This window comes from Suricata suricatta, chromosome 4, assembly GCF_006229205.1.
Source record: "Suricata suricatta isolate VVHF042 chromosome 4, meerkat_22Aug2017_6uvM2_HiC, whole genome shotgun sequence".
Lineage (NCBI taxonomy): Eukaryota > Metazoa > Chordata > Mammalia > Carnivora > Herpestidae > Suricata > Suricata suricatta.
Window position 1 is genome coordinate 28,892,039 of NC_043703.1, and position 141,263 is coordinate 29,033,301.

At 37.8% G+C, this 141,263-nt stretch overlaps 1 protein-coding gene and 1 long non-coding RNA gene across 2 annotated transcripts; one reads left to right on the forward strand and one right to left on the reverse strand.

The window, feature by feature from the left end:
- Positions 1 to 15,595: 15,595 nt before the first annotated feature.
- On the reverse strand, positions 15,596 to 114,725 carry SCEL (sciellin). The gene is made up of 29 exons (XM_029938425.1): positions 114,686 to 114,725; positions 113,873 to 113,990; positions 110,333 to 110,392; positions 106,027 to 106,092; positions 100,287 to 100,325; positions 99,002 to 99,082; positions 97,113 to 97,178; positions 79,485 to 79,565; positions 77,119 to 77,184; positions 74,770 to 74,829; positions 70,989 to 71,033; positions 69,813 to 69,872; positions 69,451 to 69,510; positions 66,107 to 66,166; positions 63,928 to 63,987; positions 59,153 to 59,212; positions 58,434 to 58,493; positions 50,529 to 50,588; positions 48,198 to 48,260; positions 43,935 to 43,994; positions 43,732 to 43,791; positions 43,531 to 43,587; positions 35,553 to 35,615; positions 29,391 to 29,483; positions 27,537 to 27,608; positions 25,549 to 25,623; positions 21,450 to 21,558; positions 19,289 to 19,391; positions 15,596 to 17,847 (listed from the first exon to the last, which is right to left on the reverse strand). Exons 2-29 carry the CDS (start codon positions 113,986 to 113,988, stop codon positions 17,831 to 17,833), a joined length of 1,872 nt encoding a protein of 623 aa, XP_029794285.1. The 5' UTR covers positions 113,989 to 113,990; positions 114,686 to 114,725; the 3' UTR covers positions 15,596 to 17,830.
- LOC115290475 lies at positions 82,754 to 84,984 on the forward strand. Its single transcript, XR_003908122.1, has 3 exons — positions 82,754 to 82,916; positions 83,978 to 84,049; positions 84,673 to 84,984. It is a non-coding gene; the product is annotated as an uncharacterized LOC115290475 (long non-coding RNA).
- Positions 114,726 to 141,263: the final 26,538 nt, after the last annotated feature.

Below are 141,263 nucleotides of genomic sequence, written 5' to 3' on the forward strand. Positions count from 1 at the left end.
AATCAATTTATACTCTTATTATTTTTTCTTTTATCTTTCTTTTACCTCTGAGTAGATGGATACTTTCCCTAAGAATTTAAAAGATGTAATTTAATTTCTTCTGGCATCTCCTGGTAACAGGAAGTCCGTGTGTAACTATGCTGTCTTTTCTTCCTGGTTACATTTTAAGAATATATTTGTGTTTTGTTTTATTTTAATGTGTCTAGTTGTGCATTTACTTTTATTCATGTGGAATATCAGTCTGACATCCCATGTTTTATATCAACTCTGCAAGTTCTCAGTTTTTATCTTTCTGCTTGTTGCTTCTGCCTCTATTCTTTTCTAGGATTCGTGTGTGCAGGTGTGTGCAGGTGCACATGTGTATGTGCGCGTGCGCTCATGTGTGTGTATTCACTAATTTATTCATTCATTCATAACTCTCTCCATATCAGTCTATCTCCATCTCTTTTACTGATGTCTCAAATGTTATTTGTTCCTCTTTGCCTCTCTGCTGTATTCTTGATGAATGCCTCTGAATCGCCTCCTGATTCATTCATATAATTTTGATTATTCCTGTTTAGTGTTCATCCACTCAACTGAGTTTTAAAAATCATCTTTTTTTGCATAATTTCTCACTTCTTTGGAGCGATGCTAGTATTTTTTATAACTCTTTGATAACTCTAGATATCTTGCGGCATTCTTGAAGTGGCACATTTCTTTTTATTTGGTGCAGAACGATTTTATTTCCCAATGTTTGATTTTATCTGGAGCCATTCTTGGTGTTGATATTCTCTGCAGGTTTTGGAATTTGGTTTCCAGATCCACGTTAAGTCGGTGCTAGTTTCCTTTTCCTTCCTCTTATTCTTCTGTTTTTAAAGGGTTTTATGATTGCCTCAAATCAGCCCCTAGGACCCACATTCCAACACCAGATCTCTTGTGCTCAGGGTTCTTATTCCATGACAATTGGGAGGGACTTGTAGTCAGATATGTCGGCTATACTTGGTTGGGAAGGTTGAGTGTCCTGATGCCTGCCGGGGCACTCAGACTCTTACCAGCTCTGGGTAGCAAATGGCATCAAAAAGGTGCCAGGATGGGGACAGAGGACGGAGAGAGGAGAGTGGCTTGTCACTCCACTCCACTTCTCCATGGTCCTGGCTCCCCCTGTCTTGGCCACACCTGGTATTGAGGGTGGCTGTCCTATGATTTCTCCCCCACACTTCTCTTCAGCTCCTGGTCCATAAAGAGGATTTTTTTCTCCCAGTTTTATTTGTTTGGATGCGAAGTCTGTGGATAGATCAATGTACGGACTTTGAATGTCATTTTGATCTGAAGCCTACACTTCCTAGGGCACCTAAGTGGCTCAGTCAGTTAAGCGTCTTACTCTTGATTTCAGCTCAGGTTGTGGGATCAAGCCCCATGCTGGTCTCTGCACTGATAGTGTGGAACTTGCTTGGGATCCTCTCTCTCCCTCACCCTACTCCTCCTCTGTGTTTTCCCTATTTCTCAAAATAAATAAATAAACATTTGGGGCACCTGAGTGGCTCCATTGGTTAAGTGTCCAGCTGCAGCTCAGGTAATGATCTCACTGTTGGTGAGTTCCAGCCCCACGTCAGGCTCTGTGCTGACAGCTCAGAGCCAGAGCCTGCTTTGGATTCTGTGTCTCCCTCTCTCTCTGCTCCTCCCCTGCTCACACTCTGTCTCTCTTAAAACAAACAAGCAAACAAACAACCACTAAAAAAAGAAGTCCACACTCTTTTATTACCTGATTAAAAAAAACTAACAAGTGTATCATACCCACACTCCATAGTAGATGTCTTAATATGTGCTCACTCTTTCTGCAGGTTATGGCCCCACTTAGCCTGTGGTGCACCATGGACTATACATCCTTTAATCAGAATGTCACCCCTGATCAAAGAACAAGAGGAAGCTACAGTGATTTTAAATCTCTATTATAAAAACTAAAAGGTAAATTGCATAAAACATTTTCTTACAAGAAGGAAGGTAAAAAATGTTCACATGCATTTAGGTATAGTGCTAGGATGTCTTGTGTCATCTGGAACAATCAGCTGGGCAGTGGCTGTGGTTTTCTCTCTACTGCCTTCTGGAAATTTTGAACCTCATAACTCTCATGCTCCCACCTTTTGGCCATGAGCAAGGGAAAGCTGATAAAAATCAAGCACTGGCTCACCAAAGAAACCACAGACACCCACTGTTTAGTATGAGTTGTAATGGATTTTGAAATCTAGAATAAATGATACATTTAAAATAAACATCTCAGATCATACTTGTGATGTTTTTCTCCCCTTTCTTGGCAAAGAGTGGGATGAAGTTGAGAGAGGTTTACATTTGGATTTGTTTTACATTTTCAGAAGCTGTTCTTTTAAATTTACCATCTGTTATTTCAGTGCTTCAAAGTGGCTATGGTAACTGTTCAAGGATACCAGACAGAACCATGGTGTAATCGGGTATGGCTTGACCCCTACCGTGCCTTTCTAATGGAAGGAGACCAACTCATTGTGAGTCTTGTCACATTTCAAGAGAGTTTCTCTGCAAATATGTTAACAGTTGGTTAATGCACAGCAGAGATAAGAATTAGTAATAGACATTCCTGTGAATCATTTGAATTACAAGGTGCTAATTCTGAGAACAAGATAATGCTACTATCTTCAGCTGGACTTTCATGCATCGTATAGTACTTCAACTGATCTTAAATAATACCATGTAAATATGTTTAAGCCATTCAATGAGTCTTTGCTTCAGAAAGAATCATCCATACTGTCAGTTTTCAGATTCCCCATCTCTTTCCTAGAGATACTTTTTTTTGAGTTGAAGAAATTACTAGAAATATATTGTTGATAGTGGTATTGATATGGTAATCTAGAGACTGCGATGTGTGTACTATGGTATAAAGTAAAAGAGTGTAATGTTTATGTCATTGAGAACTGGTGTTAATAGCATGGGAGAAAAGAGATTTCCACTAAGATCATGAGTTAAACTTTATAATTCTAAGCTGAATTGAATTGGAGTATCAGTTCATACTTATTTTAATAAAAAATATTTATTTGTAGCACTATCCACTGAAAAGGCCTAGAGATACTGACCAATATAATAGCAATGAGTTACCCTAGTGCCTAGATTTTGGTCTTTAAATACCGTCTTTCACAAAAAGAGACCAGGTGCAATGATGGAGATGGAGCTAGAGTGTATTACGCTAAGCGAAATCAGTCAGAGAAAGACAAATACCATATGATATCACTCATGTGTGGAATTTAAGAAACAAAACAGATGAACATATGAGAAGGGGATAAAGAGAGAGAGGGAAACAAACCATGAAGGACTCTTAACTACAGAGTATTAACAGTTGCTGGAGCGGAAGTGGATGGGTATGGGCTAAATGGGTGATGGGCACTGAGGAGGGCAGCTGTTGGGATGAGTGTTGGGTGTTGTATGTAAGTGATGAATCACTGAATTCTGTTGAAACTAATATTGCACTGTTGGTTAACTAACTAGAATTTAAATAAACATTGGAAAGAGAGAGAGAGAGAGACACTAGGGTTCTTGAAAAAAGGGATTGATTGGAAGTCTGAGGTAGATATACTAGACGATTCTGAAACTTTTTGTCAAAAGTTAGCAGGATTGTTTCAAAAGGACCCAGAAGCCAACTTCATTAAGCTCCCACTGTTCAAAGATCACACAACTCAAGTATCAGTAAGGACAATAACTGCCATGAATTGAAACACATCAAATATATTTAAATCTATGAGTTCAAAATGCTAGTTAAATACATAGATCATCTTTGGAGCATACTAGGGCTTTGAGTTATTATTTTGAAAACTGGTAAATAAAGGAGAAAGCCTTTATTCTATCTTTTCTACACAAATTATGGGTAACCAAATTATCAATGAGAGAAAGTGTCTTGTAATAGCTGTGTTCTGGCTAATAAATGAGAAAGGAAAAATAGAATGTGAAAATTGCTTTTTACATGTTCTAACAAATTGCTACCCCCCCCAAATGAAAGACATTATGCCCAACACCACTTCCTAAGTGGTCTTCACATACACACACCACACCACAACCACCACCACCAAACCTAAATTTGACCATATTTCAAAACATGGAAATACATGGGCCAAGAAAAGTATGTAAAACACACACACACAAAAAAAAAACAAAAATATGAACTGTAGAAAACTCTATAAGACAACTGACTACCTTCTTCTCTTTCTTTCCCTTCTCCCCCACCTCCCTCTTTCCCCTTTTCTCCTTCTTCTTCTACAGCAACTACAAAATTCCAAAGGGGGGATAAACAGATGGAGAGAGAATCTATATATTAAAAGAGACAAGGGCATGTTAACCAAATGCAATGTACAGAACTTTCTGAATCATGATCAAACAAACTCAAATACAGAATATTTATAGCATAATTTGGGGAATGTGAGCACTGTTTGGATATTTGAGGGGATTAAGGAATTAGAGCTGACTTGGGAGATATATTGGTGATATTGTGTCATGTTTTAGAAGTGTAAACATAGTAAATGTAAAATAGCAAGCATGCTATTTTATTAACTACCATGGAACCAGTCTTCTGAGGCTGTAAGTGAGTAGGAGTAGGGTGGGAATGGAAGACTGGGGGCCATGGAGGTAGAAAGGAAGGGTTGTTGCTTCCTTTTGCCAGAAGAATAAACTATAAAATGTGGTTCAAGTTTGGTTTTAGTTCATCCTGAAGCATGTACATGAATAGTTTAACAAATGAATTGATGATGCTGTTAAAGCACATAGATAGTAGAAATTTTTTCTCTCTGGCTCACTTTTCTCTACTAAAAAAGAGCATACTGAAATTTTGTAACAGAATCAAGCATCTCCACATACATTGGAGTTACAAAATAGAAGTCAACATCTTATGAAAGAGTTAAATATACAGACATATGCCTGCATTTTAGAATTCTGTGTTTGTTAAAAGTTGATAAAATCCTAAGATTTTTCCCCTTCTTCCCCCTAAAGTAACCATCCAATACTGAGCTAGAAGGCAACCATAAGAGTGAATAATAATTAAAAAAAAAGGAATTCTTGAGGCTGAATACTTTGATACTTACATATTTTTGCTTCCTGGGGTACATATATCCTTTTATGTGTCAAAGTATCAGGGAATTAATCACTTCAGCAGTATACACCAATAGCATTTCTTAAATGATTTTCCCTCCACTTAACAACTGTTGAAAAATTTTCCAAGGTGGGCTGTCTCTGAAGCAATGAGATCCTAGGTCTAGAAACACAGGTATGCAAAGTGAAACAGTGGAAGTTATTATTATTGTATCAGAAAACAAAACAACTTACCGCTGGCATATGCGTTGATTTTCTCCATTTTCCTAACTGTCAAAGAAAATCTGCATTAGGAAACCCAATTTTCACCTCTTTCCAGTGTCTAAAGGGGATAGATAATTTTATGCTGAATTTAAGATGAAATTCTGCTAAGTAATGTGATGAGAAAGAGGAGAGAGAAAAAGAAGAGGGCATTTTCAGAGCTGGTAGTTTAAGAGAGTTTTGGTGGGGAAGAAGGGTTGGGAATGACAGAAGGGGATTGTAATAAAAGTGGTTGTGGAGTATGTATTTGGAACCTCTTGAATGTCCTTTGACAATCACCAGTAAAAGATAGAATTCTTTTTAATTATCCTTTAAGGAGTGAACTACACTTCTTAAATGTAGCACTGTTATGGGACTGAACTCTGGGTATATCTGGATTAAGAAGCATATATGATTATTTACTTGAACATTGTTACATAATAAAAAATCAACCTTGCCCAAAGAGAGATTTGGCCTTTCCCTGAGGCTCCGGGGCTTGGGGCAGGGGGTGTATCTTTAGACCATTCTTCCTGCTAAGTGTATCTTTGTTTATCTGGAGGCCTTGGGCCACTCCAGATATTCTCAGTGATAAATCTCAGTGATCTATGGTGGGGTTTTGGCTACACAGTATTAGAGAGTAAGATCAACTATGCCAGTAGTCAACCAAGTTCACATGACTGAACCGCAGTAAAAACTCTGGACACCAAGGCAGGGATGAGCTTCCCTGATTGTCACAGCTCACTGTGTATGGTCACGTATCATTGCTGGAAGAAGCAGGGGCAGCCCCCACAAATCCCCTGGGGAAGGACAGCTGACGCTCTGTGTCTGGTGCTTCCTGGACCTTCCCTATGTGCCTCTTCCCCCGGCCGATGTCAGTTTGTACCTTTTCACTGTAATAAACCGTAACCATGAGTATGATAGATTTTCTGAGTTCCAGGAAACTTTCTTGTAATTATTGAACAGTAGTCCAGGAGAACTCTTGAACTTGCAGTAGGCATCAGAAGTGGGGATGATTTTGGACACCCACACACTTAGCCGAAATGCATGATGAAATACATCTCTACACAAAAATGTGAAGTGAAGTGTTTCACCTTAAAGTGAAAAAGAAAACCAGATTTAGACGTGAATATGTCTAGGAATGGAGACCAATAAACTGTATTCTTAGAAGAAGTATTAGAATACATATTAAAAGTAGCAAAATATGGCAAATAATGTGGCTTTTAAAGGAGAAAATCCTAATTTTTTTATAATAGTGATAAATACAGTAAGTTGCGGGCATATTATGGATATAACACATATGAATTTTAGTACAATTTTTATTTGGTCCCAGGGTTTGACTCTTTAAAGCATCTTGTATTAAATGGGATCCAACTAATTTAATAGTGACACATAGAGAGTACAAAAAGTAGCTCATGAAAGAAGAAATCTATACAAATGTGAGCTAAGACAGAACTTATTTTGCAAATGTATGACATAAAATGATTTAGAATCATAAAAACCACAAGATAAATAGGAGGTAGTAGTGTGTCACTGTAATTCTAAAAGTTAATAAAATACTGAGTTATTTAAATAAGAGAATGGCATGTGAGACTTAGTCTGTCAATGTGTTCTATTCTGGTGAGATCATTTTCAGATCATTGTATTCATTTTTAAACCTCATATTTGGTGAAAAAGACTTCAACACGCTGATTAATCTGAGTTTTGCCACTGACGAACTGGCTGTATCATGGAACCATTCAGACCCAGACCCCCAATTCTCTTCATCTGCAAATCTCATAAATTGAGGGCATCAGTCCAGAATCATTGTCAAATGGCCACACAATCTAAAATCCTTTGTTCATAAGGAAAACACATTATTAGCAGTGACTGTGGGGAATCTGATCACAACATCTTTGTATACAACGAGGTGTATTATAGGAGACTGCGTTACTATCCACTGGTAAGCTATCACAGGAGATAGAGTAGGAGCCCTAGGTCACAGTGTTCTGTACTAGGACTAACGCCTGCTCCCACAACCCATCTGATCATCTTCCTTTAGTTACAGAAATCTCAAGTGATCTTAGCAGACACATGGCTAGGAACTATGTGTCACCTTGCAGTTAGGTGTGGCCAGTGGGGCATGAGTGGCCAATTGGATGCGAGTGACAGGAGCAGGCCAGCTTTTCATGACGTTCTTTCCTTTTCTCTTCCCTTGGGCAGGGCCACAGTTACACAGCTGGTGAGCCAGCTTTGACTGTGAGATACTAGGCGATGGCAATACAACAGTATGCTCTAGACAACTTCATGGACTGAGCCCTCAGTGTTATCTGAGCCACTATACTTCACAAAATCTTTCTTAGAGCCATTTAGCTGTGTCCTAACTTATTTAGAAACTGGTGCTAGCAACAGTATATTGTCAAACAAAAGCCTAACACATGTGCTGTTAGCTAATTTTTCGTGCAATAGGAAATGAGGAAATACATGTTGCAGGCTGAAGATCTGGTAACCCTTGTTACACCAAGGCCAAACATTTGGCAAAGTTCTCACTTACCTTAGCTTTGGTGCTCGTGATTCAAGGAGAAGAGATGGGAAAAAGCCAGAAAGAAAGAAACTAAAACTAAAGCCTATATTTTCTTCTGAATTCTTCAGTTTTAACCTAAATTCCTTTTTTCCCCCCAGAATCTCATCCATGTTCCACGATACACTTAGTTGTCAGGTCTCTTTTCAGCTGTGACAGTTTCTCAGACTTTAATTGTATTTGATCACTGACAGTTTTAAGGAGTGTTGGCTCTTTATTTCTTTTTATTTCTTTCTATAGTTTATTTATTTTTTTATAATTTACATCCAAGTTAGTTAGCACATGGTGCAACAATGATTTCAGGAGTAGATTCCTTAAGCCACTTACCTATTTAGCCCACCTCCCCTACAACCCCTCTAGCAACTCTGTTTATTCTCTATATTTAAGAGTCTCTTATGTTTTGTCCCCCTCCCTATTTTTATATTATTTTTGCTTACCTTCTTTTATGTTTATCTATTTTGTATCTTAAAGTTCTCATATGTGTGGTCTTATGATACTTGTCTTTCTCTGACTAATTTCGCTTAGCATAATACCCTCTAGTTCCATTCATGTAGCTGCAAATGGCAAGGTTTCATTCTTTTTGCTTGCTGAGTAATACTCTATTGTATATATATATATGCCACATTTTCTTTATCCATTTATCCATTGATGGACATTTGGGCTCTTTCCATACTTTGGCTATTGTTGATAGTGCTGCTGTAAACATTGGGGTGCATGTGCCCCTTCAAAACAGCACTCCTGTATCCCTTGGGTAAATACGTGGTAGTGCATTGCTTGGTCATAGGAGAGCTCTATTTTTAATTTTTTTGAGGAGCCTCCATACTGTTTTCCAGAGTGGCTGCGCCGGTTTGCATTCTCACCAGCAGTGCAAAAGAGCTCCTCTTTTTCTGCATCTTCACCGACATCTGTTGCTGCCTGAGTTGTTCATTTTAGCCATTCTGACAGCTGTGAGGTGGTATCTCATGGTGGTTTTGATTTGTATTTCCCTGATGATGAGTGATGTTGAGCATTTTTTCATGTGTCAGTTGGCCATATTTGGAGAAGTCTTCTTTGGAGAAGTGTCTATTCATATCTTTTGCCCATTTCTTCACTGGATTATTTGTTCTTTGGGTGTTGAGTTTGATAAGTTCTTTGTAGATTTTGGATATTAACGCTCTATCTGATGTTTTTTGCAAATGTCTTTTCCCATTCTGTTGGTTGCTTTTTAGTTTTGTTGATTGTTTCCTTTGCTATGCAGAAGCTTTTTATTTTGATGAGGTCCCAATAATTCATTTTTGCCTTTGTTTCTCTTGCCTCCAGAGATGTGTTGAGTAAGAAGCTGCTGCCGCCAAAGTCAAAAGAGGTTTTTGCCTGCTTTCTTCTAGAGGACTTTGATGGCTTCCTGCCTTACATTTAGATCTCTCATCCTTTTTGAGTACATTTTTGTGTATGGTATAAGAAAATGGTCCAGATTCATTTTTCTGCATGTCACTATCCAGTTTTCCCAACACCACTTGCTGAAGAGAGTGTCTTTATTCCAAATATTCTTTCCTGCTTTGTCAAAGATTAGTTGGTCATATGTTTCTGGGTTCATATCTGGTGGGTTCCCTGTTCTGTTCCATTGATCTGAGTGTCTCTTCATTTGCCAGTACCATACTGTCTTGATGATTACAACTTTGTAATACATCTTGAAGTCCAGGATTGTGATACCTCCAGCTTTGGTTTTCTTTTCCAAGATTACTTTGGCTATTCAGGATCTTTTCTGGTTCCATAAAAATTTTAGGATTGTTTATTCTAGCTCTGTGAAGAATGCTGGTGTTATTTTGATAGATACTGCATTGACTATGTAGATTGCTTTGGGTAGTATTGACATTTTAACAATTTTTATTCTTCTAATTCATAAGCATGGAATATTTTTCCATATTTTTGTGTCTTCAATTGCTTTCATTGCGAACTCCTTCTGTTGACTCCTATTGTCCCTTTAACATATCCACATTATTTTGAGTGTGTGTGTACATGTGTGCATTTGAACACTTCCTTATTTTATAGCACTATAAAATGCTACAGATTCATCTTTTGTACATCCTACTCCAGTCCTAAAAACAGCCATTTTTCCAAGAAAGCTTAGTCCTCTTTTTTGGAGAATGACATTAGAAATCAAGATCTAGCTATCAGCTATTGGAGTTTCATGGCTTCTAGGCCCTCGCAGCTGACAAAGCAAGAAAATATGTGTGTGTAACAATCCATGTATATGTGCATACCTAGAAATGTTTCTATATGTAACCACCTGTACCTATGTTAAGCTAAATCTGAATCCATACCAACATAGCCATTATCACACAGATCATTCTAGCTCCATCCCCTTATCTGTAACCTCTTACTCCAACTGTGGGAAATCTGACCCCACTATCTACTTTGCACTTAATTATTCAATACAGAATATATTTATAGTGGTTTCAGAATTGTTAACCTGGACCCCATAGAAAACGTTATCAGCGAGAATATAGTGTTCACGTACAGTTACTTTTGTCATTAGTCTTACAGAGGCCACTCATCTCTAAAGTTACTTAGGTCAGCATCAGTGACATGGTGTCATATATTTGAAATGCAGTTAAAATTTTTTTTGGCACATTCTGCATTCTGTCCTGAGATCCCCTGCCCACCTAACTGAGATTTTAAAGCTGCATATATTCTTTAAACTGTAAGTTCTATGGGTTTGACAAATACATAGTGCCATTTGTTCACCATTACAGTATCATAGAGAACACCTGGGTGGCTCAGTTGGTTAAGCATCTGACTTCAGCTCAGGTCATGATCTCATAGTTCATGAGATCAAGCCCCACGCCGGGCTCTGTGCTGACAGCTCAGAGCCTGGAGCCTGCTTTGGATTCTATGTCTCCCTCTCTCTTCCCCTCCTCATCTTACACTCTGTCTCTCTCTCTCAAACAATAAATAAACATTAAAAAATTGAAGAAAAAAAAAGAACAGTTTGCCCTAAAAAAATCCTTGAGCTTCATTTATTCAACTCTACGTTTTCCCAGACCCAGTTTTCCCTACCCTTAGCAATCACTGATCTGCTGACTGTTTGTATGGTTTTGTCTTTTCCAGAATGTCACAGAAGTGGAATCACACAGTATGCAGGCTTTGTCAGACTGGATTTATTCATTTACCAAATGCATTTAAGAAGTATCCATGTTTCTGCAGATTTAATAGTTCATTCCTTCATGAGCCTGAAAGGTCCTTGAAGCTCAAGAATTCCTTTTCTTTGGGAAAAGAGGTAAAATTAACAAATTGTGACTGCCAAGAAAGTTATACGAAGATCTGAATGTTTCTTTCCACCCGATACATTATTCATATCACAACAAGGGAAGAGAACATGTAATGTTTATAAAATTCCTATGAGACGTCTCTTCCGGATCAGAAACGATGCTGGCTGCTTCACGTTTCCATTTGGAAAACAGAAAGGGACTTAATCCTTAGTGCCTCAAATGAAGTGAGGAACTGTCATACCCAGCCCATGGTTTCCGCTCCACTGAGGGCTGGTTCAGACCTCCCTCTCCCATCACCACCGTTGGCCCAATTACCAGACATGCCTGTTGGTTCCTTTATCCAAGAGAGAAACTTCATCTTGAGGCCCAGGATTTAGAAGCCGTTTGGTATAATCTACTCCTTGTGGAAACTTGAAAGCTATCTGAGTAATATTTGAACATTGTTTTGGATGAGCAATAGATGTTGATCTATTTGGCTGATCTCTGCTTCCTGGGATCTTTGAGCTACCATCTTATTATCTTTAAAAAGAGAAAATGGTCTGATGATGGCCAACACTGAGACCTAGTTACTGTGTTTTACTTCCTTCATGGGTCTTATTACCTTCAGAAATTACTTTCAAACTGTTCCATGATGGCAGAAACCTTGGCTGTTTTGGTCATCACTAAGATCTGGAACATAGGATCAAAATGAAAAATTTTAAGTTATTGAATAATAGAATGAATGAATGGATATTGGGAGATTATAAACTATGAATTTTTTTATACAGCACCTAGAACAATCCAGCAATTCAGTGTCATTAGGAGAAGAATGTACAGCGGCAATGATGTTAAAACATCCTTCTCATATCCTTCATAAGGCAATCATGACCGTTAGTTTCTTCTCTTCTAGGGGAACACTGAAACCTTTACCTGGCTCATGTATCTGAACATTTCACTAATATCTCTCAGGAGCCATACTTCTCAAATGACAGACAAGGATCTAGTAAATAAGATTCAGATGGTGCCAAACATTTGTATTGTGATAAATCCAGCATGCAACTCTGAAGTACAAGAAGATATAGGTAAATATTCATGCAACCAGCATAGGAACACCAAAATATATCTAGCAAATATTAACAGACCTAAAGTGAGAAATAGACAGCAATTCAATAACAGCAGGGGACTTTAATACCCCAGTTACATCAAAGGATAGATCATTCAGACAGAAAATCGATAAGGAAACATCAGCCTTAAATGGCGTGTTAGACCAGAAAGACTTAACAGATAGACACAAAACATTTCATTCAAAAGTAATAGAATACACATTCTTTGTAATTGTACATGAAACATTTTCCAGTATAGATTATATATTAGGCCACAAAACAAATCTTAATGAATTTGAGAGGATAAAAGTAAAATCAACCGTCTTTTCCAAGCACAATGATATGAAACTAAAAATTAAATTACATAAAGAAAACTGGAAAATTCACAAGTATATGGAGATTAAACAACATGCTACTGAATAATCAATGAGTCAAATAGAAATCAAAGGAAATTTAAAAGTACTTTGAGAAAAACAAAAATGAAAATATAGCATACCAAAATTTGTGGGATGCAGCAAAAACAACTCTAAAAGGGAGGTTCATAGTAATAAATGCCTACCTCAAAAAACAAGAAAAATCTCAAATAAACAAACTAACTTTACACCTTAAGGAATTAGAAAAAAAGAACAAAGCCCAAAGTTAGTAGAAGAAAGGAAATAACAAAGATTAGAGCATATAAATAAATGAAATGGGATTAAAAAATAAAATACAAAAAAATCAAAAGATTAAGAGATGATTCTTTGAAAAGATAAAATAGATAAGGCTTTAGTTAGACTCACTAAAAAAGAAGGAGGACTCAAATAAAATCAGAAATGAGAGAGATTGTTTCACTGATGCCACAGGAATATCAAGAATCATAAGAGACCACTATCAACAATAATATACCAAAAACTTGAACAATTTTTAAGAAACGAATAAATTCCTAAAAACATTCAACCTAACAAGACAGAATCATCAGGAAATAAAAAATCTGAACAGACTGATTACTAGTAAGAAAATTAAATTTGTAATCAAAAACCTTCTAACAAACAAAAGCCCAGGACCAGATGACTTCACTAGTGAATTCTACTAAACAGTCATTGCAGAATTAATATCAATCCCTCTCAAAGTTTTCCAAAAGGAAGAAAAAAAGAGAGAATTCTTCCAAACTCACTTTTTTTTTTGCAAAGTGCTGCTCACATTTATAGTAATACAAATGTATGATAGATGTTGCACTGCACACACATGGTCTCATAAATTATTTCAAGGTGATGACATGCACATAATAAATCATGCTATAAATCACCATTATTCAGACTGCATTTGAAACGTTGTTAGTGGGGAGAAAAATTCATGGTATCTCTTATCTCATAAGTGATACCTCATGATAAAGGAATGATTTAGAATGCTTAATCTAAAGTATTTCTAAAACTATCATATTAATTTACTAATATAAAGTTGAATCTTGTAGCATCAATGAAAGACTTTAGAAAGTCTCTTAAATGTTTACTCATTGCAAAATTAATTGATCTCTAATTTGCCTACTGAGAGTACAGTGTGCTATTCTATGACTAAACTCACTTCTAAGGCCAGCATTATCCTGATACCAAACCAGACAAAAATGCCACAAATTATATGCCAATATCCCTGCTGAACATAGGTGCAAAAGTTCTCAACAAAATATTAGCAAACTGAATCCAACAACAGATTAAAAGGATCATACGTGATCATACCATGATCAAGTGGGATTTATTCCAGTGATACGAGGATGGTTTGACATTCACAAATCAATGTGATTTACCCTCTTAACAAAATGAAAGATAAAAATTATATGATCATTTCAATAGATGCAGGTAAGCATGTGACACATTCAACATCCATTTATGATAAAAACACCCAACAAAGTGGGTATAGAGGGAATGTAATAAATGCTATATATGACAAGGGCACAGCTAACAGCATATTCAACAGTGAAAAGCTGAGAGCTTTTCCTCTAAGATTAGAAAAAAGACAAGATGTCCACATTCACTAATTTTATTCAACATAGTACTGGAAGTCCTAGCCAGAACAATTAGGCAAGAAAAAGATATAACAGGCATCCAAACTGGAAAGGAAGAGGTAAAAGTGTCACTATTTGCAGATGACTTATTATATATAGAAACCATCAAAAACTGTTAGAACTAAAAACAAAATAAAACCTGTTAGAACCAATAAACACATTCAGTAAAGTTACAGGATATAGAATCAATAGACAAACACTCTTTTGTGTTTCTATATGTGAGATAACCACAATGAGATATCACCTCACACCTGTTAGAATGACAATTATCAAAAAGAAAAGAAATAACAAGTGTTAGTGAGGCTGTGGAGGAAAGGAAACCCTTGCTGATGGGAATGTAAATTGGTGTAGCCACTATAGAAGATAGTATGGAGGTTCCTCAAAAAATAAAAAATAAAACTATCCTATAATCCAGTAATTCCACTTCTTGGTGGTTATCCAAAGAAAATGAAAATGGGATTTGCAACAGCATGATGGACCTTAAGGTCCATGCTAACTTAAATATGTCAGATCGAGAACGACAAGTACAGTATGATCTCTCTTGTGTGTGGAATCTTAACAACAGAAAAAAAAAAAAAGAAACAAGCTCATAGACACAGAGAAAAATTGGTGGTTACCATAGGTAAGAGTTAGGAGTGGGGGTAGGAGAAATGGGTGTAGAGTGTCAAAAGGTAAAAAAAAAGAAATAAATACATATAAAACATTCAACAAACCCTAGGCATCTAACAAAAGAGATCATCTATAATGGGATAAGCAGCAGGAATATATTCCCAGATTTGTGCAATGTTTGAGCTGGTGGCTACATGTTCTAAATGTTCTAAATCTCACATTTTATTTTTATTAAAATTTTTTTTAATTAAGTAAACTCTACCCCCAACATGGGACTTGAACTCACAACCCCAAGATCAAGAATCTCATGATCCACTCACTGAGCCAGCCAGCCACCCTTTCTTAAATCTCACATTTTAAATAGTGAATAGATCTATGAGGGAAAGGGCATGCCCAAGTTAACAGAGATATTTATGGGTGCCCCTGGGAAACGCTGAGTACTTAAGAATAGATGGAAGCAACTTAATTTACATTATCACAAAATAACAGTAAATTCAGTAGTATACACACACACAAATAAAAATCAACATCATCATTGTTAGTTTGCCATAATGTAGACCAAACAGTCCCTTGTTTTGGTAGAGCTCTGAATCAAGCTGAGTAGGAAAACGTTCCAAACACTCACGATTTTCTATGGTGGTAAACAAGTCAGACTCTGCATTGACAGTGAGAGCTGGACCATATGTTGTCATTCATATCTAAGTGGAGGAGTGGTTGCAATCAGACAATTAGGGTGATCAGATTACTTCTTGAATACATTTTTATTTCTTCACCTTATTAAAACAAAGAATACTATCTTAACAAATTCTATTTCTAAGATTATTGTATTTCTTCCATTTTGCTTGTTTAGAAGGACATTGTCATGCTGCAGCAGTTAATTCTTTTTAGATGTATTTCTTAGTTATCAATAGAATTCAAGACCTGCTATTCGGAGAGTTAAGCAATTGTGTCCACGGAAAGGATGCCAATAATAACATAATTGACTGGCTGCAAAAAAAAAAAATTGCGATCTTCCAAAATGTCTTAGAAATCTGTATTCTGATGGTGCAAATAAACCCAGACATAATGAAGTAGTCTTAGTGAATTGGAAGCCCTGATCTCTCCATTCGATATTTATTCCAGTTTTATAACAGCTTTTGGTTTAATTGAATACATTATTATAGAAGAAAGGATCCGTTATACAGCTACAGAAAAGTGAGAAATACGTTCCTTTTACGTCTTTTAAAATGAAGCATTAAAAACTAGAATACTTCTAAAATGATATTCAAATGATTTTTAATTGCTACAAAGGCATTGAGATGTTAATACACTTTATATAAAAGGCAGGAATAGTATTCCATCCATCCTTTTCTGCCACTAATTTCAACCCTAAGAAAATTATTTCTTTTGATCCTCTTTGATAGCATGTAATAAAAGAACAATAAAACATATGGCTCAATTACCACTGCTTCTCATCAAGCATGAATTAATGAATATCAAATTATTATTAATTGTTTTTTTCTGGCTTCCTCTCCATAGGACAACAATTATACATTGCTGTATTTTGATAAGCATTTTGTGTTTAACACTTTGTGGACCAGTCCTTAAGAGGAACAGATGCTTGGAATCATTATACGGAAAAATAATTCTTTAAATTTATCAACACTTGGAAAATACATGATGATGATTTAATCTCCCTAGTGGATGTCAGTTTTTCACAACTACCTTAAGCTTCCTTAAAATTCCACCCTCCCCTCAATGTTCTATATGCCTTCCTTTGAGAAGCAGTTGCTATGCACATATAAAATAGTTTACAAGTTCAGTTTCTCAAGTTTAACACTAATACTCATTCTTCACATATGATTATTGCATTTTCAATTCCTCAAGAAAAAGCTCTTTAAAACTAAAAGCTATAGCTCAAACAGTTAAAGAATTAAGTTACCCAGCATGGTATAGACCATAATAAATTGTGATCTCTGTAATTGACGAAATCAACGTCAGTGAAAGATATTCATAGACAGTTCACAAAAAGATCCTGTGTAACTGGTAGTTCATTTTATTTTTTTAAATAAGCTGTCTGTAATTGTAAAGTGTTATGTAATATGAGTAGATGTGATATGCAAAAGAGCATGTCTCCATAATCTATAACCATTATTTCTCAGAGATTATTCATATACCCAGATTTTGAAATGCATGCAAAGAAAATTTAACAATGTATAATATGTAAACTACACATCATAAGGTTTTACCCATTACCCACAAATCCATGTTTTTCTTATTAAAACAGTCTATAAACACTGTTTGTGTGGTCAACTGAAGGATAACATTAAATTGTTTAGATGTCCTATTTAGTTCACTATGCTTAACAGACACATATTTAAATACACTCTTAAAGAGCAAGCAACACTTGCTTTAGAATCAGATAATCTGAGGAGCAGAAAGGGACCTTAGAGATCATTTTGTCTGGAAAGGTCAAGTGACTCTCTGAGGTCCATACAACTTTAAATGAAACCCCTTTCTGCCAAACTTTGTAAAAAAAAATTCTATCAATATTTCTTTTGCATGTAAAAGAAACATATCTTGCTTATTTGACAGTTCATCAGGATGTCAATAATGTTTGTAAATTCAAATCCATAGGGAAACAAAGATGACAAAAAGGGAAACTTTTCTATTACGGTCACCATGATGCACAGTTCACACATGGAGCAGAGATGGACCTAGACAGTGTTGACAGAGTTCACTGCCATGAAAAGCGTCATTCCTTTGACTTTGGTAACTGGACCCACTTGAATTTTTTCATGGCTAGATCCAGCCAGATATCAGATGGCTTCCTTTACATATATGACCTTATGGAAGGCAATTAGATTATTTATGCAATAGCAGAATTGTTAGTTGTCTACAAGAGTCAGTCTTCAGTGTGAAAGCTTTTCTAGGTTACATATTTGTAAATTTTTAACTTCCTAATAAATGCTTTTATCTTGATTTCCATGTGCCAGAATTATTGAATCCATTTTGCTGAAAAATTTAAAGAAAATAACAGTTAGAAACACAAGTTCAGCACAAAAATAAGCCTGTAATGAAAAATTTTTTAAATAGCCACTCATCAAGGGGCTAGTGGTGGATTAAACAGTTTTAGTTTTTATTTTTGCTGCATTCATCACTCTGGCTTTTGATCTTATACCATGAACACAAAGTACCAATGCCTGGTGCTCATATTTAGGCTATTCCTGACAGTCGCGTCTTGACAACTGCTGCGTCCTATAAAATAGCAAGTCCCACGGGGTGCACATAGTCAGGGAGGAAGACACAAAGACTTTTGAATCTTTTGATAATCATGTTTCCTAAGTCATTTCGTGGACTTCTGAAAGACTGAAAGTTTTAGGGCTGCCACCATGCACATCAAGGCCCTTGATAGAATATTGGATCATGATAAGGCTCCTAAATTAGGAAGAAAATAGAATATGGGAACTGGCTAGAGAAAGCAGAAAATAGAAGGCTAAGTGTGAATATAGTTAGGTTTGTTCCTGTAATTGGAACTACAGCCTGATGGAACGTGGGTTTCTGAGTATTTCTCAGAGCATTTTCCAGATGTAGCTCCCAGTACCTCATTAATGTCACACATTTGTCATTAAATTCCATATTTTGGATCCGTAAAAATCACACATGCTCCTCTTTCATTAGCTGTACCAATGAGGAGCATCAGAAAACTCACCCTCACATTGTACAGTTGACCAGCTTATTCAATATCATCCTGATTTTTCTATCTACTTACCACTGAATTAAAAATAAAATGCTGATACTGGCTATTAAAAATTAATCAAGTTTTGTAGCATTTCATTTTGTGAATTTAGTGTACATTGTGCATATCTTTTAAGTCAACTTTTAAAGTTTTCATGCTGTTTAAAGAAAAATGAATTAAAAATGCAAGTCCTTAGTGTTTTCTTCTCATATCATTTATGCCAATTAAAAGCCCAAATTATAGTAAAGTTGGTCTTAAACTCACAAGAAATACTTAGATGCTATATTTGATATAGACGTATATAGAACTAGCTCTAAACTTCCCATTTAAAAATAACATTAAAAAGCAATTAGTGGAATAATCAAATTAGGTACAAAAGTGTATTTCAGTGCAAATATAAAAGGTCATTCACAGAAGTGGACTTCAACTCTTACAATTATTTGAACAGAAAAGATCTATTTTTGTTCAGAAAAAATAGAGAATTTTCCAAAATAAATCCTCTTTGCCTGTATTATGACTGGTCTGATAACAGGAGACAATAATAAATGTTGACTGATTTTATACTATAAAATACTACCATAGCATAACTATCTTCAGGTAAATTCTTAACTAAACAGAATTAATAAAATACTTTTTACTTTATTGAAATCCTTCATTTCAATAATATTACATTAATATTAGTAAAAGCAATAATTTCTCAAAGACCTTAGCACTTACCCATAAGTTTAGAGTAGCAAGGCTCACAGTGTATTGTCTGTCTATAAATCCAAATACTGTCACCTGCTTGGAGGTTTTCCAAAGGCTGTTTGCATATTTCACACTAAAGAAAAATATATATATATAATTTACAGACATTATATCTGTAGTCTAGATTCCTTAGTGTAATAGGATAGAAAAGCCCTTTCAGTTCATCCAGTATCATCCTTCATAGCAACACTCAGGTTTGAAAAAGGACACACAGGAAAAGTGAGAATGCACTTGTCATGATCCTACTGCTGAAATTTTCAAATAAATATTCACAACATCTCTCTACTCTGAAAATGTACATTTCAGGCATATACACCACTGAAGCTTCTATTGAACTCACAATAGAGTAGATAAAATTTTTCAAAAGCAGTTTAGGCCAATGATAAAATCACCACTCATTATCTCAAACAAAAACACGAAGCACACTGTTTGCTTACTAAGAGTTACGCTGCCCAGCTACAGTTTCATTGATCAACACAACTTCTGATCTTACATAGGGTTTAGGGAACAGTTTGTTTTATGTTGTGCTGGTTATGGAGACAGAAAAGGGTTGACATCTGCCTTAGACCTGTGCGCATTGAAAACAAGTTCACTGCCAATTGGCTGACGTTCAAGCATGAGGCTGTCCCTGATTGTTGGCTTTCAGAGATGAGTTCACTAAAGCAAATTGTCATTGATTAATTTGATATGTTTAAACCAGTCCAGGTAGTTCTCTATTATCATGGCTATAGAATAATATATCTTTTCCTAGGAGGGTGGGGACATTTCTATCTTCAGTTAGTAGCATTTTATAATTAAATTGAAAATGGAAATTAAAACATTCAAAATATAATAAATACTTGATAAATGGATATTATTGTTATTTACTAAACATCATAATCAGGAGAACTTATTTTAAAAAGTTTTCTGTATGATAGCTTTAAGTAAAGAGCTATAAACTAACTTATTGAATAAATTTTTATAACTAAAAGGAAATTTCATTTTCTCATAATTAAATAATAGTAATATTTCCATATTTTATTTTATATGGAATTTTATATACTATGGCCTAAAATTGGATTTTTTTTCCTCAAAATGAGACACCATAAATCTGATTGCTGTGTGTCACTGTCTGAAGCTAACTGAAGGAGAAGCAGTCAGTTGTTAAAGCATTACATTTACTTGACTGAATTAGATAATTTGCATCAACCACAGAATGTCAGCACAAAAAGGACCCTTGGATTTAAGCAAATGATTCTCAAATTGGCGGCCCTTAGATCTATCTGAGGAGTTTTTAAAAATACCAATGCCCAGGAAGCATCTTTGAGATTTTTTATTTAATTGGGGCTGGCCCCAACCATTTTATTTTTCTCCTAATCTCCCCAGATGATTATAACATTCAGCTAGGGTAAAACCACTAGTCTAATCATCTACTCTATTTTACAGATAAGGAAACTGAAGCCAAGCTAATTATCTGATTGTCCAAAATTATAGCCATAGTTACTGGAAGTTAGAACTCAAACTCAGGCCCTCAGGCTTCCAGTTCAGTGCTCATCCATTTACACCAAAAACGGTCATATTGACCTACTCAATATTATTGTGAGAGGTAAAAGAAATGGCATATAACCACAAACTGAAGCATTCTACTATATAAGCTTTATTATTATTATACTAAGCCACAATTAGTTAGAATTAATCACGTTCTCAAAAGTAGATTGAGTTTCAACTATTGTGAGGCCTATCAGTCCTAATTACATGCACCATTTAAAAAGCTGCTAGCTAACTTTCTTCTCAATAATTTCTTTTTCTTTTTGGATTTCATTATTTTTTAATGTAACATATGATTCATTAAAATATTGCAAAAATTTTTATAAAGAGAACAAGTGTTTATATTTTTACTGATTTAAATCTCCAGGGTAAGAGCAATAAATGTGTCAGTAATCAACTCTAAGCCTAAAGCCAAGATAGTAATTATAAACCTTTGAGGTTGAGGCTGCAGAGCTCCTAGAAATATTTAAGTAGTGCATTATTAATGTGGATGAGAACGTTTCTGAAAGCTTTAACTTTATCACATGTATTTCATTAAATAATTATTTTTATTCCAGCCATATGCAATTCTATATTTAGTTAACTGCAATAAACATATCCTTACCTTGAAGCAAGTAGAATGGCAGCAAATTTGTAGTTCATCTAAAATCATTTTAGTGTCTGTGCCCAAAGGTTTCCGGCAGTAGGTGCACATATCTCTTTCAATGACAGACCTACAGAGACGTAAGCAATTACGTATAAACTTGTCATCATGCAAAAAACAGATGTATTCCCCACAAAGTCATGTGGAAAGATAGGTTAATTTTGTTGATACTTTAGGAAATTGCATGAAAATCAAAGAAAGTTCAGGACTTACTTGTTCTAGTGATAGAATTGATTCTTCTAGTTAGTTACCTCAAAATGATATCAAAGAATTAACATAAAGAAAACCTCAAATTATTAATTCATTAGCAATCAAGAGTGCAGCTGGGCAAGGCAAAGATGTTCACAGTTTCCTAATTGAACTAGGTCATGAGTACCCCTTGAAGCTAGAAGAGGGTTTTGAATTATTAATTTGCATATATTATGGAAAAATTATGCTGTAGATTAATATAAAATTTTAACTCTCAAAACATTCAATAGGACAAAAATACAAATCCATTCAAGAGTGTTTGGTAAATTTGGGGTGCCTGGTGGCTCAGTTGGTTAAGCGCCCAATTTTGGCTCAGGTCATGATGTCACAGGTCATGAGTTCAAGCCCCATCTCAGGCCCTGTGCCAACAGCTCAGCTTAGAGCCTGAAGCCTGTTTCTGAAATTCTGTCTCTCTTTCTCTGCCCCTCCCCCATTCTCTCTCTCTGTCTCAAATAAATAAATAAACATTTTTTAAAAACTGTTTGGGTAAATTCACAAGTAATGGGTCTCTGGGACCCCAGACTCTAGGGTCGAGTCCCCAAAATATTCTCCTATGACCAATCTCTTGGTGTCATTGTAAGACCCAGAATACTGGGGTAGCTTTCATGACAAAATTTATATCCTCCCACATAAATTTGATGGGGGAAAGAGAGTTTTGTTATTTACTTGGGAAAATGGTGTTCAATGACAAATGAACCATAGATTGGATTGGCAAGTCAAAAGATCTCAGGTCACACCAGAACCTTAAGAAAGGCCAATACTCTTGATATTTTTTTTCCTTTTGGGACTAGGACTGTCTTCAATAGTACTTTGCAGAACTTACTAGTTCCAGTAAACTAGCAGGTAGGCTTGAAATTTTCAGAGTGGGGTACATAATAGAAGGGTAAAATAAAAATAGCCAATATTTATATAATGCCAATATGCTTTATAATACATGCAGCAGTGCGCTTTCCATGCATCTGGCTTATATAAACTCAACATTGCTGAGAAGCAGGTACTGTTTTTACATCATTTTATAGAAGAAGAAACTGAGCACAGAGGGCAATAAATTTCCCCGCGTCATGCAGCCAGTTGAGTGGCTGTGGCAGGATTTGAATGAAGGCAGTGTGGTCCCAGAGTCCCTGTGTGACCTCTGGGCCTGCCTGTGGGGCCTATCAGGCTCACTGCGTGAAAGTGAAGGAGTCATACCCCGGAGCCATGTTCCTATGATCAAGCCCAGGACTAGAAGCAGATGGAAGGAGGAGGTAAAGGAAGAAAGGGATTTAAGTAGATGAAATGTGTCTGGTTTATACTTTCAGTCATTGTCATTCTAAGAACTTCCTAGTCCTCATGTATAATCAATAAATATTTTCCCCTTTCAATTAACTCTACAGCTAATTCCTTATATGCTCCTGGTAAAAACCTTCCTACGGGGGTATTCGCGTGTATATATATATGCACACACACTTAATTTCCCATGTAATATTACAAGCACGTCAAGAGTAGAAAACAGGCACTGTCTGTAATAACCCCATTCCCAGAGGCACGGAGGCGGGAGCTGGGAATATAAAGAAGAGTAAGACATCTCCTTCTTTCCACGACGGCAGCCAGGTGTGTGATTCAACGATCATAGCATATTATGGATATGTGGAGAGAGTTAGGAGAGCATGGCTAATGAAGCTAATAATCCCTGGGGTAGTTAGGAAAGCCGTTGTGGAAAAAGTGCCAGATGAGTCAAAGCTTGAAGATAAAGGGTCTCTCAAGGTGCACTTGGCAAGATGTGGAGGGGCATGATGGAGGGATTCCGAGCAGGATAAACAGGACGTACCCAAGGGCTGTGCAAAGACGGTACCTGGAGTGATTAGACATCAGTCAATATTCCGTAGGAGCGGGCTCCAAAGGCCCACAAATAGTGGTGCGAAGGAATTAGACTCTTGTGAAGCGGGAAGTCACTTTAAATGGGATGAAGTGCTTAGATAGGAACTCTGGGGACACACTTAATTTCACACAACAATCAACAGAAGAATTTGCTTGACGGCTGGTCTTACTGAGAACTGACTTTTGCTCTGATGACTAAGAAAAAGTTCAAGGACCATTTTAATAATGGAACTGGAATTCTTCATATTAGGAACAATACTTCTGTGAAGAATGTTTTCCTTCCTTAAGTTAACAATAATAATGTGAGCCCAGGGAAGGCTCTGATGTTGGTGTCATCCTTATTAAGATCATACTGTTGGGGCACCTGGGAGGCTCACTCAGTTAAGCAACTGACTCTTGATTTTGGCTCAGGTCATGATCTCATGGTTCCTGAGTTTGAGACCCCATAGGGGTCTGCATTAACAGGAATTCTCTCTCTCCCTCTCTCTGCCCCTCTGTCTCTCACACAAAATAAATAAAACTAACTTTTAAAAAAAGGATCATACTGTTAGCCAAAGACCTTCTCAAAGCCTCATGAAAAAAAAAAGCTGTTTTTTTATTTGTTTGTTTTGGTTACTTAGACAGTATTTGTAATTCTAATGCTTGTGTAGATGACTTTATTTTTCAAAGAAGTGTAATTTAAAAGCAAGACACTCAGATGATCACTGGTAATACAAGATCTGAAAAGAATGACAGAAAGAGGATAGAATTTTTAAGCCTGGCCCTCCCGTGTTTTCCTTAACAAATACAGCACTAGGTTATTTTTTCAGAAAACATTTACTGAGCAGCCATAGGTGCCAAACACTGCATTACAAGCTTAGGCTATGCATAAAAAATAAGATATGCTCTTTCTCTCTATTATATTTCCAGCCTCTCCTATAAAGAAACGTCACCGATAGAATGTTATACATTTGTATTGCAGCTGATTTCCAGTGGTTGGATTGAAATGCTAATTATTGTCATTTTCTCCACAGGAAATCTGCAGGCTAAACTCTCATGTGCATCACCTATGCACCCCACTGAACATTAAATGGCAAAAAAGGATTACCAGGGACCCCTGAGTGGCCCAGTTGGTTAAGTGTCCAACTTCTGTCCAAGTCATGATCTCACAGTTCGTGGGTTTGAGCCCCGTGTCTGGCTCTGTGCTGACAGCTCAGAGCCTGCTTTGGATGCTGTATCTCCCTCTCTCTGCCCCTCCCCTCCCCTACTCATTCTCTCTCTCTCTCTCTCTCTCTCTCTCTCTCTCTCTCAAAAAATACATAAGCATTAAAAATTACAAAAAAAAAAAAAGAGTCACCAATATCAAAAGCCTGACGTCAGTTTACCAGCACTGACTGGATATGCATTGTAACCCCTGTCCTGGGAACTGACTGTGGGCCCAGAGTGATCATAGCAGGCTGTCTGCAGGTGAGCCAGCTCTGGAAAACCACACGGAGGATGGGCTGAGGGCAATGAAGCCTAGGCACTAAAAATGTGGCATTACTGAGGACTCCTGGGAATTAGCAAAAGCAGAGGGGCTGGTCTGGCAGGCAGCTGTAGGGCATGGAAAGCCTTGTTGGAATAAAGTACAGCAATGAAAGAGCAGCAACAGCCTGGCAGCCAAAGAATGAATTTTTGGATGCAGGGGTTGCTGTCCGTTTTCCATCCATACACATGTATAACAATCACCCTCAGGAGAGCCATCGCTAAGTTCAATGGATGCGAATCATGTATTTCAATGTTTTATACATATAATAAAAGTATATCGAATGTGAATATAAAATATACATTACATATAAAAGTATATATACACATACACATGTATATACATATACACTAAAATAAAGCATGTTGTATATAAAAGCATAACACATATATATGTGAGTATATGTATATAAATATATACTTTCAGATATAGAAATATAGACCAACTCACCTATCTGAAGTTGAATAAACAGTTTGTATGTATTTTCCAGAGATATTCTCCTGATATCCATCCTTCAGTAATTTACTAGAAACAAACAAAATTGACATGTGAGGACTGAGCTATTTCCCTAGTCTTGGCGTCCGCACCCGCACGCAGGTGACGAAGCACACACACCTCATGCAGCCTTGTCATTCTTCTCTGCAATGTTACAAGCCAGAACCATGTACTAACCTCCTTTTGTTTAATGTGGAAAATGCTGACGCACAAGCCACCTCCAGGTTGACATAAATTGACATATCTACTAAAGGAAATAGAGAATAGCACGAGGAGCACAGAAATAAGCGTGAGCAGGAAAAGAAGTTATCATTTCTCATGAAATGTATACTTGCCCCTCCCTCATTCATTTGCTAAAGGAAAGCCACATATAATCTGACACAGAAGAGGAAATGGGCAAAGTGGGAGCCAGAGTAAGCACATAGAAACCTCAACATTCATGTAGAGAAACAGAGACTCTGGAACTTTTAGAGAAAGCTGTAGAAATGTTTATTTTTACTTGAAAACATCCAAGGAATAAGAGTCTAGAATGAAAGCAAAAAAAAAAAAGTGTGATTTTTAAGTCCTCTTTGTTCTATTTTCCAGACTGCCCCAGTTTGTAAATGTCAGTCTTTCTGAGAGAAAAATGAAATCTGCAATGAACTAACCAGCTGGCAGCTCATAATTGCTTCTCAAGTACTTACGCTACCTGTGGGTATATTAGGGCAGGAAGGTATTTATGCTACCTGTGAGTATATTCGGGCTCGAAGCAATACATTCCTATTATTTCATATGGTGAGTGGTAATTCCACAGACTTTACCTGGGATGTTTGAATAAGAAATCTCTCTCTCCCTCCAAACTGACCGCAGGCAGACTGTTGTCAAAAATAGAACCTCTTTGGGATACATAACCCACAATGCTCAGTAAGAGTTTGCACACATTTGTGCATGGTATATATATTATTACTCCCATTTTATTGATGAGGAAATTGAGACTTCAAGAGGTTAAGTAGCTTTTGCCAAAACCACGTGGTTAGTAAAAGACACAGACTCCATCCCAAATCTGATGCTAGGGTTTCTACGCTATCCTGCACCATTAGTGTAGCGTTTAGGGAGAATTAGATTCAGCAGGAAAAAATCAAACTTGAACTTGCATTTGACAAAGTAAATTAGGTGTGGTTTTGAGAGACTTTGTTGTTGTTGTTGTTGTTGTTGTTGTGTTTTTAATTGTCCATCTTCTGACATGTATTAAATTCCTTTTCAGGGACCCCTCTCCAGAGATGTTCTCACTTCTCAGAAATGGGCTCTGGCTAACACATGTGTCACACACAGCACATTTTTGGTCCTAACCATCATATTACTCCACAGTTAGGCTAATTCTTGTTTTTATACTCCCTGAAAATCAAATGGGTTGTGAATTCATGACCTTGGTTGACACTCTTCTCAACATCCACCACTCCAAGCAGCAGATATTTGGGGATATCAATTCTCTATAATTTGGGCCAGAGTGTATCTACTAAAGGTAACACCTCTTATTTCAGATTAGAGGTAAGCAATAGTAGATAGAAACAGAATAGTGTATAGAACTATTTAATTAAAGTAGGACTCGAAACTAGCATGAGAATATTTGAGTGACTTTGTATAATTTTGCATTGTGTAATATTATAGGCTTGTTATAAACATATAGTTGTATTTGATTATGTGAGAACTTTCAAATGTTTATCCTATTATGTATACATTTGTTAAATTCAAGCATTTGGTTCATCCAAGGACTATGGTTCTTTGCCAACTACTTAATATTAGAAACATTATAAAGAATGTTTTACCTAGAACTCAATATACTCCTAACTGGTCTTCTATTTGAGAAAAGAAAACATACTCCAAAATAATAGCATCTCTTCTTACATAGATGATTTCAAAATTAGAGCAAATGTAGCAAAATGTTTTAAAGAAATTTCCAATACCTGTTCTCTACATAGGTCCTTGTGTATACCACAGTATCCTTTGGCCCTGCATGCCTGGTTTCACCACTGGAGCTGTAACACAAACCATTTACTTATGCTTAAAGTTTATTTAAAGGATAATAAAAACAACAAGGCTATTATCCAGTTCAATGCAAAAAGTAGTGTTTATATATTTCTTTTATGTTTTAACTTTTGAAATGTAATTGTTAAAGGGGTACTTCATATCTCATATATCATGCCATTCCCTTCCAGCCTGCCAAATTACTGTGGATAGATTTGCTGCAAACCTGATCTGTCTTCCCTTGCAGGTTAAGGACTTTGTTCCTTTGCTGCTTTCAGGATTCTTTCCTTGTCTGTGTATTTTGTGAATTTGATGATGGTATATCTTGGTGGTGGCTGGCTTTTGTTGAATCTAATGGGAGTTCTCTGTGCTTTTTGGATTTCGACGTCTGCGTCCTTCTCCAGATTAGGGAAGTTTTCAGCTATGATTTGCTCAACTAAACCATCTGCCCCCTTTTCACCTTCTTTGTCTTCTGGGACTCTTATGATACTAATGTTATTACACTTTAAGGAGTTGCTGAGGTCTCTAAGTCTATATTTGTGAGAATGGTTAAAATTAACAACATAAGTAACAGGTGTTGGTGAGGATGCTGAGAAAGGGGAACCCTTTTCCACTGTTGGTGGGAATGCAAACTGGTGCAGCCACTCGGAAAAACAGAATGGAGTTTCCTCAAAAAGTTAAAAATAGAACTACCATATGATCCAGTAATTGCACTACTATGTATTTACCCAAAGGACACAAAAATACACATTCAAAGGGGTACATGCACCCAAATGTTTATAGAAGCATTATCAACAATAGCCAAACTATGGAAATACATAAATAAACACACACACACACACACACACACACACACACACACATATATATAATGGAATATTACTCAACCATAGAATGAAATCTTGACATTTGCAACAACATGGATGGAGCTACAGTGTATTATGCTAAGCAAAATAAGTGAGAGAAAGACAAATACCATATGGTTTCACTCATATGTGGAATTTAAGAGACAAAACAGATGAACATATGGGAAGGGAAAAAAGGAAAAATCTTAAGAGACTCTTAGCAATAGAGGATAAACTGAAGGTTGTATGAAGGGTGGTGCATGGAGGATGGCTAGTTGGGTCATGGACATTAAAGAGGACACGTGTGATGAGCCCTTGGTGTTGTATGTAAGTGATGAATCACTGAAACCAATAATGCCCTGAATGTTAACTAACTTGAATGTAAATAAAAATTTGAAAATAAAAACAAAAAGTTGACTTTAATGAACTAACATGATAACATCTAATCTAATGAAACTTTTAAATCTTCCTAAAGAATGTCAATATCAGTGTCACAAACAGGTTGTTTTTATAATGTAAAATATTCAGGAAAAAAAAATCACATTTACACTTTCTTACCCAGATATCAAAGCTTACCAATGACCGAGTTGCTAATGAACACCTTTGTGTGCAGTTGTTTACATAAAGCCACTGATAAAATTAGAAATTTCTGCATTTCAATGGAAGGGGAGGGTGATATGTAAGATGAGTTTTGTTTTGTTTTGTTTTGTTTTTTTTTGAGAGACAGCACAAGCAGGGGAGGGTCAGAGAGAGAGAGACACAGAATCCTAAGCAGACTGCAGGCTCTGAGCTAGCTGTCAGCACAGAGCCTGATGCAGGGCTTGAACCCACGAACCATGAGAAGCTGGACGGCTTCGAACCAACTAAGCCACCCAGGTGCCCCGTAAGATGAGTTTTAAAAACAGAAGGAGAAAGTCCTGTCACTTGTTTTATAGTTGGCCATGGTACCTGAGATTCTTCCTGGCTTCATAAGAATGGGCAGGAGTTCTAGTAAACTGGTTGTTTAAGGCATCACTGGATCCACTGACTTGACCATTCAGCCTGGGAAAGCAAACACAAATGTTTGGCACTTAAAATGAAGGCCACTTAGAAGTTTTTTTGTTGTTTGTTTTGTTTTATTAAAATTCTGTTCAGTTAAGTTTTTCCATACAATGAAACTCTTTACTTTGTCTGGCTTCTGTGCAGATACACAAATAGAATACATGTACTATTTTACATCTCCAGAGCGACCACTGTCTTGCCTTGATGAATAATCTGCAGGCCTGTGTCATATTATCTAACACTAGAATAGAATACCTCCTTACCAAGGGCAGACACCATCTGAAATTGGTTTCAGTAACCTGGTCACACCAGCAGTGCCATTGTAGGAAGCATCTCATGTATAATAAGTCTTGCGAGTTTATCAATTTAATGAAAATTATCCAGGGGTTGCTTTTGGAAATTTGTTTCCGTCTTGTTTTTAATGGAAAAAAATATTCTGAAGATTACAGAACTCTGACTTAGACTTCTGCTCATTTAAAAAAGTCACTATGTTTAACAAAGTGTAGGCATATTTTCTTATTCCTCTGGAATAGAGGATAATTTTAATGCAGGAATAGCAAAACCTTTAGCCACTTTTGTCCTTCTGGGTTAGTAAAATAGAAGAGATGTGAAAACCAAGAGGGCAGTTTAGATCTTAATCAAGCCTATCGTTTTTTAAACACACTCTTCCTTCCATTTCCAGATGGTTCTTAAGGAAGGGGAAAACATTTTTTCACATTTTATCTCTGGCATACAGAAAATCATCTTCTGGTTTCATGACAGATGTTTCACAAAACATACAGCTACATTAAAATGATACTAACTAATGAGAAAGTAGAATGAACATTAGAAAACTTTCTAACAGAAGCAGCTGGGTGGCCCAGTCAGTTAAGCATCCAACTTTGGCTCAGGTCATGATCTCGCAGTTCAGGGTTTGAGCCCCGTGTCAGGCTCTGTGCTGACAGCTTAGAGCCTGGAGCCTGCTTCCAATTCTGTGTTTCCTTCTTTCTCTGCCCTTCCCTTGCCTCACACTCTGTCTCTCTGTCTCTCAAAAATAAATAAACATTAAAAAATGTTTTTAAAAGAAAACTTTCTAACATAATTATTAGAATATGTCATTCCAGAAATAATAAACCTAGTTAGGAATTGTTTAAAATTATTCAAATCATATAATATACAATACAAAACCCAACTTTAACAAACAGACAGCTTCGAAGGACAAAGGTTGTCAGTGTGTTTGAAATGTGTTTACACCATCCCCAGCAGTATAAAATCGAATATCACCAATTAGCAAAATTTTCAAATAAGAAAGGGGAATAGGGGCACCTGGGTGGCTCAGTCGGTTAAGCCTCCGACTTCGGCTCAGGTCAGATCTCATGTTCGTGGGTTCGAGCCCCGCATCAGGCTCTGTGCTGACAGCTAGCTCAGAGCCTGGAGCCTGTTTCAGATTCTGTGTCTCCCTCTCTCTGACCCTCCCCCTCTCATGCTCTGTCTCTTCTGTATCAAAAATAAATAAAACATTTAAAAAAATTTAAAAAAAAGAAAGGGGAATAAATTGCATACAGTACTATAATGGACTGAATTATCTCCCCCCTCCCCAATTCATATGTTGAAACGCTAACCTTCAATGTAATTTGGAGACAGAGCCTGTAAGAAGGTAAAAACGGTTAAGTCAGATTATAAAGATAAAGCTTTAATACCACAGGACTTGTGTCCTTATAAGAAAAAGTGACAGCAGAGATCTGTGTATGTTTGTTCATACACAGAGAAAAGGCCATGCAAGGCCACAGTGTGAAAGGGGCCATCTGCAAGACAAGGAGAAAGGCCTCAGGAGAAGCCAAACCTGACAACATCTTGATCTTGGACTTCTAGCCTCCAGAACTGTGAGAAAATAAAGTTTTGTTGTTTAAGCCACCCGGTCTGTGGTCTTTTGTTACGGCAGCCCAGACAGATTAATAATACAAGTAGCATTTCCTGGCTATGTTCACAAAGTGATTAATGATAATGGCTTCATTGAGATTTAATTTTTATAATTGTGAATAAAACCCAAATACTAGTAAACAAATTTGAAATATGGAACAATAAACTCTTTGATGGGTTTTGCCATGTCAGTAGGTGGAAGGTGACAGATTAAAAAAAAAAAAGACCTTTTATTCTGGAATAATTTTAAGTGTATGGGAAAATTAGAAAGACAGGTGGAGAGTCTATGTCTACTCCTTACCCAGCTTCTCCTAATGCTAATATCATACATAACCATGGCATATTTGTCAAAACTAAAGAATCAACGTTTGTGTAACACTATTTATTAAACTACATACTTCATTTGTATTTCAACAGTTTTCCCACTGATGTCCCTTCTCAGTCCCAGATTCAGAATCAGGATCTATTTTCCACATAATAGTAATGTCTCTTTAGCCTTCTAGGCTCTGTAATAGTTGTCAAGTCTTTCTTTGTTCTTCCGGAGATGGTGATAGATGTTACAAAGGAAATTCTATCTTGGTGCCAATAAGTGGTAACAATATATATTTTTTTATTATTTAGAACCATAGAAATAGTTAAAAATGCTTTGGCAACCAGTAAAATAACCCGTGGTGGTTTTTACAATGCTACTGGGCCCCACATCCAGATATTCTGATTTAATTAGCTTGGCTCACAGCTTGAGCACTGAGTTCTTTTAAGCCTTTTCTGTGAGTCTTACATGCCAGATAAGTTGGGAACCACCACCTTAGAGCCTGGGCAGCCCAACATCTTACCCAGAAGAGCACTGGTTCTCAATATGTGTTCCCTCTATCAGCAGGCGGTTGTGACATACACTGAAGTTTGGGAACCAGTACAATCGACGAAGCTCTGCCCAAGTATTCCTCTCAGATGCCTTGAATAATCCTCATAAAGGAGAACTCTTGACTCACAATGTTTGTTAATTAACAGTTTTATCATTAAGAAGTTATTCTTCATTGAAACAAATTGTTGAATTATAACTTCCAATTAATGGTCATAGTTTTGTGCCTTATTTAATTAAATAACAACTCTATAAAATATAAACTCAAACTGTGTTGGATCTTACAGAATTTCAAATGGGATTACTCTTTAGAAAATGTTTTCTGAAGTGGAAATTTATCTTGAAAATTTACCTATCTGGAATCTTCATATATTGGTAGTGAGAATATAAAATGGTACATACAGCTGATCGGAAAATAGTTTGGCGGTTCCTTGGATGATTAAACATAAGTTACTATACAATCCAGCCATTCTACTCCTAGGTATATACTCAAGAGAAATGAAAACATATTCCACACAAAAACATATAAGCAGCATTGTTCACAATACTTCAATACAATCCAGAATTCAAAAACAATTCAAATGCCCATCAATTAATGAATAAAGAAAATGGTGTTTAGCTATACTATGGAATAAATACTATTTGGCAATAAAAAGAAATAAAATACTGATACATGCTATAAAATGGGTGAATCTTGAAAGAAGCCAGTCATAAAGGGCCACATAGTATATGAGTTCATTTATATGAAATGTTCACAATAGACAATTCATCGAAACAGAAAGCAGACTAGGGCTGAGAGGTTGGGAGGAAAATGATGTGTGACTGTCCCTGGGTTTGGGGCTTCTTTCTGAGGTGATACATATGTTCTAAAATTGATTGTGGTGATGGGTGTACACTCCATGAATATGCTGATTAGAAAAATATATTTACTTGGACATCCAATTACTATACAAAGTGAATACATTCTTAAGGCGAATCAACTCTCAGTTTAGCAGATTGGCCCAGGACTCTTATTTAGATTTCCATTGTCTTACTAACTTAATATTAGCAACCTGAGATTCAACACCATAAAACAACTTCAACTGATAAACATAGATACCACTGCAAATTTTACAAATCTCTTTTGCATAAAGAAAAAAATCTTATTAAGAGCTTACTATTTTGTATCCTATGTGTTGGAGTTTACTGTTATAAAATATCAAGGTCTTGAGCTCTTGTAAAAATTATAATTTTTAAATATATTTTTAAAAAGTACTCTACTGTAAAAAATAGAGAACTCAATGCAAGAACAATTGGGCTCTTTCAATCCCTCTAATTACTAACCTGCTACACGTAGCCCAAGACTCTTATTTTCTGTGAATTTTCTCAATTTCCTTCCTATTGAATATTTACCTATTTACCCACTTTGACAGTCCTTTTTGTAGCCAGAACACATGGGCACAAAAACTGGGCCCAGAAATTTCTTCGTCTCATTCTTTTCCAGGGGAAAGTTTTATTACAGCTATGTCAGTGCCAGGGTGGTGCTTACATTTTCCATTCCTTATCTAGTGAGCAGAACCATTAGACATGGTACATATTCAGGATTGTGATCGAACTGAAGGAGAATGAACACTACCTGGAAACAGAACTCGGATCAACAAATGGTTTTGGAGAGGTGGTAGTTAAGGCCTCTAGATACAGTAACTGAATGTAATGATTTCTGTCTCACTGGGGAGAGAGTGGGTGCAGTTGTGAATGTATATGTCATAGTTGGATTATGTCAGGCAAGAGATATAGATGAAATTGCAGGAAGGGAAAGGAGAATGTGTGTACCTTATTGGTGTTTTCCATCTATATACCAATTTCAATGCAGATGGCCATACCCATAATGCCTTGCTTTAGGAGGCCAGAAAGGCCATGAAAAAACTTACTTCGAGTAAGCTCAAGGTATGAGAAGGCAGAAACTGCAAAGCAGCACATGCTTGGTTATCAAATAGATATAGACTAGAGAGTAAGGAAGCCAACAGGCAGAAGGAAAAGCAAGACAAAAATAAGGAGCGGCCAATATTCAGGAAGTAGCTAAGTTCTAGTAATAACAAAGAACTAGGGTTAGTGTCCAGGGATTCCTGAGGGAATGTCCTCTGACCAAGAAGGAATAACTTCCAGATGAGGCATCTATGAGGTCTGCCCATGCTACCACTCCTGTTCTTGAATTTCCATAATATTCCATTTCTTCATTAATCGTTCTAATAAAAACCATTTCATAAAACAAGCCACACTGAAATTGGAGCATTTGCCAAATCATATTAAATGAGAAGTTTCTTAATCATATATAATCATTTACTTATAATTTTTAACCTTAATTATTTCCAGGTAATATTTAAGTGAGACTGGTTAACTGTAAGCCCAGTCCTACTCCCAAAATAATAGATGTTTTTTCTAAGATAAATAGATTCAGTTGAAATTTACCCTCCCAAGTTTTAGCAAAAGCTTTTGTGTGATCACAAGAAAAGAAGGCAGAAGATGATTTAGGGAATTAAGGGAACAGAAAGAAGGTAACATTAGATGCAAGAGTCTTTTGTAGACATTTTGGGGAAAAAATGACCTGTATCTCTTTCTGCTTTTCCAATCTCCACATACAATATTGACAGTATCATTTCTTTGCATGAAAAAATTTTAATAGAAATGGCAACCATGCCTTATGAAGGTAAAAAATAGGAACCCATTGTTTTTAGAGTCCCCCATATGTGGGGGGACCCCCATATCTGAGGGGAAATTGCAAAACATGGAAAACACTTTGATTCTTTCTGAAACAGTCTGTAACAGCAATGAAGTAGAGCTTCTATCCCAACTTTCCTTGTATAAGAAACAAAGTATGACAGTTTTAATGTCATTATACTGTGTGGTGTAAAGAAATCTCAAAACCAGGTCCTGTTTTGTAGCTGTGATAATTTGTGCATTCTTTTAGCACTAGGTATCCAAGGAAGAGATTCCCAGAGTGCTCTCTGTACCACTGAAAGACTACCAAGCAACAATAAGTAAAAATAAATCTTCACAGTCCAAGTGCAGAGCTTTGAATTTCCATGATGCCTTTTACACTAAGCAATTGAATAGAAGGCTCTTAGTCAGAAATTCCAACAGAATTTGAACTTTGTTTAAATTTTTTCCATATTACCTATTAAGTACTCTGTATATTGATTTTTGTTTTTCTGTCATGTTTATTTCTAGGTATCAAATACAATTCAACTCCTCAGTAAATCTTCTAGCATTATATAATTTATGTAGGCTCATATGGAATTGACAACAAAAAAGCAAATTATAATAAGTCTTACCTTCCATTTTTAATTTCAGGGACATTAGAATTTACTTCAGTGAAATTTTTCGGGTCTTGGTCTCTATAAGTGAAAAAGTACACATAATTAATATGTACAATATAAATATGCATAAATATCCATATTCATATGGGCCATTGGAAATCTGACATTGAGCTATTTATTCTATACAATTCAAATACGAGAGCCTAGATTATGTGTGAGAGAAAAAGAAAGAACTAATCTTTTGAAAGTTTTGAGAAATTTGGTCTGTAAATAAAACTGATTTATAGTCTCATTCAGTTAACATTTAATGAGTACTAAGTTTGTGTCACAAAGTACTAACTATGTATTTTCACATAGATTCTCTCCTTCAGATCTCACAAAACCCTGCGGGACAGCATCTGGGCTCCAGAAGTCTAAGTGAATTTTCCAAGGTCAATTAACTAATTTGTAAAAGAGTCAAGATTTGAGGCCAAGCCACCTGCCTATCTGAAATCAATTCTTGGATGTTTAATTAGAGATTTCATTCCAGCTTTGTAGATCACAGAAACATGAAACCCAAAATTTGAATAAACAATACGTAATGTAGAGGATAAACGGGACAATTAGGTTCTTGAACTTGAGCTGCAGCAATGATTTTCATATGGTTTCATACTCTATAATGTCCTCTGATATGTTTTTTTGAAATATTAATTATTTATATATTTGGCTATAACACTGGTGGTTCTTGATTTTTTTTCCCCCATGAGTTTGGAAAAGCCTTTGTCATGAACCCAATTGATTAGGACCATTGTTTAAGAGCCAGAACAATGTGGCCATCTCTTCCTCTATTTCCTTGGACAAGTTAATCAACCATCCTAATCTTTCTTTTGTAAACTAGACTAATCATATCTAATTTCATTAGGTTGTGGTGAGAATAAATGAGTTAATGTAAGTAAAATTCATGGCACAGTGACCCCCATTGTGGGTGACCTGAAGAAGCATAAATAAATGATAGTTAACAGAAGTTCAATGACACAGCAGGGGGCACTATTGATTCCACTATTTTGATAGACTGCCTTTTCATTTGTATTTCTGCTCTAATTTCTCTCATCTTCGGAATTAACTCTAGTTTTTATAAATCTCCCTGCTCATGATTGTGAATAGTAGATTTAAATAAGTTTACATAAAATCAGAGTATGGACTCTCACTCACAAAATTAGTATTGATAAGGATGAAAAATAATACAAAAAGTTCTTGTAGTGTATTGAGATGTAATACTCTTTTTATATAACATCCAAACCATCAATAATTGATAAATCTGCAAATTGGGCAGCATTCCATAGCTATACTTAAACTTCACATTTAAAGTACTAGCTGCATAATTTTGAAAATGTAGAAATTAGTTAGATTATTTTTTAATGGGAGTTACAGTAGGGAAAATATGCTAATAAATACACGTAAAAGGCACAAGATTTCAGAAGTAGCTCAGAAATATTTCAATCATCTGATTCTGCAGTCTGAATGATGTAAAATTCAGAACTAACTCCCTCAATGTAACTCCCTCAATGAACTATGTAAGGAAACCTCCCAGATCACATTGCTCAAATTTAGAAAGGGAGAGAAAAGACTTTTGCTGAACTCCTAACGGTCCTTCAGGAATTATTAGAGCTACCTTCTTGGCTTCAAGGGCCACTGTACTACTTTAATAACCTAGGCATTAAGTAATCCTCCTTTGATCATTTAAAAATAATACTTTACTAAATACTTGGGGATAATGAAATAAAATTAGGAGGTGTACCATGATGTCACCTACTCCAGTTTCCTAGGAGTGCCAAACCAGCATGGTTAGCAGGAGTAAATAGAGATCACCAGGATATATGAATCTTGGGAAAATTAGAATTTTGTCCTAGCAAATGATTCTCCTTCCACTGCTAACCTAGGATGAGCTGAGGGCCATTTTGTAAGGACACTGATGGTTTTCACTACAACTTGAGAGTAGAGTCTCATTGCCATGGCCTTACATGGCCTTGTACATAGAAGCTGCTCCAAAAGATTTCTGAAATTAAATTTAAATTCCATTTTTCTATTCCTCTAGGGGAAATTTTTAACTACCTTACCTAGCCCTGGGAAAAAATATTAAATGGGTCCCCCAGGAGAAGACATTAGACCCCAAAGTTTTCAGGCAGTCAGCTCCACCCGCATCAAGGCACCATGACCTTGTAGAAAAAGATCAGTAAAGGCAGTGATGGACATTTCATCTCCTTTGGTGTCAGTCACCCCTAAATTGCAATATATTTCTTTTTTTATGCAGCTCTCAAATATGGCTTTGTATCCTTGTTTTGGGATGTTGTTAGGGATGGAATTGTGTTCCCCCACCAAATTCATATGTCGAAGTCCTAATGCTAGTATGTCAGAATGTGACTTATAGAAATAGGGTCTTCACAGAGGTAATCACATTCAAATGAGGTCATTGGGTGGGCCCTGGTCCAATATGACTGGGATATGTACAAGAAGAGGAAAGTTGGACTAAGACACACAAATGGAAGATAATGTGAAGATACAGGGTAAAGGCAAGCCAAGAAGGACCTGGAAGAGATGCTTCTCTCAATCATCAGAAAGAACCTCCCGTACAGACAAGTCATCTTATGCTTGGACTTCTAGCTTCTAGAACTGTGAGAAAATACATTTCTATTTTAAGCCCCTCAGTCTGCAGTACTTGTCATGTCAGCCCTAGAAAAATAATAGAGGTCTCTTCTGCCTTCACAACATGATTACATTTAGTTTCTCAGCCTGTTCCTGGACTTCACTTCCGCTGGTACTTTCTGCTCCTGGTTGCTGCAGACACTGGATCTTTGCATATCCTCTACCCCCACCCAAGGACCCAAACCTTTCTGGATCCCAGCTATCAGGAGGGACAGCCCGGATGGACTTGGACCTGAAAAATAATGAGAAGCCAGAATCTAACAAATCCAATAACTACAAGTAAGTAACTAAAAATTGGAACTTATACATGCCTTCAAAAAAGCATATGCCCAAAGCAGTATAATCATGAATCATCATATAAACATATTAGTGGCTTGGTAGAATTTTTGTTGTTTCTATTAAATAGCATCACGTATCAAATTTGATAAAGTGAATTATAAGATTTTATTCTGAATAATCTACACTAATATGTAAAGCAAAATGAAAAGTTCCAGATTATGAGAAGCACACCATGTGTATTTGCCTTGTTTGTTCACTCTGATTGATGTCATCAGCTAGATTAGAAGATCCAATAAAAGTTCAAATTACCCATAAAGTTCCCAAGTTGAAGGATACAAAAATAAATTTCCACTCTTTAATTAAGAGTACATCTACTGCATCGTGTTTTTACACTGTGGTAGAAAATGAAAAGCTGTGAACCAAAGTGTGACAAGTAGATTTTTATAGAAGCCCAGCTACATGCAGCAGGGTGGAGCAAAGCCTTGATTCCAAACCCTTTTCATGACAATTGCAGTGGAAGGAAGACCTTATAACTGTATACATTTATGAGCAGCTGGAATTAGGTCCAAGAAAAATTGCCACTTCTCTGTGGATACAGTGAGGAATGCTAGAAAGAAATTTTGTTAACCTTTACACCTAAACATGCTTTTTTAAATGTAGTTTTCAAAATTGGGGGAGGGGGTGGGGAATGAGTTACCTGTTATGTAAAGTCATAGCACAAATCTTGAATATGAGCATTTGTGTTTGTTATGGTAATATAATCGGTTTTCCACCGTCCCACTGCAGAGCAGATTAAGAAAATAAATAAGTACTACTATGTCTGCTTTTATACAACTTTTCTCAAGATAAGCTCTGCATGAGAGAAAGTTAGCAGTTCACTCACCACTGCTCTTCCTCTCTCACGAGGGTGTGGGAGGTATTTATTAAAAGCTGCAATATGTTTCTCTCTCTACAGCTTACTTAAATTGCTTTTGTAGGGTATCAAACACATTTGCAAAATTAAGAGCCTCCATATAAAAAATTTACTATGGCACTTCTTTTATGCCAAGAACTAAATCTTGGGCATTAAGCTTTAGTTCAAAATGAATATTTGTCTCTCTGAAAGGAGTACAGAACACAGTGAGATAAGTGGTATAATTCTTCAGCTCTGTTGACACAGCAAAATGGGCCTGGCTTTATATATCTTTATAGTTCTTTTCAATGAGGAAGTCTTAAATATTTTATATTAGAGGAATGAACAGGTCCATAGGAAATTAGACAATGTAGGTATTTTAAATGTAAGATGTACTCAAGAATTTTAGTGGCTCTAATTCATCACCATGGTTGACTGAGGTTATGTCATGAGCAAGAGACAGTCATTGGCTTCAGCCAGCAGACCAATCATAAGATCTCAGATTCCTTCAGTTTGGTTTCACTTGTGGGGGCTCAGAATGTTAGAGCTGGAAAGCAATTAGCTTTATCTCGATGGACAACTGAAGGTCCTTGATTAGTCTGAGATTTTAGCCTTTAATTCAGAGTATATTTAAGCACCTAATATGTGCCAGGCATTGTTCTCTATATTGTAAGTAAAGACGTGAACAAGACAGACCCAGTCCTTACCCTCAAAAAGCGTATAGTTGGGGAGAGATGATTAAATAATAACTCCCTCTAGGAGACAAAAGTTTGGGACAAGAAGGTCAGAGAGCTTGAGAATATCTAAAAGAAGCATCTGATGCAGATGTGGTGGGTCTGGGGTGGGGGCCTGTTATCAATGCAATACCAGTGAAAAATGCCTATATGTGGGGGGGTGCATCCTGGGGGGTAGGGCTGCAGGAAGCCTGTGAAGGCAGGATCAGGTAGGCTTTGGAAACCAGGTTAAGGAGTATGGCCATTGTCCAACTGCCATGGGAAGCCACTGGAGGATTTGTTCAGAACGATGTGATCAGATCTCTGTTTCAGGAGGATCACTCTACAGTGTGGCCAATGGACTGAAGGTCAGAAGGCAAGACTGGCAGCAGACGGACCAATTAGGAGGCCGAATTGTAATCTGGTCATGGTAGTATCAGGGAAGATGAAGTACCTAAGTTCCTGAGATAGAAGCATGAAGAGTGACCTTTCAATTAGGGGGAATGAAGCATTAGAAAGAGTCAAGATTACCCCTTCCCCCAGCTTTCTTCCTTAAGCATAGATATGAGGAATCTGCAATGGAAGATAGGAAGAAACTCTTCTCTTGTTGGAATACTAAAACTTGGAGGTGTATGTCTTAGAGAATAAGAAGCCCTTAAAATTACGGAAGTATAATAATACAAATATTTCAGAATCCTTTTTCTACTTCAGATAAAGGATACATTCTCTAAGGTACTAGCTGCTTTTCAATCTTCATTTGTGAGCAGAAGTTTATAGGCTGCAGATAATTGAATGTCTCCTTTCTATGTTGGTTTGTGACAATGTGAAGCTGCCATTGCTGAAAGCTATGCAGTTTCTTCCTGAATAAATGAAAACTCTGCACAATTTGCATTTGTTCGGGTTGTTGTGCTCCTAGAAGGAGCTCAGGGACACCTCCTTACATTCCGATCAATGACCAAAGTTTATACCACCCCTAAGTGTGCAATACACATACAGCTGCTGGAAATGTCAGCAAAGTCACACAGAACGGACTCTAATTCACTGCTGTTCTGCTATTAAATAAGCAGTGCTCATGTCACATTGAATTGGATGTAAAATTGCCTGTGGCTGTTATTCCACTGGGAGATGCTTTAAAATACCCCCTCTCTCTACCCATTAAAATCAAGGGGGCAGCGTAGATACGTTCTAGTTACAGGTGGCTGAACTAATTGAATAAGTCACTTTTTTCAAATAGGCAGCTTTTCTGTTTGTCTGTTCTGCTTTAATTCTTGGATAACTTGGCTGATTATCATTAAATCTGGAGTCACTCCTAAAGAAGAGTCAGACATTGTTTAGGTTAGATTTATGGATTGAGCTTCCATCTAAAAGCCACAAGATGGCCAATATTTTAAAATTTCCTTTCTATAGGATCTCATTCATATAAGGAAAATGTCTTCTTTCTATAGATATTTTTTAAGAAGTTGATGAAATACAAACTACCCTTTTATAAAGTTGGCATCTTCTAATAAACGAAAAACAAAATTTTTACCAGAAAGTTACTATGGTCTGTCAACATAGTGCATTTGCCAGAAGGAGGGAGGAAGGAAGGGAAAGTGAGGAAACGGGGAAAGTCTCTGTGTGTGTGTGTGTGTGTGTGTGTGTGTGTGTGTGTGTATGTGTGTGTGAGAGAGAGAGACAGAGACAGAGACACACACATAGAGAGAGAGAGAGAGAGACAAGTGCATTTTGGGGAATCAGACACTGAGGGAGGGGCTGGCTATAGTAGCTACTATTAGTTACTCTGTATGTGGTTATTAAACCTAATCACTTCCAACTTGGCTGGGAACCTCCTAATACTGTTACTAATAAAAAGAAAAGTCCGACCCAGCCAAAACCAGTATGAAGAAATGGTTCTACATAACAGAGATATTTCCATACAATTATCATGGCAGGATTGAGACCAAAACCTGCTGATATTTCAGCTAGTAGGAAACCTCTGTGAGGTAAGTACTTTCTCTCCTCCCTGCACCCAAGTGACTGTTCCCTAGAATAAGCATATGTAATTGTGTTCCTTTCACTGCAGGGTGGGAGGGGGATTTAGAAGGGAAGGGCTGTAGTGAGTATAAAGGATGGACAGAAGATGGGAGTCTGAGCTGTTGGAGCTCCAGATTTTTTTGTTTTTCTTCTAGGCAGTGGCATCAGAAGGACTTGAGTTTAGATCCAGGATATGTTTTCTTTCTTCAGAAGGTGATTTAATGTCTTTGAGCTATACTCTTCTCTTTTATAAAGTAGGCTCTATGAATATATTTCTCATGGGGTAGTTGTAAGGATTGAATGTATATAAATTGCCAGTCCCACGAGGGGGACTCAGTAGGTGCTTCCCTCTCCGTGGCAGTGGCTCTTCTAGCGCCTCCCTCCTCCAAAGACCCCAGCACCCCAGTGACAAAACCATACAAGCAGAAAGAGCAAAATGATGCCCTAATGTAGACAACAAACTAGGAGAGGTAAGAGCTGGGCCAACGAGTGTACTACTCTGCCTTCTTTCCCTCAGCAGGTCCCAAACACTTCTCCACATGTTAACTTGTGTTCCTCATCTTAGAACATTGAGACTACGGTTCCCAGTTCTATGTTTGTAATGATAACATTGCAGGTCAGCAGGACAATTCAAATTTCTAATATTACGCACTCGGGTGCATTATTTATTATTGTCTATTAATAAGGCCCTTTAGGTGGAATATATAGATATCACATAAAGAGAGTAAATTATAATATATTTGAAGAACTCAAAATGGAAGTCAAGGCTTAAATCTGCTGCAACATTCTGTGAGCCCACACGAGCTATGGGCTCTAACGTTGAGGACCCTGAATATCCTTTCTGATGCTCTATAGTCATCTACATAAGCCACCAGTTTGGTTCAATTTCTCTGAAATACTTTTTCTTCTTATTTGACTGCCCTCAGTTTTCACTTCAGTCCTAACATGCTACAGACAACAAGCACTGAGTTGCACCCCTGTAAACAAAAAGTACAGAACTGAGTCACAAATAGTGGGACTCCAGAAGACTGCAACATGTTTCCTTGCTGACACAAGACACAGGGGTTAGAATTGTGTCTTCATTTGAACACTAAGGAAAAATAAAAGGCTTCTTTTTAAAAAAAAATTCTATATGTTTAATTTTAAGACAGAGGCAGAGCTCAAGCAGGCAAGGGACGGAGAGAAAGGGAGACATAGAATCCTAGGCAGGCTCCAGGTTCTGAGCTGTCAGCACAGAGCCAGATGTGGTGCTTGAACTCACGATCTGTGAGATCATGACCTGAGCCGAAGTCAGACGCTTAACTGACTGAGCCACCCAGGCACCTCAGTAAAAGGCTTCTTTAAGAGAGAGAGAAAGAAATAAAAATTTTAACTAAAACCTTAAGAACACCTCAAGATAGGCAAAGTCATTTACCGCCCAGTGGTTTTGAGAGCTGGCGATTTTACTTTAATGAGATTGTCCAAGCCTTCACTGTTCAAAAGAGAAAAAAATAAATAAATTCAGGTTAGTGATAGGTTTTGGTTATGCTAGCCACATTATAAATCCACTGATGAAATAGTGTGGATTTATACAATAGGCAGATGAAAACATGAAATGACTATTTTATTTGATTACCTCTGACTGCTTCTGGTCACTGCAGCATTCACTCTGATGAGGTTATCCAGATCCTGGTTCCTTTAAATAGATAAATAAAAGGAGAGAAAGTTAATGGTAAAGTTCTTTTGGCAGGAGCATTAAGGTTATAAATCAGCTTCAAATAATAATAAACCAAAATATTCTTCTTGCCCAAAACATAAAAATTTTTATAGTTCTAGTACCTTCGGTTGTTGGTGAGAGTTTCAGGACTCACTCTGATGAGCTTATCAAGATCTCGATTTCTTTAAGTGAAAGAAAAAAATCGAGGCAGCTTGGGTTAGAAATAATGTAGGTTCAAGTTGGTTGGAATTAGAAGAAAGGATTAGCCATCTTATCATTTAGCATGAGACACACTGGCTTGGCATAGAACAGCCCTGAAACAAGTTTTCTAACTAATTTGGGGGGACGGGCTATGCTGGATTTGAAGAGGAGTTGCTCTGAGTTTACACACTTCGTGGCCAGAGCACGTCCATGAGGGCACGCTGGCTGGAGGCCACAGCAAACATCTGGGAGTTAACTTACCCGTCTGCAGTGTTTTAACATCATGAAGATACAAGCTGATTTCAGTGTCCTTGTCCTTGTTAGTTTTTAAATCACATTCACCAGCTGAAGATATTTTTTTTTAAATAAGCTCTAAAATTGGGATTATATTTAGCATAAGACTTGGCAAAGAGCATTCTAGCAATCCATCAAAACTGTGACATTTCTTTCCTTTACAATGACTAAAAAGCTGAATTGAATTCAGCTGCTCCTGGTCAAATTAGTTACATGCTCTGAAGACTGTCTACTTCCTATGTGAAGCCCCACCAGTTTCTTTTCTCAGTCAAGAACAGTATTTCTTCCCACACAGTTTGCTGCCATTCACTGCCTCAGTGTCATACCTTAAGGGCTGGCAAGTGGTGATTTTTCAGTGTGTTCCTGTAAACCCCTTTTTAATATTTATTCAGAGAAACACAACAGCCTGCAATGGCAAGAGATCGCAGGACTGGGGCACCTGGATGACTCAGTCAATTAAGCATCCAACTTTTGATTCGGCCTAGGTCAGGATTTTAGTTTGTGGGTTCGAGCTCCGTGTGCGGCTTAGCGCTGACAGTGCAGAGCCTGCTTGAGATTGTCTGTATCCCTCTCTGCCTCTCCCCAACTCATGCACATGCGTTCTCTCTCTCTCTCTCTCTCAAAAATAAATTAAAAAAAAACAAATAAACACATAAACATTAAAAAAAAAGAAAAGGAAAAGAGAAGAAAAGAAAAAAGAAAAGAAAAGAAATCACAGGATCAAGATTACCGGCTTTCAGCACCATTTTGGACAGCAACCCGCCTACCTCCCTTTCCCCCCTCCCCTAGCGGTCCTTTCTCCTTATATAAAAATAAGAGACATTTTACTTATCAAAAAGATTAAAACCAGGTTAAGAGCTGAAGAGGAGCCATTTAGAGCTTCAACACTGAAAAGTTCTAAGAAAAAGTCTGTATTTCCCTCCAAATATTTCCTAATATTTCCATGGAATGTGCTTCCCAGCCTCTGGTGTCACTTTTTCATTCCATCATTGTTCTCAGATTTCCATGGTAGACAGAAAGCTACTAACTGAATTTTCACTGTTTTGAATTATCTTCAGTAATAACATTCACAATTAAAGATATTCAGTTAGTGTCTACATATACTATTAAAGGAAGGCTTATTCAGTGAGAGCTATTCAAAATATAATTTCCTTGTATACATTGATTGCAAAATCTAGTATCAAGATTAACTGTGCCTAAAAGACAATGATCTCTAAAGTGAGATTATTGTACCCCTTAAACTATTGTTAACACTGTATGTTAACCGTACTGGAATTAAAAAAATAAAGTGAGTTTAATTGCATATATTAGAATAAAAAGTACAAAGAATAGAACTTTGTAGCAAAGATAATGTGTTCAAATGTTACAATATTTTTAATGTAACTACATATAACATTTGTGTGCCAACATGATTTAGAGTAAGCTGCATACACAATCATGAGAACTTCCATTTTCACTCTTCTGATGAACACAAAAATTCTCATCTATGCAACAACCTAGAATAGTGATATTCAAATTACTGTTTCATAAAGTGCAGTAAGAAATACATTTTAGGGGCTCCTGGGTAACTCAGTCAGTTAGGCGTCCAACTCTTGATTTTGGCTCAGGTCATGATCTCAAGGTTCATGAGATGGAGCCCCTGCTGTTAGGGCAGAGCCTGCTTGGGAGTCTCTCCCTCCCTCTCTCTAGCCCCTTCCCTGCTCACGCTTGCACGCATGTGTACTCTCTCTCTCAAAATAAATAAATAAACTTTAAAAAAAAAGAAATACATTTTACATCACAACTCAATACTCTCTTTTCAGATAGACAGAGATACACACACAGATACACACACACATACACAAGCAAATACAAATTTCATTAAATAATACCCTTACTACATAATAACTCTCATGTTTTCCACTCTAATTAATTAATTTTATTTAATTGAGGGAAAATGATGATTGCCACTTACTATACTAATTGCAAGATCCATTGGTGGGTTTTGACCCACAGTTTGAGAAATCTTGGCTTAAAAAATATATAAATGTGTGCTGTGTTCTACCACTACTAAAAAGACAACACAGTGTTTTAACAAAATGAGGATCTCAGTATCTGTTCTGAATTGCCTTGATTGATAGCGTCACACAATTTATCTCAATGACTTGAAAATAACAAATTTATAGACCTTTTCTTTCAGGCCCTGGATCCCTGAAAACCCAGAAATCTTATATCTAAACTTTATCCAGGAAAATGTAACATTCTTCCCACTCCAGTAACTGCTTTCATTTGTTTTGCTTTAAGGATGTAAAGGGATATATTAGGATATTTAGCTATCACCGCCTCCATGTGGTTTAAGAGCTGTAAAGTGTTTTCCAGGCATTTGCACATTTGTGCCATTGTTGCCTCTAAAATAATATTTCAAGTGTCCCTGTCGAGCAGTAAAGGACACCTCCTGGCTGTCCCGTGGCAAGAGCAACAACTCTAGCTTTATAAACCTCCACTATTTTTGGAGGTGTTTAATTAACTTTCATTTCTTTTAAGATAAAGTTGGTGTGTTGTGGTTTAAAGACCAGGAGTTGGGCTGAGAATTAGAAGAACTCACAGGAGACTATGAGATTTTTGCCCCTGGCCTCAGTATTTTCATCTGTAAAATGAGGTGACTGGATCATCTGTAAGACTCTGCCCATCTCCAACATCTATTCCTAGGAAATTGTGAATATGAACTTGACTGCCTGTCATGTTTGTTAAATTAACCATTCAATGTCTCTTTTCCTTTTTAAATGCAATGGATGTACTGACAATGCATTCTATATTCAGAAGGCAGTACGTGAGTGTTCCAAAATGTAATATATTAAATTGACAACCTATTATTCTCTTGGAGTAACATCTCTGTGCCCCCCAGTTCATAATTAGCTTTAATCTATGATAATTGCATGCTGTTAATAAGATTGAATATGTCTACTGAATTCTCTTTTTGGTGTCCATGGCCTATAATTATACATAATGTGCAACTAATGATACCTAGTTGCAAGCTTCAAACCCAGTAGGTTCTCCATAATTATTCACTCCCTAACAGATCACAGAACTACTATCAGTGTCCCACTAGTTTTCTCTGTGACCCTGGTCAGATCACTTAACCTTTGTGAGTCTGTTTCCTCTTCTCAAAATTGAATAGGTTTGACTGAACCAGGGGTTTTCAAAATTGTTCAAACCAACAAGGCTGGAAGTTCTCTGGGATTCCTTCCTTCATCTCTAAAATTTTGCAATTTTTATATGTACCAACTAACTCAAAAAGGGAAATCAATATATGTATATAGTGTGTAATGGTATTAAAATCTTCATATAGCCAGAGATAACAAGTGAGTTTTATTATCTTACAGATACTGCCTAAGGAAATAAAAAATTTTAGGTCCATAATTTTGCTGGGGGCATCATACCATCTAAGAAACAATAAACCTCATAAATTTCCACTGACTACCAGAAAATGCTCTATGAAATGGAGTAAAGTATTGCTGCTACTGAATCTAACAGAGTGTTCTAGGTCTTTTTAGGAATTAACTATTATGCATAAATTGTCATCAGTTTAAGAGACAAAGGTATTAACATCAATACTATAAAGAACAAAACAAAACAAAGACAGCACATAGACCAGCTATGTTCCCACCGCAACCAGTCTCTTCACCTGCTTCACTTGAGGTGGAAAGAAGACAGCAGCATACTATTTTCTTCAGCTACCTCTCTTTCTTGCTAGTAATAAATAGATACTTATTTCCAGGAACATATCAAAACCGTGATGGTTTTTAAAGACCTATATTCAGTCTGTCCACAGAATGAATATAAATTATTTATATTCATATTGTGTTTTAAGGGGAAAAACAAAACAAAACAAATTAACATCTTTCTCTTACCCAGTCATGTTTTTGACAGCTTTGGGGCTTACATTAATCAGTTCATCAAGACTTGCTTTACTGCTAAAACAAAAGAAAATAGAAGGTCAAATTCAGCTATAAACCAGCAAATTTATGACTGACATTTTTTTCTTTTATCCTAGATAAAAGTAATAAGTTTACTGAGTTTCTACTTAACCAAGTTTTTTAAAAGAATCTTCAAAACAACCCACTGAGGTAGTTATTACCATCCTCCCTTTACAAATAAAGAGGTTGAGTTTCCTAGAAGGGAAGGCACTCTTGGGGCCGGTAGGAAGAAGTGCTTGAGAACGAACCAGGTTTGAAACCATAGCAACTGGACCCCAAACTTCATGCTCCTTCCCACTATCATCCTTCCCTCTGTCCACAGTAACTGCCTACATCTGCACCGTGCTCTTCGCCAACATCATCACAGTCATCCTGAGAGGGAGCGTGGACTAAGTCTGGTATGCATTTCTTGGCTTCTGAGCCCATATACAATGAGTCTTAACTCCTCAAGACAGAAATATATTCAATGTCATCCAAAAATAGTCTAGTCAAGTATAAGAATGTTACGTTACCAACTTTCTCGGGTCATTTAAAAATTAATCGTTGGGTTTGTGAAGGAGTAGAAAGCCAATATTCTTTGGTTTATTTGGCTTTATGAACTTACAATTTATTTACTATAAATTTATAATAATGATCTAGTTATGCTATTATTGTATCAAAATGAATTTCTCAAATGGTAATTATGCAGAATTTGCTTCAATACTGTAGTGAAATAAATTGAAACAATGAAAAAAGAAGAGTCTATCCAACATCACTGCATATCAAGAAATCAATTTGTTCTCTTTTCTTTTCATGTCCCCTTTCAGAATGCCCTTAGCCAAATGATTAATCTTATTTTTTGGAAGAAATTGGAGAATTCCAAATTCTTGAAATAATCTTGGTAAAGCCCACATTGTGTTTGCTGAAGGAATGAGTTTGGAGCCTAAAAAAATGTTGCAAGTTGCAATAGGTGGTAAAGTCAACTAAAATCTATAATAATGTGTACATTTTTAAACTTGAATATTAAATTCAGTAATTGTTGCCAGTTTAAATCTTCATCATTACTTGAATTCTTTTCAGTCCTATGTAAAAGCAGGTGGCTATGAATTCATTTCTTACACAATTATGTACATATGAGAATTTAATTTAGTTTTATTCTTGTTTCTTTCAAGACAACCTCAAATTTAAATTACTCTTGAGCTTTTGATTTTCCACATTATATTTTGTAGCAGAATTAGCATTTAGGATATTTTGGGAGGTTGCAACAAACAAAAGAAAACTATAAAAATGTAAAATTATTTATCATTTCCATGTGTTTCCCATTTCCAGCCCCTCCAAAAATAGCAAAGACAAAGCAAGCAAGCAAAACAACATAACCTCGGACATTTGGAAAACAGAGTTACTTTCTGACCTAAGGTATGTGGGTAATATATATATAATGTGAATCTGTAACATTGAGGGTACTCTAAGATATTATATGAATCACTTCAGAATTGCACTTCATGTAGTGCTAAATCAGAACGTAAGACCTCAAATTACATAAATTGCTTTTATTCTAAACACTCAAATAGATAATTATAGCTCTAAAGAGACATTTTATTATTACAATGGGCTCTCATACCAACACTAACACCAAAGGCCTAAACAAGAAGCCTAATGTCATATACTTTATTATTGGACAATACGTTATATACCTTAAAGAGAAAGAAGGCCAGAAATGTTTGTATCATTTAACTAATCTTTACAATTAACTTATAAACTAATTTTATCATGTACAGACCCTTTCGTGTAAATTATTGCATCCAATTATGTGGAACTATTATACTGAAATAGAATTATGTTAGAATCACAAGCATGGAACACAAATCCCATACTGATAAGAGACATTTTAAGAAATTCTCGGGGTGCCTGGGTGACTCAGTCGGTTGAGCCTCTGACTTCGGCTCAGGGTCAAGCCCCATGTCGGGCTCTGTGCTGACAGCTAGCTCAGAGCCTGGAGCCTGTTTCAGATTCTGTATCTCCCTCTCTTTCTGACCCTTTCCTGCTCACACTGTCTCTCTCTGTCTTTCAAAAATAAATAAAAAGCATTTTTAAAAAATTCTCTATCCTCCATTAAAGCCCACAGCTGGGGAGCCCTTTCCAGGACTTGAACACCATGTTTCTAACACAGCTGTTGATTTTGGGTCTCATCACCAGCTGTCTCTATGATGAGACAATGAATTTTATTACACTTTTTTAAGTTAAATAGAAAAATCCAGAGATATAGAAGAGTTCCATGAACCTCACCTTTGGTTAGTTCTGTTTGTTTCAGGAGCCACTTTGATAAGACTGTCAAGACTGTGGCCCCTTTAAAACATGGAAGAAATGATCAGATCAGTGGTTGATTTACATCATGTGGTTGCAAATATTTATTAACACTGAGAACCATTTTTATTGTGAAAATATTTTATTATAAAATATTTATGAACATAGAGTTCATTTCAAAGGATTGGAATTTTCATTCCTATGAATATATATATTTGAACCTAACTATAGCTGCATAGAAATAATAAACAAAACCAATGGTTTTAGAAGATTCATGATATGCCAGGCACTGTTCAAGTGATTTACATGATTTATATGATTTAATCCTAACCAATAATTGAATATAGGAAGTGTTATCATCCCATTTTCACAAAGGGAAAAACAGAGACACAGAAAGATTAAGTGTAAGCGAAGTAATCTAACTCAAGAGCATATGTGCTTTCCGTGAGACAACCATTGTATTGGAACTTAGTATTGAATTATCTTTGGAGTGACTAGACAGCACCTGGTCCAATGTCCTTACTGTGAGGACAAGAAAATTGAAGCCCTGTTTGGGAGAAGTGACCAATCAAGTTTCACACAGTTAGTGAGGGCAGAGCCAGACCTAGACCCAAATCTATAGTCTCCCATCTAGTTCTTTATCACCTCTTCTATGCCATCCTCTGCTTAAGAAAACTACACAAATTGGGGTGCCTGTGTAGTTCAGTCAGCTAAGCAACCAAGTCTTGATTTCAGCTTAGTTCATGATCTCATGGTGGGTCATGTGATTGAGCCTTGCATCAGGCTCTGCACTGACAGCACAGAGCCTGCTTGGGATTCTCTCTCTTCCTCTGTCTCTCTCTCTCTCTCTGCCCCTCCCCTACTCATGAGCACATGCATGCGTTCTCTCTCTCTCTCAAAGTAAATAAACTTAAAAAAAAAAAGAAAGAAAAATAGACCATACTCTGTCCTGCAAGAGTGGGAGGAAAACACAGAGTCCAGAAAGAAGACAAACTCAAAGGTGCCTGGGTGAGTGTGAACTGGGGAAATAAAAAGAGGCTGGGCCTAGGCGTGCAGAGGAGAGGGAGCCCCAGTCCAATGCAGAGCCGGGAAGAGCAGAGGAGAGCACTCAGAGCCCTGGAGAGCCAAGGGAAAGAGAAAGAGAGACTGAAGCTGTTCATAGACGCATCTCAGGAGAAGAGAAAAGACGAGGCCTGTGATGGAGAGAGAGAGACATTATCATCCCATATATAACCGCTGGGTCCGGGGAGAGAAACCCCTCCCAGTTATCTGGGGCATTCTCCCTTGGGCTCAGCACACCGGTGCCAATTCCAGGTGGCACCAGGAGAAACAGCTCCCTGACTCTCCCTACTCGATCCCGATTAGGAAGCTGGCCGCCTGCGGGAGTACATCTCATCTCAGGCGGTAGCATTTAAATGCATGGACTAGGATTTGGCAATGAGGCGAGGTTTGGAAAATACAACTTGGCCTGCCCATGGCACATGGAAATTGGACTCAAAAGAGTGGCTTGCAATACTTCGTTCAAGAAGGGCTTGGAGCACAGCCATTCTTCTCCCTGAAACCACCAAGGTGGGGCCTCGGAGAGCAGCCCTCCCCCCTCAGAGCTACCTACACCAAACCACGCCCATCTGCATGGGAGAGCTGCCTTTTTTCCCCTCACCATCCAGATATATTTTCCCTTATCTCATTCTTACCTCTCCCCTTGGCCGGTTATACGCTTTTAGACTGTCCATTGTCTTTTGTTGTTTCTCTCCCCCCCTTTTCTTTTTTTTTTTTTCCTTTTCCTTTCCTTTCCTTTCTTTTCTTTTCTTTCATTCCCCTTTTGGGTTGCTTGTTTGTTTAATTTGTCTCTGTGTTTGCATGCTTTTGTTCCCTGTGTATTTGTCTGTCTGTTTTCCTTTTCAGGGCTACCTCAAGAAACAAGCCAAAGTACATATGGTGGACAGTCCCAAATATCACTGAGTAGGGAACTAAAGTACTCATAGGCACAACAAGAGAAACTGAGACACAAGTAAAAAAAACACTTCCTGAAACAATAGGCCCTGGATAGTCAATGAGCCTCCTTTAGTATAGCAATACTAACAGGTGCACAGTGCATAACGATCTTCTAAAACTGACAAGAGACAGAAAGCTAGTCAAAATGGCAAAATGAAATAACTTTCCTCTAAAGAAATTCCAGGAAGAAGTCACGGCCACAGACCTCCTTAAAACAGATATAAGCAATACAACTGAACAAGAATTTAGAACGATTGTCATAAAATTAATCACTGGGCTTGAAAATAGCATCAGAGAAGCTATTGATACAAAGTCTAGGGACCTTCAAAATAACTGTGATGAGTTAAAAAAGGCTACAAATGAGGTGCATAATAAAATGGAGGTGTCCACGGCATGGATTGAAGAGGCAGAGAGGAGAATACGTAAATTAGAAGACACAGTTATAGCAAAAGGGGAAGCAGAGAAAAAGAGAGAGAAATTCATACAGGAGCATGAAAGGAGAATTCGAGACCTAAGTAATACAATCAAATGGAACAATAGCCATATCATAGGAGTTCCTGAAGAAGAAGAAAGAAAAAGTTTCTCAAGGGGTGCTTAATCAAATTATAGCCAAGAACTTCCCTAATCTGGAGAAGGAAATAGACATTGAAATACAAGAGGCACAGAGAACTCCCCTAAGAAGTAATTTTAATCAACCTTCAGCACAACATATCATAGTGAAACTGGCAAAATATAAAGATAGAGAATTCTGAAAGCAGCTAGGGATAAAAGGGCCCTCACATACAAATGGAAACCTATCAGAGTGCTTATAGACCTATCTAATGAAACTTGGCAGGCCAGAAAGAAATGGCTGGAAATCTTCAATGCGATGAACAGAAAAAATATGCAGCCAAGAATCCTTTATTCAGCCAGTCTGTCATTCAAAATAGGAGAGATAAAGGTTTTACCAAATAAACAAAAATTGAGAGAATTTATCACCACCAAACCAGCCCTACAAGAAATCCTAAGAGGAACTCTATGAGGGAAATGTTGCAAGGAATACAAGGTACCAGAGACACCACTACAAACATGAACTCTACAGAGAACAGAATGAATCCAAACCCACATTTTTCAATAATAACACTGAATGTAAATGGACTGAATGCTCCAATCAAATGACACAGGGTAGCAGAATGAATAAAAAAGCAAAATCCATCTATTTGCTGTCTACAAGAGACTCATTTTAGACCTGAAGACACCTTCAGATTGAAAGTAAGGGGATGGAGAAATATCTATCATGCAACTGGTAGTCAAAAGAAAGCCAGAGTAGCCATACTTATATTGGACAAACTGGAATTTAAAGTAAAGGCAATAACAAAAGATGAAGAAGGACATTATATAATAATTACAGGGTCTCTCTCTCAGGAAGAGCTAACAATTATAAACACCTACGTGCCGAATTTGGGAGCACCCAAATATATAAAACAATCACAAACAGAAACAATCTTATTGATAAGAACGTGCTAATTGCAGGGGATTTTAATAGTCCACTTACAGCAAGGAGAGGTCAACCAGACAGAAAACCATTAAAGAAACAATGGACCTGAATGACACAATGGAACAGATGGAATTGATAGATATATTTTGAACTCTGCATCCTGAAGCTAGGGAATTCACCTTCTTCTTGAGAGCACATGGCACATTCTCCAAGATAAATCACATACTGAGGCATAAAGCAGCCCTCCATAAATACAAATGAATTGAGATCATACCCTGCACACTTTCAGATCACAGTGCTATGAAACCTGAAATCAACCACAGGAAAAAGTCTGGAAAACCTCCAAAAATGTAGAGGTTAAAAACCACACTACTAAAGAATGATTGGGGCAATCAGGCAATTAGAGAAGAAATTAAAAATATATGGAAACAAATGAAAATGAAAATACAACAATCCAAACTCTCTGGGACAGAGCAAAGACAGTCCTAAGAGAAAGGTATATTGCAATCTAGGCCTATTTCAACAAACTAGAAAGAAAAAACAAAAATTCAAAATCCAAAAGAGCACCTAAAGGAACTAGAAGCAGAGCAGCCAGAGCACCCCAAACCCAGCAGAAGAAGAGAAATAATAAATATCAGGGAAGAAATAAACAATATAGAATTAAAAAAACAGTTGAACAGATCAATAAAACCAAGACTTGTTTTTTTGAAAATATAAACAAAATTGATAAACCTCTAGCCAGGCTCCTCAGAAAGAAAGGAGAAAACACTCAAATAGACAAAATCATGAATGAAAACAGATCTATTACAACCAGTCCCTCAGAAATACAAGCAATCATCAGAGATTACTATGAAAAGTTATATGCCAGCAAACTGGGCAATCTAGATTAAATGGACAAATTCCTAAACACACATGCACTACCAGAATTCAAACAGGAAGAGATAGAAAATCTGAATAGGCCGATAACCAGTGAAGAAATTGAATCGGTTATCAAAAATCTCCCAACGAACAAGAGCCCAGGGCCAGATGGCTATCCAGGGGAATTCTACCAGACATTTAAAGCAGAGTTGATACTCATTCTTCTGAAGCTACTCCAAAAAATAGAAATAGAAGGAAAACTTCTGAGTTCATTCTACAAAGCCAACATCACTTTGCTTCCCAAACCAGACAGAGACCCAACAAAAGAAAAGGCCAATATCCTTAATGAATACAGATGCAAAAATACTTAACAAGATACTAGCAAATCAAATTAAACAGCATATAAAAAGAATTAACCATCATGATCAAGTGGGACTCATTCTTGGGTTACAGGGCTGGTTCAATATTTGCAAATCCATCAACGTGATATATCACAGTAACAAAAGAAAAGATAAAAACCATATGATCCTGTCAATAGATGGAGAAAAAAAGCATTCGACAAAATATAGCATACTTTCTTAATAAAAACCCTTGAGAAAGTTGGGATAGAAGGAACTTACTTAAATATTATAAATAAAAGCCATTTAGGAAAAGCCCACAGCTAATACCATCCTAAATGGGGAACAACTGAGAGCTTTCCCCCTGAGACCAGGAACACAAAAAGGATGTCCACTATCACCACTGTTGTTTAACATAGTACTGGAAGTCCTAGCGTCAACAATCAGACAACAAAAGGAAATAAAAAACATCAGAATTGGCAAAGATGAAGTTAAACTTTCACTTTTCACAGATGACATGGTACTCTACATGGAAAACTCAACCAACTCCATAAGAAGCCTACTAGAACTGATCCATGAATTCACCAAAGTTGCAGGGTACAAAAATCAACACACAGAAATCGGTGGCATTTTTATATACCAATACTAAAGCAACAGAAAGAGAAATCAAGACACTGATCCCATTCACAATTGCATGAAAAACCATAAAATATCTAGGAATAAACCTAACCAAAGATGTAAAAGATCTGTATGATGAAAACTATAGAAAACTTATGAAGGAAATTGAAGAAGACACAAAGAAATGGAAAAGCATTCCATGCTCGTGGATTGGAAGAATAAACATTGTGAAAATATCATTATTACCCAAAGCAATCTACATATTCAATGCAATCCCAATCAAAATTGCACCAGCATTCTTCTCAAAGTGAGAAAAAAACTATCCTAAAATTCATATGGAACCACAAAGAACCTCGAATAGCTGAAGTAATATTAAAGAAGAAAACCAAAATGGAAGGCATCACAATCCCAGACTTTAGCCTCTACTACAATGCTGTCATCATCAAGACAGAATGGTATTGGCAAAAAACAGACACACAGACCAATAGAATAGAATAGAGAACCCAGAACTGGGCCCACAAATGTATAGCCAATTAATCTTTGAGAAAGCAGGAAAGAGTATCCAATGGGAAAAAGACAGCCTCTTTAACAGGTGGTGCTGAGAGAACTGGACAGCAACATGCAGAAGAATGATACTAGACCACTTTCTTACACCATACACAAAAATAAACTCAAAGTGGATGAAGGACCTGAATGTGAAACAGGAAATCATCAAAACCCTAGAAAAGAAATCGGGGAACAGCCTCCTCGACCTTAACTGCAGCAATTTCCTACTTTACACATCCCCAAAGGCCAGGGAATCAAGAGCAATAATAAACTATCAGGACCTCATCAAGATAAAAAGCTTCTGCACTGCAAAGGAAATAATAAAGAAAACAAAGAGGCAACGAAAGGAATGGGAAAAGATAGTTGCAAATGACATTTCAGATAAAGGGCTAGTATCCAAAATCTATAAGGAACTCACCAAACTCCACACCTGAAAAATGAATAATCTAGATTAGAAATGGGCAGAAGACATGAATAGACACTTCTCCAAAGAGGACATCCAGATGGCCAACAGATACATGAAACGACGCTCAGTGTCACTCATCATCAGGGAAATACAAATCAAAACCACACTGAGATATCACCTCATGCCAGTCAGAGTGGCTAAAATGAACAAATCAAGAGACTACAGATACTGGCAAGGATGGATGTTGAGTCTAGCCACCTCCGGCCGACAGGGTGGTAAATCCTTGTGGGTCCGTTCCTGAGGGAGGGAGAGAGAGTAGGGCAGGAAGGGGAGCACAGAGAGTGAGGCAAGACAAGCGTTTTCCAATCAAGCCCCTTTATTGAAAAAGAATCAAACCTATATAGGATTAGGGGTGGGAAACCGGCCCAGGTTGGTTGCCAGGTAACAGAGTCAAATGATTATTAGAGAAAGGGGAAACCAAAACTGAAACTCCGAACACAGCATCAAAGGAAGCGCCCAGACTTTTGTCCGCAATAATGGGCAGGGGAAGATTAGTGCTGCATAAACCCGAATGCGGTTTGATCTTTTGTTCATTTTGGCTTTTCTCGTCTGGCTCAGTATGACTGTCTCTGAATCCTGGACCAGGAAATGCACTCTCCTAGCCTCTAGATGTAAATCTTGTTTTTTTGGTTGCTCCCTGGAGAGCGATATGTCCTTGCCTGAGGCAGCCAAAACTCGGCAGCTCCCAACAGATGGAGAAATGGGCACCCTCCTACACTGTTGGTGGGAATGTAAACTGGTACAGCTGCTCTGGAAAACAGTGTGGAAGTTCCTCAAAAAACTATCAGTAGAACTCCCCTATGACCCAGCAAAAGCACTGCTGGGGATCTACACAAGGGATACAGAAGTGCTGATACATAGGGACACATGTACCCCCAATATTCATAGTGGCACATTCAAAAATAGCCAAAGAAAGAGCCTAACTGTCCATCAACTGATGAATGGATCAATAAGATGTGGTTTATCTATACAATGGAGTACTACATGGCAATGAGAAAGAATGAAATCTGGCTATTCATACCAAAGTGGATAGACCTCGAGGGTGTCATGCTACACGAAATAAGTCAGGCGAAGAAGGACAGATACCATATATTTTCACTCAAAGGTCTAACACAAGAAACCTAAAAGAGGACTATGGGGAGGAGAATGGAGGAAAAAGAGTTAGGGAGAGGGAGGAAGTCAAATCATGAGAGAGACTCCTGAATACTGAAAACAAACTTAGGGCTGTAGGGAGAGGGGGAAACGGAAAGGGTGGTGATGGTCATAGAGAGGGGCACTTGTGGGGAAGAGCACTGGGTGTTATACGGAAACCAACTTGACAATAAACTATAAAGAAAAAAGAAATAAAACAATAAAATGTCTTGTCCTTTCTTGGAAATCAACCATGCATCTAATTAATCAAAGGTTACTGCCATTATATTAAAAATTTGTTGACCAAAATCTTTACCATTTTAAATATGAAGTCATGGAAGTCCCATTTTCTTGAACTATCATTGAGTTCAGTATCAGCCTGCTAAAATGTTAATTTAATTATGTTTTCCAGTATTGGTATGTGTGAAACCAAAAACAAGAAACATATTAAAACTTACCCTTGTACGATTTTTCCTGTTCTTGGAACCACTTTGATGAAGTTATCAAGATCTTTGGAACTTAAAACAAAAAACAAAAACAAAATGATAAGTAAAAGTGGAATTAAATCAACTAAGTATTTATTTAAAAGATATATATGCTCAAGATGAATTTTACTATTACATTTTGAGAGAAATCAATACCAGTCTATGTCCTTTATCTTAAAAAGTACAATTTTGACCTCCATACAAATCATTGATACACTGATGTATATTCTTATTTACCCTCAAAATTATAATAATCATAAAAATAATCATCACATTAGGGCAATATTGAGTTTTTAAAAATCAATCGGGAACTATATAATGATTTGCTAAAAATTTTCACCTGCCCTCCCCCAAGTTTTTAATCCAACACTGTAGCTGTTACTAAACTATATTTTGGTAATAATTTCTATTTTTGGTGCCTTCTTGCTTTAATGGGATTTTATTTACATTATTTCATTTGATCCTTACAACAACCAAGTGACAACAGTAGAACAGACATGACTCTCATTTTATGACTAAAGAAGTCTCAGTTCAGAGCATTCAAGGGACTTGCTCAAAGGCACCCAACGGGAAGTAATGGATTTGAGACTTGCTGATTCCAGTCCAAAGATTTTGCCACATAGCTTCCCTGATGAGTGCTGCCACAAATTGATGCAGTGGGGGAGGGGAGAAAGATAAGACAAAATCTTCACCTTGCGTTACTTCTGTTTACTTCAGAGGTCACGTTGATGAGATTGTCAAGGCTTTGGCCCCTTTAAAACATTGAAGAAATGATGAAATTAGTGATAGATTAACACCAAATGAATAAAACTATTTACTGAAACTCAGAAACTATATTAACATTTATTGACATCATGCCAAAGAATGGAATAATGTTAAAGTTGACTAGGGATTTATACATCTCTGAGACTCAGTGAGACAATATTTTAATCTTGGAGACTTTAGGCCAGTCACAAATACTGCACTGGAACTCTTTTTCTATTGTGATTCATTTAATGTTATGCTCTTAACCTTTGCCAGGTGCACTAAACATTTTCTAATAGTCTATATATGCATCTCATGGAACATTTCAGAAGGCACATCCTCTTAATATCAACTTCCAACATGCTGTGGGAATTTAAAATCAACTTTGGAGAATCCATATTTTGAAAAATTGACACTTATTAGTAGGTTTTCTATTCACAAGACTAGATTAAGATTAATATACAAAATTGTTAAAGTCCATGATATAGAACCTTGTATCTACATCTGGCACTTAGAACCATGTGTTAAAGCTACAAATTTTGACTAGTTGTGTTGGCAACAAACATTAGGAAGATTAAAATTTATAGGGTTCTAAACTGTAAGATATATTTACTATAATAAAAAACCCATGTAGTCACTAAAAACATGTCAGTATTTTGTTATCTTTTAATATTCTGTTTCTGATCTTAATGGAATTTTGCTTTTCTTATTGTTTCTGTTTTCCACTTAAGCAGCCAAGCCAATGGCCCTGTGATCTACGGAGGATGTCACACGGGTAAAGGACATCCACAGAAGGTACTTTGTAAAAATCTTAATTTATTTATTTTGAGAGAGACAGAATATGCATGGGAGGGGTAGAGAGAGAGGAAGAGAATCCCAAGCAGGGTCCATGCTGTCAGCACAGAGCCTGATGTGGGTCTCGATTCTGTGAACTGTGAGATCATGACTTGAGTCAAAATCAAGAGTCAGGCACTTAACCGAGCCACCCAGGCTCCATCCAAGAAGGTACTTTTACACCCTGTTTCTCCATGACCCATGGCCCTACAAAGTCTCTGAGGTTGCGTCTACACAACATCACAGATACAGGTATTTGGAAGCAACCAGATGTTAAGTTTTTACTTGTATCCAGATGTCAGAGAATGTATATACCCAGGTAAAAAACAGTGATTTAAAAAAAATGTGTGGACTTTTGTCTTGCAAAATAAAACAACCTGAAAGAAGCAACTATTCTACCTCTATTGATGTTTTTTTTACCTCTTGTTGATTTTTGCCTAAATGAAGTATATGAAATTCAAATTCCAGAATCTGAGAAAAAAATTTCCAGGATTCTATTTTCATATTTGAATAAAACAGTAAGCATTGCAACTCCTCCCTTGTAATATTTGTGTTTATTTTGGAGTTAGTTTTGATTATATTGCCAAGAACTTGATCTCTTTAAACATATTAAATAAAGCACATATCAGTGAGGGGCTACTTAAGTCTCAAAGTAAATAAAATCAATAAAGGAGAGTGTGCTAATTAAGGCAGCAATTTAAAATAATATTTTGAGCTAAACTGTGTGAATCAATGCCTCATAGTGTATATATCCTCAGTGTTTATTCATGTCTTCAATCCACAAATAGTTATGGACACCTGTGAATAGCACAGACCTAGGCTTCCACTCTAACTCAGGAAGAGGCAGGCAATATACAAGCAAGCATATAAATGAATGGCACAATTCTAGATAAGAATAGGTGCTTTCAAGAAAATTAAAAAAGTGCCTGGTGTCTGTGTTTTGGGGTTGGAGGAGGGGGTGGTGACAGTTATATTCAATGATCAGAAATGATCTCTCTGAGAAAGTGACAATATGAGGGCAGAGCAGTCCCAAAGTAGGAATAGCATATGCAGAAGTCTTAAGGCAGGAATGAGCCAAGAATACAAAAAGATCAATTTGGCTGGACTTTATGGAATAAGTGAAAGACAATTGCTAAGGGTTAGAATTGTATTCTACCTGAAATGGAAAAACACTGTACTTTTTTTAATAAGAGAGGGAACAAGATTTGGTTTTACTTTTAAAAGATCTACAGTGGTGCCTGGGTGGTTCAGTCAGTTAAGGGTCTGACTTCAGCTCAGGTCATGATCTTGCAGTTCATGAGTTTGAGCCCTGCATCCAGCTCCGTGCTGTCAGCTCAGAGCCTGGAGCCTGCTTGGGATTCTGATTCTGTGTCTCCCTCTCTCCCTGCCCCTCTCCTGATTGAGCACTCTCTCTCTCTCTCGCTCTTTCTCTCTCTCTCTCTCTCCCCGCCCCTCTGTCTCTCAAAAACAAACAGAAAAAAAGTTAGGGGTGCCTTGGTGGCTCAGTCAGTTGAGTGTCCTACTTAAGCTCAGGTCATGATCTCGCAGTTGGTGAGTTCAAGCCCTGTATCGGGCTCTGTGCTGACAGCTCAGAGCCTGGACCCTGCTTCTGATTCTGTGTCTCCCTCTCTCTCTGCCCTTCCCCATTCACACTCTGTCTCTGTATATGTGCACACATATACATCCATGTACATAGGTATTCATATACATACCAAAGCATAGATATACATATGTCTCTGTACACACAAGCATGTATGGATTGTTATGCAATCACACACAGTTGCATTTGCAAAAACATGCACATACTCATTGGCATGTGGACTGGTGTACACACAAAGGTGCACCTGTACATACACATACATTCGAGCACACATAAGCACACACACACACACACAAAACATTTATTTGCATGTACACACATATAGGCATGCACACAGTCACACAGCAACATATGAAAAACAATAGACTATTTGAAATTCTCTTTAAAATAAAAATTAGCATGGAAGACATGGATTTTTCTTAGAGAATCAAAATGAATGAAATATTTGAACAGTACCTGAATCATTAAGAAAACATAATTCACCTGAATCTTTATTATTGCTAACAATTTCTTGTAGCTACTATGGGCCAGGCAGGATAGTGCTATGATCCCTATTTTGTGGATGAGTAAATTGAAGCACGAGAACTAGCAAAGGACCAAGCCAGAATTTGAACCCAGGTCTTTTGGATTCCCTGTGCACAATCACTTCCTTAAGTCACCCCCCTGAACCACCCATGTAGCCAAGGAAAACAATGCTTTCTTCTCAATCTACTGGGTGCAAATGCAAGTCTCTAACTCCCTGGGTTGCCGGCCTCCAACCATGTCACGGCGCTGAGAACAGGACAGCCTGACACTGTGCCCACCAGCGTTTCAGCCAGCTGAGCCTCGCGCCGCTGACTCGGCTTGCAGGCATCAGTGACACATTTTAGAATCAACTAACAATATCATGTACTGAGTTAGCGAAATGGAAAGAAGTTCAAAGGAAACCACATGGAATCTTTTGGTGCACTGTTTCCAGCAACATACCAACAAGCTCAGTTTCAAATATATTCCATCTGCTTTAAAAAAATAAAAAGCAGGAGGACATAAGCTTTCCAGATTTACTTGACAGTTCATGGGTAGAACTCTCTCTTTTTTTTTTTTTAAGTTTATTTACTTATATTTAAAGAGAGAGTGTGAGAGGAGGAGGGACAATGAGAGAGAGGCAGAGAGAGCCCGACACAGCTTTAACTCATGGAACTGTGAGATCATGACCTGAGCTGAAATCAAGAGCCAGACGCTCAACCCAGACTGAGTCAGACTGAGCCACCCTGGCACCCTTAGGAGAACTCTTTTAACAAAGCACACTTTGTTCTACTCTTCATCTTTATACACTACACTACATAGACCTACACATGCTACACACAAAAATACTATATATGTATACACATTGTTTGTACATAAACACATTTACATATATCCACACATACTACATACATATATTTACATGTAGTTATGCTCTGTATATATACACACATACATTATATAGATATGAACATTTTGATGGTTAATTTCATATGTTAACTTGACTGGGCCACAGAAAACCTACATACTGGGTCAAACATTACTCTGGTTATGTCTGTGAGGGTGTTTTGGGATGAGGCAAACATTCGAATCTGTAAACTGAGTAAAGCAAATGGTCCTCCCTAACATAAGGGCTGTGACCAATCCATTGAGGGTTAGAATAGAACAGAAAGACTATGTTAGAATGGAGTTTGCCTGCCTGACTGATTGACCTAAGATATCTCTTGGCATTGGAAGCTAAATTATCAGCTTTCTGGATCCTTAGGCATTTGGATTTGGGCTGGAACTATGTGTCACTGCCTCTCCTAGGTGTCCAGAGTGCCTACTAAAGGGTGTGGGACTTCTTAGCTTCCGTATGAACATGAGCCCATTCCTTTCCTACTGTTTCTGCTTCTCTGGAGAACCCCGATGAACACACATAAATACTCATATACCCACACACTTATACATACACACTACTTATATGTACACAAATACATTTATACACACACATATACACTTACACACACACACACACACACACACAAAGAGGAATCATTTAACTCAATAAAGAAAGCCAAATTCCCATCTAACTTTGCAAAATATACCTGATAGTAAACTTTACCCATAAATAAAATGCAGAAGATCACTTCTGAGTATCACTTGTATAAAACTGCTTAAGATGATATGTTTAGGGAAAAAGAGACCTTGGTTTGAATTTCAATTTACTCTCCTGGATGCAAGCGGTCAGGATGCCATTGTGCTTATAAATGCCAAAGGAAGGGGAGGAAGCTTTACATGTCTTACCTCTTAATGCTTTTATTTGTTTCAGGATTCACTTTAATAAATCCATCGACGTCTTGTTTTCTTTGAATAAAGAAATGAGTTTTAATCAATGCTATTAAGTAAAAGACTAATTAAGTGAATACTGATGGGAGAAGTAATATAAGTCAGATAAAATTCTGTACTGGATCAAGACAAAATACAAATTTCTACTCAACAAATCAGATATAATTGCCTATTCTCTTTTTAAATAATGAGAAAAATATCCATAATAAAAATAATATTTTAAAAGTTATAAGAAGAATATATGTCTTCATATAAACTGAACCATTTCCCCAATGCAAGCCTTTTAAAATATAATTAGGTTATGACGAGTTACAAAGAGCAAGAAAGAATACCTCACATCGTAGGAAAATTAATGAATCATTTCTCAGGGATACACATGTGACCCTCATGAAATGCATTGAGTGATATCAAAAAGGGATGACTTGAATCCAAAAAGGATAATACCGTAGAGGATAGAAGTATGACTGGGTGCTGCTGTGGTGTGGACAGAGCCTGGCAGAGGTGAAAAAGGGGTGGAATTTCCTTCATCCAGTGGATGTACCTGCTCAGTCCCTTCCCTGGGCTGCCTTCTGAGACCATATCGTCCTTAGAGAAGGTGATTTACAAGAGTTTTAGTCAAGCCTCACTTTTGGCTTTACTATTTTGGAGATTCACCTTGAAAATGTTGTTAAGCCTATGCTTCCTTTAGATATAAAGAAACAATTCAGTAATGCATCCATAAAACAAATCAAAGCCCTAAAATTTGGGATTACAGGCAACTTAGTATCAAACATTAGGCCAGTTCTTAAAAAAAAATAAGTAATTTTATTAGGAATAAGAAGAAGGGAAGGTCATGTGGACCACTGTTACTGTCTCACTCCATGCTACTTAAATATGGTTATGAAGTTAAAATGCCAAATCACTTTATCATAAAATAATAAGATTGTCACTTACAGAAGTCAAACTTAAAGACACTAATAATTCTTACCAACTGGCATTTTCCCTTCCTTCGGAATTCACTTTAATAACATTATCCAGGTCTTCACCTCTTTATTTATTTATTTATTTTTTTGTGCATGCAATAGCAAAGGGCAGTTTTATTATGGGCTTAGGCTGGCCGAGCCTAAGCTCAGGCTCACAGGTTCACAGACTTTACTGGCAGCAGTGGATTCAGGCTGGGAGCCCTGAATAGGGCTGAGCAGGGTTTTTATGGGGTTTGGGGAGGGGGATCAGTTTCCAAGTATTCCCACAGTATTTATATAATAATATGTAATTATTACAGAAATAATTATTGCATATTTTTGGATGATTAATTGAAAGCTTTTGGAGAAAATTATTAAATTCATTTTATTATGAAAATTGTGTATCAAAAATATAGTTAAATTAATCTCTGGGATTTTATATTGACTAAGTGTAAATTTAGAGCGAATCTATTGTAGACCCTCCAAAGTGAAAACCAGGCTTGTAAGGATCACACACAGAAGACAGAGGGCAAACTCAAAGTTGTGACCCCTGAATGACACTGAGAAGATCACACAGTGAAATTTTGGGGAAAGCAACCACAACTCAGAAATCAAAACAGTTCTCATCCCCTCCTAGTCTTATCTGTCCTGGCATTCACTTTGATAATCATTTGGAGATCTTGTCTTCTTTGGGGTCAGGGGGAAACACATGAAAATCTTGTGTCACTTAGGTTATATTCAATTTTCTCTGATATCTGTATAAATAAGAATGTCCCAGAAAGAGTATCAGATGTCTCCTGAAAAACTTGGATATAAATATCCTTAGTTGATCTTTATTAGTTTCCACTGCAGCACTTGTTTAAATCAGTTTAGAAAAGCTTCCTAGCATACCTCTCACTTTGCAATTTTGTCCTTTATATTTCTTAATTTAAATACAAAACTCGGCTCAAGTCTTAATTGTTTAAGAAAATATAGAATAAACAATTATGTAGCACATTTCCTGCACTTAGTTTAGTGTAACTCAAACATGTGGTCCTGTGGAAACGGCATTCGTCATACTCCTTTGCTTACTCTCTGATTGGCTTAAAGCACAACAGTTCATCTGTGACTAAGGAAACCATAACACGCCCACTTCTAACGAGGTGTGGAAGCTAACTTGAAAAAAGAGAGCCCAAGAAAGTGGGACCTTTACTTACCCTTTCTCATTTTTGTCAGTCCTTTGATTAACTTTAATAAGACTTCCAAGGCCTTGGTTTCTTCATAACATTGAGGTGGGGAGGAAGGCAGAGCAACAGAGAGAGGAGAGAGAGGAATTCAGTCTCTTATGGCAATGGAAGATTTCTTACAATCGAGTAAGATGTTATCAGTACCTAAAGCCCCAGAAGCCTTTAGAGATGTTTAATACAAGTGGCTCTTCTCATGCAAAATGCTAAGAGATATGGTAACTTTTCTAATAGTAAGGTGCTAGTCATCATCCAGTTATGATTAAATCATTCTAACAGGGAATAATGTTTAATAAAATAATAAACATTCCTACTATTTAGAACTGAGTTGTTGTGTTGGTCATTTATGCAATGTTACAATTTTCAGGTTACTTTTATTCCTATATATCATAGCTCAGTATCAGTATAAGGAGGAGACCTGAATTCAAAGTCTAATTCTGATTTTAACAAGATTGCCACCCTGTTATTTCATTTCTCTGCACCAAGTTTCCTCACTATAAGTAAAGGAATTAGACTATGCTATCTTCAGGACCTTTTTTTTACTCTAACATTTTATTCTTCATATTCTCAAAAGACCTAATGGTCAAAGAGCCTGACCTGTGGGTTGAGGCCAAGTTATTGCAAGCTCTTTATTATTTTTAACTTCTTTTGCAAGCTCTTTATTTTTTATTTTTAAAGTAAATTTAACGTTTTTAATTGAAATAGAGTTGAAACACAATGTTTACATTAGTTGCAGGTGTACAACACAGTGATTCAACAACTCTATACATGATACAATGCTCACCACAAGCGTAGCTACCATCAGTCGCTATATGATGCTATTACAATACCATTGGCTGTTTTACCTGCACAGTACCTTCTATCCTCATGACTTACTCATTCCGTAATGGAAGCCTGTATCTCCTGCTCTCCGTCACCTATTTTGCCCATCCCCCCCCACCCTCCCCTCTGGCAACCATCAGTTCATTCTCTGTATTTATGTGCCTATTTCTATTTTTTCTGTTTGTTTTTTAGGTTTCACATATAAGTAAAATAATATGGTATTTATGTTTCTAGGTCTGACTTATTTTACTTAGCATAACTCCCTCTAGGTCCATCCACATTGTCACATATGGCAAGATCTTATTTGTTTTTATGGCTAAGTAATATTCCAGTGTGTGTGTGTGTGTGTGTGTGTGTGGGTGGGTGGGTGTGTGGGTGTGTGGGTGTGTGTGTGTGTATGCACTACATTTTCTTTATCATTAAATCATTTTAAAAGTAAAAGTTCTCTTCAGGTCTCAGCTTGTGCTTTCTTTGTCCTTTGAGGGAGGGTTGGTGAGAAGCTAACTTTAATATATTTGTTAATATGTTGCTTTCTTTAAACATGAAAATCATTCATATCAGGGGTGGAAATCAGACAATCAACATTTTAAATCGAAAACTTCCAGTGGCCCCTGGGTGGTTCAGTTGGTTAACCATCCAACTTTGGCCCAAATCATGATCTCACAGTTTATGGGTTTGAGCCCTGTGTTGGGCTCTGTGCTGACTTTTCAGAGCTTGGAGACTACTTCTGTCGGCCCCTTCCCCACTCACTCTCTCTCGCTCTCTCTCTCTCTTTCAAAAATAAATACACATTAAAAAATTAAGAAACAAACAAGCTAAATAAATAAATAAATAAATAAATAAATAAATAAATAAATATAAACCCTTTGGAGATTTAGACATGTCATTTTTAGTCAAAAGTTCCAGGTCTGAAGTACCCTTGGAAAAGTAGAAATAGCTCTATGTAGTCTCCAGTGCTTTATATGAATTGACTACAAACAATAATAAACCTTTTCCATGCAAACTGCTTAAAGCTATTAGGGGATATCAAAGTTAATCCCTCTAAATCCCCCCAATTGTCCCACTGTTTCCCTTTGCTATTTTCAACTGTCTCTGATTTCACTGTGATAAGACTATTGACATTTCAGTTTCTTTCAATGTAAGAAAGAAGGCAGGGAGGGAGGGCAGGAAGAAGGAAAAGGAATGATGGATAAACTCTACTGGTCAGTGAGTTCAGACATCCCTGCATCAAAAAGCCAGTTGCTACCAAGTTTCCCACATCATAAATTACATCTCTTTTTTCCTCCTTACCAGCTTGGAAAAGATTTACTTGAGATGCTCATCTTAATTTTCTAATTTTCTACCACTTTTGTGGACCCTTCCCAATTTCATTTTTTAAGTATCTGAAATCACATCATTTTCTATAAAGCTCATATAACCATTTGCTGAGAATTGAGTGTTTTCCCATTTCATCTGTTTTCCATGTGAAAAAGATTTACCTGTAATAATACTTGTACATTTACTTTATAATAATATATTATTAAGAAGGATTCAGTATCTGTGAAAGGCTTACTGCCAACACTTTTCATCACACAGACTTCAAGTGTTCTACATCAGAGAGAGTTAAGAATATTTGCCAAGATTGACTTGGAAAGCTAGAATATCATTCTGTGCACAGACTGGCACCGATAAATGGTTTTAAAAGATAATCGAGACAATAGAAATAATTATCATGTTAGGAAGGCAAATCTACGAACTAACCAAGTACAAGGTAAACACCCACTTTGGGGGAAAGACAGTAGAGATCTCATAAATTCTTACCCTTTGTCATTCTGGACTATTGTGGGATTTTCTCGAATAAAACTGTCAAGAGTTTGATTTCTGACAAAAAGTAGTATCATAATTTAAGTCAATTTTCTAGTACATCAGTATCAGTGTAGAACTAGAAATTAACCTCTTAAATGCTGTCCGCATAGTTACTAATCATTCACTAACCCTTTTTATAATGTAAAATAAGTAAAAGCATGACTCTCGATCTTGAGTTATTTATAAATATATCCGAGATATACACATGATGTGACTCAACCAAGATTCCAATGGAAAAGTGCCTTCGGACATCATAAAATAAAAACTCCCGGGATGAGAGTCTGTGCTCCCAGCATTAAAACATCTTATAGTAAATATATTTATTTCATAAACCAGTCTACTGTCCACTACTTGTAGACTGCTAGAATTCCTTCCTTTTTAGATACAGAAGGGAACTTGGAGATCATCTAGGTCATGTTCTTCATTTTATGGGATGAGGTAACAGTGGTCTCCAGAGGTTAACTGACTTGCCCAGGGTCATCCAGATGGATATTGGTGGCAGAGCCACCACCAAGCTATCCACCCATCTCCTGACCCCCAGCCAGGGCCTGTTCCACCAGCCTGCCTTGTCCTGACCCAGAGGTCACACGCAGGGCATACAGTCTAGGACTCAGTCAAAGAGGCCGGTAAGAGTCTCGGTCAAATCTTACCCTTTGCCATCTTTGTCTGTTTGGGTACTCATAAAAATGAGATTTTCAAGGCTCTTGGCTCTGTAAACACAAAGAAATTCAAATAAAAAAGACTACATATGGAAATACAATTTTATGGTATCTTGAAAGGTCAGATACAATAAACATTCTTCATGAATTGCTCATTTACTCTATTAAATGGAAGAGCAGAAATCCTTCTGGGCAATTATGTCTGAGCTAAATGTACAATACAGAGAGCACTACCCCGTCTGCTAGCACGTTTCCATGCCAGAGGATACAACTCCCTTCCAGCTAATGTCTGAAAGAATACAGCAAGCAATCTGGGGAGACCATATTTTCAGGTTAGGGACAGGTGCACTTACCTTTTTTCTGTTGGCTCTGCCTTAGAATTTGCTCTGAAGAGACCGTCAAGACCTTGATTTCTTTAAATGTATTGAATAAAAAACCTCGTCAGTGGTAATATTACATACTTTAAAGAAATATAGACCAGTTTATGTTTCTATATGTAGACCAGTTACAGACAGGAAATAGAAGCTGGTTGCAAATGATGAGACACAATTCTTGAAATAGGTTTATTCCAGTATTGTCAAAGACTCAGAATTTAAATTGCAGTGGCCCTTTGGGACAATAGATCCACAGATGTGTTGTTCGGATTCAGTGTTTTGTTTTTAATGTGAGCCAATGTTTACCAAGATGGCCATGGCACATCGAAACCTGGATTTTCAAGATATCCTGAAAACGGTCTGCAACGCTGGGCCTGTCAGCAGCTGAGAAACAGCTGGACTCCTTGGACAGGGCAGTCCCCTATGTTTCATGCAGTCAGGTCCCTTCAGTTATTATACCTCCTGCCCTAGGAGGCCATGAAGTCTGTGATCCTGATCCAATACGCTCTCTCTTTATAAATGAAGAAACAGAATAGCAGCAACTTTCAATGAGTTGTTGGTAGCCAATCATGAGAGCATATTGTCTGGACAGGGTATGAAAACCTCATCTCTCAGATCAATGAACTCATTCTACATTTGCCTCATTTCCCCTCTTCTCTGATTACTACCCATTTAGTACGTTGGTAGGCAAAGTAACAGACAGACAGCAAAAACTGCACTCACTTCCAACACAGACCTCAATTGTTATAATTTTTAAAGTGAGCAATTATAAATGATTTAAAATTAAGGAAATAAAGTTACCTAAGATAATAAGTAGCTTTTGTAAAGAATAAAACTGAAAGCATTCAGTGACCAAACTAAACTCTGCCTGCTAATATACTAATATTTCAGAAAGAGAACTGTGGTTTTGTGTAACTGCCTTACTAAACAGAGTATGAAAATCAGACACCTTAATATTATTATCTTAAGATTGTAATAACCATTCACAGTAGTAATGAAATGATGGTGTCGTCTGCAAGATTTTTATTCAAGATTTGCAGGCCACTTGTCATTAGCCCCATATGTGGGTCCTTGTGTTCAAATACTGAAGAGACGTAAGAGGCCACAACATGTAATTCAGTAATGCAGCAAATAATAAATGTTTTCAAATCTTACCTATTCAAGCTCTTGTTCATTTTGATGATGTTATCCAATTCTTCACTTTTGGAAGAAAAAACAAAAAAAAAAAGTCTCATATCAGTAAAAGCCTGTACAAGGTCAAAGGACAGGTCCACTTTAAATCACTGTTTTGGTTAGTTCTCTGGAATACAATACTTGCCCACCTTTTTCATCTACAAAAATCTTGTTTATCCTTTAAGGCTCTTTTCAAAGACCTGTTTCTCCAAGGCCTATTTCCCAGGCCTCCAAAGGAATAGAGTCCTTAACATTTTTGGAAACTTTGCTGCATTTTGCTTTTTTAAATCTCCTTTATGGCACTTATACTACTGTCACTTGTAATGTAGCAACTGCACACTTATCTCAGGTTAATGTCCCTGGTCCTACATATCTCTCTGTCTCTTACACACACTCCACTTAAAATTTAGAACTATATTTTACATTGGATCCTCTTCAGTCTTCAATACCGTGTCCTGTATATAATAAATACTTAATACAGGTTTTCAACTGAATCAACAAATATATGTACATTGACTAGTTATAGACTTTTATCTTTGCATAATGTACCTGCACAAAGTAGCTATTGGAAAACATGTTCATCAGTAAGTCTGGCTGCTTCTTGAATTGTGCTCCTACCTCATTCCAAGTCCACTAAATTTGCTGTCTTGTTTCTGTTTTTGAGAACTGAAACTTTCTGGCTACTTCTTGAGGAACAAACTGTTTAAACTAAGCCCCTGGGTTCCAGAATATCCCTTAGAGCCGCCTGTGCTCAGGTCTCTCCCCCAAAAAGGCAGCCTCAGTGGGTTGCTGGTTCCTGTTTGCTCCTCATAGCAGGGTCTCTCATCAATATTTCTGTCACCACTTGGCCTCCATTTCTCTTGCCTTCCTCATCCAGTTTTAGATCACAAATCATGGTTTTTCCTTCTTCCTGCTCTAGAATTACACATTTTCCACACTTTCTCAATGTTCCTCTTGAGTCATCACTGGTACTGATCAGAAGGTTGTGAGGCCAAGTAACTCGGTAGTTACACACTCAGGGTCCCAAGTCAGAGGTACCTGGATTTCAATCCAGGATTCACCACTAACTAGTTGGCAACTCTGGGTGGGTTACCTAATCTCCTCCAGCCTCAATTTTTCCATCTGTCCAAGAACAACACTAACTGTACGCACCTGAGAACAGAATCAATAAGCTAATGAGTATAAAGTTTGATTCATGGTGTCTGGCAAGTCATAAACTCTTAATTCATTTTGGCCATTATAATAAACAGTTCTCAGTCTAGTAAACTTTTCATTTAATAAACGCTTGCTGTATTTATTTTTTAAACAGCTTTTAGAGACCTCAAGACTTTGGTTCAGGCTAGAGAGGTACAGTTGCCGAGTCATTCATGGGCTCTGGAGGTGCCTAGCACAACACACTAACAAAATAGTGGGGACAGTCCTCTCAGAGCCCCTAAAACATGTGACATTAACAGCCCTCACATGGATACATCTTTTCAAATAATGTCACATATTCAGTGTTAGGACTGAAGGCTGAGAATAAATATTGAACTACAAAAGTTGCTGACTCTGACAAAAATTAATTAACGTTCTATCCCTGACACAATGCCCCTCTGTTGTTTCTTGCTTGGAATCTCACCTTCTGGCCCTGAGGGTATGACTCTGTCCATGTCTCCAAGGAAAAGAACAAACCTAAGAATCCTGTAAAATTTAGCCCCAGACCTTTGTGACTAATGCGAGTCACAGCAGTGTGATTATCAGGATCTGGGGTTGCTCATGTTCATCACAAACAAGTTGGCATAAATCATGAGAAGACAATCTGTGGTAAATGAAATAAAATGGAGATAATATTCTGTATGAATTTGGGCTTTTAAGGGGACCTTACATTGATGCAAGCTTTGAATATTAAATTTCACTATCGCATGTGCAAGAAATTAAATGCTCTTAATCAGATAGAAGCGACTTCACAAAGGAAGTCCACTTCACAAAGGAATATCACAAAGAACAGCTCAGGTGAATAAAGTTATCTTTAGTCCCTAGAGATGGCCCACAATACTGGTCCTTGGGTATGTCAATCTAATAGACATTCCCCTCTGGCCACTGCCAGAGCAGTAACTTCTCCCTGCGAAGAATACATCTTCGTGCGTGTGGATTTTGTGCATCATGCCTAGGGAGAGGGGACAAGACTAGCTCTAGTTCTCGGTGTTTCTGTTTGTGCCAAACCATAATTTCCCTTCAGCATCACTCACTCATCTCTCCCTCAAACACCCCTACCACTCACCAATCTCTCTTAAAAACAAAATATTTCCTCATAAAAGTAAAATAAATAAAATTAGAGATCCAGGCACTTAGACAAGAGAAGGTGGAAGTGAAACATTCAGGATACTTTATGAAGTCCCTGCCTGGATTCAGAGCTCCAATTAGTTTTGTTCACACAGAAGACCAATGCATCAATTCTGTTTCTTCTCTTGGGTTCTTTTAACTAAGACCATGGTCCCCAGTCACATTCAGCATTGCTTAATTCCACCAAGCAAGGAAAATTTTTGTAGGCATGACATTTAAAATATGGAATTTTTATACTCCAGGTTTCCCATTGTTCGTCATTATTTACCATAATCTGTTATGTAAGTACACACATTGCACAAAAGATTTGTGTCAGACACTGCAAATGAGCTATGGTGAATAAAACAAAATATCTGATCTAAGAAATTTAAGCGATGACAGAGAGGATGAGTTGTTGACATAGATACCATGAAACATCAATTATGATTAGTCATTATAACATATAAATAAAGGGCTCTAATAGCTTAGATAAATAGAAGTCACATCTCACTGGACCATTCTGGGAAGACTTCACAGAGGAGGTGATATCTGATCTAGATCTTGAATAATAGGTAGGACTTGGATGGATTGATGTGGTAGCCTTGAGGCTGAGAAAGGCTGTTATGTGGGTGCAATGGCATAAACAAAGGCATAATGTCTGGAAACTGTAGAACGGGGTTTAATTTGCTCTTGCATGTAGGGTAAATGTAAAGGTGAAGTCAGAAACAACTTTGGAACATTAGGTTGGAGCCAGGTTAACAAAGGTTATATGTAATTGAACTGGCAATGGGAACCCAGGAAAGTAGTTGTTCAAGCAGAATTTTAAGAAGAAAACTCTGGCAGTAATGGGTAGCAATGGTTTAGGGTAGGAGAGACTGAGGCAATGTAAGTAAGTCTGTAAATAACATATGATGGCACCAAAGAAGGTTTGAACCAGGGTGAGGCCATGTGAGCATGAGGGGAATTTTAGACATTTAACGTATATATGCATGATACTACATTGAGGGGAAAGACATGGAAGAATTAAGAGTGATTCCAGAAAGGTGAGCTTGGCTGAAAGAAAGAACAGAAATAAGTCAGGAAATAGTACATTTGGGAAGGAAGGTAAATACGGCCTAGGACATTCTAAATGAGGGTTCTGGGAAGACAGAGAAGTTGAGATCTGAGCCAGCAACATAAATACAGGACAAGGACCTGGAACAAGGTCAAAACCACAGACAGCTGAGGTGACAATGAGTACAATCACCAAAAGACAAAGCAGTGGAAGAAAAGTATCCATAAACATCAGTGTCATCCATTTTTCAGGGACACTTATCTACAGAGACTGACTCTTTCTTCTTTTAAATTATATAAATAGTGTTGGAATTTTGTTTATATTTGGAACTTTTAAAGGTACTGGTTAAGTCTTTTTGAAACATTAAAAAAAAAAGAAAAACAGAAACTCAAAACTCTAAGCTCTTACCCCTTGTTAGTTTTCTGAAGTGAAGTGGCCACTTTGACTATGTTCTCAAGATCCTGACTCCTTCAAATGATGAAAAATAAATACAAGTCAATGACAGTAGAGACAAGTCAATGAAATAGATAGAAATTCTTATGTTTTTAGCAAAGAAAACAATAGTCCATGTGTTCAGGAATTATTGACTTCAATTGCATAATGAAATTGTTCTATCATACCAGCTCATGCTATGGGGCTGATATGATAGATATCACACACACACACACACACACACACACACACACACACACACCACACCACACCAGTCATTTCACTGGGCATTGGTTCTGCCATCTAGTGCTCACTGAAATAACTACAGTGTCTCTTAAACACATTGGGTTCTCCATGTTCTATATTTAAAAAAAGAAATGGAAAAGAAAGTATGGTTAACTGCACAAGTAAACACAGAAGTAGGTTCAGAAGTTTTTCAACTAGAGCCAAAGAGCATTAAACAATATGTCCAGATGATTCATTGTTCCCTCACATCCAGCCAAAGTATCTGTCTTCTTAGGCTTCCAAAGAGAAGGAAAGTATATTTTAAACTCTAAGGTAGGACCTCAAGAGTGTCATGCTAAGCGAGATAAGTCAGGGAGAAGGACAGATACCATATGTTTGCACTCATAGGTCTAACAGGAGAACGGGAGAAACCTAATGGAGGACCAGGGGGAGGGGAAGAGGGAAAGAGAGTTGGGAAGAGAGAGGGACGCAAAACCTGAGGGACTACTGAATACTGAAAATGAACAGAGGGTTGAAGGGGGGGGGAAGGAGGTGGTGGTGATGGAGGAGGGCACGTGTGAGGAAGAGCACTGGGTGTTGCATGGAAACCAAGTTGATAATAAACTATTTAAAAAAATAAAAAATAAATAAACTATAGGGTAGGAGGAATCACCTGTCGCATAGAGGGCTTAAATCCACACTGATCTCCCTAGACCATAAAAAGATCATAAAAAGGGAAAATGATTACAGGTGTCCCTGTATTTAAGACCTATTTTTCACAGAGAGTGTCTCATAGAAGGTTAATAAGGTTCTATGAAGAAAGAATTTTGCAGTCAAGTAAATTTTGGAAATATAACCAACTTTCAGAGATTCGGAATATGTGTAAGCACTCTAAAAGTTCTTAGAAGTCCTCTGTTTAATTGTGTCTCCAAATGTGTTGGCCATTAAACCCTTCCTTCACGGAACGTGCATTGACATCTGGTGGCGCATGGGACACACCCTGGGCAATGCTGAGATATGGTTACACTTCAGTTACTCAGTACCAGGGAACCATGATTCTCCCCAAAGGCACGGTGTCCATGTGATGTATATTTCAAACTGGGACTCTTCTGAGAGTCAAGGGAGATAATAATAAAAACAAAGTATGTAAGTTTTGAACTTTGAAACATTGGTTTGTCATAATGGTAAGATGGTAAACGTAATATTATGTTTTTTACCATAATAATAAAAATGGTTTATCATATTGATAAATCTGTAATACAGAATCATTCAAAACTAATTTCAAAAATAGCGTTTTTTCTAAAAAACAAAAATATAAAAACAGGATATAACCACAATAAATACTAAACTAGATGGGATGTGCAAGACAATAGGCATAAGTCAGGACTGTCATAGGAAACCTTCCCCAAAGATCAATACAATTTGTGAGTCGTTTTCTGATGATGTGGCTGGAGCTGGATGCACCTTATTTTACAGCCAATTGTAGCAAAGCTTTTGTAGAACAACTTTAATCAAATGACTACATTTCAAACTATTCATTTACACAACACAACTCGGGGCACCTGGGTAGCTCAGTTGATTAAGCTTCTGATGCTTGGTTTTGGCTCAGGTCATGATCTCATAATCTGCAGGTTCAAGCCCTGCGTCGAGCTCTGTGCTGACATTGCCTACTTGGGATTGTCTTTCCCTTTCTCTCTGCCCCTCCCCTACTCACTCCCTTTCTGTCAAAATAAACAAGTAAACTTTAAAAAATAAAGAACATCAACACAACAATATCAGAGACCTTGAGACAAGCGCTGGGAATAAGAGATGTTTTCCTTTTTTAAGGGGTTTGATTTTATTCTGTTATCATGTTCAGACAATTTTGTTGTTTTCTTAATGCAAAGCTTAGGATAGAAATGAAGGAAATATATTTATATAGAAATAAAAGGAATAAATTCTGTAGGTACCTATAAAAATATTTATTACTCATTATCCTGCAGTCAGCTAGAGAACTGATTTTGTCTCTTTTATTATTAATTGTCTTGTATTTTAAATATGCTAATAAAGCAAACTTCATCATTTCTACAATTGCATAGATATAGATAGTGATCACTGTACCTTATATTTCTTTCAGCAGATCTGTTGGTTTCTGTATATACACCTAGTTTAGGTGGACATATCTGCCTATATTTTCAAAGTAAAGATAATGTTTGTTAGATAAGAAAACACTTCTCTGTTAAATATAAAATTTTAAGGAAACATTTTATTCAAACATATCACAGTGTGTTGGAGCAATATAACTCCTTGAGATAAACTTTATCTTAGCTCTTTTGTTTGGCTAGAACTCAACCATTTCTTATATGAAAGCCTGGAGTTCAATATAATAATTTTGCAACTTAGCCTATCTCTTTTAATATATTTTTAATCACTAGATATATTCAGAAATATCTGTTCTAAATATGTTTACGTTCATTTTATTTTAGTCTCCAATCATTGGTAAAGCATTTTCAATACTTATTTCTTAAGAATCTTTTTTGTTGGTAGGCATCAAAGGAATGATTTTTTTTCCTTAAAGATTTATCCTATTTGAATACAATCAAGAAATATATTGGCTCAGATAAGATAGGAACTATTTTAAATTTCCAACAGACTCACTACATTAAGAACAATGACACTGAGTTGATATAATAAAAGCTTATGAGGTTAGCTTCTGTCACAAGTTATGACATAAGATTTTTCTGTTATTTTCCTAAGTATCTGATTGACCTACTTAAATATTCTTGCTTGTTCTCGAGAAATTATATTCAACTATTTCTTGTACTCCTGAGGACATGTGTTAATTACATAGGAAACACTTCCCTTTCATATTCTTTCATTAAAATCATCTTGCTGTGATTAAAGTAATGAGGTTTTAAAACATGCACGTTGTCCTAATTTTATTTTTAAGATCATTGGTAGAAGAAAGAAATTAAAGTAGCAAAAATGGATTAGACCAATTCCCGTGAAATTTAGCTTTTTTTGAATCTATGCAAGCTCACTATTCTAGAGTTGCTGATTTTAGATTAGAATTTAGATAGTACTAAAGCCAGTTTATTTAAGGCCCCTTAAAAATGCTATTCGAATTAAGATTTAATTGGTCAATACTATAAAAGGAAAAATAATGTCAGTTAGAAAGCTTAAGAAGTTTTTTTAAGAGTATAATTATAACCATTGCACAAAAAAGGAGTTATAAATGGTCTATATTTTTAATTAATTCACTGGATAGGTATTCTTTTGACTCATTAAAAGGGAAAAACTATCTTCTCATCTTAAGGACAAAATTTCAAAGATCTTATGAAGTTTCACTGAAGAGAAATTCAGACATAGTTTTTAACTCAATAGGCTGAACCCCTAATGCTACGTAGCCGTACTATCCAGTCAGCATTTTCCATCTGAAGTTACCCTTTTCCTGAAGAACAGTTCTAGAATTTTCTTTCATGTTGTCAACAAAAATCACCATCAAAATGCAGAAATACAAAAGAATCAAAGGCAGGCAATCAAGTGGATCTAATGTATTCAGTCTTCAATGAGATAACATTTTTTAATCGCATAATAATAACAGAAATGTGCAATCCAAATGTTAAAAAACAGCCTGAGATTTTTAAACAGTTTAACATAAACACACAGGAAATTTTTCAGATCTTTGAATTTGTTTCTAAGTACTAATTATAGAGTGTCAGAGATTAAAAATCTTTTTCTTGATTTAGAGACAAGTTAATGAGAACATTTTTAAAAATTGTAATTGTTTCAAAACAAATTGCAAATTCCTTAGCTAACACAAGACTAAGGAGCTACCCAAAAGTATTTCTAACATAAGGGAGGACTTGAGCTGTAACACAAAGTTTAAGAACATCTTTTATCAGAAAATGTAGCTTTTAATGGGAAACGTGACTAGGAGTAAATATAAACCACATATATATACCTGCATGTATATATATTTATATGTGGTTTATATTTACTGATTTATATTTACATAAACTATATATATAATGGTTTATATATGTATATATATACGTTTTCATTAAAAAACCCCAAATATATGTGTAGTTTTTATGTATGTCATATATGTCAAATACTATATATGTATACACATATATTTATGTATTGATATAAAAGAGAGGGGAAGAGAGAGATTCTTTATATAATGGTTCCTGATACATACATTAAAATAAACCTGAGGATGAACACTTCCTAGAAATGAATACTATTTAGCTTCTATCTTGAAAGTGTATTTCCATAAGATGGGAAATGGCCATAAGAACCCAAAGGCAAACATAAATACATATTTGTGTTGGCAAATAAAACTAGGAAAGTTTACAAGTGCTTCTTCAGTGATGCCTGCACAAAACACACCCATGCTTTGCACAATACAGGTCACAATTCATTTGCTTTCATTTCTGTAACTGCTTCATTTGGGCAAGAAATTCTGGAATGCCAGGTCTCACCTAGTCTCCTGTTTCCGCTGGTTAGGAGATAAAACAGGAGAAGTGGGCTTTGGAGGTATTGGAGGGTGAACAGTTGGTTCCCTTTAAAACAGAAAAGAGCAGTTCATTTCACCATGGAAACATTGCGAATTTTAGCATCTATTAACCAAAGGTACTTACTGCCTATATGGAAATAGCTCATACATCTTACACCCCCTTCCTTTCCTGGCATGCAGTAAATAAAGGTCAGAATCTATACAGCACCAAACTTCAGAGGAGTCAAACATTTAAATTACGGGGATGTTAATACTTCATTTAATCAGATTTTTGGAAATCTTACCCTCTTTAACTATAGTTTGAAATATAATGTGTCCTTTTATTTATTTTTTTATCTTTTATTTATTTTTGAGTGAGAAAGAAAGACTGCATGAGCAGGGGAGGGGCAGAGAGAGAGGGAGACACACAATCTGAAGACAGGCTCCAGGCCCTGAGCTAGCTGCCAGCACAGAGCCTGATGTTAGCCTCAAACCCACAAACCGTGAGATCATGACCTGAGCCAAAGTCGTACGCTTAATCGACTGAGCCACCTAGGTGCCTCTAATGTGTCCTTCTAAAAAGCTTAATATTTTGCTAGATTCTCTAGTTCAAATTGTGGCATTTGGGGTCAGCAGCACATGAGCATAGTAAATGGTTCTTGGGCATTAAAATATAATCTTCTTTAGGAATTATGTCAACCATCAGGCTGCTATGGAAACAGCAAGAAAAGTTTTCAGTTTTACAGACATCAAGATAAAATTGATTTGAAGCTTTTAACTAAATCTGACTTAAATATTGGCAGCATAGGCCAGTTTGCTGCTAGCAAAGCATAGATATACTGTCAGCCTAAACTTTCCAACCAAGAGCCAAGGCAGCTTCTGAGCCAGCGTGATTTAATGACCAGGAACTGCAGACAGGCAAGTATGTACATATTTTGGATGAAGTCAGCACCTTACCCAGGGCATGTCACCCCCTAACCGTACCCTTACCACCCCAGTAGCTCCCTATTATCTTCAAGATCAATTCCATACCTAGAAAAAGTACCCTTGTGATCCAGACTCCAGGTATGCCTCTGGCTTCTAGGTGAGCATGCTAGGTGAGCTGGAGTCCAGCTGTCTGAACTGCCCGCTTCATCTATAATAACCCTATAGTAATGATTCATCAATCATAAGACTGCTGGGGTGTTGTCAGAGATGAATGAGATCATGCTTTTATTTAATAAATATTTATGGTAGCTTTCTATGTACAAGGCACTCTACAAAGTAGATGATTTCTCTGTTCTCAAAAGGCTTTCAATGTACAAATAAATATATGACAGATGAAGAAAATAAGACAGAGGTAAGAGAATATATAGAGTGATGGTGCAAGAACACTATTGAATATAAAGTGAGAAGGCCTCTCTGTGAGGTGAGATTTGAGCTAAGACCTAAATTAAATGATAAAACAAGCCATGAGTGTTTTGAAGGAAAAGCATATAAATATGGGCATTATCAGCTTAAAGATGACATTTGACACTTGAAACTGGATGAGATCACCAAGCGACTCAGTACAAATAGAGATACAAAGAGGGTTAAGGGTCCAGCCCTGCAATATTTAGATGTCAAGGGTATGAGAAGGAAAGAGGAAAAGAGTCCAAGGAGAAGTGGCCAAGGAGAAAAGAAGAGAAATATGAAGGTGTAGTGCCCCAGAAATCGAGTGAGGGAAGTCTCCAGCAGGAGGAACTGGCCATACCAAACGCAATGGTATCAAATAAAACAAGGATTGGGAAGTGTTAATGGTTTTGGCTAGATTGTGTTCATCGGTAATGCTTATAAGAGCAGTTTTGATGGATTAGTAATGAAAAAACTTTATAGGAGTGGGTTTAAGAGAAAACAGGAGAGAGAGGTGTTTAGCAGAGAAATGGGTGGCTTCCTTAAGGTTGATAGGTCAAGGAAGGTTACTCAAGTGTGCACACATAGTGGTGAGAATGACCCGGTGAGGGGGCAAAATTTGATGGTGCAGGAGAGTTAGCAGAAAACAATGAGACATTAGAAGTGAGGGAAACGATATGGCCATTTGTAGCAAGGTGGATGGACCTCGAGGGTGTCATGCTAAACGAAATAAGTCAGGTAGAGAAGGACAGATACCACACGTTTGCACTCATAGGTCTAACAGGAGAACAGGAGAAACCTAATGGAGGACCATGGAAAGGGGAAGGGGGAAAGAGAGTTGGGGAGAGAGGGGGACACAAAACCTGAGAAACTATTGGATACTGAAAATGAACCAAAGGTTGAAGGGGAAGGGGGAGGGAGAAAAGAGGTGGTGGTGATGGAGGAGGGCACTTGTGGGGAAGAGCACTGGGTGTTGTATGGAAACCAATTTGACAATAAACTATTAAAAAAAAAGAAAACAATGACACTTTAGAAGTGAGGGGACCTGAGACACAAGTGAGATGATTGGTTGGTCATGGAAACAAAGAGAGCTCTCTCATTTAATTCTCACTGTGATTCCAGAGATAAGTATCATTCTTCTCCCTACCCTACAGATGAGAATACTGAGTATCAGAAAGTGAAGATAAACATCCTTGATGATACAGCTGGTAGGTGGCAGAGGGAGGAATCTGAACCAGGAAGTCTGGCTCCATAATCTTCCCCATGATATCCTAGGGATCCCTGGGGAGCACCAGTAGCTCAACGGAGGTTCGTGGTAGCTGCCATTGTTTTCTCTTGACATATTCAGCTGCTTAGGGGACAGAAACAGATGAAACAAAGAGTTGGATTTAACTAAGCTTATAATTCAGCCAAGTGAGTGCAACAAAGAGATTGAGGGCAAAGAAGGTATAGGGGGAGGTGAGGAAGTGATTATAAGGAAGGACTGTGAGATCTGAGGTGGACACGGAATAGAGGTTATGAGGGGAAAGGCAATGTGAAAAATCAGTGGATTGGTGGTTGGTGAGGCTGAGGTTGAGAAATTTCTAGAATCAGAGGACTGAAGAGAATGGGCTGAATGGAGTAGATAGAAAGTGGAGGCAGAATGGGGAAACTTTGAAATGTATATGGTTACTTACAAAGGCAAGATGTATGAGTAGCTGAGGTAGGGCAAAGGACAAGACCATTGGAAAGGAGATCAAGAAAATGAGAGGCCAGGGTGGGGAAGGATCCTCCACATGGGTTTGGAAATAACCTATGTTATGTCAGGAGGCACATGTGACAGAGACAATGAGCCTGGTTCCAGAATCTTGAAAGAGTGGGGGCAAGTGACTGTGAGACCTTCAACTGACTGTAGTGATGAAGAAGCTCATGATGCCATGATTTCAAGGAAGATGGTGGGAGGAGAAAGCTAACATTGATAGGAAATAGCAATGAAGAGCAAACAGGACCTCTCCTCTTCCTCTGGACCCCATGGAGGCAGAGTCCTCTGGGAGAGCCCAACAAACAGGTGAGTGCTATTCAGAGACAAGACTGCAGAGCAGCTGGTTTTGATGGTAATAGATGAAACATCCAGAGAGCTACTGTGGAAGGTTTGAGTGGTTAGGCTGCTGTTAGGTTGGGTCAGGTTCAGCGATGGACAGAGCTCTGTGGGGCTTACCCTAGGTGACAAGAAATGGTCAGACTGGGCTTCTCATGGGGATCCATGCCCACAGGGATGGAGGAGGTGATGCAATCCGTCCTAAATCTGTCTCAGCAGTGTGGTAGTGATTGTCTGGGTGATGGGCAGTGGAGCAGCAGAGCACCGAGCATGGTGGGTCTCCTGTCCCTTGTGTTGACGGTGGCATTGAACCCAGGAGAAGGGCCTGCAAAGTATTTGAGCACTGCCTGGCTCACTGTAAGTGCTCACTGTATGCCTCGAGCTGAAGTTTTTGTTACCCCACATGAACCCAACACTGTAGCTGTGCCCAAACCCTCACACTCCTTACCACCCCATCCTGTCTGCTCTCTGGCTTACTGCTTCTCCCTTTACACTGGGTACTTCCTCCTTGCCCTTCAGACTTAGCTTGGTCATTACGGTCCCTTGTGGTGCCCAAAGCTGTGCTGGATACATCCTTATGTCTCCCCACAACACACCCTCTTCATGGCCCATACCACACTGTTCTGGATTACACATAATTTTCTGTCTCCACACTGGGCTGAAAGCTCTTAGAAGGATAATTATATCCTAAGTACTAGGATTGTGTATGATTTGGATGCCCAATAAAGATGTGTTGAAACAAGGAGTGATTGTCTGCATTTCTATATGTTGAGGAAGTAAATGAAAACTGAAGAGGGGCTTGAAACTTTTAAAACCCATTCAGGTTTAAAACTTGACACAAATCTTACCTAAAAAAAGTCTCCCCATTCTGGTTTAGTGTTAGATTTTACAATTAGATATTATTTTATTTGAAATGCCATAACCTTCTCTTCTCAAAAAATATAGCTATGTTGGGGATAATGAAATATCACAAGCGATAATGTGTCTTTAGTGTATCTGGGTGAATTAGTGATTATATGCTTTTCTTCCAGGGATAGATGAAAGTGGTAAGAAGGTGGTCAGTCCTGCACAGGACACTGGATATCACAGGAAGGAGGAGAGAGGTAACAAGATGGAAGGATTACAAAAAGGGGAGATAAAATGGTACCAAACTGCTTATGCCAGAATCCCATTGATGAAAAGCTAAAGCTCTTCCATGGTAGAATGGCTCAGCTCTCTAAGCGGCAGGTGATATTGACTGGGTATATCTGGGAAGCAGGTATGGGTAGAGAAGTAACACACAGTGCAGATGTGGTTTGCGGACTACCCAGGAAAGAAAAGGTGGGTATACTGTTGTGAAGGCCAAGAAAAGCAGAGGAGCATACTTATTTCTGAGGGTGCTGCATTCAGAGAGCCACTGGACTGGGGCTAGGCAATGCTACATTGGCTTCGATTCACCTCAGAGAAGCTTTTATTTGCATCTCTGCAATGACAGCCACAGATGACAAAACCCAAGCCCTTAGGGGCAATGAGAGAAGTCATTCATGCCATGCCAGGAGCTTGGTGCGATGCCAAGCCCGGGGATTAAAATGCAAGGGTGAGGCAGGAAGCTGTGGCCCAGAATGTTTTGAAGAGAAGGAAACAAGAGACATGCATGTGGAATGATCCTCTTTGAATACCACTGTGAGATGCAATATTTAAGCTTGGATAAGTTGACCCCTGGCTCTACCCCTGTCTTTCCTTCAAGCCCACAGGACCTTTGCAGGATCCATGCCACCACATGAGTGACTATGACTGTAAAAAATAACTTCTGGGAATAAAAAAGATAGCTTTCACAAGAAGTGGAAAAACTTGCAGATACAAGCCCAAAGGCCAGAGCTAAAAGAAATGGCACGTGAAAAAGTTTTTATTACTTCATTTTCTTGTGCTGCTACAAAGATCACTTCTTTTCATGATGGCTTTTTTGCACAACATGCCTGGCTCTGGGACTTCTGTCGGACCGCCTTTGTGAAGAGCATTTCATTACTACAGCACATGGCTAGACTGAAACAAGAATAATCGACCCTAACATTTATCTGTGAGTTTTGTTTTCACTTTCCATCATGCTTAGCCTTTTCTTTCTCACACACTGAATTTTTATTCCAACAGTGACAAAGGAGATAGAACTTCTATTTTTTTAGTTTCAGTAGCATGCTATCTTGGTGAAGCTCTCACAAGCGTTATTTTATTCCATCCATACATCTGTCCCATAGAGTATGGTTGGGTTTTCTTTTCAATTTGCCCTGCGTCCTGGTGCTGGTAAGTGGCTCAGCCAGCCAGGGTTTCAGCTTAGTTTTCCTGACGTTGAATCTCATATGTTTTTCTCCAGATCATACTGTATCAAACCAATACTCTTCCAGGTATTTCCAGTGAAAATCTAATAACAGTATGTTGTCATGCATTACTTCCTTGCCTAAGGAAGGAGTCATTAGCTCAATAAGCACTTATTCCACAAATGCCCCAGTTATAATATTAGGACACATAGCAATGTGTGAGCAAAAATGGGTAATCCAAAGCTAGAAAAGGTGTGGTCCCTGCTCCCAAAGAGCTCACAGAATGTAAGGCCCATGTTCAAAAGATTGATTACTCTAATGAAGTCTCACTTCCTAGTGGCCAGGAGCCATTTCAAGAAACCATAAAGCAGCAATAGAGCATGCACCTTATTCAAATTCCAAAGACCTAGGTTTTAGGTTAGCTTTGCTACTAACGCAGTTGGACCCTAGAAAGAGGGCTGATTCCCTGAACTTCTGCTTCTTTATCTCTAAAAGGAATCGATCGGTCTAGATCCGTGGCTGGCAAACCACTACATGACTGTGGGAAGGCCTCCTCAATTCCACAGAGCCTCCAACACGTGTTATAGACTAAGCATCTTCCACACTCATATACTACACTTTCCAAATGTATGGAGATACAGTTGTGGTTAATTCAATTTAAATTGACATAATTTACATCAGCTCTATAAGAAAATATATAAACTTTATCTAGTTGATAGACACAAACAGACACAAAATCTTAAGTATTGCTAAATTCATAGCAACTTTGGTCTTTAGGTATTTTCTCAAAAACATAGTAAGAACAGTCCAATTATTATCAGGTGAAGTTGTAAACATTTTTAGCATTGAAGAAGAGTTACTCAAAGGACGCCTGGGTGGCTCAGTCATTTAAGCATCTAACTGTTGACTTTGTCTCAGGTCATGATCTCACAGGGCTGAGATCAAGCCCCATGTTGGGCTCAGTGCTGAGCATGGAGCCTGCTTAGGATGCTCTCTCTCCCTCTTATTCTGTTGTTTCCCTGCTCACACATGCCCACACACTCTCTCTCTTTCAAAAAAATGTCTTCTCAAAATGAATCATAGACCTATATGTAAAACATACAAGTATAAAACTCTTAGAAGAAAAATCTTTGTGACTATGGACCAGGCAGGGGGTTCTCGGATATGACACCAACAGCACAATTCACTAAAAATACAATAACTTGGTAAACTGGATTTCATTAAATAAAACTTTTGCTCTGCAAAATACTTGTTAAGAGAAAGAAAATACAAGCCAGATTGGGAGAAAGATATATGGAAATCAGATATCAGACATAGGGCTTATAAGTGGTACATAATTTTTTAAAACTCACAAATATACAGTAAGGAAACAAACCATTCATTGAAGAAAAAGGCCAATGATTTGAACAGATATTTAACCAGATATTTAACAGATATTTGAAGAGATATTTAACTAGTCTTTAGAGAAATGCAACTTAAAACCAGGATGAGATACACCCCACACATAACAGAATGGCCAAAATAATTATTTTAAAAGCTGACAATACTAAGTGATGTTAAGGAAGTGAAAGACTTGAACTCTCATGCATTGCTGGTGGGGTACAAAATAAAATAGACCCTTTAAAAACTGCTCAGAAATTTCTTACAAAATTAAACAAATGTTTACCATACAACCTAGCAATCCCACACACCAAGAAAAAGGTACATACAAAAGTCTGTAGGTGACACTTAAAGCCTATGAAAACAACCCAAATTTCCTTCACCAGGTGAATGGATAAATGAACTGTAATGGAATACCACTCAGCAATGAAAAGGATAAGTTATTGATACACATAACAGCATGGATGAATCCCATGTGCTAAGAGAAAGAGCCATATTCCAAAGGCTATACAGACTGTGATTCCATGTGTCTAATATTCTGTCTATTTCTGACAGAGGAAGAAGAAAGATCAGAAGACAGAGAAGTGCTCCCAAGTGTGTAGACCCTCTTAAGTAAAATGTGGGCCCTTGCACACACCCCTTGCCCACTTTTCCCACTACCCTCCCCCTACGTTCTCAGTAGCCTGGTCTCTGGGTCACAGTATGCTCCTGTCACTCACACTATCCCACACCTCCGACTCTCTGCCTCCCAGTCTTCTTCCTCCAAAGCCATCCCCTATTCATGAAATTCAAGCCACCATCCCTCAGCATGTCCCAAATCTGCCCAGTTTTAGCAGGAAAAAAAACCATGATTTATGTAATTGACACTAAGATTTGAATCAGCACAGACAGCCCCTTTAATCCCTCAGAATGTTCATGCTTTTAGGTGAGGTGAGATTTACAATCTCTAGTTGACAGACCTTCAGAGAACACTACGACAGGGTGAAATCATTTTTTAAAAACATCAAACCGTTTTCATGGCTGGGACAGAGGGAGCTAGCTGTGACCTGGAGGGTGATGGTTTCCACAGGGCGCTTGCCCCTCCGTCTCCTGATTCTCAAGGCTTTTTCCTCGGCCCTGCTTCTGAGCCTGAGGATTCCCCGCCTCATCATAGTTCAGGGAGCTCCCGCAGCAGCAATAGAGGGAACTCCAAGGGAGCAGGGGTGGTAGCAGCCGGACGCGGGGAAGCAGGGATATCTTTGTTGTTTGAATGTATGAGTTACTTAAAACTAGCGTTAGGAGAGCAGAGCCCGTCTATGCTGACCTCATAGGACTGAGGAAAAGCAACTCTCTGCTAAATAATGGTTAAGCCCTCCATTGACACATTTTGAATTAGCTTCCTCTTCATTCTATTCAAACAACACGTTTCAAAAATAATAAACCTTGATTCAGGTTAACATTTTAATTTTCCAGAAGGGCTATTTCTAGGCATTCAGATAAGATTTTACAATCACTGTATTTTGATATTTTACTAAGAGGCTTAGAATCTTAATTTTTACAAAGCAGATCCTACTTAATATAAAAACTTTTGTTGAGATACAAATGAAATATATAGAATTAATTTACCATGACAACAAACTTTGCAGAGGGTCTGGTACCAATAGAGTTAAAAATGTAGCAGTATAATTAGAAGGGTTACATTTTACCATTTATAGTAACAGAAAAATATAACTGTAGCGCAGGGTTGCCATGGCAACTCACTTCTCAATCAGGATTTTCTTTCCTCCTTCAACTCTACCAATCAGCTCAGTGACAGTGAAAACCACTGAAGAAGAGGTTGAAACAAATACAGATGAGAAATTATAAAAGTATTACCATTTAACTATATGGTAATTTCCTAGGGAAATTTCTTAAGTGTGTTTCCACTTATCAGAAGCTATGTATCTTCTTCTGTGTCTTCCAAAATGATTCCAGAAAAAAACCAGATCAATATTTTGGTAATGGTGGTGGTGGTGGCAGTGGCTTCATCAGTGGTCTTAAATCACCATAATGAGTAACATCACAAGCATTCTTATTGCCTGTTAAGAAACTACCTTAATTCATCTTCACTAAGTTTCTTAAGTGAGCTCCACATGCCATTTAACCACTTACTCTCTAAGTCACATAAAGACATAGAAACATTTGAATGTATCATAAACAGAATACAAACATTTAATGGTTGGTTCTGAAATTGGAAGTAACTCAACATCAACTTCCTAGACATGTTGTGTCCATATTTTATGGTGATGTGACTGAATATTTCCCATGAATGGAGCTTATTATCCATGCCCTGGCTCAAGTCTGGCAAACATTACCTATCGCTCTTGTGAAGGACTCAAAAATGAGGAAAAGTTTAAGAACTTGAAAACTGAAGGCATACACTAGTCATTGCTAACAAATTGCTTTCTGATACATATAAAATGCAAGAAGAAGTTGGAAAGGCAGAGTTTACTGGCTCTTACCTAATAATTATCCATATTGATGACATTTGCACTTTCTATGATATATATCACAATCTCAAGCACAGCCAGAGGTCAAACTACATAACAGCGAAGCATTCACGCAAAAAAGAAACATGATATTCTGAAAAGGTACCTAAGCTTATCACAAATTATAAATGTATAGCCATAAAATGGTTTATCTAGACATTTTTCCAAATGACATTAAATTTGCAATTACTAGATTTCCTGCTACCACTAAACATAACTGATTAAGGATGAATGCAGAGAATGCTTCTTGGAAGGAGGTCCCATAGTTCTACACACACACACACACACACACACACACACACACACACATACACACACACCATGCTCTCTGGCATTAGAACATTTGCTTCTCCTCTCCTTTCTTCTTGGAATGGCTCTATCCCTACCTCATCTCTGTACCTGACTTTCTCTTGCTTATTCTTTAAGGTTTACCTTAAGCATCTCTTTTGTTTCTACTATACCTCAAACATGTCTTCTACTGCCTCCCACTCCATGCCGCCACATATTTTGTGGCTATTGCAACTTCTGTGTTTATCATACCCTCAAGGACTCATTCCTAACGGGGGCCAGTCTTCATGTTTAGTACTTCTGGCTCAAACTGACTCCCTCAAAGACTTTGAGTTTCTTGAAATTGGGACTAGGTCTTACATATCTCTGTATTCCTGGCTTTCAGCAAAGTGAGTTCCTCGCATTTAGTCAGAGCTCAACAATTCTTTTGAAAAGACAGAGGGAAAGACACAGACACAGAAACACAGATGCAGACAGGGGGAGTGACATGAGATTATATATACAATATAATATATATATATATATAATACATATATAAACAGTCATCATAACATAAACATATAGACTAAAGCCTAACTACAAAAAGATGAATATGATAATGGGTTGAGGGAATTCCGTATTTTGTAGTTACTAAGAAACATTACAATACATTTATCAATATGTACTTATTGATAAGTTACTATGGATGAAGTCATATGGATGACTCAAAAAGTTATAAGATGATGCCATCTAGTTGAGTATACCATAAAAATAAGTAATTTCTAAGGTAATAAACAATTAATTACCAAGTGATAATTTTGGACAATAAGCTTTCCGAGTTCATATGACAAAAATAATGTCATGGGCTGAGAAGGGTGTGTGGTGAAAGTAAGATTCATACCAGACTTTGCAGGAAGGCTGACTTTGGATGTAGAATGCATCCACTCACTCTGCCTCCCCACGATGTACCTCATATTACACTTCACCTTTACTATGTAATTGCACTAGTTACAGTCTCATTTTATGGTTCCTCCCTCACCACCTGATGTGCAGACAAACATCAAGGTTCAACTTTCATTGCCTTCAAATTTAGTATTTTCTCCATAGATAACTTAACTCTGAAGATACCATATTTAAAATCTCTGGGATCATTCCCAAACCTGGATCTCTGGCACCAACCTCTTACCTGAGCACCTCCCTCATTCCCACTGTTTGTAATGACCTCCACAAATATATCCTTTCAGATCCCAGACTCTACCTGCTCAAATCAATGCACAGCCTCTTCAGACCAATTGTGTACCCCATTCAGCTTCTGTCTCTTCCTATACTGATCGGTGGCATCACTACACTTAAAATCACCCTGGGCTTGAAAACTTGGTATTATGTAATTCCTCTCTTTCCCCCAAATGCCACACCTCTTTCAGGACCTTTTCCCTGAACCCCCTTCTAAGAAGCGCTCCCCACCACATCAAAGCTCTCTCCCAGAGAATGTTGATGCTTTTTCTATGACACCATAGCTGATCTTGTGTTGTGATTTCTTGTACATCCATATTATCCAACTCTGGGAGCCATAAGAGATCCCAAACCTCTGTTGTCATGCTGCTGAGTGGCATCACCTAGACAGGAAAGCCCCTCCATGAATCTCCCTTTCTTTCAGAGTTCCCTTGCCCTCCTTCCCTTCTGGGTGGTGGTTTCTGTGTAGTTGTTTTTGGAAAGTCTTATGCTGGGAGTGACTTGCTCCCCAGGCAAACCTATCAAAGCATCATCCAAATAAGGCTCAGAGTGTACAACTGCCCCCCAGTGGTCATATCTTTTTTCTTGCTCAGCATCCAAATCCCTCAAACTCACGATGATGACTACTGAATAAGAGAAATACAGAAGATAGAGAGGTCAGTGACAGTTTTGATGATTTAAGTGTAGATGACTGAATGTTTACATTATTGTGACACAAAATTATTTAATGTTAGAAAAGGTAGGATAAACTGCCTCTCAAATAGTGACTATACCATTATGTTTGGTTATGGGGATGAGATTCTCTGAGGAGAGCCTGGCATTGCTAAGAGAGAACTAAACCACTCACACAAATAATTAATAGATTATTGAGGGGTGGAGGGAAGAGGGGAGAGGGGAGAGGAGAATGTGGGGGTGGGGGAGAGAAAAAGAGACATGGAAGAAAGAAGGCATCAGAAGCTACTGAGCAAAAAAGCCACTGGGTCAGGCCTGCAGAGAAATGTCAGCCAAGAAGAAATAACCAATAACATGTGTGGGCAAAGAACTGACAAACAGGAATTTCTAAAATCACATTTGACCTAGTTTGGTCTGGGCTTCTACAAGGTACTGCTAACACTCCATCATCCCACATCTTTTTGAAATCTTATACAAGTGGTATTTGGACAAATCAAGGGAGGAAGTTGCTGTCTCCTATACCTGAGTTAGTGTGAAGCAGAGAGAACAGAACAGACATGAGTCAGAAGTGATATTCTGAAGAGAAACTAGATCAAAATATGTCCACAGGAACATAAGGGCCCCAACTGACAGAGAAGATAGGATTCTCAGCAGACAGGACCTTATATGCGAAGGGTCTATAGAAGGTGGGAGTATGGTGTATTTAATTTTTTTAATTTTTTAATGTTTTTTATTTATTTTTGAGAGAAAAAGAGAGTCAGTGCGAGCAGGGAGGGTCAGAGAGAGAGGGAGACACAGAATTCGCAGCAGGCTCCAGGCTCTGAGCTAGCTGTCAGCACAGAGCCCAATGCGGGGCTCAAACCCACGAACCATGAGATCATGACCTGAGCTAAAGCCGGTTGCTTAACCAACTGAGCCACCCAGGCACCCCTGGTGCATTTAAAACCAACTACATGACCAGAACAAGAGCAAGGTGGAGTTATGAGGGGTAGAAGCCAGGAGAGAGCAGGTAGTCAATACTAAGGATTTGAGTCTTTATTCAAAGCACAATAAAAAGTCATATTTTTATTTAGGAGGGTGACATGTTCCAATTACTTTTTATAAATATCACTTGGGCAGCTGTGCAGAGTAGAGATCAGGGCGGTGGGTATCAGGGTGGATGAAGGGAGAATACCTGTGTAGCTACTACTGGAGTCCAAGAGAGATATGATGAAAGAAACGAAGGAGGTATATGGATTCAAGAGTCATTCTGAAGATAAGTTGATAAGAGATACTAGATGGATTAGATATTGATGATTAATGAAAGAAAAGTGTAAAAAATATGTTCAAGTTTTAAAGACTGTCAATGGCTGAAGGATAGAATTATTAATTGAGATAGAGCACCAGGTTAGTGTGAAAAATTATGAATTTCCTTTTGAACATGTTAGGTTTGCAACCCTTTCAAAAAATTTATTTATTTATTTATTCCTTAAAAAAAACCTTAAATGAAGGTGTTGAGCAGGCAGCTGGCTATCCAAAGTAACTCAGAGAAGAGATATGAAGTAGATATAAATGAAGAAGTTAAGAGCACACAGATGGCCATTAAAGCTCTGGGCATGGGTGACCTGTGGAGCGAGAAAATACAGAAAGAGAGGAGAGGAAGTACTGAGGTTTTGGGAGCATCAACAATTAAGGATTGGTAAAGAATGATGAAGTAGCAAAGGAGACTGAAAAAGAATGGCTAGAGAAATTAAACCCAGGAGTATATTTGGAGTCAGGGAGGGGAGAAGGGAGGAGGAGTTTCTCAAAAGATATAAGAGATTTCCTAAAGGGGGAAAAAAAACCAGCCAGTGATACCTTTTGAAAGGTCAAGTAGTCATAGAGGCTGATATGTCAGCAAGAATTTATCAAAAGGTCATTAGTGACCTTGAGGAGAGCTTGTTTCTATAAAATAATGGTGGTGGGAACAAGAAAATAAAGATGGCAAGTATCATCAACTTTTCTGAAAACTTTGGTTGTGATGGAGAGATCAGGTGCCAGTTGAATGAATTTGTGTAATTAGCCTATTAATTTTTAAGAAGCTATATTTTAAGATGAAAGCAGTTTGAACATGGAAAGAGAAGAAAACTGGTGAAGCAGGGATTTGATCACAGAGGTAGGAAGAGAGACAGATGACAGTAACAGGGAAGAGCAATTATAAAAGCTAAAATCTGGATTCAGTCTTAATTAAAATGAAAAGAAATGATAGGTTCTGGGGGCATTTGATAAGATTTCAAAAGAAATAATCTTGTTGACACAGATTGGTCATTCAGAATGCTACTCTGGTTGTTTCTCTTCTCACAAGAGAAGGTAGAGGAGGTCTGAGAATATTTCTGTCCCAATGACCAAGGAACTGCCTTAGAAACCAGCTAGAAAAGTTTTTACTTAAGTTCTAAACTTTACATGCTATGTCTTGTTATCATGAATTACAGCTTCTCTCTTTAATCTTGTTTTTTTTTTTTAAGGCAAGAGGCTTTCAAAGATATTTAACTCTTAACTCCCAAATTCTGTTTGATCACCCAGATCTTAACCTCTCATCATAAAACTAATGTATATCATACATAAAATGATACCTGTTTGAGAAAATTGCTTTTTTCCTCTCAGTTTGCTGTAATATATGGTTACTTTAGAAAATTAAATTCTCTCATTTACTCTCTAATTGAACTCACCAGTCTTATGGTGATTGATACAGAATTACACGCTGCTATAGTTATGGGTGGAGATACAGAAACAGAGACGTAAACGCAGTCTCATATAGTCTTAGCTATAGATAGATGTACACACATAAATATAGATAAAGGTGTGATATCATGGGTTCTTCTGCTGATAACAAAAGCTTGAGACCATTTTTAAGGCAGCTTACATCATACCTGTAAGAGACTTCAATCCAAACACAATCCCAACACAAGTTTTCAATCCATACACAACTAAGTTTGATTTTTCCATATTCTATAAGTCAAGAAAGGAACAACTGGAGGATGGGATGATCCATGGTGCAAAGGCCACAGAGAGGTAAGGGGGGGAAAGTTTGAAGAAAAGGACTCACTCCCACAATGGCTAGGAAGTCTGGAGGTCTTTTCAAATGTGCTGCGAAGACAAGGGTGTGTGAGAGAAAATTAGATCTCTGGGAGAGATTAGGTGATGGGAAAAATGAACATTCACAAAATGAAGATCAGAAAAGAGAGTGAGAATGTTAGTTTTAAAGGGGAATTCTGTTACAGAAGACACAAGAGAGGGAAGAGAGGAGGAGACCAGTGTATAAGTGAGGAATGAGGGAAGTAAGGTTAGGGCTGAGTTATTAGCTAGTATTAAGAACCATAGTCCCCCATTTTTATATTTTTGACCTATTTTCATTTTCTTTGTGTTCTTCTGGGGACAAAGATCTCTTTTTGAAGCCTTTGCTTCCTTTTATCATTTAATAATTGCTTCTATTTTTCAGCTTTCACTAAAAAGGCTCTTTTTCAGCCCTAGGAATGCATTGGCATTAAAGGTGAGAAACAGAAGCTGTACTCTGAGCTCTTTCAAAGAAAAGCATTTTAGAAATCAAAGGCATTGCTATATTTTTATTATTCCCTCCTTCCTCTGAAAGCTTGGCATGACATTAGCTACGATCCTCAAAGAGAAATCTTTCAGTTTAGCCATTATTTTAATAATCTGTGCCTCTAAAAATGGAATGGATATCTAAATTGATCAACCTAGTCCAATAATCTCTTTCCCTTAGTTCTGGTGCAATGGCCCTGATCCAGAAACCAGAAATAGGAGCATTGTGACTCATTTTATCTCCCATGTAAATTACATCCAGCAATGCATAAATTGCAAGGGCATATAGCCAAGCACTACCAGTTCTGTGCAAACAGAGATTCAGAAGCTCAACGGGCATTGAAAGCATGAGATAGTAACTCATGAATAATCCGTCTATATTTTTACACAGTTATATAACCAGTTGCTAACTGTAATAGTAATTTACATTAATATTGGAATAATACATGGAAGATGAACATATGTTTTTGGGAATAATAAATATTTCTAAGTACCAGTTATTATCGATTAAGACAAAATTGGATGGATCTTAAAATATTCAGGAAATAATAGTAACTACCAAAACTCCTAGTTAATATTTTCCCCATTTCAGTTGCTCCATGAAAGGTGTCACTCAGAGAGAGAGAGAGCTAATTGCCTGAGGGGAAAGAAGGTTATAAATTAGAAACATCCATAGTTGGCAACTCATATAATTGGAAGTTACCTATAGATGAGGATGTTTAAAAGAAAATATTTTAACAGATAAGGTAGATGTAATTCTAAGTTGTGACTGTTCAACATGTTTAGTAATTATTTATATATAATATATAACATATGTAAATATAGACATATAAAGATGCAACAAGTGTGCAAAAAGCAACTTGAGCTCTTTGTGTCTGTCAAATAAGTTTATTTACATCCTTCTAGAGCCAACCTAAATTATAATAAAGGACATTTATTTCCAAATATTTCTATTATTTGGAAATAAGAGACATTAAAAGCCTGCACAGCAGATGAAAATTTTGGGAGATAAAACAATCTAATACTAAACAAGCACATTGTTTAATAATTCTTGTCTCCATTGTTGAGTGGGAAAAGTAAGACCCACTGGAACATGGAAATGTTTGGAGGAGATATTCTAGGGGCTGATGACATAAAAACAATTTTGGAAACCCTAAAGCAACAGCAAACCAGAGACTTATTTTTCTTTGTATGGTAGAGATGGCATAGATTGTAGTTCTACACATATGTCTGCTTCTTTGAAGGTCATGGTAGGCTCCATGTTTTGTGCACTGATATATCCCAAGATCCTAGAACAGTATCTGGCAGGCATACAATGATCACTTAATAAATGATTGTTGACATTCCAAGCATGGATTTTGTAGAACAAGGTGCCCTCCAAATGGTCTATAATTTTAGTTATAAGTATTGCTCTCAACAAAAAAATAAAAGTGTAAACAACCCATTTATCGCTTGAAGTTTACAAAGAACTTGCTAGTCATATCCTTACCCAGTCATAGGGATTCATCACAGCCTGAAGGCAGTGGTGTACTGGGAGCCCACAGTGGAGCCCCACCTGGTGCTGGACTCCATTCTCTCCTCTGCCACTTGTATGGGTTGAATTATGTGCCCCAAAAATTCATATGTTGAAGCCCTAACCCACAGTGCCTCAGATGTGACCATATTTGGAAATGGGGTCTTTGCAGATGTATTTAGTTAGGTTAGGATGAGGTCATACTGGAGTAGGAAGGGCCACGTATCCTATATGACAAGTGTTCTCTTAAGAAGAGGAAATGTGTACACAGACATGCACTCAGAGAGAACATCATGTAAAGACGGAGGCAGAAATCTGGATGATGCTTATACGGACTCGGAAATGCCAAACGGTGCCTACAGACTGCCAGAAAGCAGGAGAGAGTGTGGCACAGATTGTCCCTTTCAGCTCTCAGTGGGAACCAACTTTGCTGACACCTCGGTTTGGACTTCTAACCTCTGAAACTGTGAGAAACATTTTTCGTTAAGCCACCCAGCCTGTAAGACTTTGTTACGGCAGCCCATAGCGAATGAATACAGCTACTTACTCCTTGCACCTTGTCAGATTCCCTACCAGAGCACTGGTACCCTGACCTCACTCCCACTGGACACCGTCTTGTTCAGCACTCAGAGTTCACAAGATAGCCTCCAATTTATTCTGAAGCTTCTGCAATTATATGTTGTCAAATTCCAGCACATTCTTCCATCAAGTTACCCAGCAATTACATCTGACACCTTTCCCTTACCTTCCTCCTGTTCCCGAGCTTGGAGTGATGCTGTAACCGGGAGGAGGTGGTGGAAACCAGGACTGTCTGTTAGGAAATGACATCGGTTATAAACATGGTAATTGAAAGACTTGATCCCACCCACATGTCTACCAGGAAAAGCTGAAAATAATTTGACAGTTAAAAAGCATTGAGGTGACATTTCTACAGGCCTTCAAAAGAAAGTGAAAACTATTTCATCAGCTCAATAGGAAGTAACTATCCTACAATCTGGGCTCTTTACTCTCCAAGTAAGCTCCTTTCCCTGTTTTCCTGACACAAAAACATGGACATTTCTTTAAAAAGAAACATGAAAAGAATCTGGAAAATGATGATATTTGTTAAATCTAGCTAGTGAGGTTATTGGTGTTTATCACCAACATACTTCTTTTTCTCCTTATTTTTCTGCGTATCTGAGATATTTTATAAGAAACAGTCTTATGCTATACTGTATGGTTTTTAAAAAGCTACATGATAAAAAAACTCTGAAACTAAGAATACTGAAAATATAAGTGATTGCCACAGTAATATTAACCTCAATTATATATATGTATATAAATATATATGTACATATATGCATATATACAAACACATGTATATCCAATTAGAAAGATGTCTTCACATTACCAGGAAGTAATTTTAACTGATAGAGATAGCTAAGGGCCCTGTCAAATAGAGTTAGATATGGAGCAAAAATGAAGATATTCAGATGGCAATGACATGTCAGAGGAAAGCCCAGAGAAGGAAAGTCTGGGATATGGAGCGCAGAAGAGCTGGCTTTAAATTTTTGAAGTAGATCTATTCTCTGAGGCACTACAGGACTGAACTAAGACTAGATGGGCATAAATCAAACCAGATTTCAGTGCAATCTAAGTAGTCAATGCTACTTCCAAGAACAGCCAAATGTATATCACAAAAGTAAGAGTCTTATTTTTGGCTTCAATGATCCTGCATTATGTCTAACTGGTCAGAGAAAAGATTCTTGCAATGGATAGGAAATGTGAAATTTGGGTCCAAGAATAAGGTGATCACATTTTCTGGGACTCTGCAAACATGGCCAAAATTCTGACTACAGTAGCATTTTGAGCAATTAGCTGATCCATCAACAAACATTGAGCACCTACCCTATACTAGGCATGGTCGTGGTGCAGGCAAAGAAAAGAAAAACATTTTGGAAGCACTGGAGTTCATGAAAGCTTGTTTTTCATTTGATCATGATTCACTAGCACTGTGTTTTCTTCAACAAGCAAAAGCTACTTCTACTGTCACGCTCTGTCTCCTGAAGAATATTCTGCCACCACAGGTCTACCTAAATAATTTAAGTCAGCGCAGGCAGAAGGTGGGAGGCCAGGCAGAGAATGTCATAGAAGGAAGCAATAATCACACAAACACAGATTGATGTCTCGAGATAGGGCCTTTGACTCTCCTTGGAAATAGGGTCAACCCAATCTGTAGAGCAGAGGGGTCAGCAAAGACGCAGGATGATTGCAGGAGTGTGGCAACAACCGGCCACACGGCAGCCTAAATGTCAGGGTAAGGTGTCCCCGTAGCAGGACTCTACTGAAAGTGTTACCTGAAGTGCTAACCTTTGCTGAGCTCTGACATTGAAAATATTACCTAGATATCCAAGACCCGAAGGGTTCTGGAGGAAAGACTGCATATTTGAAAAGGAAATTAGGGGGGAAAGAAACAAAGTTTGAGGACATCAGAATCCAGTAGGCACTGGATCCAAAGGTAGGAAGAAACAATGATGAGAGAGCAGCTTCTGGATGCTACCTGGGGATCCTGGTAGATGATTCAGTTCAGAAATTAATAAAAGACAGCCCTCCACAGAATACTGACAGGAGGCAGATACAACAGGTCCATCGTACCTCTTCTTCTTCACAGGAGTTGTGGCAGAGCCAGGAGCCGGGGGGCTGGGGGTGTTTGCACTGAACGAGCCTCCATGTTGCCTGTGCAATCACAACAAACCAGAGCCTTGTAACTTTTTGATGCTGTCTCACCTTTGAAAGGTCTTAGAATCTACGCGTGTTCCCACCTGCTCCCTATCCACCACAAAATGTTTCAATGACAAAGGAAGGACAGAAAACAAGTTTTTCCTTAGTTTACCCATTTTATGAATCATCAGGCCCTCATCTAAGTAATTAGAACTGAAGGAACTAAAGGAAGTCACTCACCATATGACATTGTCTGAAATCCAGACCAACAAACTCTCCTGTGCTCTCGTGTGTTCTCGTGTGTTCATAATAAATATTTAATATTGTATGTGTTGTGACTAACAGAAATATGTTGCATTTTTTTTCACTAAAAGCACTATGTGGTTTAAGAAAACATGTAAAAATCACACCACTTTAAATCTCTATTTAGCATTTATTAATATACATAGACCTTCAAAAAAAAATGGAAGTGACCCAGACCTGTTTCAACTACTGAGAGGTGTGGTCCAAGGTGAAAATGCCTTCATTTTAAACACAAATTTAAAAACCAATTCTGTTTTCAAAAATCCACCTAGTTTGGCAGTTTATAATCACAACTAGTACGTTCCAAAGAGAATGTACTTTATCTAAACAGATCGCTAGCAAACCTATGATTTCATGACTCAGATGAACCGTAACATGATGAGTGTTTTGAAAGACAAGTGAAATGTAGGGGAAAGAGTTAGTGGTCATAACAACAGGGAAAAATAAAGTTCTGTGGGGGAAAAATAAACAAATATGGGATGGGGATTAGGAGGGCACTTGTTGTGATGAGCACTGGGTGTTGTATGTAAGTGATGAATCACTAAATTCTACACCTGAAACCAGTATTACATGCATGTTAACTAACTGGTATTTAAATAAAAATTTGGAGAAAGAAAAAAAGAAAAATAAAAAAAGACAAACAAAAAAGGAGAAAAAGAAAAGAAGAAAAGAATGACTTAAGTTTCGGTGTTTGGTTAGAGCAAAGGTTGGAAAACATTTTGTGTTAAAATCCAGATAGTCAATATTTAAAGCTTCATGGACCATTTTCTTCTTTTTACCTAAACTCTGCATAAGCAACAGGAGTGTGATCTTGTTACAGTGAAACTTTGCCTGATAGGGGTATACCCTGGTTTATCTTGAACACATATAAATAAATACACTTTATTCCTAAAGTGTAACTTCAGTCAGTACGTACATCTTTGCTGCTTCTGGTGATCGAAACGTGGACATGTTTCTGAGGGGAAAAAAGACAAACAATCAGCAACCACAAAGAATAAATACTTGCATCATTTGCATTTGTCCATGAATTTAGAATTGCTATTTAAAGTTAGACATTATTTGAGAGGAAGAAAAAGAAAGCATCAGAATTTGAATAAATTTGATAAGGTGATCTTTTTGCCTTATACTAGATTCTAAAGGAAATCATTTTATTTCAGAAAATTCAGTATAATTTAAACCCAGTGTTTGTATTTGCGGAGTTTAGGAATTTTCTTTAGCAATAAGAATGTAAGGTTGGAATTTACATATATTTCTTACTCTTGTCATCAGGATGACTTAGAACAAAAACATGAATGTCATAAGAATGATGACCTGAAGCAATGGACTGTCTTGATTTTTAAGCAAGACGACAAAGAATTTCTATTTCTTTAACCACGAGGAGGAATAAAGGTTTTTACACTAGAATTTTTGTGTTTAAAAAATAGAGGATAAAAATTTACAGAAAGATATCAAGTAGGACAGAAGAATTGTAAGCAAATAAGTAATGCTTAGAAAACTATTGTACTTGGGTCTTTCCCAAAGTCAATAGATACCAGTACCTATTGGTTAGTCGGTTATCCAAGGTATTGGCCTTATATGTGTTAGTGGCATCATTTCTGTCTGAGATCCTTTACAAAGAAACAAGACAAAGGTTTGCATGAACATTTAGATCGTTAACATCCTTTCAGACCTCTTTCATGAAAGAGTAAGTTCACAATATAACTTTTGACTAGTAGAGAGATTTGTTTTTAGGTGTTACATTTTAGAATATTTTGCAACTTAAAAAAAAGCTACTTAAACTGAAATCTATTTATGAGGCTATTTTGAGACAGTTTGGAATTTTTTTAATTTATGCTTTTTTACTAGCCTCTCTGATTCACTGAGCATTTAACCCACTATTTTATATTAATTATTGCTTAATAATGCAGTTGACCCTTGAACCACGTGGATTTGAACTGCATGGGTCCACTCACATGCAGAATTTTTTGATAAATACAGTACAGTATTAAAAATGTATTTTCTCTTCCTTTGGTTTCCTTAATAACATTTTCTTGTTTCTAGCTTACTTTATTGTAAGAATTCAGTATAGAATACACATAACAAACAAAATACATGTTAAGAGACTGTTTATGTTATCAGAAAGGCTTCTGGTAAATAGTAGAGTATAGTCATTAAGTCTTGGAGTCAAACGTTATATGTAGATTTTTTTATTGCACACGGGTCAATGTCCCTAAACCCTGTGTTGTCAAACTTACATCCAGCCAGTGACAGTACTTCCCAAGTTTGTAAAAGGCATCAATGGAAGACAAGTATCTTTTAAAAATATGTTGTGGCATAGACAATGCTATGTTTGGCAAACTCATTTTCTTTTCCTACTGAGCACATGGGAAGACCACATTTCCTATTCTTCATTGAAATTAGGTTGGGGCCATGTGATTGAGTTCTTGACTGAGGAATGTTGGCAGAAATGTTGTTTGCTGCTTTCAGACCCATCATCAAACCTCTTATGTGATCCTCCATGCTCTTTCTTCCCCTTCCACTATAGTTTTTGTTGGTCATGTGTTGAAGACAGCAGCATTAAAACATGAAAAGAACTTGGTCTCTGAGTGACTTCGTGGGACTGAGACATCCCTACTCTTCCAGCCTATCACACTGGACTCTGAAGAGAGTGAACAGTAATCATCTACTATGCTAAACCACAATAGATTTGGGAGCAATAGAGGGAACTTGTTAAAAGAGTTACTCTACACCGGTGAATTAGTTTACTTGGATTAACACACATAGTTAATAGCCCCTACTGGCCATCAAATCTCAGGTCTCCTAGATATGTCCGTCCCTTGTGTCTGAAAAGACGAATTAGGCATCCAATACTGCAGACAGCTCCTTCCCTTTCTTCTCTAACCCCGGAGGGGAAAGGAATTTTCTTCCTAAGACATGGGGCTATCCTGTCGAGCATTCTGCAGGCTTGCACAAAACTAGGATGTAGCAAAATTAGGCTCAGGAAAACAAAAGGTCAGCAAAACTTTTCTGTTGATCTGACTTTATGGATTTACTATAACTTTCTCTAAACTTTCAATTTGACCATAGATTTTAGTACATGGTTTTATACAAGATATTCCTGGAAAGCTGGGCACTAACTTTGCCTCACTCAAAAAAAATATTAATTTGGGAGAAAATATGACTTAACTGTGATAAATTTAAAATGATTTCAATTCCTAATGTCATCTTGATATGTTTAACTAAAATATTGTGTAAATAACTCTAATACATTAAAGTGCTATGAGTTAACTCCAAACAAGGTTTTGTTTATAATGCACAATGGAACAAACTGATAACTCTTGAAAGCAAAAAGGAAGGAAGGTTGAAATCTTCCAGAACTTCATATTCTCAACAGACTGTTCACAATACAGGCATTAACTTGTACAGGCTCCTAGAATCCATGTATAAAAAATCCATATCTAAGGTGATCACCAGGCAAAGGACGATGAATATATACCCTCACTAACGGCTACTGAGCCCCTAAGATGTTCATATTTAAAGGGCTCCACAATAAATCACTGTAGGTACCATATGTAAGATGTCAGATGACTCTAACTCTTAAATTTTAAATGTTCTCTGGAGGGGTGCCTAGGTGGCTCAGTCAGTTAAGCATTCGGCTATAGCTTTCGGCTCAGGTCATGATCTCATGATTCACTGAGCTCTGTGCTGACAATGTGGAGCCTTCTTAAGACTCTCTGCCTCTCTCTGCCCCTCCTCCATTCACACAAAGCTCACCCTCTCTCTCAAAAATAAATAAATAAACTTTAAAAATAAAATAAAATTTTAAAAAATTAAATGTTTCTTGGAAACTCTATTTAGACTTTATAGTTGTCTATGAGATCCTAACATGAGATAAAAATAATCTTGGGAAATTGATACTCTGGTACAAGAAAAACAACAATTTGTCTAAGGTATGCAGATACTTAATATCGAACATTATCAATGTTTAAATAAAGGCAAGTTCTGATGTTAAAATTAAATGAAGTTCATAAAAATTCTATGGTGTAAATCTATGTGGGCAATGCTGCATGTAATAATTAAAATAGCTACCTACTATTTGCTGCTTAATGTATGCATTTTCCTCTCTACTCTTTAAAACATCCTTACAAGGGAGGTGTAATTATTTTCATTTTATAGATGTAGAAATGGAATCTGAGAGAAGGTGAGTGACTTTTTCTTACTCACCCAACTAGGAAGTAGTGTGTCTGCAAAGTCTTACCAATAGAGCCCAATGTCCTACATCTAATTTTGTAGTGTGATTGTTTCCACACTCATCTATTAGATCAACATGTCTTCCTTCCCTTACTACTCTTCACCTCCAGGATCTCTTCTATGCCACTATGGGGATCAGTCTATGAGTAATAGTGGAGAGGACTGTAAACCACTATTTCAATACATGTGTCAATTTCTTATTACTTAGGAAAGTTAACTTTACTTTGTATTTCTCTTGAAAATTTTGTTTTTTCAAACTTGTGACATGAAATAAGTTGTTTTGATAAGTGTCAATCTTAGAAACAATAAATACCCAAATATAGTAATTAACAGTATGATCAAAAGACCCAAATGAAAAGCTACATTTCCACAAGAGAACACTAGAGGTCACCATAACCTAGGTTTTCCAAATTAGTCAAACCATCTTTAGAATTTGGGCCACATTGCATACATTATTATTTACTTAGGTTTCTTTAGAACACTTCATACTTTTACCTACATATATTCTTTAAAAGACAACTCCAAATTACTTTTCTCATATTCATTTAAAATAAATGCATTATTTGGAGCATGTGACTTTTGATTTCAGGGTTGTGGATTTGAGCCCCATGTTGGGTATATATAGATTACTTGAAAATAAAATCTTAAAAAATTAAAATTAAATAAAAATAAAATAAATGCATTCTTCAGATGCATATACACATGTATACCAGATATAGTTGGTCATCTTCCTCCTAAAATTATTTCATATCTGAGGTTTAGAGTGGCCAGCATTATGAAAATGTCTCCTGCTAACAGGATTTGCCTTTCTTTACTGATTCCTGAGTTCTCTCCCTCACATCTATTTCCACACTTAGAGGATGTAGCATACCACTGGAACTCAGGACTGCCTGGGGAATGAGCTGACCAAACATGCCACTAAACCTCTGCGTAAATAAACCAGGTAACCTCTGGCCTCATTTTGTAGTGTATAAAATGAAGGACTTGGGCTAGATTAGTGGTTCTGACTTTTGGCTGCACATTAGAATCACTTCATAAGCTTTAGAAATGCCAGAGTCCCACCTCAGACTAATTCAATCAGAGTTTTTGGGAGTGAAAGGTGGTGGGACCATGTTATCAGTAAAGTTTAAAAGTTCTCTCAGTGATTCTAATTTGTAGCTGAGGTTGAGAACAACTCAACTGGTTAGCCATGTTCCAAGGCTCTGTCTTGACTGGCCTAATATAGACCTTCAAATACACAGCTTACGAAGGTTCCCACCAATTCCCCTTTCTTGAGGCATAATTATCTCACTTTCAGATTCATTCCTAGAAATAGGGTTCCCATCTTCAATTAATGGTGCAACAGGACAGCCCTCAAGGCCAATGTGAATGGACGGTTATCTTGACTCCTCTCTCCACTCAGTGCTGTGGAGAGATCTTGCACAAACACTTCTACAAACTCATTTTTGTTGAGGCTATTATTTACAAGTGAGAAATGACCTTCTTAGGAATACCAGTGTGGATTAGCCTCTATTAGGGAGACTGGCTTGAAAACCTATGAATAGTGCAGAAGTATATACATTTCCTACATGAATTAATCCTGGGAAATATTGAATATAGAATCTATAAGATACCATAAAATACACCATATCTGCTTAAAATGCAGCAGGTGGCATTTTGTCTACAATGGCAGCATATCTTTAGCTACAGGGAGTGACCTCAACTATCAGTGGTCAGGGGTCCATTGTCTACACTCCAGTTAAAGATGTTAACTTGCTCTTTATAGGCTTACTAAACATTGCTACCAAATATAAAATAAAAATGTGGCTTGTACATTCACATCCAAATAGATGTTTCTCAATTTTCTCCATAGAAATGAGCTCTTACCCTCTGTGTAGAAGGAGCTAATAACAGGCACAACACTGTGGACTCTTCTATAAGCCATATGGTGACTCTATTGCCACCACAAAAGTAGTTTCACTTTGTAAAGAGCCAGTGCCTTTATACTAGAGTGATTCAAAATGATTGTATAATTATAATTTACAGTATTTCTATGAAAACAGAAACTGCTGTTTTTCCACCAGTGGGATGGAAAGACCAAAAGTTAGAACAAGAACTGACTATTCATATTCACCAAAATAACTAGGTTCTCCATTCTAAACTGCACAGATTGCATGGAGTGTCCACACTACTTATACCCAAGCCAGTTTCTTCAGAAATGTTCTTATCCATCTACTATTAGCAAGATTTCAAGAAAATAGCATATTGAGTAAAGATTTTGTGAATTTTGAAGAAGGTATTCAATCTGAATAGCCCTTCTCTCACTGGATATAAAATATCGTGTTCAAAACTTACTTTGGCAGACATTTAAATACCTCATGCTTGACCAAAAAAAGGAAATTTAATATACATAATGCATTCCGCTTACATGATTAAAAACACCTTACCTGTCTAAAGTGTCATCAGATCTGTACCGACTAATTGTAGCTTTTGGCGCATCTCTTTTGGCTTTCCTGTAGTAAAAAATAATTACAGAAGATCAAATAAATTGCCAAAAATGTTTATAACCTATCATGCCTTTGGTAAAATTTTGGCCTATTCAAGTAGGAGATGCACACGTTAACAAGGGAAGACAGCTTCAGAGAGTCTAAATCTTTCAAGGTTTTGACTTGGATGGAATAAATTATGACAAATCCACTTCCACATGCTAGTAAATGAATTCTCTAAGTCCAATTATTTTTAACTTCAATGTAACATATTCAAATTGGAGATAAGGATAGGCAAAACAAACAACACGATATGCAAAATGGTTAATAACTAATATGTACTCTTGTCAATACTGTTGACTTTTACATCACAGGACTTAAACACAATAGACTTAGAATCAACCATGTTTTGTTTGCAGAATTTTAGTAGCACCATAATAAGCCAGCTCAACAGGCTAAATACAAATAGCTTTATTTAAACTTCAGCACCGTGGACAGGGTTGAAAAAAAGAACTTGCTGAGTGAAGGGATAGAGAAGAGAAGAAAAGAAAAAAATACAGGAAAAGCTGGAAAAAAATGAAAAAAAAAGTGGGAGAAGAGAGAAAGGATAGAATGTAAGGAAGAGAGGTGAAGAAAGGGAAGTTAAGGAGAATTAGGGAGAAGAGAGACAGTAAGCCAAGAAAGTTGAGGAAGACAGGCAAGCAGAACAAACAGGAGAGGAAAGAAGACCAAAAGGACAGGATAGATCAAGGTCATCAAAGCAAATGGGAATATCTTGATCAGACTGATCAATCAGCAAAAACAAGCTGTTTAATGCCTTATATAGCTCTGTGATATAGAAAAAGCAAGCTCTTTCAGAAATTACACTATGATTTATTGTGTTTGCATTTCAAAGCATCATTTGAAGCTGACAGATCAAAGATACAAGTACTAAAACAGTATATGCACTTAAATTTTAATTTTTAACTTGATATAGTGTACTTTTATTTAAAAAAACTTTTGAAGGTAAATAATATAATATGCACTGTGTTGATGACTATGAGGAAGTCAAGAATAAAAACTATGGATCTTACCGTTGCAGAGACAAATTAGTTGCGTGCATCCAAAGGAACAAAGTGGCTAATGTCATAAAAGACAGGTAAAGTGCAGGGAAGTTCTGAGGTGAGATAGTTTATTTCTAGGTAAAAGAATCAGAGACGGCCTTATGGATAGGGTGCAGTTTGAGTGGGGTCTCAGAGGATAAATAGATGTGAACATTTTCAAACAGAAGCAGAGGGAACAGTGTCTGCTGATGAAAGACAAAAGTAAAGAAAAGTTACTTAATGCAAATCTCTAAGTTTTTTTAATGTTTTTATTTATTTTTGAGAGAGAGAGAGAGGAAGAGATAGAGCTGAGAGGGGGCAGAGAGAGAGAGAGGGAGACACAGAATCAGAAGCAGGTTCCAGGCGCTGAGCTGTCAGCACAGAGCCTGATGCAGGGCTCAAACTCATGGACTGTGAGATCACAACCTGAGCCAAAGTCTGATGCTTAACTGACTGAGCCACCCAGGCACCCTACAATTCCTTAAGTTTTAAAGGGAAATCATAGTGAAATCACAATAAAGACCACCATTGTGTTTAATGCATGAATGCAAAGGGGCACTGTGGGGCCATCTGACCCCCTTCTGTGAAAAAGCCCCTTTTCAAATAGCATCCTTTATGTCTCATTAGCTGACTTTATTCTTCCTAGCACTTATGGCAATACAACATATTATATTGTGTTTATTTATTTTCTATCTTTCCCATCCTCCATCTTCAGCTAAGGTGTGGGTTCTGTGGAAGCAGGGACTTTGTTCTGTTCCCAGTCCTCAGGCCAGTGTCTGGTTCACAACTGACATCTCTGCACGTATTTGTGCTACAAAGGCTTGTTTCACTGGCTTAAACAATCTGGCACAAGTACATGGCAAAATTTCTTAGTTTGTGCATACTGTGAAGTTGTTATCTAAGGTAAGAAGAATACATTGTCTTCTCTTTCCTTTATTATCAGACTCTGCTCACATGAAGCTTTTGCACACATTGCCACTTCTGCTGGAAGCACTTCTATCCTGCCCCCATGCCCACCAGTTGCCCTTCCATACTCGAAAACCTCTCCTCATCTTTTGAACATCAATGCCAGCACCAAAGAGCACTTTCTGGGTGATATCTATGAGTAATCCAAGCAGACAAGGGCTCTCTCTCCTCTATTCCCATGGCACTGTCATACACTTCTCCAATAGCATTTCCATGGTAAATTTTAGTATTGTAATCTGTGGGTCCATATTCTTCCAGAATGTAAGGGCTCTCTAAGGCCAAGAGTGGTGTATTATGCATCTTTCTATAAGCACCTGACGCTATGTCAAGCACATAGTAGATGTTCTAAAATGGTGTTGAATGTCCACCAAAGTGGGTACAGCCTCTGTGAAAGGGAAGAAAAGTTGGCATCCATTTGAGCAAGCTCAAGGAGAAAAATCACTAGCACTTCCCTTCTATGAACATGTATTTTGAGACGCTAGTTATGGGTCAAGGGGAAGACATCTTGGGCTCACACATTTTTGTTACTGAAGATTTAAGTTCAATGTGCTGTGTTAGAATGTTATCCACCAACAGGAAGGATTCAGGAAATAAGTATAGTTTATAAATAACTACAAAAGGCATTAAACTCCTTTTGTCCTAAAACACACTAGAAATATAAAGCTTGCTATTCACTGCCACACTCCAAAACAAGTATACTCATTTTTAAATTTTTTTTAATGTCTTTTATTTATTTTTGAGAGACAAAGAGAGACAGCGTGAGCAGGGGAGGGTCAGAGAGAGAGGGAGACACAGAATCTGAAGCAGGCTCCAGGCTCTGAGCTAGCAGTCAGCACAGAGCCCGATGCGGGGCTTGAACCCACGAACTGTGAGATCATGACCTGAGCTGAAGCTGGCCGCTCAACCGACTGAGCCACTCAGGCGCCCCAAAACAAGTATACTCTTAATAGTTCCAGGGAATGACAAATAAAATGGAGGCAGAATTTTCCACTGGTGGTTGGACTGAAATGATTAGATTCCCTTTGTTTGGTGAGATGAGAGTGAAGAAGAAACCAGGCTAAAAATTCAAAGTCATGAAGACCAAGGAGAAGGGAGAGGTAGTCACAGAACAATCAGTCAGTCACATGAACTAAGGCTGGGAACCAGAACACCAGATACTTTGTGTAGAAAATTCTAAGCTCTGTACCCTCTGAACAGGTCAAAATTATGAACAGGTTTAAGAGGGTTTAGAAACATTCATGACTAAAAGTTTTTAAAATATTCAAGGTGTCTACCTAACTTTTTTTCTTTTTTAAAAAGTTTATTTTGAGAGAGAGAGAGAGACAGAGTGAGCAAGCAAGGAGAGAGGGGTAGAAAGAGAGGGAGAGGGAGAGAATCCCAAACAGGCTGTATGCTGTCAGTGAGGATTCCAACTTGGAGCTCCATTCCATGAACCATGAGGTCATGACCTGAGCCAAAATCAACAGTCAGAGGCTTAACTGACTGAGCCACCCAGGCACTCCAATGTGTCTACTTAACTTTTTAAAGTCCTCGCCATGAAAAACAATCACATTCTTTTACTAAGTTTGTCTTGGTGGCACACAGACACAGTCTACTGGACCAGATAAAACTTGTGTCTGATAATTAGGTTCTACTGATGGGTGTGGTTGTTTGTATGTGTGTGAGCATAAATGCGTTTTAACAAGAATATTATCTGCTTATGTGATCAATCTTAGATAATTTACATTATTGTGATTATGTTTTTTCTGATTTTTTCCTACAATTTACCTGTCAGTCTTTTTGCCATTCAGTATTATTTAATGGTTTTCCACAAGCCTAGGAGTTTCTAAAAAGAAGTGTACTGCTCATAAAGCAGGTGAACTCTAGGGCTGTTATTTCTGTATTTTAGAGGCTCCTTTTCCTAAGGTTCAGAGATACCTTATCTGATCACATTTCTGGGAACCATTTTCCCATCAATAGGGCCCTTTTCTTTTCCATTTAAGAGGACTATCTCACGGGATGGTTTATTCTCCACCTCCAAGCTGTGGTTCTGGAAGCATGGAGCTACAGAAGTACAGACTTTGCCTTGTGGAAACTCCTGATGATATCACAGAGTCTTCCAGAATGCCAGGGAAAGCCTGAGGCAAGCCACAAATATTCAGCTTGTCTTGAACAAGTCTTCTCTCAAAACTATCGTCTTTGTGTTTCTTCTAATGATGTAACTTGCCTGAAACACCCACCTGTCCAAGGCATCATGGGAGTTATGTCGATTGAGCACCACCCTGCCATAATTTTCATCTCTGCAGAGAAAGAACAAAATTAAGTCACATGGAAAGTTACCACAGTATTTGGTAAACATTAAATAAAGGGGATGGGGAAAGGAGCTCACAATTTAGGGCAAAATGAATTCATTTTATTTTAGGCATAAGAACACAACTCTACATTTATTTTTATCAGTCTCCCCTTGAAAGAGCATGATGAAAAGAAACAAGTTCGTCAGTACAAATGATCATTATTTGGATATATCTCATAAGGTTTCCATATGATTCAACCATGGAATGAGTGTTATTTTTATTTTTTGTCAGCGTGTGGAAACATGTAAATATCTACTTTATGTACATTACTAGAGTGCATCTCTGTATGAAGACAAAAGCTTTCTACAAACACGTTTTAAATTATATCCTTTAGATACAGAAGTGCTGATGCATAGGGTCACATGTACCTCAATGTTCATAGTGGCACTTTCAACAATAACCAAATCATGGAAAGAGCCTAAATATCCATCAACTGATGAATGGATAAAGAAGATGTGGTTTATATATACAATGGAGTACTACATGGCAATGAGAAAGAATGAAATCTGGCCATTTGTAGCAATGTGGATAGAACTCGAGGGTGTCATGCTAAGCGAAGTAAGTCAGGCAGAGAAGGACAGATACCACATGTTTTCACTCATAAGTCTCACTCACAGAAGAAACCTAACAGAGGTCCATGGGAGTGGAAGGGGGGAAAAAGAGGGAGAGGGAGGGAGGCAAATCATGAGAGAGATTCGAATACTGAAACAAACTGAGGGCTGAAAGAGGAGGGAGAAAGGGGAAGGTGGGTTATGGTCATGGAGGAGGGCACTTGTAGTGAGGAGCACTGGGTGTTATATATAAACCAACTTGACATTAAACTATAAATAAAAAATAAATAAATAATGTCCTTTATATTTGGGCATTTTCATTGGATGGACTTGATAGTTTTCTTTGACAAAAAGTAGGAAAATAAGTACCAATATTTGTGGCTAATATTTGTGAATGTGGATCATTCACAGGAGATTTAGCCCATTTTTTAACCATGAGAATACATAGTTTTCTCTGTTTGGCCCTTAAAATAGTTCTATGAATTAGGCAAGGAAGACTCTGTCATATCCAATTCACGGAAGAATAAATTGATCATAGATTTTGTGGTTTTCTGAAGACTAAAAAGTTAGTAAGTGACAGACATGGGTCTAGGACCCAGATCTTTTTATTTGAAATCTCTGCTTTTTCCTACTGGTTAACCCTTTATACATAAGGGTATACATACAAACATAGACCTTAATACATAAAATCCTAAACCATGTCTTTCTTACTTTGTATGGTGGACTTTAAAGTACAAGCAATTTTAGGAAATGTCAAAACATGTAGAAGAGCTTTTGGCATTGAACCAAACCCAAAGAGTAAGTACCTGAACGTTTTTCATGTCAACCCAACCAAACCTGAAATACCACATTGTTCCTGGTTCTGCCCCCCTAATGTTATGCAACACTCTGCAACTATTTGTAATAAAGCTATACAAGAAACTGGTGGATAATTAAAAAGAAAGATGAACGGTGAGATTGAAACAATTCCAGAAAATTTTATACCCTCAAAAATCTCAAGAGAACTATTTCATCTCTCTTGGTATCCCTTCCTTAAGCTTGTGAGAGAGTCGTGGACACCAGAAGCACCCCTACCTGAGGAGGAACGGTAACACACAGCCCGGAACTGGACCGGTAGGAGTGGGCAAAGCACCAGAGCCAGTTCCCTTCCATTCAGCAGCTGGCATGTCCTCTAAGCTGGCTTCCCTGGGCCTTTGTAAAGGAGGCATGCCTGGCATAAAACCATCATTCCTACTAATTACAATTTGCCTTAGACATCTCTATTTTCACCTGTATGTACATATATTTGCAACACCCAATTTATGATTCATGTTTGACATCACTCTACCATTAGAGAAAGATAGAGATGCCATATTAGGCTCTGACAGAAGTTGTAAATGTGTTACTGAAGGAAATGATCGTTGTCCAGGATGTTAACTCCAAAAGTCAGTATGAGTCCATAAATACACCTATATTCCCTTAGAATAATAAGATTTAATAACAGAAACTAATAGACACCTTTACTGAAGGTTATAAGCATGTGCCTCAAATAACTATCTACGGGCAGGTTGGTAGAAAGTGTCCAGTAAGTATCCTGCAATTCAGAGCTTCTCTACTTTAGTGCTATGACACTGTGGACTGGATAATTTTGTGTTGTGGGGAGAGCCCTATGCATTGTAGGATGTGTGGCAGCACCATGACCTCTACCCACTAGATGTCAGGAGCACTCCCCTGATAACTGAAAATGTCTCCAGATGTTGCCAAACATCCCCTGGGGATACAACTGCCCTTGAATGAGGACCATCAGTGGAACAGAAAGACAATGGGTCATATTAAAATTTCAACTCCATCACTTAATACTTGTGTGGATTTGACAAGTTACTTAACTTTTCTGAGCCTCATACTTTCTTCCATAAAATATAGGAGGCAATAACTACCTTGTGTGATTTATGATATTTTTTTTAATTTGAGAGAGAGAGCAAATATGGGAGGGGGAGTGAGAGAGAGAAGAGAATCTCAAGCAGGTTCCATGCTCAGTGTGGAGCTGGATGCTGGGCTCGATCCCACAGCTGTTTGATCATGACCTGAGCCAAAATCAAGAGTTGAATGCTTAACTGATCCAGGCAACCCAAGATTCTGTGGTACTTTATATGTAAAGTATTTTTCTAGTATCAAGTATGACACATAAGCACATAAGAAGGAAACAGAAAATATACGTATATGTATCATATAGTTTTTAATAAATATATCTGAGCTGGACAAATGCCTATGCTGGCAATGAGGTGATATGCCTACAGTTGTAGACTTCAGGTCTGTAACATACAGCAAGTAGAAGCAATGCTCACAACAGAAAAAACTTTCTTGGTGGTAAATGTTTTTCCTTATAAAGTAATATTACATTGACCACCCACTGAGTACCTAGAGATGTATGACCATTGGGACTAAAATGAATTGAGAATGTATTGACTTCGTTTGCACATATAGAAATTTTAGGTAAATTATTATATTTAGGAATCATACTATTATTTGTTTCAACTGACATGATTAACATGCATCTGGAGTCTCCCTACCATGGATTAAATATTATCCTTTGGGAAACTGGAAAGTTATGTTCTTTTCTGTTTGTCAAATAAACACAAACCTCTATTCAGTTCTAACAATGAAAATCTGATTTTTCTCCCTAATGACTCACATCTTCTTTGGTATGTGATAATAAAAATGGTAGAGATATTCTTGAAAATCTGAAAGCCAATATATGCCTACTGTCTTACCAAAAATCAGGTCATGCAACAGAGTGTTTTAAGAAAAGCACTTGCTTTCCAGATGGCCACTAGCTTCCCAACTGGACATGGCTCTCCTCCTCCTCCACACACCCAGCCTCTCCACACCCTCTTACTTTTCTTCTTCAGGACGTTTCTTGATCCAGCTGTTATCCTGCAAGAAAGTCCTTCTTTTGTTCACCTCCTGAAAGCCCTGTTGCCTCAGAGTGGTCCCCTGCGTGGTACACTTCATATCTGTCAACAGAAGAAGTAAGGAACTGGGTGGTGTAGTTGCACGGGGCCGAGAGTGAGTTTGTTAACCTGGATGTCTCCAGAGGCACATCTGATTGGCTAGCATCACTCATCTAGACTGACAAGGCCAGTACTGTTTCAAAGCAGGATGTGCTGGCAAGAAAGAACAAATCCCACACCCCATCGTCAAAGATAACATATAAAACTGCTCAGTGCCAACTGAAACTGCCAGTGTGGCGTTCAGGATGCCCCGTGAGGCACCCAGGAGCACAGAACCACGGGCTTGAGATAAACCAAGGAGGGGGTTGGTGTGCCGGCCATCTTATTTAAAACGAAATCTGCTTCAGAAGTACACACAAGATTTTTTTAAAGCACCTACTAACTAATAGTCAAGCAGTCCTGGTGCTTTTGCTTATAAGTAACTGAATTCTTTAATCTCAGGGGAGTCAGAAGCACAGAATGTCCCCTACGCAAAAGAATATTTGTATTGATTTTTTTTAAAAAAAAATCTTTGAGTTGAATTACATGAATAAAAGCTATTGCACCCTTACTTTTTCCTGAATCCTAACTTTGGCAATACTAATTAAGTTAGACCATTGCCTCTAAGCATTCTATATCTGCATAAAAGAATTATGAGCAATGGGTTGTTTTCTCAGATTCTTAAGTTTTCTGAGTAAGGAAAAAATTATCTACATTACCATTTCCTGTGGGAGAAATTTTTCTCGAGGTAAAATTTGACATGTTGCCTTCCAGGAAGGATCTAAAAGAAAAATAGGGAGAGGGAGAAATATAACAATGACTCTAAGAATCTACAAGTGACTCATTGCTAATAAAACACATTTTTCAATGACATTAAGAAAGTCACATGATCTGGTGTAAGGAATATATGACGTAAAGTGCCCCCTAAGAACTTGAGAGTTCATCGATTCCAACGTATTTATTTTACAGATGTAGAAATTGAGGCCAAAGGGCACCTGAGTGGCTCAGTCAGTTAAGCATCTGACTCATGATCTGGGTTCAGTTCATGATCTCACAGTTCGTGAGATCCAGGTCTATGTCACACTCTGGGCTGACACCGTGGAGCCTTCTTGGGATTCTCTCTCTCCCCCTCTCTCTCTCTGCTTCCCTCTTCTCTCTCTCAAAATAAATAAATAAACTGGAAAAAAAAGAAATTGATGCCAAGACCAGTTAATGTCCCCTATATTATATAACATGCAATTGGCTGAATGAGGCCATCAATTAACTCATTTATTCAATCAATAACTATGCACTGGGTGTCTATAGTGTGCTTGGTGCTCAGCCAGGAGCTGGAGACAAAAAGATGAGTAAGAGAAATGTTTGCTCAGGTAAATAGGGAAATAGAGACATGGAATTCACAGCACAGTGGCCTAAGAAGGGCAGAGGCCTCTGGGGAAGCCAAAGTGAGCCCGGAGCTGCATTATGACTTTGTGAGTCTTAGACACTTTTGCTTTCATAGGACGCTTCCCTCACATACACTCACAGGTACACACACACACGCACACACGCACATGCCCACAGAGTTAAAAATTATATTTATGACAGTTAGTATAAAGGTGAAAAAGAATCCAGGCTGGCTTTGTTATTATATGTTCATTATTATTATGGTATTCATTTTTTTCTTCTGTTGGGAAAAGGAATTAAAATTAGAATCTTTTTGTAGGCCCCTAAAGGTATCCTAGGCCCTAGGCACTGCCTTTTTCTGCTTAACGGTTAAGTTGGCCCTGGGTTTTCCTGAATGTGGCTTTCCAGTTTTAAAACTGAGAAAGTCCTGAGCAAATGGGATTGCCTGGTCCTCCTACACGGGGTATTATGTTTTTTGCAGAATCCATCCAAACATACAGTGTATGAAATGTTGGAGAGACATCAGATCTCAAGTCAAAAGCAAGTGCCCAGCTGTATCACATCAACATTCTGTAATTAAGGCATGTAATCTCCCTGTAAAATGGGCTAATGAAACCTGCCATCATAAGTTTGTGATGATTAGCGGCACCTGGGTGGCTCAGCCAGTTGAATGTCTGACTTTAGCTCAGGTCATGGTTTTGTGGTTTGTGAGTTTGAGCCCCATGTGGGGCCCTGTGCTGACAGCTCAGAGCCTGAAGCCTGTTTTGGATTCTGTGTCTCCCTCTCTCTCTGTCCCTTCCCACCTCATGCTCTCTCTCTATCTCTCAAAAATAAATAAACATTAAAAAAATAAATTTGTTATGATTAGTGAATAATGTACACAAAAACCACTCTATTAAACTGTAAGTGTTATTTCAACTTAAGACGATATAATCAGGCAGCTGTTTATAGGTATAACTCAGGGGTTCTATAAGCCCGTCTCTCATCTTCTGATGCAAAAGTACTTCCTACAATAACTTGCCATAGGACTTGAAGTGGCAAAGACACATTTCTTTGGATGACATCATTGTTTTCCTTGGGGTCTTCTTTAAAATGTCATACCCCCGCCCTGGAGTCGGTGAGAAGCGGAATGTGCCGATGCCCAGACCAGGCCCGCCCTACCTGTCTGGTGTTTGGCACTATGGGCTCATGACTGCACCTGCCCTGGAAGATTGCCTTTAACTAGTGGGGCTGCCTGTTACACACCCTCCCCACACACTACAACCTGCAGTGCTGAATGACCAAGGGTAAAACGTGAATCTCTTGCCTTAAGGTAGAGCTAATTCTGCAGGTGCTTTGTGCTTCAGAGCTCACTACGGGATCAGGCTGAAGCTAGACTAACAGAGAGCATATGCTTGCTCAGCCACTTTCTCTGCCTCTTCTTCCTCCTTTCTTTTTACTCCTATGAGCCCACCCTCAATAAGTCACGGGCACCCAAATTCCTCTCAGGCAATGCTTCTAGGAGCCCAACCTAACACTAATCATAATGTAATCAATCACAGCATTATCTTCACAGAGATCAGCAGCTGTTCACATCACTAATAGCTGAGAGGCTGAAGGTCTTAGTGAAGTTAGAAGGATGTGCATTTAAAGGATACTATTTACTGACTGTTCCCTAGAGTGTGTTGTAGTGTTGCTCCTTCATCTACCAAATGAGGTGAAATATGGCTGCTGTGAAGATCAAATTAGATGACATATGTAAAGTGTCTAATTATTGTCTGACACATGGAGAATGCTCAATTTTTAACCTCATGCCTCTGTCATCTTGGAAAGAAGAGATCAAATACACAAGGCAGGTGTGGTTGGGTGTGAGGAGGGGATGGACCGGCCTTGAATTTGGGCCACTGGGCATGCAGGGAGTGTGGGCAGCCTCTGGATGGCTGTTTTTGAAGCTCACTAAAATTTGGCAGAACGGGGTGGAAAAGAGGCATGTGAAGACACACTTCAATCTCAGCTACTTGTTCATTTCCCCTCACTTTGGCTCAGTTTCTCTGGGTTCTTGGCTAGCCTTTTCCTGTTTCTCAGTGGGCTCCAATAAATTCTCTTCCTGAGCTGATAAAGACCTGGAGACCTTCAATCATAGCTGATTGAAATGAGATTCTGAGGTGGTCAAAATGCTGAATGTCTATTTGATGATATATATGTAAACACTGCAAATTTAAGGTCAAGGTAAATGGAGAAAATGCATTTTACAACTGTCTATTTATCTCTCTCTTTCAAAAGACTGACAGTCCTGTTGGCAAGAACTGACTCTTTCCCTTCTGTATTTCTGGTGCCTTCTTCCCCAAGACTCCTATATTGCAGACCAACATTCAGTACCTCAAGATGTGACTGTATTTGGAGACAGAGACTTTAAAGGGATGATTAAATTAAAATGAGGTGGTTAGGTGGGCCCTAATCCTACCTGTCTGGTGACCTTATAAGAGGAGGAATTTGGGACACACAAAGAGACACCAGGGGTGTCTGTGCACAGAGAAAAGCCATGGGAGGACACAGAGAGTGGCCATCTGTAAGCCAAGGAGAGAGGCCACAGGAGAAGCCAAACTTGACAGACAGCAGCTTGATCTTCGACTTCTAGCTTCCAGAATTGTGAAACAACAAAGTTCTGTTGTTTAAGTCAACTAGTCTGTGGTATTTTGTTATGGCAGCATTGGCAAACAAATGTACTAATGGGAAACATGATTTAAACATTTCTAACAGTTCGGTCATTCAAAGGGCTTGGTGTCACCCTGTATCTGATCTGTGCCCTTTGTGTCTTCACCTGTGGCTACTGCACAGGGCCACTACTAATAGCAATAGCATCTGCTCTGAACAGGGTATCTCACAGACATTGTCTGATCCTTTCATAAACCCTGTGAGGTAGCTGTTACTACTTCCATCTCCCAGATAAAACAACTGAAACTCAGGAAGGGTATGTAACATACCTATGGCGGGAAGAAGCAGAATCTGGATTCTAAACCAAAGCCAACTCTTTCCATATCAACCAGCAGTAATGTTCATCATGAATTATTGCAAGACTAGACCAGTACTCTGACATTAGGGTGAGAAGAAAGGGAGACATCAGTGGCCCACTTGACTCTAGACATCTCACTCTTTGGAAGTCCCATGAGCTCTGCCCGTAGTGCCTTGTGGTAGGAGAGCCAGGACAGCCTCTACAACAGACAAACCCTGACAGAGTAGGCTTCTCTGTGTACTCCTTGAACATATGTCTACACAAAACCTTGTATAAGAATGGTCATAGCAGCATTATTCAAAATAGCCCGAAGTGGAAACAACACAAATGACCATCAATGGATGAATGGGTACGCAACATGTGGTATATTCATATAATATGAAAATGCTATATTCATACATACTACTCAGCAACTTTTAAAATATGAAGTTTTGGGGTGCCTGGGTGGCTCAGTACATTAAGCACCCATTTCTTGATTTAGGCTCAGGTCATGATCTCATGGTTCTTGAGATTGAGCCCCACGTCAGGCTCTGCACTGACAGCATGGAGCCTGCTTAGGATTCTCTCTCTCTCTCTCTCTCTCTCTCTCTCTCTCTCCCTTTCTCCCTGCACCTTCCCCACTTGCACTCTCTCTCAAAATAAATAAATAAATATTTTAAAAATAAATGAGGTTTGATGCATACTACAACACGAATGAAGCTTGAAACTTGCTAAATGAAAAGAAGCCAGACATAAAACACCACATATGTGTGATTCTATATAAATGTTTATTAGATTTTCTTTGGTATTCTACTTACATCCTACCTCAATTCTCCTCCCAAGCAAGGGTTCTTCTGCCCCTTTAAGTCCTGCTAGGTAAAGAGGAGAATTCAGACAATAATAACACTTTAGATTATTTTATAGAACTTTATAATCTATCCCATTTGGTTTCCACAACATTTAAGAGTGATATAATTCCACAACAACATGGATGGAACTAGTGTATTATGCTCAGTGAAATAACTCAGACAAAGATAAATACCAAATGGTTTCACTTATATGTGGAATCTAAAACAAACAAACAAACAAAACAGAAACAGATTTATAAATACAGAGAACAAACTGGTGGTTGCCAGGGGGATGTGGATGGGGGAATAGGCAAAATAGGTGAAGGGGATTAAGAAGTACAAACTTTCAGCTATAAAATAAGTAAGTCGTAGAAGTGAAAGGTACAGCATGGGGAATATGCCCAATAATTTGTAGTAACATTGTGTGGTGACAGATGGTGACTGCACTTACAGTAGTGAACACGGAGTAATATAAAGAATTGTCAAAATCACTATGTTGTAAACCTGAAATAAATATAACATTGCATGACAACTATACTTCAATTAAAAAAAAATTAGAGTGATCTAATCCCTACTTGCAGAGACAGAAGCAGAGGCTCGGCTCAAATAGCTAATGAGTGGCGAAGCTGGGACTCAACCTGAGGCTTTCTAGCTAGAAGCTCATCATTATTTCCTCTATGCTGGGGACCTCCACATCCTCAGCACTTCCTGCAGAGTTGTACAGAGAAAAGCAGGTATCTCCTCTTTACCTTATATTTAGAGAATGACTCTAATCAGATCCAGCATTCTGCTAGACGGTCTGATATTTTCAAGCTTTCTGTAGCTAGGCATTCTCCAGAAGGCCTGGTTAAATGGAGTCAAATGAGATAAGACATCCAAGAAGCTCATGGCTACCTTAACCTCTTTCTCCCTGACAAGCTTCAGGTGTCCTGTAAACACCTCACTGGCTCCACCCTAGAGTCTCTGTAATACTTTCTAGGAAAGGTTCCCACAATCCCATTTGCTCTCTCTAGGAAACCTAGTTCTATCCCATTGCCTCTTCCAATGAGAGTCCCTGGAAAGAACTTAGCCTTTTGTGTTTCACCGTCCCTCTTCTCTCAAACTAGGATGCCATACAGAAGGTAGGAGTTGCTATCTTGGGACCATGGACTAACCACGAGGACTAAAGTCACATACTAAGAATGGCAGAGTAGGAAGTTGAAGGAGACTGGTGCCTTCACGGTATCAGAGCTGCCACCGTTTTCCTGGATTATCTATCTGTTGACTTCTCCTTGGAAGAGAAAAAAACCCTCCTAGTTTATTCAGAAGATTGTTTTTTCATATTTTTATTACTCAAGCTTAATGTTCTTCCTACATGTTATGAAGCCATTTTGGAGCAAGTAGAAGGGGTAAGGTGTAAAAAAGCCCACAGTGGTCTACAAAATATAAGATGTCTGTGACTCTTTTATTAGTAAAACACTATTTCTTGCAATATGCCTATGTGTTTAATGCTCCTACCAAGAAGGATCACTTGTTGAGTCCCTACTATTTCTTCACATGTTTTGTGCATGTTATTTTATTTCATCCTCCCAAATGAGTACTATCAACTCTAATTATAGGAATCCAAAAACTCAGAGAGGTTAAATAATCTGCCCAAGGTCACACAGTAAGTGGCAGCACCAGGAATTATAATTAGGTCCACACTACTGCAATGCCAAGGCTCTTCTGAGTACATGATACTACATGTTGCTCAAAGTACTATGTGATATACAGTAGTGATTACACTCAGGGAAATGTCCTGGAGTTCCAAAAGATGGGAGATAATGGAAGAGGAGATGGGAGGAACAGCACTAATGAGTTGCTGCTCTAGTACCCCTGGACAGCTCAGCCTCGAGCCTCACCCCTCTTGAATCTACACCCAAGTCATGAGTGGCCTGGCACTATTCCTGATTGGACTCCTTTCCTGGATAAATCTCCCTACTAGATAACTTAATAATGTTTTATACTCTTTCCTAGTCCATTGTGTCCACTGACACAAAGTAAATGAGAAAGGAACATATAATATATTCTATTTTCAGGTGGTAATATTTTAATAAACACACAGAGAAGTTTTTTTAAATTAACGTGACTAATATTGTGAGAAAATAAATTTTTCTCATTAAATATGTATGTGTTCCTCTTACACCCCTCATACAATCTCTTTCAGCCCCACCTTCTCCTTTCTTTTCTTAGGACACAGTGACCATGTCACCCTATACATCTCCTCGTGTCAGCCCATTTGGTGGGTTCAGAATAATTCCTAAAAGCTCCAATCTAAAACCTCTAAGGTGCAGAGCACATCGTGGCTCAGTTGGCTGAGGGTCTGACCCTTGATTTTTTCTTAGGTCATGATCCCAGGATTGTGGGATCAAGGGCCACATTGGGCTATGTGCTAAGCATGGAGCCTGCTGCGGGCTCTCTCTCCTCTCTCTGCCCTTCTCCCCCACTTGCATTCTCTTTCCTCTAAAAATCAATTGGGCGCCTGTGTGGCTCATTTGATTGAGCGTCCAACTTTGGCTCAGTACATGATTTCACAGTTCATGGGTTTGAGCCCCACATCAGGCTCTGAGCTGAAGGCTTGTTTAGAGCCTGGAGCCTGCTTCAGATTCTGTGTCTCCTTCTCTCTCTGCCTTTCCACCACTCATGTTCTGTCTCTCAAAATTAAATAAATGTAAAAAAATTAAAGATAAATAAAAACCAATCAATTAATTAAAACAGTAAGTTGCAAGCCCCTGTCTCATCAACCTTTAATGCCACAGAAATTTTACAGCAGTAGAACTCTTTCCATATTGCCCAGAATATAAAGCAATAACTTTTATATATGGACATTTCTTGTACTGTTATTAAAAATGGATCAACAACATGTCTTTGTAAATACCCTTATTAATAATTAATATTAATTAAATATCTTTTTGTATACTGGATTGGAGAATGTAAATGTCTTAAATTGACAGTGTCAAAAAATATGCATCTGATTTTTATTTTTATGGCACTTTTAAAAGAAATTACTTATTTCAGGGACTGAGATTACCCTCAGTTTCAAATCTGCTCAGATACCTTTTTTCTATATGTGTCTGTAAGGTATCTAATAATGTCACCTTAATAGCCTCAGTTCACCCAATTTGACTTATTTCTAAGTGCTTCAGTTTCATTCCAAATAAGTTTTTAACTTCTCAGGAGAAAGATGAGACTCTAATGTTGGCTCCTCAAAACGCTGTTACCAGTGCCTCATGATGACAGATTTCCAGTAACTGTATTTTATTTTATTTTTTATTAAAAATATTTATTTATTTATTTTTGAGAAAGATTGTGTATGCAAGCAGGGGAGGGGCAGGGGGAGGAGAGAGAGAATCCCAAGCAGACTCCATACTGTCAGCGCAGAGCCCAATGTGGGGCTTGAACCCCATGAGATCATGACCTGAGCCAAAACCAAGAGTCAGATACTTAACCAACTGAGCCACCCAGGGACCCCACCAGCAACTGTATTTTAAATATGGAATTTTATGGGAAAAGATGTATGAAAACTATTTGTTTCTATTATACTGGGAATTACAGAAATGTTTCTTTTTAAAGCTTTGAATGTATAAGTTGAAAATTCTAATATGAAATCATGACATCAAGTCAATACAGAAAGAGGGAAAAACTTTGAACTTCTGGACCATCTTTTGTTTCCCCTTTGTGGCCAAACACCAGCAAAATATAGAAAAACTGGCTAGAAAATAGCATATGTCTTACATTCACCTTTGTGTGTGAAATCTAGAGGGTTTCACGGCCCAATAACAGTGTCAGACCCACTGGTACTTGTTTCCCAGAAATCACTAGTAACTGGGAAAACCCCCTAGAAACTGGAAAAGGACAAATGCTACTCAACTATTTTCTATAGAATAATAAGAGGCTGTGGGTTTAAGCCCCATGTCGGGCTCTGTGCTGACAGCTCAGACCCTGGGGCCTGTCTTCGGATTCTGTGTGTATGTGTGTGTCTCTCTCTCTCTGACCCTCCCCTGCTTGCACTGTCTCTCTCTCTCTCTCTCTCTTTCTCTCTCTCTCTCTCTCAAAATAAAAATAAAACACTAAAAAATAATTAGAATAATAAGAGGAGCCCAGTAATTACAAACCAATAAACAAAAGCCTTAGCTTCTGGAAAATAAATAAAACTAACAACCAAACAACCAATTACTGCCTAAAAGAACATGAAATACCATGGAAGGAGAAAACAAACAGGTCTTCATGAAGCGTAAACATTAACAAGTCCATTTAAATTAATGGATTGTGTTTAGCCTTCACATGTAGCGTAGAAGCAAATCCAATAATTATCAGGCTGGTAAGGACTCATTTCATCTGCTGGGGTGGTTAGAAATTTGCTATTTCTTTAGTCACACAGCCTCACAGTGTGAGCTTAGCACTGGGAAACTTGCTTACTGATGGTGAAACAGTTGGGAATGCAGCGCAGATGAAATGTTCCAGCCAGCCAGATGTCGACATGCTACCAGTTGTCTGGTACCCACCATACAAATTTCTGATTGTTCTGTTTTTACTATGAGCCCCCACCGGCCCGAGTTGCTACCACATAGCCTTTCTGCAGACTGACAGCATCAAGTTCTAGCATGAAGAGTCCTCCTCTCTGGGACAATGATCTGTTTCACTTTATAAAAGACACTGATCTAATAGTCATTAATAAAAATGCTATCTAACAAAAATTGTCGATCAGTTGAGCCCTTCATGGGCTATTTTCTTTTTTTTTTTTAAGTTTATTTCTTTATTTTGAGAGGTGAGAGAGTGAGGGAAGGGCAGAGAGAGAGAAAGGGAGAAAGAGGATCCCAAGCAGACTCCATGTCATCAGCCTGGAGCAGGACATAGGGATCAATCTCAGGAACCATGAAATCATGACCTAAGCCAAAATCAAGAGTCAGACACTTAACTGACTGGACCACCCAGATGCCTCTAATGGACTATTTTCAGTTCTGTACAAAAGCATTTGTTAAATGAGTGAAAAGCCAAATATTGACCATGGACTATGAGCCAAAACCCCACTAGTTACTGTAAGTACTTTACCATATTTCATATTCACAATGGCTCTGTCATAAGGTCATTCTTTATCCCAATTTTACATAGTACTATCTTTTTCATTATATCAGTAATGCATTATCAGTAGAAAATGTGTAAAGTCAAAGAAAGCATAAAGAAGAAAAAACATTGAGACACCTTTCATCTATCATTACTTTCTTCGAGGGTTCTCTTTGCATATTAAATTCTATTGATCCACAGTTTTCAATGTCATTAAAAATATTTGTGATTATTTCTTCTGCAACTAAAATAGATTCCATTTTATGTGTCTATCTATTTATATAACTTAATTCCTCTGTTGTTTCCAACTAAATCATACAAAAATCTTCGACAATATCGTTGATTATTTTCTTTGGATAGATCTCTAGAAGTGAAATTACCTGCTAAAGGATATAACTTCTAAAGTGTTCTTGATCCCTATTGTCAAATCTCCTTCCTTAAACCCTGTCACTTTATAATGCACCAGTAGTATATAAATGTCCATACATTTGCCAGCATTTAGAATTATTATTTATCAATGTCTTTAATATTTAATAGATGAAAATAGAATCACTTTGCCTCAATTGCATATTTTCATAATTGTATCCATTATTTTATTTATTTTGTAGATTATCCATTGATTAATAGTATGTGTTTCTTACTGCTTTATTTTCTCAATATGTCAGTAATATTCATTATTTTTACTTTTCTAATTTTAACTTACCTTCCTTTTTTATCAGCAGCTTTCAATTTTTTAATTATCTTTCCTCTTATGAATTCTTTCACTCTTTAAAAATTCCTATAGACCATCCATGAAACTTCTTTTTGACCTCAAAATTCAAATACGTATCTCCCGATTGTATTTCTTTCTGTATTAGAACTACCAATTCAAGCTACCATAATCTCTTTGTTACTATTTTAAGAGCTTCCTAGGTATAATACCAAGTCTCTAGGCTTAATTTCTTCTAACCCATTCTCTGCCAAAGTAGTCACCATCTTGCTTTAAAGTCTTTAGTGGTGCTCCATCTCTGTCAGGATAAAAGCCAAGTTGTTCACAAGGCTTACAAGTTCACAGCTACCGCCTCATCTCTCCCCACTCCCCATTCCTCACTTAAGTTCTAGTTTCAGCCACACTAAGTCATGCCAGTGCCTTGAGGGTTGCATCCATTTCACCACCGTTAGGCTGTTGCTTACTCTATGTGCTATGCCTAAAACAGTCTTCGTTCTGAGCTTTCCTCGCCCCTTACTCTATTCTCAGGAAAGACTTCTATTCATTCTTCAGGTCATATAACCTCCCAGAAACATTCAGTGACACCATTGCAACCTGGGTCCCCCACCTCTCCAAGCTAAATTAAGGGCCCTACCAAGTGCTGAAAGAGCAAAGAATATCTCTCCATAAAAACATTTACCAAACAGACTGCCTGTTTGTGTGGCTGAGTATCCTTCTATCCCCAGGGCACAACATGCATGCACACACATGTGCAAACAGAGTAAATCTTGAGAAATGTAAACAAGACCATCTTCTCCACAGTTCTGTTTCCAGAACATATTACAGTATCTGGCACATAATCAGTTCTACAGGGATATTTGTTGGACAAATGAGATTAATTAAATGCTTGCACATGTTTTCTCATAATTAAAAAAAAAAAACATCTTAGGAAGGGCGCCTGGGTGGCTCAGTTGGTTGAGCGACTGACTTTGGCTCAGGTCATGATCTCTGGGTTCATGGGCTCGGGCCCTGCAACAGGCTCTGTGCTGACAGCCTGCTCAGAGCCTGGAGCCTGCTTCAGATTCTGTCTCCTTCTCTCTCTGCCCCTACCCTATTCGTGCTCTGTCTCTGTCTCTTCATAACAAATAAGTGTAAAAAAAAATTTTTTTTTTAATATCTTAGAAGTGCCTGAGTGGCTAACTCAGTAAAGTGTCTGACTCTTGATTTTGGCTCAGGTCATGATCCCAGAGTCATGGGATTGAGCCCTGCATCAGGCTCCGTGCTGAGTGTGGAGCCTGCTTAAGATTCTCTCTCTCTCCATTTGGCCTCCTCCTCTGCTTGTGTGCTCTCACCCTTTTCCTAAAAAATATTATAAATAAATATATATCTCCTATTACATGGTAACAACACATATGGAATTATTTTGCTAATAGTGGAATGAATCCCTTTCCTATTGATATATGATTTTTCCTTTGTCACATATAAAGTTCTTACTTATTCTAGAATGTGCTTTGGGGCTGTCTCTTGTTCTAGAAACCTATTTTTAGTTTCTTTCAGTAGAAACAAACTTTAATTATTATCTTTTATAAAAAGATAAAAATACATTTTAATACCAGTGCAAGCACCCTAATTAATTTCCTGTGTTTAAATCCTATCAGTTATTCTAATCCATTTATTTTTTCATATAAACTTTAAGGTTATTTCATCTATTTACAAAATAAATATTCTTTTGGAACTTTTGATCAGAATTGTATGAACCCTATAAAATGATTTGGGAAGAGGTGACATTTATGATATTCAATCTGTCCATCCAGGAAGCTTTTACTCAAGAAATTCTGTTTCTTACAGTAAAGTTTTGTGATGTTTTTAAACTTATTTTTACCATATTTACTTATGTTTGAGAGATAGACAGAGCATGAATGGGAGAGGGGCACAGAGAGAGGGAAACACAGAATCCAAAGCAGGCTCCAGACTCTGAGCTGTCAGCACAGAGCCTGACGCAGGGCTCAAACTCACGAACCGTGAGTCATGACCTGAGCCGAAGTCAGATGTTTAACCAACTGAGCCACTCAGGTGCCCCAATTTTGTGATTTTTTTTTCAAATCAGGGTCCCATATTTTTCTTTTGGAGATTTTTTTGGGGGGATTTTAAAAAATATTTACCATTTCTTGTGTTATTGTGAAAGAAATAGTAATACAATACATCTCTCACTAAGAATTCTCAATTTTCTTATCTTTCGATGCTGTGAGATATTCATGATTGTACAAGTTACCCTTGATTCAAAGAAGGATCGTGATTAAATCCAAATCTCTCTGGCCTCTAGCCTCCCTCCCGCAGTGTTTTCTACATGATTTTTTTTCAACCTTTTACCTAGTGACAAAAGAGAGGGTGCTGGGAAGGAATGGGGGAAAGGGAGGAATTGTAGGAGAGCTTTTTTCTACAAAACCTTTTAACCAAAATTAGCTCTCAGTGCAGATGTACCATGTGGCATCTGTGCATTTTCTCAAATACTGCCCATCTCCTGGGATGTTTATATTCCAGTTTGAAAGTACGGTCTACACTACTTCCCCCAGGAGGTCCTGTATCATATACAAGGGACTTAATCACACTTTAGGCCAGGGAAACTTGGGTCTAGAAATGCAGAATAAATTATTCAGATGCTTAGAGCTCTCAGTACACATCTGTGATGAGGATTCAACAATGTTGATTCTCATGTCAAGAAATAAGCCAGTTGTCATTTAATGGAGAGCCATAAAATACACTCTTCCAATTAATAATCACAGTAAAAGGATGACTTATGTCCTTAATACGTTTGGCGACTAACATAAAATGCAATCTAATACATATAGTTGTCATTTGACAAAGCATCCATTTGAAGAAGGGCCTTTCCCAAACTCTAAAATCACATGGTTTTTTATGACGGTAAGCTAGAAACACTTAAGAAACATATTTGATGAAGACTTTTGATTAAAAGGTAAACTCTGAGCGGCTGAAAACAGTACACAGAAATTAATATGTAAAATCCTTATCTCAACGTTCTCAGCAAGAGAAAAGGAAATTTGATCAACAAAAGGCCTAGATGCAGATAGTATCAGAAGACAAGCTGTGTGAGACAACAGAGATTTCCTTTGGACTGGTGGCCAAGGATTTTATCACTTCCGTCTTAAAGAATGCTTCAAATTAATGCCTGTATCACAGGGAGACCTTCAGTTAAATTGTGTTTACTTACATTGACTGCTTAGTGAATTATATGCAGCTCATTCCACAGTATGAGTTCAGCCATTCAGAACATATTCTCTTTGTTTCATTTACAGAAAAAAAAAAGATTTTTTAAAAGGTATTTTAGTCAAAACTCGAGTGATTAGAGAAGATAATCAGGTTAAGTAGAATGGTACTGCACCTACAGAATGGTGGCTGAGGTGAGGATGTCACTGACTGGGTGCACCATAGCCTCCAAATATGCTGTACTGCCTTTCTACAGAGGGCTGACCACTCCTTAGAGAGAAACTCTGGGAATGCAATGAATAACAAGACTGCGCCCATAAACCGCAAATAAAAATGTCTTATTATGTCATGGTCATACTATACACACAAGTATATTACTAAATAAGGACTTTCTTATTTCTATGTCATTTTAGCCCTTTTATAAAGCCAGATTTAGGGGCGCCTGGGTGGCTCAGTTGGTTGTGTCTGTCTTCAGCCCAGGTCATGATCCCACACTTTGTGAGTTCGAGCCCCATGTCAGGCTCTGTGCTGACAGCTCAGAGCCTGGAGCTTGCTTCAGATTCTGTGTGTCTCTCTCTCTGTCCCCTCCTCTGCTTGCATTTTGTGTCTCTGTCTCCCAAAAATTAATAACATTAAAAAAAATTTTTAAGCCAGATTTATTGCTACTACATTTTTTATGTGAAAGAAATTTGAAAAATCATTGAAAAAATTCAGTAAGACAAAAGTCAGCCTTGTCTTTCTGGTTCTGTTGACTATGTCTCAGCAAGTTGCTCAACATTGATGTTTTTGTTGTCCGCATCTAAAACATTCATGGGTTAGACTAGATAAGGCTATACTCCATTCCAATCAGAAATTTATGTCAACTGGATTAAAGATTTACAGGAAGCAAAAATTTTATAAAAACCCTGGATGTTTGTGCTCTAACATGATATTTAAAATCAACCAATGTTTTACTAAAATTTCTACTGATAACATATCTCAGTTTTCTCAAACTGATTGTTCCATTAAAAGTTAGAGTATAACAAATATCGGAAAGACTGTATCTGCTATATCGACTGTGAAAGTGAAAGTCAGTTTCAAATTTGATCACATTTCATCAGAAGTCAACTTCTAAACCACAAATGCTGTATTTCAGCTCTCTGATTACTATAGATGTTTGAAAGCCAAGTTATAAAAGTCCTCAGTAAACCTTTGAGAATTGAGCTCTCAAGCCCTCTGAGACACATATGACCTGATGAGCAGTGGGAAGCGATGAGAACGTTAGAATGTAAGGCAGAGCCAGGTTTGCTCTGGGAAACACCCCTCTGGAGGGGACAGAGCTGCTAGATGCAAGCTACAAGTGACCCTGGGCTGGATTCCCACAACTCTATATCATGAATGGAAATGGTGGAGAAAAAACAAGCATTAGACAAGACAGCTTTGCTATCAGTTATAAAGGAAAGCCTGGTTAGAACAATTTTTCTATTCCTATCAAAGAGTATGTTTCTAAAACTGATATTTCAGGACTAGGATATAAATAGAGGTTGAAAATCAGCCCCCATCTATATTAATCAATTCCCAGGTTAGAACCCAGGATATAACATAGACAAGTTAGCCAAATGCACAGGAATCCCTTAAGGACGCCACACGCCCCCAATCCCCCCACCATGCTCTATCCCATGGTGTACTCAAGTAAGAAATGTGATTTTTCTTACTGGGGGAAGATAGGATAGAGGTGGTATGGGCTTGGCATCCTCTCCCCCAGAGCTCAGTGCTTGCCAGTGTTTTTAGCAGACAAGAAAAACAAATCTATAAAACAATGGAGTTGACCATTCAGTAAAAGCATCATCTGTGAAAACAGGGAGGTCCTTTTAAAAAATGTTTTTATAGTCACTTGCAAAAATAGAATTGCCTTGAAGAATTTACTATCCTTGTGGGTGACAGGATTCACCAGCCAAAAGCTCCCACACTGAAACTCAAGGAGGCTCTCATTTCTCTGCTGCCCAGAGATGTGTTAAGCTGTAGAGAAGCTAAAAGGCAATGCCATCTAAAATCACACGTGGCAGCAGGGCTGTTGACAGGCAGAACAGCCCCCTTGGAAGCTTGAAATTTAAATGGAGAAAAGACAAAGTGAATACAGTAAGTTCTGATTTAATCAATTGCAAAGAAAACAGGGAAAGTTATACAAGTAAAGCAGATAAGTTTATGTGTGCAAATATAATTCAACTTACCTCTCTTGGGCAGAAAACCAGGACTTTGTGTCTGAACTGCCTTCACTGGTTCCCCAGGGGTATCGTGCTGAAACTCGTGTGTAGATGGAGTTTAATGAATGTCGTTTCCACCTCTGCTTGACTGTGTTAATGAACAGTTCAGAGGCTTCTCTCTTAGTGGCTGAGTCACCCAGGGAGGAGGTGGGTGGTGTGAAAGAGGGTGTCACCTTGTTTAAATACCAATTCAATTAAAACAGGCTCACTCATGGACCTACTGTCTTTGTTTAGTGAATTCTTTGGAGAAGTTATGGCCTCATTATGCCAAAAAGAATGTGCTCCTGTTATCGCCCTTTTAATTGATATCAACAATACACACAACTCTATCACGGACAAGGAGGCATGGTACCCAACCTGTTTTGGATTCTCTTCAAAATAAAACAAGAACTTAAGGTAGGAAGAGTTTTTTCTCCATCTACCCAAAGTGGTTGGAAGGCTGGGGCACAGATGCGTAAGATGGGAAGTCCTCTGTGGGCACCAACATTCTCTAGGGTAGAAAAGTCCTTCAAAACTCTGAGCTCAGGAAATATGAAACAACACAAGTTCGACACAGGGGGTATCTCGTAAAACCATCAGAGAAAAAATACATTCTGAAATTTAAGAATTCTGATCCTTTTACTATTTTGACATAGATAAAAATGTGACAAAGATGCTTGAGAGTTCTTTCACATCTGAGGGCAGAAGTAGACTCTAGCATCAACACCTATATCTGGTGGGGAAGCAACAATGCACAAAAGCCATGCCAGGTTGGGGTTCCTACTACGCTTCTGAAATGCACCTTCCACACTAGCCAAGGAGGCTTTGCTAGAAGCTTAGCAAACTTAGAGAACATTGCTGAGAGAAGTCAAGTCCTTAGAACTCCCGGAGTCATCTTTATGCATCCATCATACCAACAACTAACCAAACGCTCCCAGTTTCAAGACATCTCCTGAAAATCACAGTCCAGCTGAGCTACAGCACAAAAATGATTATAACAAGTAGAAAAACATTCAGATTGAAAGGTATAGGCAATTGTAGTATGCAGTCATTATATACTAGGACATCACTTCCCTGATGTGTCCTTTCTCTCAGCTGCAGAATTTGAAAATGAAAAATGGATAAATGTTCTCTGAAAGTAACATCCATATACATGTCTATTTGGTCCTTCTATGAAATTTTATAAATGCATAATATTTAGAAATATGTTCTAGGGGCACCTGGGTGGCTCAGTCATTTGAGCCTCCAGCTTTGGCTCAGGTCATGATCACACAGTTTGTGGGTTCAGGCTCCACATCAAGCTCTGTGCTGATAGTACAGAGTCTGCTTGGGATTCTCTCTTTGCCCCTCCCCTACTGTGTGTGCATGTGCTCTCTCTTCCTCAAAGTAAATAAATAAACTTTAAAAAAAAGAAATATGTTCTAAATTTTTGTGCCACCCATAAATGTTGGTTGGATTTAATACTATAGATGAAAAAGTTGGAAAAACATGTTTGGCTCAATTCAAAAAATAAATTAGGCTCTTTCCATTTGTAGCAAAATGGATGGACCTAGAGGGAGTCATGCTAAGCGAAATAAGTCAGGCAGAGAAGGGCAGATACCATTTGTTGTCACTCATAGGTCTAACAGGAGAAACCTAACAGGGGACCTTGAGCCGGGGAAAGCAGGGGAGGGGGAGAGAGTTGGGGAGAGGGAGTGAGGCAAATCATGAGAGACCTTTGAATCCTAAGAACACACTGAGAGCTGAAGGGGGAGGGGGAAAGGGGAAGGGGAGTGATGGTCATGGAGAGGGGCACTTGTGGGGAAGAGCACTGGGTGCTATATGGAAACCAACTTGGTAATAAACTTTTAATTAAAAAAAAAGAATAAGAAAAAAATTAACTATAAAAAATTAATTAGGAGTTATACACAGCATTATAAAGAAGTTATATTCAGCAAAATAAATCAGAAGTTATATTCAGAATGATTCAGCATTCATTTTGCCAAATGAAGGGCTAAAACAGTTTCAGAGTCAGCTTGTAGTGACAGGTAGTAACTTATATTATAGAACGTTTCAATGTACGTTTTTGTCCTCATAAAACATAGAACCAGAAAAATAAGCTTTTAAATTTTAATGAAGTAAAATATACTACCCAAGATACATGTTAGGCTTTTGAACTCCCAAGCAATTATTTCTGCCTGTAACTGATAGTTCCTCTTATTTTATATACCAGGAGCCCATACCGCTAAGCCACACATACTAATTCTAAACACTTAAGGGAAATGCATACCTCCTCATGGCTCTCAAAGCTTGAAGAGGTCAATCAAGAATGTGTTTGGGTGTGGAGGTAGCCAAATAGGTTTGGTTTTGGTTTTGCTCTGGCCTTGAACCGGGAAGCCTTGAGCGTGCTTGGAATAACTTTGTTTCACGTTGCCTATCTCACTGTGCATGTCTGTGTTCTTGAGGTCTCTTTAGAGACCTTACCCTGGGAATGGCAAATGTTTTATTGCAGATGCCAATGCCAGTTGCTTTGTGGTGGCTGCCTGGAGGGATATGATGAGGTTTATAATGCAAACCTTTTTTTGCTGACTATATCTCCGAAAACAGAACAGTGTGTTTTCTGTCTTCTATCCAATGAATCAATCAGCCAAAATGAGCACTTATTACTTATTATTACATAATAATGAGGATAGTAAATACTTATATTGCACTGTTAATGTGTCAGGCATTGAATTACTAAGTACTTTTCATGCATTAATTTAATAATTGTTTTTAAATGATTGTCTCCTCGTACTATGGTCTGAATGTTTGTGTCCCTGAAATTCATGTTGGAATCCTAATCCCCAAACAGCATAGAATTGGAGGCGGTGTCTTTAGAGGGTGCTTAGGTTATAAGGGTGAAGCCTCATGAATGGGAATAATGTTCTTATAAAAGACACCCTTCAGAACTCTCTAGCTTTTTCCTTCATGTGAGGCCACAGAGAGAAGGCAGAGCCTATGAACCAGGAAGAGGAGCCTCAAACAACCATGCTGGTAACTTGATCTCAGACTCCCCAGCATGCACAACAGTGAAAGTTACATTTCTGTTGCATATAAGTTGCCCATGTGGGGTATTGTTATAGCAGCCCGAACAGACTAAGATACCTCCTTACCCCAGAGAGATTCCAAAAGTGATGCAAAAATGCAAAAAATCCAAAAAGAACAAATCAGCATCTCAAAGTTCTCTTATATATTATTTAGGGTCTCTGAGGGTTGAAAGACACAGGGTTCCCCTTTTTCCTCCCAGATGGAAAAAATGTTATGTGCATGTTAAAACAAAGATATATCATTAGGATGATACTTACAAAGTCAATTTCCCTTTGGCTGGGAGTAGACAGATGTCAGAATTAACAAATTACTGTCAGCACCTCAAGAGCTGGTGCATTGCTTAATATACTTCAATGGTGTCAGCATAATGCAGACCAACGGAGAGCACAGTGGAGAATGCGCAGGAGCCCAGGCTCTCTTTCCTTACAGACCCACTCTTCACTGTGGGGAAATCACTTAACCTTTATGCTCATGTCTTTCTTGGCACAGTGAGACTCATAAGATCTATATCTTTACCAACTGGGCAGGTCACAATGAAGATGTCATAATTTTTTAAACCAGGACTCCAACCCTTAGGTCTATAGTAAATGTCAGGAAGAACCAGGAGGACTCAGCTCTGAGTCCATTCTGACTCTTCATGCTACAAATGGGCAATTCTTCTGCCCAAAGAAAACAGCAGAGATTAGGCATGATTGATGATGACTGTAATGATGATGATAAAAATAACAATAAATATAGCAACACCAATAGTTTAAATATGTGCGAATCACTACTAAGTGCTTCACATGCATTATTTAATTTGATCTTCACAAAAACCCTATACACTAGGAACCGCTGTTATATCCATGATAGAGATAAGAAAGCAAAAGACTAAAGTTAACACATCTAGGAATTAGATGTGTCTGGAATTCCAATCTAGGAAGACTGACTATGGAGTCCACATTCTTAGGTATATAGCTTCACTGTCTCTCTAAAGTGCCAGAAAGGAACATAAGAACTTGATCCAAGAGAATGTGGCTAGACCAGAGAGTGAGCTACACTTACAGCAGGCCTGAGCACCAACTAATAGGTGGCAGAAAAATACAATGGCTTTTAACAGTAAATGTGAATATATGCGTGTGTGCGTGTGTATACACACGTGTATATACATGTACACATGTATATGTGCATGTATACATACATATACACTTATACCCTCATAGCCCACATGCATTAAATTCCAATGTTAAACCAGAGAAAGGCCTTGAGTGGCTTCAGAATCTAGGGTCATTTAATGATAGTGTAAATCTAATCAGGTTTCTTTATTTAAAGAATATTTGTTTGTTTAAGACTGTTTTTATAGCAGTTTTTGGTTCATAGAAAAATTGAGAGTCAGGCACAGAGAATCCCATATACCCCCTTCCTCTGCACATACACAGTCTCCTCTATTAACGTTTCACACCAGACTGGTACATTCATTAAGTGGATGAATCTACACAGACACATCACTGTCACTCAAAGTCCATAATTTACTTTAGGACATCATTCTTGGTGCTGTACATTCTATGGATTTGGATGAATGGATAATGGAACGTACCACTATTATGGTATCATGCAGAATAGTTTCACTGCCCTAAAAATCCCCTGCGCTCTGCCTAGTCATTCCTCCCTCCCCTCAATCCCTGGCAACCACTGACCTTTTTACTGTCTACATAGTTTTGCCTTTGCAAAAGGTCATCTTGTTGGAATCATACGGTATGTAGCCTTTTCAGGTTGGCTTCTTCCATTTTGTAATATGCATTTAAATTGCTTCCATGTCTTTTCAGTGCTTGACAGCTCGTTGCTTTTTAGCTATTCCATTGTCTGGATATACCACAGTTTATTTTTCCATTAGCCTAATGAAAAACATCTTATTTGCTTCCAACTTTTGGCAATAATAAATACACTTGTTATAACCATCCATAGGCAGTTTTCTTTTTTAAAAAAATATTTACACAAAATATTTTTCTTTTTCTTTTTTAAGTTTATTTTATTCATTTTGAGAGAGACAGAGAGACAGAGAGACAGAGAGAGAGACAGAGAGACAGAGAGAGAGAGAGAGCGAGCAAGCAGGGAATGGGCAGAGAGGGGAAGACAGAGAGAGAATCCCAACCCGGTTCCACTGTCAGCATGGAGCCCAACACTAGGGCTCAAACTCATGGACCATGAGATCTTGACCGGAGCTGAAATCAAGAGCCTGACAGTTAACTAATCGAGCCACCCCTACACAATATATTTTGAATAAGTAATATATTTACATTTTTCAGAAATTAAAAGTATAGAAAGAAGACAATTAAGTCTTCTGCACTGCCCAAACCTTGATCTCCAGAAAAGGGCAATGGGCAATTATTTAGTTTCTTCTGGGTCATTCCAAAGACGCTTATACATATACAAGCAAATGTAGGATAGATATTTCCTCCATTTTTAATATAAATGTCTACATGTTACACTGTTCTGAATCTTATTTATTTATTTTTTTGCTTTAACATTATATCCTGAAAATCTTTCCACACTTTTTTCATAGGTCCTTGACCTTCTATTGTATGGGTATGTAATAATCTATTTCATCCATCCACTATTAATGGACATTTCCATCATGTCTAAGCTTCTGCTAACAAACAATGCTACAGTGAATAACACCGTACATAAATATTTGGCACATGTGTGTATACATCTCTAGGATAAATTTTTATAGACATAACTGCTAGATCCAAAAATTTATACATTTTAATATTGGTAGATAAACAATACCAAATTGTCTTCTATAATAGATTTATCAATTTATCCCTCTTATTCTCATTTGTCTTCTTCAATAATTCGCTCACTTAACAAATATTAAGTACTTAAGATGCTTCAGTACTGTTTTGGCTCAAAGGACAGGAAACTTAATGAGATTCAGAGCTTCCTCTCCAGGAATTCACCATGTTGGGGGACACGGACATTGAGTTAAATAGCTATAATACTGCAGGATAAAGCAATACACAGCAATTTTATGAGCACAGTTACATGGTAGAGAGACTGAAGAACTCTACCTGGACTGGAGGGCTGATGTTGATACTGAGTTTTGAAGTGTGCATGAACATTGATTAGATGGTTGAAGGGGAAAAGAGCAATCCATCCACTTTGTCTTCCAAAATTTGCTTCTTAAGGTCTTCCAGATTCCTGTTTATAAATATAGTTCAGGATTTGGCAGTGTGAGGCAGAGGGAGACATGGCTGATCCAATTAATGAGGGAAGTAGGAGCAGAGATATAGTTGGGGAAGTAGGACTTGCAGCTGGATTCTCCTCCATGGTGCCAAAGTGGAGGAAGCCTGCTTGGCACTTTTGCTACTTTCTTCCTCGTTCCAGCACCACAGCATTTTTGCAGCAGCAACGACAGTTCCTCAGGGTGGTTTATTTTCCCACTCTCCTGTAGGCAAAGTGAGCTACACCAAACACATTGCAAGCCTCCTTCTGAAGGCTGAAATAAATAATTTTGTAAGAATTACACAGAAGAATTGTTCTTCCTTCCACTGAAAAGCTTAGAATAGCAAATCCACTGTTATTTTTTTTTGCAAATCAATTTTTATAATTAAAGTCATTACTTTTAGATTGTGAGTTCATAATTTCATGATCCTCATGTCTGATTTTTTTTCAATTCACACTCAGTGCTTCCACTTGACATCAGTCTCTCCAATACCTTGTGGTATTATATCACCACCCCCTGAGACCAGAGAATAGGGTTTAAATTGTCTGTATTCTAAACATGTAGCACAGTTCCTGACTCATAATTGCACTCACTGATTGTTGATTTAACGAAGGAATAATGATCATAAACAATAAGTGGGCATACACGAGGGTATTCACCATTTGCCAAAAATCTAGTTTATCTGTTTTATCAGATTTTTCCAACTCTTGCTGAATGATAGATTATAATAGTTGAACTAAACACTATAGTATCAGTTCTTCAACTCATAGTACTCACTGTTCTCTTAAACCAGGAAAAGATTTCTCAGTATTTTATAGAGATTACTCAAACAATAATTACTATAACTGAACTTCTTGGCCAAGGTTAGAACCTCCATGACCATTCTCTCCTCCCTTGCTCTTTCCACATCCACTTAAATAGTCACTGACCCATTACTCTCAAGCCTACCTCCTGCTTCACTTTAACCTTTTCCTTCTACTTGACTCCCACCACCTGTGCTACCCTCATCATCATGAGGAAACACTATTTCAATCCCCTGCTAACTGGCCTCTTCCCTGTTCTGATCTGTCCCCTACTCAGCCATTCAGGCTCGTTCAGGTTGTAAAGATCAGAGATAAGCTCCAGAAATCTCAGTCAACAGGATCACAGTAACAGTGGCAATTAAATAGGGAAGAGCCACAGTATCCCCAAATAGTGACACGCAGAAATCTACAGTTTAATTCAGGAAAAAAAATCCAATGTAGCAAGCACATTGAAGTAAAGATTGGTATTACAGGTAAAGGCTGTTTCACAGTAAAGGGTCCAAGAAGCCACTTGCTAGCTCCAGTCATTCTCCCTCTGAAAGGGTCTTTGCTGAATCTGCTTTCTCTCCCAGACAAAGCACCACTGACTTGTGAATGAATTACCCAAATGGAGTCTCAGCTAGAATTTTTTATACGCTGCTGGATCATGTAGGTATATTCCTGCTAGGTGACCAGGACTTTTGGGGTCTCACCAGGTACAAATCAACAGTTTTCCTCTTGTCAATGAACAATGCTGTCTAGGGGCATCTGTTCAGCATTGAACTCTTGACTTCAGCTCAGGTCATGATCTCACAGTTCATGAATTCAAGCCCCACATCGGGCTCTGCACTGACAGTGTGGAGCCTACTTGAGATTCTCTCCCTTCTTGTCTCTCTCTGCTTCTCCCCTCCTTACTCTCATTCTCTCTCAAAATAAATAAACAAAGCTTAAAAAACACACAATACTGCCTAGCTGGTACAAACTATTCTGAAACTATTAGGGCACATGGTTACAAAGTAATGCTATTAATTAATATGTTTCAGATCAGGGCTGTGCATGCTTATTTCTGATTGTAGTAGAATAATTCAAGTTAACCCCAAACTTGTTGGAATTAACCCTCACAACACAGAGGGTTTAGTGCAAGGACTCAGAAGGCTGAAGGGAAGACAGACATTGTCAGAAGCCTTCTTAGAAATCATATAATATTTCCTTGTGGTTACTTTGCAAAAACAACACTGGTTACTTGGGTACCCAATAGCAAACCCATGAATCTCTCCACCATGACTCAGTTCCCCTCCCTGTGATTCTCTTCTTCCTTCTTTCTGCCATGTTACCAGTTTATCAGAGTCTCTGCATGGATCAGTGTAAAGGCTTGGAGGGAGAAGTGCTTTGAGTTGATGAGTCATATAAGTTCCTACGTGTAGAGCCTTTGCACCAGTCCGTCTCCTGGGCGTCTGGTGACCTGCGGAGGACAGACACCTAGTCCATCTCAATCAGCTGTAACCAAAGCAACAGGACTGCATGGTTCAAAGTTCTCATAACTGCTCAGAAGTGGGCTAAATGCATCATGCACATTACTTTCTCCCCAGTAAAGACACATTGCCCCCAACATTGTTTTTCCAAAACAGATGTAATCATATCATTCCCTAGCTTCAAACATATCCTAAGTTCCTGTATCCCATAAAATTCAAACACTTTACGTTCGTATAGGACTGAGTTGTCTAATACAGCAGCCACTAGCCATGTATGGTTATTTAAATTTAAATTAATCAAAATTAAATAAATTAAAAAACCTACCTCTTCAGTGCACTAGCCACATTTCAAATACCATATTGAACAGGGCAGATACGATAAACAGGCATCTAACAGTTCTGGATGCCTTATTGAAGCCACTTTCAACTATTCCAGGCTCATCTCCTACCACTTACACCCCTGCACCCTAATCTCTCATCAAAATCCTCACCATTGCCCAAATGTACTATATACTTTGGGCCTTTAATATTTGCTCTTACAGCATACCTGTGGCCTGAAATATCCTTGCCTCTTGTGCACCTGGCAATGTCTTATTTACCTTTAAAGGCCCAGCAGACACATAACTCCCCAAACACAGGCAGGTAGCCCCTTTCTGCTCCAAGGGAACTCTGCATGTACCTCTATTGTCATACTTAACAATGTTTTTGGTGACTTGGTTGTACCCAGCATACCACATATACTTCTAGGAGACTTTAACAGTGGAGGCTGTATGGCTAGTACTTAAGACTCAGGTGCCCCAACTGCCAGTGACCAGTTGTGTAACCTTGTGTTACTCTCATCTCAGTTTCCTTATCTGTGAAATGGGGATAATAAAATAATACTTCCCACATAGAGTCATAGTGATGATCAATTGTATTCATAGTCACAAGCACTTGGAATGGGGCCTGGAACTTAATCATGATGCTACCTAAAAATAAGCTATTAGTGAAGTATTAATGTATTTTTGTTTATTTACATATGAAATGTATCTGAGGGGTGCCTGGGTAGCTCCGTCAGTTAAGTGTCTGGACTCTTGATTTTGGGGTCATGTTATGATCCCAGGGTCGTGGAATCAAGCTCTGTGTTGAGCTCCACACTGAGCATGGAGCCTGCTTAAGAATCAATCTCTCTCCTTCTGCCCCTCTCCCCCTCTTGCACACGTTCTCTCTCTCTCTCTCTCTAAAATAAAATAAATAAATAAACTGTATCTGAGAAGAACAAGGATTGTAAGTGTGATCGATTCCTCTCTTCTAGACACATTTACTGTGCCCAATGGTCAAAGTCTTTAGTGAGCAAGTATAATTAGTTGTCTATTCCACAATATACCTTCTCTTCAATGATGGCTTATTACTCTGCACATTCTCTTCTTTTTGATTGGCTGGATGCCTCTGTCTTCTCAGTCCCAATCTTTCTTCTCTTCCTTGGTGTTCCCATATCCATCCACCATGATAGACTTTCACTCCTTTCTTCAAATCTGTTTTCTCTCTCCTCTAATAATTCACTATTATATAGCATCTTATTGCTGCTGTAACCAATTGCCACAAAGTTAGTGGCTTAACACAATATAATGTATTATCTAACAGTTCTGGAGATCAGAAGTCTAAGTCAGTTTCATTGGGCTAAAGTCAATGTAGTGGCAAGGTGGGCTCCTTTGGGAGGTTCAGAGAAAAAATACATTTCTGCCTTTTTCAGATTCTAATGCTGCTGTTTCACTTGGTTCGTGACTCCTTCCTTGCCTTGTTCCAACCTCTTGCTCTGTCATTACATCCCCTACTTCTGACTGATCCTCTGTCCCAGAAGGACACCAGTGATTACACTGGGCCCACCCAGATAATCCAGGATGATCTCCTTATCTCAGATTCTTTAATTTGATTATATCTGCCAAGTCCCTTTTGCCATGCAAGGCAACATATTCCCAGGTTCTGGGGACTAGGATGTGGACATCTTTGGAGAGACATTTTTCAGCCAGCCGCACCTACCACATTTTTACTATTTCACAGTATTCTTTCTAATTTCCTCTATTCTTATTATTTAAAAAACTAAACATTTCATTAAGTAGAGAAATATACAAAATGCAAGCAATTATTCAATTTAGTAAATAAATTTAAAATCTATACCCCTAAAAATAGTTGACATCTTTAGAATTGCATCTAAAGCTCTATATTTAAAAATCTTGTCGATAGTTTTTTGAGGAACCTCCACACTGTTTTCCAGAGCGGCTGCACCAGTTTACATTGCCACCAACAGTGTAAGAGGGTGCCCATCTCTCCACACCCTCTCCAACATCTATAGTCTCTTGCTTTGTTCATTTTA

Coding starts and splice junctions, on each gene's coding strand:
- SCEL (XM_029938425.1), bottom strand. CDS start 113,988: ATGAAGTGTACCACGCAGGGGACCACTCTGAGGCAACAGGGCTTTCAG. Junction 29,484..35,552: donor CCTGAAATTAAAAATGGAAG/GTAAGACTTATT, acceptor TTGCTTTCCCAG/GCTGAATGGTCAAGTCAGTG. Junction 21,559..25,548: donor GTTTATTCAACTTCAGATAG/GTGAGTTGGTCT, acceptor ACGTCTCTGTAG/GTCTGTCATTGAAAGAGATA.